This window comes from Hibiscus syriacus, unplaced genomic scaffold, assembly GCF_006381635.1.
Source record: "Hibiscus syriacus cultivar Baekdansim isolate YM2019G1 unplaced genomic scaffold, ASM638163v2 tig00116958_pilon, whole genome shotgun sequence".
Lineage (NCBI taxonomy): Eukaryota > Viridiplantae > Streptophyta > Magnoliopsida > Malvales > Malvaceae > Hibiscus > Hibiscus syriacus.
The window spans coordinates 774,549-918,727 of NW_024063484.1; the positions used below are offsets into that span (position 1 = coordinate 774,549).

The window sequence follows — 144,179 nt, forward strand, 5'->3', positions numbered from 1 at the left end:
ATAAATGATGCAGATTCATGAATGTGTAAATATTTTAAAATAAATAATCTAAATTTGGTAAATTTTAATTTTTGGGACCATAAATATTATTAAAAAGAATATAGAACATATCCTTAGATACACGATGCTCGAGTCTAAGACCTTAAAGGTGTAGTCGCACCTGTACTGCTTTTCTAGTTTATTCTGTGCGTTAAACATTTGCCTAAGTTGTGGTACAATTGTGTTATTTTTAGTTTCGATATCGACATGGTGTACTCTTTTTATTCAGTTTAAGATTAAAGAGATTTTTTAATGAGACATTGTTTAGTTTTGTATTTTTTAATACAATGCAACACATTCATTTTCAATCATATATATATATATATATATCACTAAGATGACTACAGAAAATAAGAAAATTTAGATTTGAAAGAGTTCGTTGTGAAGTAAGCAATTACCGACACATATTCTTCAACAAAAGCATTAATCAAAAAGGAGTTTCCATTCACATTCTCCAAACAGACATTTAATAATAGTAGTAATTAAAAAAATGCAGTTGACCCATCACTCCCAGTGATTGTGGGTTTGGTTGCATTTCTAAAGAAGAAAGAGATCGCGTAAAAAATAAATAAAACAAGGATAAAGACAAAGTTAGTTCATGAACCATCAAAATTGGTAGTGGCTGTCCATGACATTGGAGAAATTAGTTTATAAAACGTAACGCAAGGGTTATTCGGGATCGAATTCATAATTTATTGTCCATTAAAATTAAAATAATATTTTTATCAATATAAGGAAATATAAACTGCTATGTCAATACTGTAACAATAAATGACGATTTTTATTGATTAAAGGATAATATTAAAGTCACTTTAAATTCAAGGATAATATTGATGAATTTTTTTTAAGTAAATGGAGAAAAATGCATTTAATCAAAATTTTAATGAGTTTGTTGTGACATATGCAATTGACACGTATCCTTCAACAAAGCTTCAAGCAAAAGTGTCCCAAAAAGAATGGAGGAAAAAGAAATTGAAAGTTAAAACAATATAAAGAATAAAACAATAACAAAAAAGGAAAATTGATCCATGACTCAACTTTCAAACCAAATTAATTTGAATATCTTTTATTCCTAAAGAAGAAAGAGATCACTAAAGAAAGAAAGAGACAAAGTTCATAATATGTGAAAAAAGATAGTGGAAAACCAGAGACATTGGAGTCAATTGATATAATGTTAAACGAAAAGGCAACTTAATATAATTTCATATGTCTCACATTCATTATCTATATAGATAATGAATGTTTTTAAAAGAACAAAAGCAAATGGTCAAAAAGCTCAACTAATTATCTTATAAAAAATGATAGAATATTTTTTAATCTCTAATTTTATTAGTTTAATTCTTATATTTTTATTATATAAAATGATAAAATAAACACAAAACGACTCAACGATCAAACAAACATGTCATAAGATAGAAAAAAGATTACCATAAAAACAAAGAAAAATATATCATAAAAAAAGAGTTACTAAAATAAAAAATACGAGATAAAAAAATTCCAATTATGATAACTAACATCAAAATTGGTGCCGTCTTCCGATAATTACTGAAAGAAAACGAAAGAATCACCGCTTCATTGTTGCTATTAACTAGTAATGATTTATTTCAACGGCTATTAGCTTATTATTGCCTTATATCATGTAGGAAAATATATAGACAATAAGCCAACTGGGAAAAAAATACATGTTAGACGAAGAAACACAACGAAAGATTATTCGCATGAAAGCATCATTCAAGGTTTCAATTAATATATGATACTGCTGTCAAACGGTTTGATCCAGGAATCTCAAATGCATGCTTCATACATGTCATAGCTAGGACCTTTAGATTTTGAGCCAAAAGAATTTTGCAAAAAAGCCAAGGACAAACCAGTTTATATCTTGCATATTTAGAGGTAACACATTTAGATTTTGTAATCTCAGGGTAAATTAAATGAACATTTTATAATTTTTAAAAGTTTAATGATAAAAAAGATTATTTGAATATAATTCAGTGACCTCTCAGATATTTCACCTAAAAATATATTAATCCGCCGTGCAAATGTTGTGGTACGATGGAAGATATGAATCATGTTTTCATAGGGCGCACCAAGTTAAGGGAAATATGAAAGTTAGCTGGCGTACAATTTATGCATTCATCCTTCACCACTAGAGCTCTCGAGTTGGAGAAAATTCTCAATGTTGCCTAGAGCATTTGGATTCTTTTTGAATCGTTGTATCCCATAAGAATATCGAGACATCTATAATCAGGGATTGACTAAAGGAAGGAAAGTAAATTAGGGCGGTTGTCCCATTAAAATTTTCTCATCATCAATATTTTAGATATTTTTTTATATTCTATTGATAATTGTTGTATCTTGTGTTTGTCCCTACATATGACTAATCCGATTGTTAGTTTGACTATGAGTTCATGCGAGCATGGATGAAGAACCACGTTCGAACAACACAACCACCTTTATTGTTGTTTTAAGGAATGTGAATGCTTCTTTTATGAGGGGAGGGGCATCACAAGGTTCTCTCATACTATTTTCAACCCACAAGTAGTTGTGAATCTCTATTTTAAAAATAGTTTCGGTAATAGAAAAAGATGAAATTATAATTTGTTGGTCATTGCACTTGTGTTACTATTGTGCTTATCTCGTTGTTATATCACGAGAGACAATCGACCAATGTTCTCCTGCACTGTAGGAACTACTGGATCTATCTTAAAAAAACTATAAAAATATACCTTAAAAATATACCATGTCAGCAGTCCTGTCAATTTTTTAACAGTGGGATACCAAATTGAAATATAAATTAAGCGTTAGATATGATTTTAAAAAAATAAATTTTATATTTTACATCCCATAATAAAACTAAGAACAATAAAAGTAAACAACCCAAGTTCATTTTCATACTCCATCGTTAAAAACTTAACATTGATGTTGACATGTCACCACCAGAAGGTAATATCGCATCATCATTGAATTTTTTTTTAAAAATACCATGTTAGCAGTCCTGTCAAATTTTTAACGATGGATACCAAATTGAAACATAAATTAAATTTTGAAAAAAATTATATTTTACATCCCATAATAAAACTAAGAACAACAAAAGCAAATAGCCCAAGTACTGAAGTTTACATTAATATTTTTATCTCTGACTTAACATTTATAAAATGCCTAAAAATACAAAATTGATACACTGTAAATCTTTACATGATTGAGCATGCATTTGGATTTTCGTCGCTAAACATCATAAAGGCTTCTTTATCTAACAGTGACGAATTTTCATACATTGCACGAACGTCACTATTTTTGTCCTTTTCCTTTTCCGTTTCTTCTACTTTGCCCACAATTTCTACTTTCTTTCCTGTTTTCTTCCTTAATTTTTTCAAAACCTTTTGTGGATCAATGTTGCCCGTAACTACAACTTTGTTTTTGTTTATATCCGTCGTAAATTTATCCACACCTATATAAAAAAAATCGAAGGGAAAATGTTCATGGAAAATGATAATTTTTACAAGAAAAGATGCAATGTGAGGAAAAAAGTTGGAAAATGATACCTTTAAATTTGGCAATGACTTTGGCGACGGTTCTTTCACATGCATTGCAATGCATTGAAACTTCAAATTCTGTAACAATTGCCTTTTAGCGACGAAAAGAAAACAAGAATTTGATCAAAATCCCATAAAAGTAAATTGCAAAGAATGCAATATGGTATTAGGGATGTAACAGAATGGAGAAAAGGGATGTTAAAAGTTGTTCTTACTTGTTTACCATCTTCTTTCTTCTCGTTTTCCATTGAGACTGTAAAAATGAATTGTAAGTATTAGTAGAAGAAAGAAAATGCATGAAAAGAGAAGTAAAAACGAAGGGGGTTGTGTTTTTATAGCAGTAAATTTGGAATTTTATGTTTGAGGCTTGCGGTTATAACTTGAAGGGGGACTTACCAATAGTTTTATTCCCTTACTACTCTTTAAATTGTAGATATAAAATAGAGATTTGGTTCATTATATGTATATATATATTGATAAATATGAGTGAATATAAGATAATATTTGTTTAAAGACTCAGTTTTTTGACAATGAACGTGCATATCCTTACACACGTGGTGTTCGAATCTGATATCTCAAGAGATAAAAAATAAGTCTCTTAACCACCGAAGTGATTTGATTTATATTTGATTCATTATATTTAGATGAATTCTCATTTGAATTATCTAAGATTTGGGTCATTCATTGAACCGGATAGATGAATTTAATTTGGATTAAATTTAAAAAAAAGATTTAAATAGGTAAAAGTTATTGAAATTATAAAAATTAATTTACTTATTTTTTTTTAAATTCAATTATATCATCAAATTGATAAACTGTACATATAGTTACTTTAGTTAATGTTTTTCATCATTGACCTTTATTGTATAAAGTGACCATTAAATTTTCTATGATGGAAGAGCTTGATTACTTTCTTTAAAAGATTGAAGGCTCAATGCACGAACTATCTTATTTTAGTGGTTAAAAAATCGTTGCTATCCTAGAGGTTATAAGTTCGAGCACCAGCGACTGCAAGGGTGATTGAACATTTATTGTCAAATGGTTGAGAATATTTAGAACATATATTACTTTGTAATCACCTTAACATAATACAAAAAGATTGAAGGCTCAATTAACTCTCAAACAAAAAAAAGGTTGGGCACCAGCAACTATAAGGATGATTAGGCATTCATTGTGAAATGATTGAGAGTATTTAGAATATACATTATTTTGTAATTACCTTAATTTAATAAAAAAAATATCACTCAAACAAAAAAAAATTAAAAGCAATGAATTTTTTTTAGCAGTTTTCACACTCCTTCAGCTAAATAAAATAATTATATGTTAACGTTTGGATCAGTTTTTTTTATTAAATTATTTGATTCATAGATCATATAAAATTTATTATATATATATATATATATTGAATATAAATCATTAGTTTTACTAACAAGTTAAAATATCTAAAATTACAATAAAAATTCATAATTATTATTTTATTATTATTATTTATTTACAGGGAGGGCAGACACACTCACAATTATCTCTTCCTTACGTAGTTTGAGATAATACAAGGATCATACGATAAGAGTTTACAACTATCGTCGTAAATTAAATTCATAATTTGGACATTTAACATTGACACAAGAAATTAGTCTCTTTAGATCATACAAGAATTAAACATGGAAAAGATTAAAAACTTAACCAAAAGATTCGAATAAAAAATAGATATGTCAATTCCGAATGGAGGTGGTGCATGCCGTTTCTTTATATGTTTATTTTAAAAAATAAAATTGTAAAACTATATAGATATTTTAGTAACATGATATATAAAAATATGTTTGCAAACAAAAATAAAAATATATGTAAGAATCAATTAAAATAACATTTGAAATTCCACATTTTTTATTTTATAGTGATGTAATGTGTATTAAATAAAATAATATTATAAAAATTTTAATGTACTGTTTAACTTATTCATTTTCGAAAATTCTTATATTGAACGAGAATGGGTGAACTTTCAAACCCACAAATTTTAAATATTATAATAAAAATTATAATTTTTCTTGATAAATTTGAAGAGAATATAAAGATAGTATATGTTTTAAAGATACTCAATCTTTTAAAATCAAGGTTGAAAGGAAACATGATTATATGTTTACTTTAAAATTTTATTAATAATAAATTTAAATTATATATATATATATATATAATGAACTGAAAATTTTAATAGAACAAAATGATAATATAATTAAGGGTAAAGTACACAAATGATCTCTGACCATAAGATGTTCTTTTATTGAGTTTCATAAATATTAAAAGTTATAAAATGGTCCTTGGTTATAAGATTATTTTTTGAGTCCCTCGACTATTTAAAATTACGAAATGGTCACCTGACTATTTATATGTTCCAAAATCATCATTTTCTATTAAAAAATTGAAGTTTGTCTGAGATAGAAGTTAATCTGTTGACCAAGATATGATAAAATCATATTTTAATAATGTCTACTGGCATCATCGTTGCTTTCAAGCACTGACTCACCAGCATAATTTTCAAGCATTGACCCGACGACATAATGTAACAAAAAATTGATCCACAAAATACAATTAAAACAATTATGAAACCAGATTTTATCATATCTTAATCAACATGTTAACGTCCATCTCAAATGATCGCCAATTTTTTAACGGAAAAGGATGAGTTTGGAACATATGAATAGTAAGGTTACCATTTTGTAACTTTTAATAGTCAAAGGACTCAACAGAGCAACATCATATAGTTTGGGGACTATTTTATAACTATTAATAGTCAGAGGCCTCAACAAAGCAACATCCTATAGTCGGGGGACCATTTATATACTTTACCCTATAATCAAATGTTTGAATTAGATGACACATAATTATTCTAATTTAATCAAGATTTTAGATTTAAAAAATTGGAAATAAAAGCTTTAAATACTTGAGGAGTAATTCTGTTGTTTCTACGGTTTTATGAAGATGGATGAGATAAATTAATATATGTTTAAATCATTAAAGGAATAAAGAGAAAATAATCATTTATAGAGTTGGAGGTAAAAAGGACACAGAGAAATTAATACATGATTAACTTGATATTAAGCATGATCTATTACAATTGTTTTAAGCATGATCTATTACAATTGAATCGAAATTAATACATGATTAACTTGATATTAAAAAAGCAGAAGAAAACTTGTTATATTCCTTAACTTATTCGCATTCTTTGCATAACTAAATCATTATTTTTTTCTGATACGAAAATGCATGCAAATATTCTTTTCTTATTAGACTGGGTTAGTCACACGGCAGTTTTGCCTGATTTCTCCGGCATTTCCAGTAAGAACTTCAATGGCAGCCATTTTCTTCATGGACCTTGCAAATGCATCGAAAAACAAAAAACGGGATCTTCGCAACCGAATCACGGCCCTTCTGGATTTCCAGTCTGTTAGAAGTGCAGCATCTGAAAACGAACAACCCTTTGTTTTGTAATAGGATGTCGTAGTAATGGTTGTCGAATGACAGTGAACTTCCAGGATCCATTTCCACTGTTGTTGTTGGACTTGCTGGGTTCGGACATTGCGTTCTCAGGGTTTGGGCGTAAGCTCGATCCAAGCTCGGATCGGCATCGCCATTGCCTGTGAAGTTGTAAAGCCTTCTTGAGATTGCTCCACAGCGAGAAACTCCAATGGTGTGTGCACCTGTTTCATCAATGCCACATTGTTACAAAGAAAATGGGTTATTTCAAAACTATATATCTGTCATATATACGCACATAGATATAAAAAATCATGCGTTCGTCCCTATATGCAACATTGTTACAAAGAAAATGGGTTATTTCAAAACTATATATCTGTCATATATACGCACATAGATATAAAAAATCATGCGTTCGTCCCTATATGCAAGCGGTAGAGTAAGAAGGAAACTTATACCTGAAAGAACAACAAGGTCATTAACATCAAGGCCTTTCCTGTCAAATAATTGAATCAAACTACTGAAGTTTGCAAAGGGTCCAGGGAGGTTTCTATTAGTCTCATTTGCCAGTGAAACTCTACCATCTCTTCTCCCGAGCTGAACGCCCCAAAGCGACCTCCTAAACTGCAAAAAAAACATTTCAAAACTATATGAAATGAGATTAGTCTGAAAACTTGTTGCTTCAATGGTGTGATTAAAGATGCGTTATTTACAGGTGCAGAAACTGCATCACGAGCTGCCAAGGCAACAATATCCGCACACGAAACGACTTGAGGGCAAGCCATTTCGATTGCGGTCTTGATTTCGTCAATCACGTCGAAACCGCTCAAAGATTGGTTCGGAATCGCTTCTTTCTCGGCCCTCGAATTGTTAACCTTGTCCAACAGCACCGATGCATCACATCCCTCAAAGATTGGTTCGGAATCGCTTCTTTCTCGGCCCTCGAATTGTTAACCTTGTCCAACAGCACCGATGCATCACATCCCTAACATGGTATTCAACAGAAAAGGTGTCAATTTATATATAACTTGGCTCCCAAGAAATCTATAATGTAGTTGATTACCCTAACAAAGCAGTCATGGAACTGCATCCTAATAAGCTTAGCACCCAAAGACGGATTATTTCGGGTTCGATTCTGGATGATCTCTCTTACGATCTTCTCAACTCGTGGGCAAGTTTTTCTGTAGAAGTTATATCTCAACTTCTGGGCATTACAAACATCGATGATTCCGAACAAAGTAAGAGAAAGAACGATAATGAAAATGCCATTACCAGTCTTCATTTTCATCACTGCTTTTAGAATCAAAATGAAACAAGAGAATGAAGAAGACAACGAGTTTTGGTTGCAGATTCAGTGATTGATTAAGAACCCTAGATTATTGCCTTTATATAGACAATGAAATCACTGAGCTGAAATTAAATTTCAAGTACAATAATAATATTAAAATCACTTCAACCAATATTGGATATATAAATATTTTTCAGGACAGATACATGAGTATTAATCACATAAAATTTTCATATTATATTGGACAGACATAAATAAAATTTTAAGGGGAGAAAAATTAGTAAAATAGACAATTAGTATAAAGAAATTCAGATTTTTAAGTGGATACGAACCCACCCTGAATAACATATACATCTACCATTGACTTCAACATAGCCAGTAATTTGTTCATTAGATCCTTTGACCTTAAGCAAGATCAAACGCTCAATTTCTGGTATTAACTTATGCTAAGGATCGATCTATAATAAAGGTTTATAATACTCGATCTAAATTAAATGATTAATAAATTAAATATAAATAATTAAGCTTAAAACAAATCGCCTCAATTTAAGCTTGTCTTGAGGGGTTTTGTCAAAGATCCAACTTCTTTTTATTCGTCATTGACCAATCCAACTATCTTGAATGTCTTACATTATTGAAATCTGAAGTAAATTATTTGATCTTAGTGTTACAAAAATTATTTCATTTTTATATAATATTTTTTTTAAATAATAATCACTATCCGATCTATCGAACGACTAATCCGAATCGGGTATTATAAAGCAAGGGCGACTATGTCAATTAAGTTTAGTCCATTCACAAGCACAATTCAATGCACATGCCCAAATATAAATATAATTTGATTAGTATCCACGTTTCACCCTTTCCAACAAAACAAGTGGTTGTCTTTTTTAGCTGTAGTTAATTTTATATTCATTATTATTTGATTCAAGGATTAAAGTTATGAAACTTAATGTTTAATAATTGAAAAAATCATTTTACGAATTATAATAACGAATCAGAAGCATTTTTTATGGGTTGACTAACTTAACTTATACTCAATTTAATTCTCTTTTCAAAGGAAATATTAATTTATGCTAAGGCATTATTTAAGATGGGGCATATTTTGTATAAAAAAAGAGAGAGAGAGAAGAAGATAGGGCATATTTGAATAGATGTTAAACATTATTTAATTAATTTATGTCAAGAAAATTAATTTAATTATGCAATAAGTCTGAATCAAATGCAAATTTATTTAATTAATTTTTGTCAAGAAAATTAATTTTTTACGAGTTGGATAGAGAAATAGTATTGTTATTCTGTAGAAAGTTCTTGTACGTTGCATTTTTTGTGGATTTAATCAATACCGCTCTACTTTTCAAAATTGTATATATTTAGTTGAGGTCAAGTTTTTTTTGTCTCTAAATTTGCTTACTTTTCCCATATTAGTCCCTAATTTTTTTATATTTTGTAGGCTAAAAATAAAGAATTATAATAAATTTAAAAGATATAATAAAGCATACACATATTTGTCATTAAGATAAAAATGAATTACCAAAACCATCACATATAAAATTGAAGATAAGAACAGGACAATAAGAATTTACGGTTTACCTATCACTCTTCAAAATTTATCATTCAAGTTCCTAAATTTAGATTTAATAAGAATGGTTTATTTTAATTAATAAACAAATGTATTATCTAATTAAAATAACTTAATCAATTGATAGTTTATTTGGTTATTTTTTCTTTAATATTACCAAATAATGAGTAATATAACAATTACACAACGTTGAAAAATATTACACATTTTATCCTTTTTAAAATATATAAAAATATTATCCATATGTGCGGGAAATGTCAAGGTAATTATCACATCATCGTATATTCTTTTAAAAGTAAATTATATAAAATTGTTTAATAAAACTAATAGAAAAATAATCATAAAAACAAACATTAAAACTGATCAATTATGTCAGTGAAAGTAGATCCTACTTACAAACACGAACTTCTATAAAATTTGACTAAATATATTTAATATGAAAGTGGGACATGAAATTTCCATGAAAGTGATGAGGGAAATTAATGCTGCCCCCGAAACCTGGATGAGATGAAGGTTGGACTGTTAACGGAAATCATACGTCATCACATTATAATAATGGGTAAAGTACACAAATGGTCCACTAACTATAAGATACTACTTTGTTGAGTACTCTGACTATTAAAATTTACAAAATAATTCTCCAACTATGGGAAGTTACTCTGTTGAGTCATTCACTATTAAACGTTATAAAATGGTCACCCGACTATTCATTATGTTCTAAACTTGTCACTTCCGTTAAAAAATTAACGACAGTCTGAGTTGGACATTAATATGCTAACTGAGATATGATAAAATCTAATCTCGTAATTTCAAACGATTATCATATTTCAGCCGGCATGTTAACGTCCAACTTAGACAATCGTTAATTTTTTAATCGAAAAGGAGGAGTTTGAAATATAATTAATAGTCGAGTGACTATTTTGTAACTTTTAATAGTCGAGGGACTCAACAAAGCAACTCCCTATAGTCAAGTGATAATAATTTTGTAACTGTTAGTAGTCAAGGGACTCAACAAAGCAGTATCCTATAGTCGGGGGACCATTTGTGTACTTTACCCTATAATAATAGTAAGTTGATACATTAAAGATAAAATATTTTTAGGTAAACTACATGTTTAGTACCTCAATTATCACTTTTATTTTGTTTTGGTCACTCGAGTATATTTTGTTTCAAAATCATATCTAACGTTACGTTTTGGTTTTATTTTGGTCGCCCGAAGTTAAAAAATTAACAGAACTATTAAGGTGATATTTTTTTAAAATTTTTCAATAATGACATGACATTACCTTATGGTGACACATCAGCATCATTATTAATATTCTAACGTTGGGTGATCAAAATGAAACCAAAACATAATTTAGGTATTATTTTGAAACAAAAAATAGTTACGAGATGAAAAGAAAAAATAATAATTAAGGTGATTATAATATAATATATGTTTAAAATATTTTTTAAAATTATTAATAACGCACATACTTTTGGTAGAGGTAACTATTCAACATGAATATTTTAAAATGAACTATATTTTTCTCTGCTATCAAGTTTACATAATAGGATTCTAAAAATGATAATTTAATTTTAACAATCGATTATTGTTTTAGGGCATATATTAAGTACTATTCATGTTTCATGCTTATATGTCATTATTTTAATTTTACTGGTCAAACTTATTAAATCACATATATTATATGTGTGATTATTTTATATTAGGGCACTTCTCTCTTAATTCCCTAAATTTATTACCACTTGATTTTTATTGGTTAAATTTACTTAGTTTTAATGTCAACGACCAATTATAGTATATGATATAATATTAGATTATATAAAAGTACACTACTCCCAACTTACATATCAAGTAATGACGTCATGTACACACTTATATACGTATTAGTGATCATGATCATGTAAAAGATCATTATATTATCATGCACGTATATGGATATGTACAAATCAAGGAGCATATTCTTTTTTGAGGTGTGTATATGAGTTATCATAAACTTTAGAGGTACATGTACGTAATTTTGACCAAATTTTGGACTGCAAACAGCTCCCATTCTATAATGATAAAATAAACACAACTGTAATGGTAGGGTGGGCCGTGGGCAGTGGCACCTTGATTCTCGTTGTTGAACAAATCCATCTTTGAATTTGGATTGCAGACTGCAACTTGACGATTTCCTTTGGGGTGTAATCCAAGCATTCAGAGCTGGTTTATTACTTAAAAGATTTGATCCCATTTTCAAACTTGGTTTGCTTCGACCTTAATACAAGTTTACATTGTTAATTCATTAAGTTTACCAATCTATGTAAAATGCGAGTTTAATCTTCATATTTGATATATGATGATCATTTGAATTGAAACTCCAATATGTATTTCATTATTAACTGAAAATATATTTATTAATTAGGCAAAAGAGTTACGTATGGTAAATCTAATAATTAAATTTAAAAAATTTATAATGATAATATTGAAAACATTAAATGTATATGTTGATGGAAAAAAATTAGGCATTTAAATGAAAAAAAGTGTATTTAAGATATTTTCATATTAAATATTTTAGAATATATCATTTTTAAATCCAAGTTGGAGAAAGGAAGACGAGAAATGTGGTATATCATGCCCGACAACAGTCGGTGTTGACATGGTGGTCAAAACAATATCTAATGGATTTGGGCAAAGAAAAATGGGTGATGGTCTCCGACTATAAGAAGTTGTTTTGTTGAGTCATCCGATTATTAAAAGTTAAAAACGGTCTCTCGACTATAAGACATTGCTTTATTGAGTCCTCTAACTATTAAAAGTTATAATATAATCATCTGACTATTCATATGTTCCAAACTCATTCTTTTCCGTTAAAAAATTGGCGATTGTCTAAACTGGACGTTAATCTACTCATTGTGATATGATAAAATTTGATCTTAGAACTGTTTAAGCTGCATTTTATGGATCGAGTCTCTGTTTATATTATTTATTTTTGTAGTTCGAATTAAAAGCTTACATTTGTAAAGTCTTAGTTATAGGAAAATCTATTATATATTTTTAGTACAAGAAACGTTTTAACCTCAACTCAATAACATCTTCCTCTCTAGGAGAGACCAATTTTCGGTTTAAACTGATAAAATTTAAAACGACACTCTCACTTAAGTTAGTCAATTTTGGACGATTTGGTTGATTTTTCAATTATGAAGTTAATTTTTTTTATAAATATGGGAAGAATTCAAGATATACATGTTTAAAAACTCTCAATTATTTTACAATGAATATTCATACCCTTGAATATGAGGTGTTTAAACATGAGACATCAAGAGATAACAATAAATCTCTTAACCACTGAGATCGCTTTATTCGTGTAATTATGATGTTAATTTTTCTGTCATAAATAATGATTATTAAATTTAAAATTTTCAAGAGGATCCGATAAAAAAGTGACACGTATTTTATATTTTAAAGGTATTAATAATATCTAATAGATTAAATTGGTCAAATCAGTTAAATATATTTATTATATATTTAAATTAAGTTAGTTAAATGATTGAATTAATCGATTTTAAGTCGATTATGTTAGATCGGTATAAGGCTTAAAATTAAGTCAAGTCTATTATGTAAATTATGGCCAATTAAGTCGATTTAATTTAAAAATCGATCGAAAAAACCAATTTTTTTTCTTATGGGTGCTCACGATCGGTTAATTATTATAACGATTACTGAATTTTATTTAATGTAATCTAACTATTACGGAGGGCATTTCATAATTCGGAGGTCTCTTACGGAAGTTGTTCTCAACCTGGTGTTGAGGGTAACCTACTATCTTACCTCCCCCTTACCCCATACATATGGGAAAAAGGGACATCCATATATATATATAACTATTAAGAAACGATTAATTGTTATTAATGATTAAATTATAAGTTAATATGTAACTTATTACAATTTTTTAACATATTAATTGCTTCTTTTAAGTATAATCAAATCACCTCTTCAATAAATATTATACTAAAATTTTGGATGATAGTTGAGATTAACATGGATGAGTCGCCACCGTGGGATATTTTGTCGGAAGTATCGTGGCTTGCCGTGTGTTAAAACGTTGGTTTAGCTCATTTGTAAAGGTAGACAACTATCGAATGAAGAAAGGGTGCAACGGTATATGTTAACTGATGCTAGTTACACTATTTGTTGAGTCTTGTTCACACATCATTTTTGAATGTGTGGTTGCTCGGTCAACTTGGACTGTAGTGGTGAAACCCACATTAGCTGAGTTTGCACGACTGCATTTGAGGTCATGGATCGAACGAAATTAACTGTTATAAAAGTATTCTGTAAACATGACAAGTTTTATCAATTAACGAAGCAATAATTGGCTATTAAATCTTCAATCTTTAATTATATTCTGAGTTCAATAAAAATAATTCACCAAAAAAAATTAACTGTTATAAAGAAGCTATAGTAAACGTAAAACCAATCTTCTCTTTTGAAAATAAATAAGGATAGGAAGTGCTCAACTGTGACATGAAGATGTGATTGGATTTGTCCTAATTACTCTTCAGGACCGAGTAAATTTCATGTGATTGAATTTTACTCTTCGGTACATAGTGTAAAAAGGGAGGAGTTTTTTAAATGAGGAAAAGGACCCAATAATTTTAAAAGAACTAAATGAGGAGTCAAAATCTCATATACAATTATGTAGATGAACTTTTAAAAAATGATTTCATAATGAGAAAAAGTTAAGTATTATCTTCGACTCATTCTAATTAAAGGGTATATACGGGAAGAAATTTCATTTTTAAGTTAAAATATGATCGTAAGTTGATCTCATTGAATGATCTCAATGATTAAAATGAGTACTGTTGTTTTCTTTTGACGTCTTGAGTGCAAACATTTACGTTTGCAGGGTGTGTGCTTTATTAGTGACTAAGAGAAATTATGAACAAATATTATTTTATGATCACCTCAGAATATTCAAAATAAAAAAAATTAAACTCCTTTGCTATCATATATTTGAAATTTATTTTTTTTACAAAATTTAATATCTTTACTTTTTAAATTAAAATATTAAAATTCAATTATTATTACTATTAAAATTTATATTCTTTCAAATTTAAATCCATCATAACATCATTTGTTTGATTACATGTTTTTCGAAGTATTTTTTTTATATTTCAAAACATTACACTAATAAATTTAACAGAAAATTTTTAATGACACTAACATTTACATTTGAGTTTTTATATCTGAAAAGTAAAAAGTTAAATTCTCAAAAATAAAAAATAAGAGCATTAATTCTAAGTGTATAAAAAATACAAAGACTTGTAACATATTTTAACCTATGAACTTTTACACAATACGAATAGAATAATGATTTCATTATAAGTAAGAACATTTCTTTAATACTAATCATCAGAATCATTTGATCAAAATCAAGAAGGATTAAATTTTTAACATATTTTTAGCTCTTCAAACAATAAATTCCAATTTTCCATGGATTTTCTTATCTTTTCCTCCAAGAAAGTTGCAGGAAAGAAGATTTTCAAGTCATGGGGTATCCAACTGCCATGCAAGTCTCCCAAAACAGCCTATCTTCCATACCATCCATCTCTTCTCTGCATATATGATCCAATGGCTTCATCTATAGAACCGACGTTGCCCCTGCTCCAATGGCCACAATCAATGGAGTCTTGGTAATCATCATCATCGTGTTGATGAACTGCATAAAAATCATCCAATGATCTCTCGGTCCTAATTGTTTCGTTACAGCTACATGACTCCGCATCGTCTTCATCAGCAACGCCAGCAACTGCCGCCATGGATGATCCACGATCGAGCTCTGAGTCACCACTATCTTCAACAAGGAAGAAGCTCGAAACAAATAATGTCCCGTTCTTGTTTTCCATGGAAATTTAAAGTTTGATCACTGTTCTATTCACTATCCACAGTTTTATACACTTTATTTTTTCTTTTTTGGGTAAGTTATGATATTTTTTTTGGATAATCAGAATTTTATTACCTAAAATAAAGTTTAAGTACAACCAATCAACAGTCACCAATCAAAATAAATCGACCTCTACAAAAAAGATTAGTTAGACTATACCCCAAACATCACAAAGCTTAAGATTAATACTATCAAGTCTATTAATATTAGTACCCCTTAGACGGATCCCAACAACGTCTTTAACTTCCTTGAGCAAGCATTCCACCGTTCTATGACGTCCTAAGAAGATTCTTTGATATCTTTCCTGCCGGATGAAGTAAAGAAATGCAGTCCAAGAAATTTTCAAAATGGTGGTAAGGAGTGACCTTCCTTTCCATGAAGAAGTAGCCTTTGAAACCATTTCAACCCATGTCATGGAAGATGAATTCATCCCATTAAGCTTCAGTATAGCATTCCAGAGAGTTGCTGCCAGTGGGCATTGCATGAAGAGATGGTCCCTTGACTCCATATTAGTGTCGCAGTTTACACAGTGGAGATCTGTGCAAATTCCCATTGTATTGAGTCGGTCTCTAGTTGGCAACCGGTTGAGAATTATCATCCAGGCAATCAAACTTAACTTCAGAATATGTAATGGGAACCAAATTAATTTGTGCCAAGTTACTTTTTGTTCTTTGAATCGGATCAGGTCCCATATGTCTCTTGTTTGCACAGGATCGGCTGAAATAATTTGTGAAGCTTCTGTCCGCAATTTCAATAGTCTTTTTATGCTCCAACTAACGTTTACACAGCTTGAATGAATATGTTAGGGTTTATTAATATTTATACCATTTTCTTTGTGCGTGTGTGAATGAATATGTTAGGTTTCTGGTTTGAAAATTCATTTTGATTGGGTGGGTTTCATGTCATCCATTGATCTTTCGTTTTCTTTCATTCAAGTCAGGGTCTTAGAAAACCAGGTTTTTGGTTCCTATATAAGACAGCAAAATGCTTATATATATATATATATATATATATATATATATATTTATAGATAAATTTAGGACTGTTGGATGAGTGAAAATAAATGGTTGAGATTAACAGTAGGAAAAAAGAAAATATTCACTAAAAAAAAAACTAGAAGTTAATCTCATCATATATTTTCGTTTATCCAATTGTCTTATTTATATAAAACTAAAAGAGTTTTATATAAATATATATATATTTTAGAATTTGACTTATGGAACCAATTCCATAATCAAATGAGACTAATTTTTTCTTTCTTCGTATTGGTAAGTCACAAAATGCAATTATTAAAGCCAAAGATTTCGTACGACTATGCCCATTATTGTGATTACAACCACATTGTCACGTATTATGAACCTGGATCTTTGCTGGCGTGATTATGGAATTTTGTTTGGTAAGAGATAATCTGAATTATATATTGTTGATAGAAATAAGTTTATCTTATCAGTGGTAGATAATTTATCTCTTTTAATTTGGATGGAGAATCACGACTAATGAAAGAATGATTGTTGGTTAATATTTCTATTTGAAAGAGAGAGAAAGTTGGTCATGAGGAAGTGATAGTTTATTTTTAGATTGTGGAGGTCTCCCTCTTAGTTAGGTCAATAGGTACTTATAGTGACTCTAGTTGATGATGTTAAACATATGGTCATTATGGTTAATTGTAGATTATCATGTTAAATGGACTTGATCATCAAGTCTTAGATTTTGTTATGGTAGATTATCTGAGTTTGTCAAATGTCTTATCTCTATATTGTAATTGGTCTAGAAGCTATGATATTCATGCAACCAGAAGATATGGGTTTCTTAGAGGCTTTGGTGAGCCGAAAGGTGTATCCAAAGGTCTTGGCTGATGGAGAGTTGACATTTCCTGAAGGTGACCTCCGAGGTATACCAATTGTCCCCCTTTAATAGAAGGATCATTTCCTTCTTTATTTTGTTCCAAAATATAGGAATCTCAATGTTCTTATACTTGGGATTGAAGTGGATCATTTCCTTTTTTTTAGAAGAACCTAGTTGATGGACGGAGTCCTCTTTGCATTGACAAAGGCATCTTAACGCCATATAACAATGGACAATTTTCTATTGTAAAGTGGAGGCTTCTTTATAGCAATAAAGGGGTCGGAGCATCTCAACACTTACGAAAATGAAGGATAATAACATTTGTTTGGCAGAGGAGCTATGACTCCTCTAGAAAATATCTCCCAAATATGTCTTCGGAGGCCTAAGCTCATTCACAGGGTAGAGACTTGCAGAGAGTGTCATCTCATACAAAGAATAGATCCACGGGTGGAAGATGATTTCTCTCATGGGGAATGATTTTACACGGAGGATTATAGGAAGGATGTTCGCATCTGACGCTACAAAGGGCATCAAAGGTACTTTGATTTTGGATGATAGGGTTGATGGGTTTTCAAGACAACGTCGAAAAAGAAGGCATCTCAACACCCTCAAGTAGATTAAGTTGATGGGAAGAGGCCTCATCGTTTGAACGCGTCTTTAAATCATGTCTTTGTTCGTGGAGTATTTGATTCTTTTAAGTAGACAGAGTGTTGTACAGGTACTCTACGTCCTCTTACACTCGTATTAAAATAAAATTAACTCAGGGCGTGGTCTCTACGCCACTGGATATACCTTGTAGGGGATTCTTGACGCTTAACCTTTAAGTGGAAAGATGTTATCTTGATCGCTTGGTGGAGATTCAAAGGTATTTTCTGTACTTCAAAATATCGTTTGGGGATTTTTTATGTTTGGAGGGTCTCAACACTTAATGCAGAGCTATCTTCGAGCGAAAATTATTCATGATTGAAAGAGTAATTCTTCTGTAGGTTTTTAAGGTAAGGAATCCTGACGCTTAAAGTAGAGATATGCTCAAAATTGTTTGTGTACTATGATATAAATCTAGGTAGAGGGGTCTCTACGTTGTGTTACTTAGCGGGGAGACCTCAGTTGTTATGACATAAGGGAGGCCTTTTCGCTATGGGTGTATGCTTCTTTGTGCAAATTTCTCGATGTTTTATGTAGAGGTATTTGTTATAAGGAAAAGGCTTCTTCGCGTAAATTTCTCGACGCTTTATGCAGAGGTATTTGTTTTAGAGAGAAGGTTTCTTCATGCCAAGTTCTCAATGCTTTGTACAGAGGTATTTGTTATAGGGCAAAGACTCCTTCCTGCAAAGTTCTCGACGTTTTATGCAGAGGTATTTGTTTTAGGATGAAGGCTTTTTCGCGTCAGGTTCTTAATGCTTTATGTGGAGGACCGGAAGAGGCTTGTGAAATCTTTTAGCCGATCGATGTTATAACAATAGGAAGGGAAAAGGTTTTTTTAAGCCCTTGGCTAGAGAGGAGACATCTCGTCATCCTCAAAAGAGTTCATTTATTGAGTGGAGGCATCTTTATTGTGGTGAAGTCAAAGAATAAAAGCTAACTTTCCCCTTGCTAGGGTAAAGACATCTCGACACTCTTTGAAGATAACTTTGAGTTGTATTAACAAGACTTGGAGGCATCCTTACATCAGTCGGGCTTCCGGAGTCATCTCAATAGTTTTGGGATAGAGGCATTTCAGCACTCCGTTAGAGTGGAGGCTCTCAACTAGTCCGATTTTTTTCTTAGGACGTAATCCTATAAGGAAGCGTGATGCATCTCACAGCTCTCCTCCAGGTATCTTAGCTTGCGACGTTGTATTACGAAGGGTTTGCAGACATCTCAACGGTACACGTACAACATGTAGGACTGGGGCATCTTTATCGTGGTATAGACAGGGAAAAGGCATCTTAAAGCCAAAATGAAAGCATCTTGACCTGTCGGGTGGGTCTGTGGCCGTAAGCTGGGGTAAAGTCAACTCAATGCCCTCAGAAGCAACTTACAATTATGTAGATACAGAGGTAACTCAACATTTCTACAGTTAAGGAGCCGAGGCTTCTCCGTATTTACAAGCATCCATACTCTTTTAGCCAGCAAATGATGACATCTCAACACTTAGAGAGGAGGTGGCTCAACGCTTCTTAGCCAAAGGGAGAGACATCTTCACTATGGCAATACAGTGGAAGCATCTCAAACTGGGGTAATACACTAGAGGATAGTAGTAAAAAATACCTATAGACTCAAATTTTCAGTGGAGGTATAAAAGTTCCTAACTTCATATACTTTAGCCAGCAAATGATGACATCTCAACACTTAGAGAGGAGGTGGCTCAACGCTTCTTAGCCAAAGGGAGAGACATCTTCACTATGGCAATACAGTGGAAGCATCTCAAACTGGGGTAATACACTAGAGGATAGTAGTAAAAATATACCTATAGACTCAAATTTTCAGTGGAGGTATAAAAGTTCATAACTTCATATACCTACATGTATTAGTTGTTCAAATATTACATGTTATTCCTAATATGAGGTTATTTGAAGCACCTGAGCTAGGAACGTTTTGGTAGTTTTTCGTGAGGGAAATTCCTGTTAGTATAAGTTACTGACCTCGCATAGAAATCTAGGAAGGGTTTTCTTAATACCTGAGCTGGGAGTAGTTCAAGAAATTTTTGGGAGACATGCTCCTGTGCAACAACCATGAACTTTGCACTGATCATTACCTCCTCGAACATGCTTATTTTCCTCGCCTTGACGTCATGTTTATAAGGACTAAAATTACCTTGATTGGAGGTTGTGTATGTTTACTGTTATTCGTGCGAAGAGGAAAGGTATGATCGTTGAGCTCATATGGAATGAATATTGTTGAGCCAAGACTCTCCTCCCCTTTGCATGTCACGCTTCCATTACCAAGACATTTCCTCCGCGCTTCTCAGGTTGCCTTAAAAGGGATGACTTATTCGTTCGAGTATTGAAAATAGGAACAGTTTATCGGTTAGGCTTCTCAATGCTTGTGATTAGAGGTTGTGTTGTGTACGTGAGCTTTGCTTGTCAGAATCAGGGTTTTTCTAGTATTGTGGTTGAGGAAAATGTTTACAATGGTGATCAAAAGCACCATAAAAAGCTGAAAAGATTCATAGTATGTGATTGGTCACTAGCGTTTCTATGCAGCTCTTCGGAGTAAAAAGGTTCAAGGAATGGTTGATTTAGAGAATTCACTGTGACTTATTCTTTTTTTTTTTTTTTGATGAGGTGTTTTATATTCACTGCATCAATTGTTGATGTAAACAAGTTTATTTTATCGATCGTTGGTGATTCACCCCTTTTTGTTTGGGTGGAGAATCGTGACTGATGAGAGAATGACTATTGACCGGTGTTTCTTTATAAGAAAGAGTTGGTCATGAGAAAGTGGGGGTTTATTTTTAAATTAAGGAGGTCCCTCTCTTAATTAAGTCGAGGAATATATATAGTGACTCTAGTTAATGGTGTGAGGCATAAGGTCGTCATTATGACTATTAGTTGGTTATCAAGCTAAATGGATTTGGTCGTGAAATTTTAAATTTTATTTTGATAAATTATGTGGGTATGTCAGAAGTCTTCTCTATCGTAAAAGATTCGAAAGATATGATATTCTCGTGATCGGAGAATATGAGTTTCTCGAAAATTTCATTGAGCAGAGAAGTGTATCCAAAGATCTCAATTGACAGAGAGTTAACAGTTTCTAAAGATGATGATCTCCATGAGATACCAAATATAATTTATCATCTTTTAGGTGCCAAATATAATTTTAGCTTCGTCCTAAGTTAAAATATATGTATGATCGTTTAGGGGTCAAGGTCCTACCAACCCTTAACACCGTCCCTGGATATACTCATGATCGTTCCTTTGAAGAATCCATCTTTAACATCCTTTTTGGACTTATAATATCCATATCTTACGCTCACTCCTAATCCTAATTGCCTAACCTTTTAATCTAGAAGAAAGTATAGTTTCAAAGGCATAGCAGGAAGAGCTTGATATGATGCGAGTATGAGAGAGGATGACAAACAGGCTTAATTTCCATCACCATCTCTCCTAATTTAGCGTTCTGTTTAAGGCAAGGGTTACCAACCGTTAAGTTATATAGTTGAATAGTAACTGTGCATATACATTGATATTTTAACTTCTCATCAATAAACCGACAAGGAGCTTTTAACCACTGTCTGAAAATCCCGAAACCGCTTGAGATTTTAGGTCATTGGGAGGGGTAACTTAGTGGGGGGATTTTGAAACTCCAAGCTGGTCAGGTCAGCCTTTGCTTTTGCTGACGGAAGAGGTGAGAGAAATACGGAATTGGAATATTATTTCGGTGAAAAAGGTATAATTAGTTCAATCGACACACATCATGTTTCCAGACTTGAACGATGTTTTTGTTTTTGATGTGATGAGCACTCATTGTCTTTTCATAGAAAGATAATCACTAATTTAGCTTTTGTTTTTTTAATTATATTGTTCATTATTTTTAACTCCTATTTTAAATATTGAAGTTCACATTTTTTTAATTTAATCACTCACTTTTTGAATTACTATTATTTTAGTCATTTTAGGATGACATATATTTTTTATTAATATATTCTTATGATATGACATTTTTTATCAATATTTTTTTATGTACAATTTAAAACAAAAACAAAAATAAAATCTTTATACATTAATTCAAATCCCTAATCTATAAATCATAATCTCCGATCTATAAACCACAAACCTTCATCTCCACTCTCATCATTCTCACCTCAAACCTTCACCTTCACCTTTTTCGGGCATGCCCTCACCGTTTGACGCTCACCTTACATGGCAAAATATATCATGTCATAAGAAAATGTTATGTGCCAACATAACAATATTATGAGCCTATTAAGTTCCCTTAACCGCTCAACTTAGTTTGTAAACAAAGCATGAAGAGTGGAAAATTTTATGTGCCAACATCCGTTAACAATATTTGTTACAGATTGAGATGGTCTAGATAAAACAGCAGGTTGACAATGTCGATCTTATGCCTTGCCATTTTTGTAGATTCATATCTTGAAGTCTCAAGCAATCGTGATCGCGGCACCCTTTGCGTTTACCCTTGGCCTCTTATCATCTATCTTGGCAGTCACTCTTGGTATGTCCGAGCCTCAAAAATTGTGTTTCGTCGGAATTGTGACCATATTTAACGACTGCTCTTTTGGCTTGTAGCAGTCAAGGAGTGTACTTGGACATACGCAGGTTTTGAGTTCGCGCTCGTCGCATTATTTGTCTATGTATTATATTCCATGGTGACGGCTTCGAATAGTTTCGTTTCTCATTCTTTTTACCGATTAGTTGTGATTGAGGCCTTTGAATGTCTTTGCAGCTCCATCTCAAGCCTGCTGTTGTAATAATGCTTTCGGGATAGCTATGACGATCAATGCACTGTATATCTACAGTTACAATTTGCAGGTTCAGATTGCGGAAAGTTCTAGCCCAGCATGATTTGACCTCGTAAAAATGAGTCATTCCTGCGTTTTTACGCATATTCACCAAGGCCTTGGTGTTTATACATTTGAAGCAGAAATTTAGAATGGGATTTATGAAGAAAAAGTTGAGCATAATAATTCTAATACCCTTAGAAACATACATGATGTGAAATTTATGGACAATATATAGAAAGCATACACTAGACTCAATACAGTATACAGCTAAACTAATCCTATGATAAATACAGATCACTTGGGGTTCTAAATCCTATATCTAACAAAGAAGATCGGTACCCCAGAAAATTTTAAAAGGAAACCATCATTTATGATTCGTTACAGGGAGGAATTTATCATCCTTCCTTAGCCATATGGTGGAGCGTGTTCTTCTAACATGATCTGCAAAGAGACGATGCCTGCCAGTAGACATACAACTGTGTTAGGAAAGCAATAAACGAAAACCATTCATCAGCTCAGCCAATTCAGAACAATGGAAAGATAAAATAGAAAAACCCGTAGCAGAATCATTCCATGAATCATTGACACAATTCTGAGACATGAAAGTAAATAACACGGGGGATCCTAGTCAAGAAGGCCTTGGATAACAATTTGAGGTTGCATGATGAAGCAAAAGGAGCATGATTATATATTAGTACCAACCTCTCATAATCCAGTTTCTGAATAACTATTCCATTCAGTATTAACTCGGAACTGTAAACTGCTGCCCCTGAAAGCATAAAGATGCCAAAAAGTTGTAACAAAAACTATGTTTCGCAAAACATGTAGGAGCCTACTAAGAGCAAGTTTTAACCTTTTTCAAGAAAAGGCACGCAGATTGCGTAATCTTCTTCACATGATAGAACTAACAAATCATCTGGGACTTTGTCATCCTTCATAGCAGACCTACCAATTCTCTCTATGGCCTGGAAAACATGTCATTTGGAATCAAGATAGAAAGAAGTCAGCATTGTAATAGGAACGGAAGCATCTAAAATTATTAAGTAAAAGCACAAAGGTTAAAATTAATCAATCTTTTTCGTATGCCACTAGATGGATTTGCCTTGAAAACTACCACATACCTGACCATGAACCGCTGTAACCAAATGCACAATTGTTTCCTTACTCGGTTTTGTATTTGGGGTAATTAGAACTCTTCGACCCTGCATAACTTTAACTATAGTAAAGATCTTGATGGAATATGTGACCAATGCAACAGGTAAGTATAAAATCTTTTTACCTGTAATAAGGGTCGCTTGCGTGCACGTGCTAAAGAAGCTGCATGCAGAAGCCAAACTCTTTCTCCTTTTTAATGTCCCTCAATACATAAGCTTCTTCATCAATATGGATATTAACTTGTCCAATGCTTTCAAGCCATAAATGTGTGACAACTGGTTTCCCAGAAGCAATTGCTTCCAACATATTCCTAGTGCGCACGAATTTATCAGTTATAAAGTGTGTAGCAGTTAAAATCGATGGTGCCTCAAAGATGCCTAGGCGGGTCAAGATCTGGTGACAAGATTGAGGCATAATGTTTAGTTAGAAGGGCTTTTATATCATTAAAGAGAGAATGATATGAGAAACTACAAGTACCTTTTTCTGCTGTTTAATTATATCTTCATCTAGGTGGTTGCTGAACAAGACTCTAACATTGGCCAAATCCCTTCTCTTCCTCATGTCTTTCAAAGGAGAAATGAGTTCTGGCTCAATGGGGTTTAAACTTCGGAGTTCTTTGACGAGTGAAGCGTTTGAAAGGTTCTTCTTGCAGAATTGTTTAAAATATTCTTCACCCATACAAACAGGTGATGCAGCATTGACGGGTGTCAGGCAGTTAACTGGTGTGGTGCATACAGGACCAAGTGAACTTGATTTCTCTTCCCGGGACTTATCGGAAGCAACATTTGCAGCTAAACTTTCTGCAATTGGTGAAGAAACTGCAGCACAGTTGCCACTTGAGTGCTGTATTTCCTTTGCGGCTTCAAGTCCAATTATTCTGGTAGATTTCATCCTCCTATTCATCTCAATGGAATTGCAATTAACTGCATCATCCCTTGAACCTTGTTTATCTGAACTTTGATGTGACAAATTTCCTTCTAAATTCTGGTCTGACAAATATGGAACAGTACATGTATTCCTGGATGATCGTGTTATCCTCGCAGTCGTTGAAGGAATGCAAGTGTTCCTACTGTTTCTTCTGGACCTTTTTACCACAGGAATCTGTTGTCCATTATCATCTGGCTGAACATATTTTTTGGACTTTGCTTCCAAGTTATCAGATTCACCAACATGAACAGACATTTTGCGGTAGGATCTTCTATGTTTGGGATAGTTCAATCCCTGATTGCTGTTATTCCTGGCAGTCAACTCCAAATGCAATTGGTCATTATTACAGGATTTGGCATTTACATGTTTCCCAGATTGGTAGGAACACAAACTAGAAAGTTTCCCTTTAGCATTTGACACTAAGGATAACTCAACAGCTGTAACATCTGTACTCCTGGTTCTATTTTCTTGAAGGAAAACAACCTCTTTTTCAAGTTTTTTACCTTTTCTACAATCACTAGCTGGAGCCTCAGCCATTTGTGTATTCATGACCAAGGACTGCCTTGTTCGATGAGCAATGGGTGTAACAGTATGAACCTTGTTAGGATGACGTTTCTTAATTGAGCTGCCCCTAGTTGGTCCTCTGGTGCTATGAAGTTGACTCTTTGCCAAAGCTCCAACTGCCTTTCTTTGCTTAATACTCTTAGAGGGCTTCTTGGCCGTATCGATACCACCCAGAAACTTGGTTCTCATCAGTATTTGGTTTAGGTTTCTTTGTTTTCGGTAGAAGCAACTCTGTATCACACTCCTTCCTAACATTTTCAGAACATTTATTCTTCAAAATTGAAGACTCTTGAGTTCTCTTGGACTGCCTTGTAACTGGAGCGGCATCATAACAAGAAACACCCTTTTTCACCATGGGTTCTATAGAAGCAATTCTATTCCTGGATTTTCCACTAAACAAACCTTTTGAGGAACCCTTTGATGTATTTTGGAAATCTTGATTACCATTCTGCTCAGTAGCCGCCTCCCCATAGAATAAGGCTTCCATAGCTTCAGCAGCCATCTGAGTGTCAAAACCTACATTAAGTTCAGCAGCAGCAGTAGTTTCCAATTGTCCCTTTGAGGAATCTGAGTTACAATGTTCACCAAACTCATTCAAAAGGTTCTTTCTTAAATCCATTTGACCTTCTCGTACTGGCTTGTCACTGCCTTTTGACTTGCACAACAATGATTTTGAATCAGAATCAATTATCCCTTTATCATGGCCATTTAGTCGGTCTTCGTTACAAGATTCGTAAAGCTTCCTTCCTTTGCGATTACAGTGATGTTTAGAAGTCTTCAGTGCACAGCTTGCAATACCAAAGAATTCTTCCTTTCTTTTACAATAAATATCACCCCCTCCTTCATCCTCCAAAGCATCATCCCAATCAAAAATCCATGCTTTTCCAGAAGTGCTTCTTTCAATTGTTTTCTTGGCCAAATTTTGTAGCCCTGTTATTGCAGATGAAATAAGTTTTGATTTCCCCCCAGTACTCTTCCCGAGATCAACTTCAACATCAAGCTCCACCATATTATCATTTACAAGCTTTTCCACAAAATTCAGTGCATTAGCCTGTGATAACTCCCCAGGTTCTTGGGAGTCAATATAGCTTAAGCCTTCCAAAGAACCGTCATGTGCAGGAAACTGAGGCACATCTTCTCTTGCATCTGCATATTCACTGCTGCAAGGACTTGCGGCAAAAAGTTTTCTCACAGTTGAACAACCGACCCTGGAATTGGTTCCATGCCTTAAACCGATTGAGGTCTCATCATCATTATTACCTTGATGATGTTCCTGATTTATCTTCTCCACAACATTAGAGGTTAAACCATTAATATCGACCGTACACTGGTCTGAAAACTGACTATCAGTACGGATAAAACAAGTCTCGGCATTCATTCCCCATAGTGCTGCATTTCGAGCTGTAAGACCAGATGCACGCAAGGATGCTGCACGAACTGAAGTAAACCTTCGTATAGATCCTATAGAAAATAATGAATGTTAGTACACAAATGGAAAGACAGTGCCAAATTGAACATACATTATTTCCCACCATCTTTTAATGTTAGAAGAGGACTATGCTTCCAAACTCCAATTACTTCCACAAGTAAATTGCTTTAAAAAAATGCTTTTGAAAGAAGCTGTTACAAATAAAAACTAGTAGCTCATCAGTGCAATCATCCAAGACTAAAGCAGGAACAATGTCCAAACGTTAACGAGATACAGTATCTATCTCATTAATTGCCTCAATTTACTCCACTCATTTTCCGGAAACAAATGTTCACAGGTTCATGAAGGAAGCTTAATCTAGCACATAAATTTTATGAAAACATATGCCGCATGAACACAAGGATAAACAAAAAGTGCTTCAAAATTTAGCCAGACATCTTTGTTCAATTGTCGGTAATAAGCAACACCACTTCGAGTTGGACAATAACTAGTTGTTTCAAATAAAGCCAATCATGTATTGAGAAATTCGTAGAGGACCAAAACTTGACTATACTCATGCATTTTTAATCATGGAAAAGCTATTGAATGCATACCTGATTTTGATTCTGACTCGGCTTTGACATCGGGTGTCTCTGTAGCACCACTGATTCTTGACATACACACTGCATGTAAACTTCAATTTAGACAATAATGATAATTTCCCAGGTAACAAAACATATAAATTTCTAGCAAAGACTTCAATATTTTCTAAAATGTTCATAAGGAAAATTATACCTGAATTCAGTTGTTCACCCTTACAAGTGTTATATTGCTCCAAAGATGGCTTCTTCTCCACCTGACCCAAGGATCTACCACAGTCACCGGTTACTATGTTATCATTCAAGACCTCATCACCGTGATCTAATATCTCGGTGCCTTCTGTTCCTTCACCGTCACTATCGGCAACAATTTCATCATCAAATTCATCCAGCAATTGTGTCTCCATATTCTCAAAGCAATCTAACTCATCCAACACCTGTGTTTCACTATCTAAGTTCAACTCTTGAGTTTCTCCACCAAGGTTGAAAATCTGAGTGTCGAGTCCATCTTCCATCGGAACAATATCACCGAAAGGAACTGTATTTTGAACATGGTTTAATTCTTTATAATACTTGATATCAGCTTTGTCGCCTAATTTATTTTTCAAAAACACATTTAACACAAACAATCAGTATTTCGCATGTATTCAAATAACTTAAAGCATAAACATCCGACACTAAATTAGAAAAAGTTAAAAGAAAAAAGTTGACATTTTCATGAGACGCTTCAAAAATAAACATCAAAGATAGAAGGAAACATGCCCAAAATTGAGTCTTGGGAATCAAATTCGAAGGGCTGAGTCTCGGGATGCGAAAAATCGGTGCTTGGGTTCACTCGAGAGGATTTAATGTCGCCAGCGTCGTTTCCAAGAGAGCCCATCTTTTTCTTTGTGACTACCAACTCATCCGCGACTACAAATCTACACTAAAACCCTGAAAAGCAGAGATTTTTACATATAAAGAGAAACGGGTGGGGGGGGACTAGATATTGGTGTGTAACTGCTAGGTGCAAAGGCGAAAAAGAGTATCGGTGGAAAGAAAATAAAAAGTTACCAAGGAGAAGTTAGTGAGGAAGCATAGAGACAGAGAGAGGTAAAGGGGGGATTAGGGTTTCAAAAAGGGAGCGAAAGAGGGATAATTTTTGGAGGGAAAAGTGAATTGGGGGAAACATAAGTTGATGGAGATTTGACAGCTGAAGAATTTAGGATTGACTGCGGAAGAGAGAATATTCTTGACTGTCGTATCTTATCATGTTATGCCTAGTTATGGAGTTATGGTTTATCTAATATGTTATTATCTTAGATTATTTTAGATTATAAACTACCAGATAGGGCATTTAGTCTAGTGGTATAATTTTTGCTTAGGGTGATAGAGGTCCCGAGTTCAACTCCTGGAATGCCCCTTCTGTATTAACTACCATCTCCCAAATAAGACTACCATTTTGACGTCTCTAGACAAACTTATGACAATTTTTGGAACATATAATTCCTCCCTTTTCTCTTTTCCTAGGTCCTTTTGGGAATAAACTATAAATAAAAAGTTATTATCAACGTTCAACCCCCTTATTATATTTGTAATTTAAAAAATAAAACAATCTTTAATTATTGAAAAATCTTTAAATTTCCTTCTTAATAACTCGAATCAATATCAAGTTTGAGATTTTAAGTTCAAACTATTTGAAATTTTGATTTGAATGCAAATTCGAAGTATTAATTTGATCAAATCATATTCGCTTAGATTCAGTTTTCGAGTCAGCATGTCTAGTTATCATGATCAACCCAAATCCTCGACTACGGACATCCCTTTCCTGCTAACCTAACAATGCAGGCCTAAAAAAGGAATGATAAACAAGGAATTATATCAGCAAATAGTTGCTTGATAATACTCTTCAGCCTTTTCTATTAAATTCATTCGACCAGTGGGGAAGACGATTGAATAAACTGTTTTCTAAAGCTCAAAAGTAGACGTATTTACATCTAAAGATAAGAATATTAAGATAAAACATCTACAACTTCTAAAATAATGATTCATGTTTTGGTAAACACTTCATCTTTTGTTAATCTATGCATTTGTTTCATCCGTGCTCGGTGATGGAATCTTTGTTTCTCCGGTATCTATTCCCATATCACCGACAATTATAGGCTGCTCATAAGCTTTAGCATCATCCTCCAATTCGGATGAATGGTCTTTTTTCTTCTTCTTTTGGGTCTATTTCCATATCAGAGATGTCAGCAGTTTCGACCTTAGATTGCTGAGAAGCTTCGGCATGAACTTCAGATTGGAACTCAGTTCTGACTTCATTTTGTTTAAGCTCAGGATTGGTGGATTCTTTAGAAATGACTTGTAACGAGGATGGTCCTTTGGAGCAGGCCTCAATAACATCAGCTTCATATGCCAGTGTAAGCTCTGGTTTATTATCAGGATGGGTAGATTCATCAGAGATGGTTTGTGCCGAGGATGGTCCTTCTGTAGTGTCTAATTTCCCACTGCAGGCTTCAACATGATCAGCCCCAGACCTCTGAACAGGCTCTTTATTATCAGAAATTCCAGATTTTGGTGAAGATGCCCGAGCAACGGAGTTCGGTTCAATAGTAGAAGCCTCAACCTGGTCAGCATGTGTCTTTTCTGGTACTAGGAGCTCATGAGACTGACCATTTAGATCACGTTCTCCCTTGGGGGAGTCCTTGGCAGTAACCTCCGATGAAGTTGCATGTGTTTCTGAGGGCTTCACCTCACCATGGTTCCCAGGTGCAAAATCCTTCAGAGAAGATGCTGGTTGTGCAGTGGGGTCTACTTCCTCACTGCCAACATCAACAGAATTATCTACCATTACAGCTGATGGCTGTTGCAACTCATCATCTTTTGGCATAAGTTCTACATTAGAAGAATCAGAAGCGAAATAGACGGATTCTGATTCTGAGTTCCTCATGGTTTCAATCCCATTAGATGGCTCTGTTTCCTTTACCGTTTCATTCTCAGTAATAGCAGGAAGGTCCACCATCCCTGAACAAATGGGACCTGGTGAAATATTTGAAGTCACAAGAGTATCATCAACATCAGGTTTTGTGGACATTGCAGAACTTTGAAGGTTTACAACATCAGGGACAGAGGCTTGTGGATGTGATTTCAAAGAAGGCTCCGCTTCAAGTTCAGAATTATTCTCAACCACAGCAAGTGCCTCCAATGTGCCTGACTTATCCGGAGAATGCTCTAATTTGCATTCAGAATTGTTCTCAACCATAGCAGCTATGTACACTGTACCTGACTTGTCTGGACACGCAGTAACAGGTAAAGACTCTTCCGGGTGGATAACACTTCCAATGTTGAAAGAAGATTCCAACAACTCTCTAGTAGAAGGTTCTGCTTTATCTTCAGATTGAATTGTGATCGGATCAGGAAGACATCCAGGAACTGAATGGTCTGAACTCAAGGGAACTACTGCAGTCACACCAGAATAATCACAAGCAACACCATCACCTGAAGAACTAATATCAAGCGCAACTGAATTTGAAGAGTCCAAGGAAGCCTTTTCTTTGCCTTCAGAGCTGGCCACTTTAGGCTCCATCATAACAGAAGTAGGTGGGGCCAAAATAGAAATATTACAAGCATCACTGGCTTTTGTAGAGTCGATGGTAGATTCACAATCTTTACTGTCACAATGAGTCAAATCTGGAGAGTTTTCTGAAGAGCTCTGTGTTGTGGTTTCATTTTGATTGAACTGATGATCTAACTTACTAGGAGATCCCACAAATAATGCTATTTGATTGCTAGAGGACACAACAGCAAGATCAGCGTTCTCTCCATTAGGACTTTTTGCTCCCTTGGTATCAAAATCTTCTTTCTCGTTAGCACTGTGATGATCTTTACAATCAACCTCCATGGCACTCCCAGTTTTTGAGATTTCAGATGAAAGCTGTTTTGAACCTGAAATGTTCTCAGGCCCAGTAGCATCCCGGCACTGAGTTACTGGACAAACACTTTCTATTGTAGAGGTCATAACCAAAATAGGAGGTTTCTCCTCGGACTCTTTTACATCAGCATCTGTCCTGAACTGTTCAACATTCTTGTCCCCTAAAATATCAGAAACGGGAACTGCTATTTCCAAAGGTAGAACATCCGTCTCAGATAATTGTGTTTCTAAGGGTTTAACTTCTGGATCGCAAACTTCAACACTATCACCCTTCATAGTTTCAACTCTGACAGGCAGTTTCATCCCACCATTCTCCTCTGGAGCAGGATCCCTGCTGGCTGATTCAGCAGTGAAGTCTTTCAAAGAAGAAAATTCTCTCTCACAAGGATCTACTTCCATATTGTGAATCTCAACACCATCACCCTCCTTATCTCTAACCACCAGAGATTGTTGCAAGGCTCCAACATTTCGTGGAACAAGCTCTGTATCAGTAGATTCAGTCGCCGGTTCAGGTATAGTATCCCCCTTGGCTTCATTGCCACCAGGATGACCCTCCAAATCTTGGTTGTGAACAGGAGAATCATCCGAATTAGCAGCCTCATGGGATGGAGCTGTATCTTCAACCGCAGAACTAGCTCCATGATTGATTGAGTTTTCTAAAGTTTCTGGACCTTCAACAACAATAGATTCAGTCATACCGGGACTTTCTTCTTTGGCTTCAGAAACATTAATAGCAGGTACCACAACACCTGAAAGAGAAGGATCCATTATGGAATCATCACTGTCAGCTTTGGGAGATTCTTTAAAACAAGGCTCTCTATTGGTTTTATCACTCTCAGCAGCTTGAAGCAGGTCCATTGGACTAGGTGAGCTCAGTTGAATTCTAGAAACAGTTTGATCACCACCAGTAGGAGTTCCTTGAGCCACATCTTTCATGTCACCAGCATTGAGAGGAGGCATACCATCAATCACCGCATCTGTAATTGAACTTTCATTTGGAATCAGTGTTGGATTTGCATTGTTGTCTGAGCCACTATGGGTCTTGCATTCAGGCTTCAATGAATCAACTCTCTCAAGAACAGGGACCTTAATCGCAAGTGATGCATTGTCCTCCAGTTCTTTTGTATCAGATTCATTTTCGGTCTGCTGTTTACCTTTTACTTTTCGAACATCACTAGCTGGAGAAGTTTTTACAAGATTTGGTGTGCTGACAGAAGAAACACCATCTAAACTTTGGTTCTTAACTAGCTCCTCAAATGTCTTGCTTGATAATGGTGCAGTGGTTGTACTTTTTCCCTCACTCCCAGCAGGTTCGCCAACTTTATTCTTTGATGTGCAGGTTTCAGAGAAAATCTCCTTCATCACTCGGGCAACATCATTCACATCAGCAGTCGCAATTCGACTAAATGCTGGGACTGCAACAGTTGCTTTTCTCTTTGAATCATGATCAACTGAAGCACTTGGAGAATGAATTTCAGATGCACGTACCTGGGTGACATTGACCAGCTCAAGAGGGCCAGAATCTAGATTGCTCTTCCCTGCAGTAGCTTTATTAACCATTAAATCCTTTGATGTACTCTGGGGCTGAGAATTTACTTTCAGGTCCTGGCCAGATGAAGCATCAGGAGTTGCAGGTTTCCTTCCTCTAGGCCTAGGTGCTTCTTCCCTGTTTGTGGTCTTACGACCTGGCCTTCTACTTTGAACAGATTCAACAGGAAAAGCAGGGACAGTTTGAGTTTCAGAAACAGCAGAAACAGAAGTTGGATAAGGCTCAGAGCTGGGAGAAATTCTTTCACCAGAACTAGGGATGGTTTTATTGGCACCTGCTAAAGGAATCGATGCAGGCAAAGAATTGGTTGTTGTAATAGAAACAGAAGGTGCATTTTTCCCAATTGAAATGGTTGGATGCACTTTTGCTTCTGAAATTTGGTTCTTTACCACTTCAACTGAGGTCCCAGTAACAACAGCCACAGCACCACCTTGGTTACCACATACCTCGCTAGACTTAGCTTTCTGAGAGCTGCATTCAGATGAAACCACTGAAATCAAAGAAGCCTTCTCCTTCACATCAATTTGATGAATTTTTCCCACAGCAGGCCCTGCAAAAGTTGCTCATATAAGTTAACTGTATAAAATCCAATGAACTAATAGTTAAAGGACACATTGATTTCATCCATACTAAAAGATGCAACGGTCATACCAAGGATTATGGTGGTACTATTGTGCACATCCTGTGAGCTTTCTGGTTGCTTAGTTTGAGGTAAATTATGATGTATAGTATCATGTTTTTCCTGAGCAGTTATGATAGCAGGTGCATCAGTCCCCTGTCCTTCCTCTTGAATAACCTTTTCTGGATCACAAGCATCATTTTCCAGATTGCCTCCAGTCCCAATGAATTTACTTGGTGATGCCTCTGTAGATTTAGCATGTGCTTGCGGATTCAATTTTGAATCCTGATCAACTGAAGCATTCAGAGGAGCAGCTGATATTTGTGCCTGTTTCTTTCCCCTACGCCGCGGTGTTCCTACCCCACTCTCAACCTTGCGACCTTGGCCATTAACTTGGACAGGTACAGTAGTACAAGGAAGAGCTGATTGAGCAATTGGAGTGGCCGGGTAAGTATGAAGTGTCTGAGAGTTCAAACCAGACCCTGAATCAGATGGATGATCAGTTCCAGCAGTACAATGAGGACCAGCAGAAGTAGGTATAGGATTGGTCCCCACAGCAGCGGGAGCACTTGAAACACCAGGAACAGTTCCACTTATAGCAACAGCTAGACTATCTGGTGGGTTAACTGATATAATCTGAGATTGCTCATTTGTTTCTGGAGCAGGACCAGCTGAACCATCAACAGCCGGGTTAAATGCTGGCTCTTTTTTCTTTCCCCTTCGACGAGGCACCTGTCCTCCACTTTGAGCCCTTCGACCTTGTCCTTTTGATTCTACCGGTGGAGAGAATCCAGGTGGGATAGATTCGTCAGGAATAGAAGAAAAAGAGGGCGTACTTGGTGGAAAGATCTGAGAAACTCCTGTACTATTGCCAGGATCAGGAGCAGGAGCAGGAAATGCTGATGAGCTAGTATCTGTTGCTTTCTGTAACCCGACATCCAATTTACTGGTTCCATAAGGTGCTGGAAACACTGGTGCAGTGGGAGATTTCTCTGCAGGTGCTCTTCGTGGCCTTCCACGGCCCCGTTTAGATGGTGGTGTTGCATCTTTGTTCTGCTGCTGTTGTGGCTGATGTGCAAGCTCCACCAAAACTGGTTGCGGTAGTGGAGGAAGCGGAGCTGGAGCTGGAGCTGGGGCGGTGGCTGGGGATGGGGCATGAGGTTCTGTGCTATTAACAATACCCATCAGAGCATTTTTTGGCAGTTCCCTCTCAACAGCTTCTTCCTTCAATTCAGCAGATCCAGGTGAGTCAGCTTGACACATTTTTTCAAACTCCTCTTCTGTCCATTGCTCTTCATATGAACGCACCTATTATAGAAAAGGTACAAGATTAACACATTAAAATTCGTACTGGAACAAAGGCAGGCAGCTGCAACACCAAGTAAAGGTATAAAAGAAGAGTAAAAAAGAGGTAACGATAACAAACCTCTCTTGCTCGTTTTCCCCTCCCATAGTGCTGGGTGTCAAGAGCACCAAGTGATCCACCCTTCCGTTTTACCCCAATGTTAGGTTGTACCCGAGTCTTGGGTACGTCATACAATTTCATTGCTTCATAAAATGCTTTCAAGTCATCATCTGTAACAAGACGAGATGGTAAAGGGGGTAAAGGCTTGGAACCAACCATCCCTGATCCAAATACCAACTTTTTCCACCTTGCCTGCATGTTCGTATATATAGAAAAATGGCATCACAACAGAAATAAATCACCAAGATGAGCATGTTTATGTTGCACATGAGACAAAAAAGCCTGTCTAAGAGATTTGGATTCGTATATATAGAAAAATGGCATCACAACAGAAATAAATCACCAAGATGAGCATGTTTATGTTGCACATGAGACAAAAAAGCCTGTCTAAGAGATTTGGATGCATACCGTCTCTTCTTCCTGCCTCAGTTTATCAATTGATTCAAATACATCAATCTCAGACTCACTGTATCACAGAGATGATATCAATAACAAATCATGCCAGTAACTAAAGGCTCATAAATATTAATACAAAGTAATTTTCATGTTGAATCACGGCACATCAATAAAATTGGATCAGTACAAAAAGTAAAAATATAGAAAGAAAAAAAAACTCCGTGATTTCTAGATATAGCCTAGGGCAGGGAAAGTAAAATAAATAAAATATGAATAATACCTGCGGGCCAACAGATCATTTAGAGAATCATCATCCAAGACTAGGGCAGTTTCCTCTTTCTTACACTCCCGCAAGAGGGACTCTAAGTACTCCCTACGGTCTTCAGCACTGTCAATAAAATCACGGAAATTTCCTTAAGAGCATTAGCCATAACCATCTTGAATCTACTTGTGCTCTATGCAGTACACTATAGTTCAACAAACAACCCCGAGTTACCTTGTATTATTGTCAAAGAAGCCAGCAGTGATACTCTGATTAGCAACTCCCAATTTGTGTTCAGCGGCAGCTCTAACTTGTTCTTCGACTGTTTGAACCTTATCAAAGTAAAATAATTGGACTTGATTAAAAAATCAGCACCACCCCAATGAAATAGTCAAAGACAAATGAAGTCGTCATATCAGATTATGTTAGGAAAAATATAAAATAAACTAAAAACTAAGCGGCATGAAAAACTCGTATAATAATTATTATTTTTTTTATAGGAATAAGGCCTCATTAAAAACCCCTTCATAACTATTAAGTTTTGTAGAACTCCATAGTCATTGGAAGGGGTAAAAGAGTGCCCAGAATTTTATTGCCAAACATTAGAAATACAACCAAAACCAAACATAAACAATACAAAGACACCCATTACAACAACCCACCACCCCCTTACTCACCGATACAAAAACCTGTCCTCACACTATCCTATTCCTGATTTAGCTAAACAAACAGCTTCCCCATTAATACATCTGTTAACATGCCTAGTTATAACATTAAAATGCAGCAGTCTTGTGAATAACTCTGACCAAATCAACATAGCGAACCGGGCAAAGATCCGGGTTGTTGATCCACTTCAAAGCAAGAATGGAATCACTCTCGTATAATAATTATAGAAAATAAGAAGGTACTTGACCCCAAACATTGATTAGGGTAAGAGGAACATACTGTTTCAAATCGTAAAACAAGTACATCCTTCTTCTGGCCAATCCTATGAGCTCTTGCTTGTGCTTGCAGGTCAACCTGAACCAACCAAAATTTAAATAAAAAAAGAATTAAAACCAATATAAGAAAAAATTTAATCACGTAAATTTAACTTTCAATACAACCTGAGGATTCCAGTCAGTGTCGAATATTATCACAGTATCAGCAGCTTGAAGATTTACACCAACACCACCAGCCCGAATACTGCCAAAACAATCAAATGTCAGAATTACAAGATCATACTCGGTAGAAAATCAACACATAACCAAACAAACATAAATATTGTAGGTAAGTGAGTCCCAGTATCATACAACCCTCTCCCAGTAGATTTAGTTATTTTCAGCCCCAAAAATTAAAATAATCTTTGCTCATAGTAAAATCTCTAACATAGGGGTTGGCAGGCATAACTCCTAAAAAGAATGTTGAACAGTCGCCTTCTAAGTTCAAAAAGATGCCTAATACATATTAGCCATCAAAAACTTATAGCCATGAATCCCTTTACAGTCTTTTTTTTTTTTTGATAAAAAGGAAGGCCTCATTAAACCCAGCCATATATTACCCCCAGCACATAACTAAAATGATCCCTCCTTACTCTCTTTTTTCTTTCCTTTTTCCAATTTATAGATTCTTTTTGTAGGCCAGGTCTTTAGAGACGGAATTACCTGAGCAAAAATATGAAAAAGTCAGAACCTTGTTGATTAAACTTTTCAATAAGTGCACCACGATCATTGCCAGATGTATGCCCATCCAACCTTAGGTAGCGGTACTGTTTAAAGGTGAGATAATCTTCCATGACATCTAGTAGCCTAGTCATTGTGGAAAAGAAAAGAACCTACAAATTTCAAATTAAAGGAGTGAATTCCAATGAATTATAATGTTAGTAAAACTAATCTGTTTACAAACATACACTAAAGGAGGAGTTTCTTTCATGGAAAATCAAAGAGTCATCCTAAAGCTTCTTATACATTTCACCAAGATTTTTTTTTTGATAAGAACAAAGGGGGCTTCATATAGAAATGCCAAATTCTACAAGTGGCACCATGATCTTGAACTAAGAAAAAACAAACAGGAACTGAAAGCACAACAAAAAAACATCACAAGATTGCCACCATATTAGAACAACATTAATCAACATATAATATGAAGGGAAAAAGGCCAATTCAGCATCAGGATTTTTCATGCAAACAGACTACCATATTAGAGAATGCAACAAAAGATAGCTTCTATAAATTATAGATCTCGGCATAACAGCATAACAGCATAAGAAGATTTGCTTACCCGATGATCAGTTGCCTTCAACTTGGGGAGTATTCGATCTAACATCTCAAGCTTGCCACAAAGCCTAATGATCGGTGGCAAATAATGCTGTGGTATTAAATTATCAACCTAAAAAAATTCCAGAAGTTAGGTTTCTACCAATAGAGAGAATTTTTATACCATCCATGATGCAACTACTGATATCCCTAGTTTATTACAAGAGAGCAACGAAGTGAATTATATTATCTTCAACCATTCAGTTTTCAAACTTAAAGTTATCAAAGATAAGGTTAAAGAAATAGGCACTGAATTGGTCCAGAATTACATAAAGGAGATAAAAGATCTATATGAAGCTTCATAACAGAGACCATCCAATACTTCCTCATCTTTTATCTTCCAGCAGAAGTTATCAGAGGAGTCTAGGCTTAAGGTGGTCACGAGGCTGAATCAAGGACAAAAGAGTGGTTTGAAAGGGGTTAGTGGGGGACATTTACTGTTGAGGAAGTCAACCACGGAACCTTCTAATTATGGGCTGTCAGATTTCCTTGAAAATGAGATAAATCCCACAGGGGATTACGCGGGTCTTGGGTTGAGGAAAGGAGTGGACCCGGAACCTCAGGCCCAATTGGATGATAATTGGGAACCAAATTCACCAATCCAAAAAATGGGATAATCAGCTTTTGGGATCTTTCTTTAGCTTTGCCCCGGGATCCTCCTACTCTTCTTAGCTCTTTGTCTAAATTGAAGGTGAATTCGACGATTTGGAAATTTATTCTGGGTGTTGTTTTTTGGTCAATTTGGAAAGTTAGGAACTTAATAGTTTTTGATAGCGCGATTCTTGACGGGCCCTCACTCTTCTTCATTGTTAGATTTAGGTTAGCAAAATGGTTTCTAGCCAAGTTCCCTCATGTCCTTATCCAGGAGGATACGCTGATTGGAGATCCATCCCTTGCAGATATCAGCTCTGTTCTAAAGTCACAGGGTTGTCCTGTGCTTTGCTGACTACCCCCTCCAGTTGATTTTTTTAAGATGAATGTTGATGGGGCAGTAAGGTTCAACGGGATGGCAGGAGGTATCGATGGTATTTTAAGAGACTGGAATTGTTGCACTCTATTGACTTTTTCTGAAAGTGTTGGTCAAGGCCCCCTCCAGTAACTGAATTAAAAGCCATTAAAAGAGGCATCGAGATCTTTCTCTCTTCAGTTTGGGCTCCTGTTGGTAGATTGATTGTAGAAAGTGATTGTACGTCTGCACTGGAGTGGATCCAGTAGCCTTTTTCTGCTCCTGCTTTCTTTATTTCTCTAGTAAAGGAGATTGTCTTTTGTCTCAGATAAGGTGTCTATAGTTATGTTGATTCCAAGGGCTTGTAATTACGAGTCTGATAGTTCAGCGAAGGAGGGGATTGGGTGATTATAAGGGTTCTGCTTTAGGCAGCTTTCTGTGTATTTGAAGCTATTGTTTTCGGTGTACTTGCTTTTTTTTTCTTTTCTTTTTTTATAGAAAGAGGCCTCATTAAAATCCTCCTTCAATCCCTCCATGTTATGAGAGTAACATGAAGGAACAACGAAGGAGGAAAAGAGAGCCAAGAAAACTTTTATTCACAAGAACCAGATTACAAGATTGAACAAACTCCTACACTTCCAACAGAAGAACATAAAACTTAACACAAAACATCCAACAAACAGGGAGGTACAATTCCTGTTAAACAACACAACAATAACCAAAATCACCCTATCCCATCTTTAACAAGTTTGTCAGCTTCCCAGTTTGCCGCCCTTGAAATGCCTAAATAATATCCTTTCCAATCAAAAGCGAAATATATATCCTTCACCAAGGTTCTAAAGTCACAGGGTTGTCCTGTGCTTTGCTGACTACCCCCTCCAGTTGATTTTTTTAAGATGAATGTTGATGGGGCAGTAAGGTTCAACGGGATGGCAGGAGGTATCGATGGTATTTTAAGAGACTGGAATTGTTGCACTCTATTGACTTTTCTGAAAGTGTTGGTCAAGGCCCCCTCCAGTAACTGAATTAAAAGCCATTAAAAGAGGCATCGAGATCTTTCTCTCTTCAGTTTGGGCTCCTGTTGGTAGATTGATTGTAGAAAGTGATTGTAAGTCTGCACTGGAGTGGATCCAGTAGCCTTTTTCTCTCCTGCTTTCTTTATTTCTCTAGTAAAGGAGATTGTCTTTTGTCTCAGATAAGGTGTCTATAGTTATGTTGATTCCAAGGGCTTGTAATTACGAGTCTGATAGTTCAGCGAAGGAGGGGATTGGGTGATTATAGGGTTTGCTTTAGGCAGCTTTCTGTATTTGAAGCTATTGTTTTCGGTTACTTGCTTTTTTTTTCTTTTTTTTTTGATAGAAGAGGCCTCATTAAAATCCTCCTTCAATCCCTCCATGTTATGAGAGTAACATGAAGGAACAACGAAGGAGGAAAGAAGCCAAGAAAACTTTTATTCACAAGAACCAGATTACAAGATGAACAAACTCCTACACTTCCAACAGAAAACATAAAACTTAACACAAAACATCCAACAAACAGGGAGGTACAATTCCTGTTAAACACACAACAATAACCAAAATCACCCTATCCCATCTTTAACAAGTTTGTCAGCTTCCCAGTTTGCCGCCCTTGAAATATGCCTAAATATAATATCCTTTCCAATCAAAAGCGAAAATATATCCTTCACCAAGGATAGATGCAAAGGGCTTAAACCCGGATTCTGGATCCACTTCAGAGCGTTAGATGAGTCTGATTCCAAGATAACTCTGATTTGCGACAAAATCCAACTCCTCTATAAGACAAATCCCTCTTTTGATAGCCAACAGCTCTGCCAAGATAGGAGGACCACCCCCTACTGCTTCAGAAAACCACTGAAGTAATAGACCTCTGCTATCTCGAAACAGACCACCAATACCTCCTTTTTCCCAACCGAAACCATCGCTCCATCAAATTTAACTTTAGAAACCCCTCCGGTGGAGGAACCAGCAAGCAGGTTGAGAGCAATCCTTTCCTGATCTACCAATCGAATCAGCAATTTTCAAATCACCTACTAGAGAATCTAGAGGAATACCCACATCCTTGAAACGAGCACTAAACCAGGAAGCCACTCTAAATCTAACAATGAAAGATAATCTGACCAAATCCAGCTTTCCTTTCTGAAAGATAATCTCATTTCTACACTTCCATACTGACCACATCACTGCCCTAGGAATGAATTTCCAAATCAAAGAGTTAGTCATAAAATCATCCCACAAAATTAGAAATTCCATGGTACACTTTGGAGTCACCAATGACACATTCCACATTTTCAAGAAGGAGGACCACATACCCCACACAACCCTGCAATGCAGAAATAGATGGGAAACTGATTCCACCTCCCCTACCACACAAAACACAACGTTGGTCAACAATCTCTGCAACACCTCTCTTGCTAACTCCTCTTTAACCCGGTACTCTGTTGCACTAGTTGCCAAACAAACAATTCCACCCTTGGAGGAGCTAAACCAGACCAAATATTCTTATCCCAATTCACTTGATTCTGCTCAGAACCACCTTGTTCATAAAAAGCGTTTAAACAAGATTTAGCTGTAAAATTTCCTTCACCATTCCCTAGCCAAATCCAACAATCATCTTCAGTAGGAAAAGGAGAGATATTATTCAACATAGAAATCAACTGCATCCACTGTTCTACTTCCCAATCAGCCAAATTCCTTCATTTGGATGTCTCACACCCAACCCGAAGCATTATTTACCTAAACTCCTTCACTTTACCCGATTTATTAATTGATAGAACATAAAGTCTAGGAAACAACAATTTCAGGGGAACATCACCCAACCATACATCATTCCAGAATTGCACATCTTCCCCTTTCCCCGCCTTCAAACGCATATTCCTTTTAAGACACTCTCCAAAATCATCACTGTTGAAGAAGTTTTTCACCACACCTTTCCAAATCCACGATGCACGAGCTGGCACCGAATTCTCCAAAATAATGGACTTCGGATCCAAATTGTAGGCGGCACAAATCACTTTCTTCCACCAAGATTTCTTATCAGAAGAAAACTTCCAAACCCATTTTCCTAGTAAAGCTCGGTTCAAAAGTGCTAGATTAGGGACCCCTAGACCCCCCAGATTTCTTGGTTTAGAGATCGACTTCCAGTTGACCCAATGGATTTTTTTCTTGTCAATCGAATCCCCCCACAGAAATGAAGCCATGATAGAGTTAAGTTTAAGTATCACAGCAGCTGGGATTCTGAACATAGACAGAAAATAGACCGAAAGAGAGCATAGCACCGATTTGACAAAAACCACTCTTCCCGCTATCGACAGAGAATTAGCTATCCAACCACTCAATTTAGCATGAAATCTCGCCACTATAGGATCCCACATAGCAGCCGAATTCCTCTTGAACCCCAGAGGCAGACCTAAATATTCAGATGGAAGATATCTAACCGAGCAGCCAATAACTTCAGCCCAATTAGTTAGCTCCCCATCTTCAACATTGATTCCAAAAATCCTGCTTTTACCTAGATTTAACTTCAGCCCCACCAGAAGTTCATAAATCAGTAACACTCTTCTAATATTCCTCAACTCACGAATGGAACCTTTACTGAAAATTATAAGATCATCCGCAAATTGAAAGTGTGATAGCTTGAATGCTCGGTCCTGCAGTCCTAAATCAAACCCCGAAAACAATCCCATATCCACTGCTTTAGTTAACAGTAAATGCAACAACTCAGTAGCCAAGTTGAAAAGCATAGGTGAAAGCGAACAACCCTGTCTCAGACCTCTGGAAATATGAAATTTCTCCGTAGGAGACCCATTTAACAGAACCGAACTCTCAGCAGTTGACATGCACTGGAACATCCACGACCTCCACTTTTCACCAAACCCCATTTTGCTCATAATTTGAATCAAAATTTTCCAATCTACCGAATCATAAGCTCTCATAAAATCCACCTTGAAAACTGCTCCCTTCAGCCCTCTCTTCCTCCAAAAATCACTCTCATTTGCAATAAAAGAGCAATCCAAGATGTTTCTCCCCGGAATAAAAGCAAATTGGGATTGACTTATAATATCATTGAGATACAAACTCAATCTTCTAGCTAAGACCTTAGAGATGACTTTATAAAGACCTCCCACTAGGCTAATTGGCCTAAACTCTTCCAACCCCTCCGGATTTGCCTTCTTTGGAATAAGAGAAATGAAGGAAAAGTTCACCTCCGGCTCCCATACCTTCCCCACATAGAAATCCCTAAAAAACCGCATCATATCATCCTTCAATTTAGCCCAGAACTTCTTAAAAAACCCTAAGTTCAGACCATCCGGACCGGAGCTTTGTTGATATCCGATGAGCAATAGCTTCCCAAACTTCCTCTTCAGAAAAAGGCTTCTCCAAAGCTAAACACTGACCTTTGGACAGCTTGAGAAAATCCAGATTTAATTCCTCTGCCTCCAGGGTGTTTGTTTGATTATACAACCTCTTGAAAAACTCCACCACTGAAGCTTTAATTGACCTAGGGTCTTCAATAACTTCACCATCAACTTTGATAGCTTTTATGTAGTTTATCCTCCCTCTAATTGCTGCACTATGATGGAAAAACCTTGTGTTCTTATCCCTCTCCAATCTCCATTTCAATCTAGACTTTTGCATCCAAATTGATTCTTCCTTCTTTTGTAACTCCCATAATTCTCTCTTTGCTTCAACAATAGAATTCATTGACACCAAAAAAGACCCTTGTTGCAATTTCATTTCCATATCCTGTATCACAGACTCCATGGTTCTGATTTGGCCTGGTAATTGAAGAAAACCCTTACCAGCCCAATTTTTTGCGACATCCTTCACCCGGTTAAGAATTTTGGAAATGGGTATCGAGTTTTCCTGTGTACCCAGATTGAACAGTTCTTTTGTCAACAGTTCACTAACCCTTCCTCCTCCAACTATAATTAAACAGTCTAAACGGTTTCGGCCCCCAATTGCACTCCCTATTCTCCAGCAGAATAATATTATGATCAGAAATGGACCTAGGCTGCAGATTTTGGTTGATCTTTGGGAATTGCGAGAAAAAACTATGATCAACTAAAAACCGATCCAATCTCTCAAAAGTGGGAACTTCCCTATTATTACACCACGTGAACTGACCTCCCAATAAAGGCAAATCAATTAGATTTGCCTTAGAGACAAAATCTCGAAAAATATTCATCGACATCAAATTCACATCACCACCCCTTTTCTCTTCCTGCGTAAAAAAGACATTGAAATCCCCACCTAAACACACTGGACAGTCCACCTGTTCCAGAAAGGAAAATAAATCCCTGAAAAATGGCTCTTTATCAGCCTCCACACTTGGACCATAGACATTTATGAAACAACAATAGTTTGGCATACCATCCAACCAACCCTTTAACGCCACAAATCTAGTTCGGATGACCTTTTCCTTCACCAAAAATACCTTCTGATTCCACATTGTTATTAGACCACCAGCCGAACCTACAGCAGGCACAACTACCAAACCATTAAGGATTTTACCTCCCATTTTCCTACCTAACATAGTGCTAACAGTTTCCAATTTGGATTCTTGCAAAAATAAGATAGTTGGTTTTTCTCCTCTATTAATTTTTTTTATAGAAGTTGTAGGCCTCGTTAAAAACTCCCTTCGTATTCGTCCACATACTAAGAAGTATGTTGACGAACATTGGAAAGAAGAAAAGAGTACCTCATAGTTTATTATTATTAATATCGAATACATATGAAAACATGGGATATTCTCATATCGAGAAACACCATTACAACAAACCAAAAACACCGAAAAATCTCACATCCTCAACCAAAAAACCCCATCGACAATTACTTTGTTTCTAATTTACACCTCCAACAAAAGGAACAAAACAATGCAAAAGAACATAACACAAAAGAAAACCAACACCTGCAACCATTAAACTAAATCAAAGGCCCAATTAAAGAAACGAGATCTAATGAGTATCGACTTCGTCAGGGACCCAAGAATTTGGTTTGAAGGAAGGGTCAATTTCATGCACCATGATTTTGAAGGAGTTAGCACCGACCTTCAACTCCAACGACTCGTCAAGTCTCAAATTAGCCTTTGTGAGGATTTGAATTTTTGCCCAATCAAAAGATGATGGTGACTGACATCTTTTGTCGATTGCTAATAAATTGCCCCACCTGAATGCAAGTTTTTGAAAGTATCCCAATTCCAAGTGTGAAAAGGAACTCCCTCGCAAACTAGCCACACTCGACGACATTCCACCACCAGACTTTCTGACCAGGCTTCAACTCTGGAGAACCACTTAGCGAGTCTCTGATTCATCATTCTTCACACTTCTCAATGAAGCAGAGTCTTCAAAAATCATTAGTAATGCATTTCCAACAACTTTCATTAACGAGAAACCAATGAGGCCTTTGGCTTGCATTTGACTAGCGAGATTACCGATTTTGATAAAGTCCTTACACCAACCCACTAGACATTTACTCAACACGTTAAAATTATCCTCGTCCGTAACACCTTCAACTTCACAATGATTATTCCTCGAAACTACTTCCATCCAAGACTTGTGGTGAGTAGTTGTCGAGGTCTTTCTCCCAAAAAAGACTGTCGAGGTTTAAATTTAGCCAAAGAAACACTAATTTTGTTGTCATCAATAAAAGAACCATTCATTTATGAGATTGCTTTCATTGCTTCTTCGATTTTTGCAAAACGAATGAAACCAAAACAAACCCTTTTTGAATTTCTTTTGTTAGAAATGAAAGCATCAATAACCCGACCGTGGGTACAAAAAAAAGATCCAAATCTCTTCCAATGGATCTTCTCTGATAAATTTTCGATAAACAATGTGTAGCAACCACTTTTGTACCCATTACGGATTTTCGGTTGGCCTTCCTTCCACCAATTGTGAAACCCGATTTTCCTCCTTGCTACTTCAGACGACATTTCATCGGAATACCCCTTCGTGGTGAACTCCTTGGTTCCATCGTGATCAACATCAACGACAGAATGAGCTGGTGATGCCGCTACTGAAGAAAGCTTCCCAATCCTACATTTCCTTCCTTGTGAAGGAGACAAACCATCAGGTCGAGATTCATTTTCCGCCATATTTCTAACAAAAAAAGTATCCTTATTCGCCGACGAAGCCTCCAATCGGGATCTCATATGGATTTCCCTACTTGATCTCGACTTAACCTGACCCCGGCTATCTCCACCACTCAACGGCTACTTCCGATTACCACCATTGACAGTTTCCTTCTCAACAGGTGAATCCCGCCATTCTCGGCCCTCGGCGAGGGATTGGAAACGTTCACGATTTTCCGGTTGTGATTGGATAACTCGTAGTCGCCTCCTAGCCGTCATCTTTGAGCCAGAACTCTCAGGATGAACAATTAATCGAAGTCTGGACTCTCCGTTGGCAAAACCCAAAGGTAAGAATGCCTTGTATAACCCCGGCAACAACCTACCTCGAATCCGAGACGATCCAGCGACTACTGAAGGAGAATACATTGTAAGTCGAACTGATGTCGTTCGATTTAAGGAGAAGGAACCCAATCGCAGAATGGGATTACTGTAGCCAAAGTGTGTCACCGGCGATGGCGGCAAATTTGAAGAACACTCCGCTTAGGTCCACTGAGATGAGGATCTCCCTCAAGAAACAAAGCATATCCTTGATGATGGCGTCGAGGATAAGCAAATCTGGTAGATTCGGTGATCAACGACGGAAGAGAAGAACGGGAAAGGAGGCCGTCAGTGGGAAATCTGCTGCGGAAGATATGTCAGTCGGAGAACCTCTTCATAAAACAACTGCTTGTTTCTTCATGAAAATCGGCTAGAAGATTTGATGAACACTTGGCTTAGGTCCACTAAGATGAGGATCTCCCTCAAGAAACGAAGTCTATCCTTGATGATGGCGTCGAGGCAAGCAAATCTGGAAGATCCAATGATCAATGGCGGAAGAAAAGAAAGGGAAAGGAGGCCGTCAGTGGGAAATCGGTTGTGGAAGATGCGTCAGTCGATGGTGGAGAACCTCTTCACAAAACAGCAATTTGTTTCTTCATGAAAATCGGCTGGCATAATTGAAAATCTTCCTCTAGATCTACGACGATCTAGTTTGATTTTGAGAAAGCCAACCACATATTCATAATCGGGGTGAAGAGAGGCTTTGAATGGTGGCTTTTCCTTGCTATTCTGATGCCGAAGAGCGGCAGTCGGAGCTTGGTGACGGTGGATGGCGCAGCAGTGAAAGTGGTGGCCGGCTGTTGGGTTAGTGAGGGAATGACATTGGGGAAGATATTTTCAAGGAAAACTTTTTTAAAACGCCCAAGTTTTAGAGAGAAGTTGGAGCTTCTCTTTTTTTTGATAGGAATTGTAGGCCTCATTAAAAAAACCCTTCATGATTAATGGAACACAGGGTGTTCTTTAATCAGCGGAAGGAGGAAAAGTGTGCCTAAATGTTCATTAATACCCGCAAGTTACAAAAGCTTAGAGACAACCATGCAATTGCTAATTACAAATAACCAACCCAAAGCCTAAAAGATAACCCAACCAAACCAAAACAGTAAATCTAGCCAATACCAGCCTTAGCTAAACTATCAGCCTCAACATTGGCTGACCTAGCCACCCATCTAATAATACCATTCAAACCTCTAAGCTTATCAACGATAGCTGTCACAAAGTCTAAGTAGACATAGGGACAACATTCGTTGTTCTTGACCCAATCCACTACTAATTTACTGTTTGTTTCAACGATTAAACGTTCCTTAAAACGCTGCTGAATCGAAGCAAAGAAGGATAACCCCTTGTTAATAGCCTCAAGTTCTATTAAAATATGAGGACCTGGACCAACAGCCTCTTGAAAAGAACCCACGACAAAGCCATCATCAAACTCTTAGGATGCCCCCAACACCACTCTTCCTCCAATCTGCAGTCACAGCCGCATCCACATTCAGCTTTAGAAAGTCCTTATGAGGTTGAGACCAAGACACTGTTTTGATGACTGGAGAGCTGGGATAAGAGTAACAATCCCCAAGTGATGGATCACCAATGAGGGTCTACTATGAGGGAGGTTTTTAATGAGGCCTCCTACTTTTATAAAAAAAAAAAGAATTCAATATCAAAAGCAAACTAAGCAGTAGTAAATAGGGAAAGGGCATGCCTCCTCCACGTGAAGATGACTGAGATATGGATGATTGCATATGTTACGAAGCTCCATAACAGAGTTATGCACCGATCGAGCCTGCAAAAGAAGATTGGAATTAACAATAGTAAATGTCTAAAATAGATAAGATTAAATTTTAACTTAGCAAAGGAATAAATGAGAATCAAACTTCCTAAAAAAACCTTTGAATTTCCAATTGCACCAAGATTTTCTTCAACCCTCTTCATCAAAAGCTTTTGATAAGCAGAAGCTTCGCATCTTACAAGCCTCTCAATCTTCTCAGGAAGTTCATTTTCAACCTACCAAAAAATTTAAGATGATGCAAACCAATAAGCATACCAGAATTTCAGAGCATCTTAATATAATCCAAAATAAAGAATTCAAAAAACAGTGCCAATTAAATATCAATAAAAAAGGATGACCTCAAACATAACATCCATGTAAATACAAACCTTATGTTTCAGCCTTCGAAGTACAAAAGGTCGAAGAACTTGGTGGAGACGGTTAATGATCAACAAATTCTCCTCCTCGGATAGTAGTGCCTAGTCAGAAATAACAAGCATGAACACATAAATTTGTTGATAGTGTAGTAAATAATATTCATAGCTAGATTGCAGAAATTCACTACTTACTTCCTCAGCAGAATTATCCCCAATACTCTCAAATGGCTTGTTGAACCACTGAGAAAAAAAATTGAGCAATGCCCACAACTCCTCAAGATTATTCTACACAAAAAGATCGGTTAAAATTTAGTCATTACTTCATACCAGCACCAAAAACAAACAAAAAGGCAGCAAGAAATACAGCTGGCTTTTTCAAGGGGTTGTTAAACCAGGAAAATACATTGGAAGTTGAGGAACTGGACTTGGACTTTTTAAAGCTCTCGAATCAGCAGAGTATGGCCCTCGAGAAGCCTTTCTCTGAAGAGGAAATTTGGGGTGTAATCGCTAATTCGGATAGTAACAAAGCACCTGGCCCTGATGGACTGAATTAGGCTTTTTAAGAAGTTTTGGCCAAGTCTGAAGAAAGTTTTGCTGCTGTTTTTTAAGGAATTTTATGAGGGAAAGGAATGGGACATGGAAACCAATCACTCTTTCCTCTCTCTTATTCCAAAGAGGGACAATCCGGAGGGGCTTGAAGACTTTAGACCTATTAGTCTTGTTGGGGGTTTCTACAAATTCTTTCAAGTTCTAGCTAGAAGGTTAAGCTTGGCATTAATGATGTTATTAGTCCATCACAATTCGCATTTATTCCGGGGAGACGCATTTTAGATTGTTGTTATAGCAAATGAAGGCATCGATTGTGGAGGAAAAAAGGATTGAAGGGAGTTGTCTTTAAGGTGGACTTCAAAAGAGCTTTTGATTCGGTTGATTGGAGAATCTTGCTGAAAATAATGAGTAAAATGGGGTTTGGAGCTAGATGGAGTTCTTGGATGTATAAATGTGTTTCAACAGCTTCAATTTCAGTCTTGGTAAATGGCACTCCTACGGAAAAAATCAACATTACTAGAGGTCTAAGGCAGGGCTACTCGTTATCCCCTTTGTTGTTCAATTTGGGAGGGGAATTGCTACATTTAATGTTGGTGAAAGCAGTGAACAAGGGGCTTTTTTCGGGTTTTGAATTAGGCTCTAATGATAGTTCTTTCATGTTATCTCATTTGCAATTCGCGGATGACTTAATAATTTTTAGTAAGGCTTCTAGTCATGATTTGGTGATTATTAGGAGGGTGCTTCTAATTTATGAACTGCTGGTGGGTTTGAAGTTGAATTTATCCAAGAGCAGAATTTTTGGAATTAACGTGGGAAAGGAGGAGTTAGTTTCATGGGCAAAGGAAATAGGGTGCGTAAAGGGAGTTTTTCCATCGGAGTACTTAGGTCTTCCATTGGGGGCCAAGAGGAATTCTTTTTCCCTATGGGAACCGGTTGTACAAAAATTTTATAAGAGTTTGGCTGGTTGGAAGGCCAAGTCTTTATCTCTGGCGGGAAGGGTTGTCTTTTGGGGAAATGGGTGCGGAAATTTCCTGCAGAGAAAAATTCTTGGTGGAAATCTGTTGTGTGTTGTGTTTACAATTTGGATCCTAATTCTTTGATGATCCGGAATACTTGGACAGCTCATACTTCTTGGATTTGGAGAGGAGTTGTTAAGAACTTTTCAAGTGATGCATTTGGGACTGTTTTAGGAGAAATTTGTGTGTTAGAGCAGGAAATGGAGAAACAGTTAAGTTTTGGCATGTTGTTTGGTTGGGTTCGGTTCCTCTTAAAGATAGGTTCCCAAGGTTATTTGCTCTCTCGAATAACAAAGAGGGTAAGGTTGCAGAATTCAGGTTGCATAATGATGCGGGTTGGGTTTGGGATATTCAAACGAGAAAGAATTTGGTGGATTGGGAGGTTGAGCAGTGGCGACAAATTATCTCTCTATGGAATAACTCTTCTTTGTCCCTAGTAGAGGAAGATTGTTGGATTTGGTTGGGAAATGGAGAGGGTTGTTTTACAGCAAAATCATGCTTGAAAGCTTTTGATAGAGGGTAATGATGAATTAGAAAGCAATTGGGAAAAATATGTTTGGAAAGGAGTAGCTCCACCACGTGTGGAATCTTTTGTTTGGCAACTTGCTCATCATAGAGTTGCGGTGAAAGAGGAACTGCTGAAGAGAGGAGTTACTGGGGTTGAAGACTCTGTCTGCCCTATGTGCAGGAAGTACAATGAGTCGGTCGCTCATTTGTTTCTTCACTGCGAAGTGGCATGGGTTTTGTGGGCTAAGTTTTTAAAGTTATGGAATGTTTTCTTTGTGGTTCCTGCTTCGTTGATGGATTTCTTAATGGCCTAGGATGACCTAGTACCACGATCTCACATATGGAAGTTTATTCCAAGAGCAGTGTTGTGGTCTGTTTGAAAATGTAGGAATGAGGTGATTTTTCAGAAAGGGAAGGTTGATTCAGCGTTGTTGTTCTTCATTACACGTTTCAGAATTTTCTTGGTTTGAAACATCAGTTAAGGATGTTCACTTTCATTTCGACTCTCTGATGGGGGATTTAAAACTAGCAGATCAACTTGGTAATCCGAATAAGAAGAATTTTCCTTCTTCTAGGTGGAGTCCTCCGAAAGGGTTTTTAAAAGTAAATGTTGATGGTGCATTGGTTAAAGATTGGGATAAGGGTGGAATAGGTGGCTTGATTAGGGATGGCAGTGGGTTGGTGCTTGGGTCATTTTCAGAGAAGGTAGGGGGAGGTCCTCCTTTACTCGCTGAGCTTTTGGCTATCAATAGAGGGTTGATTCTTATTGAGGAAGTTGAAGTTGATTTCTGTCCAAATCAGAGGATCATTTTGGAATCGGACTCTTCTAATGCTCTGAAGTGGATTAATAATCTGAATCTTAGTACTACTTTGTTTCAATCCTTGGTAACGGATATAACTTCTACTGTGGAGAGGAAGGGTATTATCACAAGGCACATCTCGAGAGCAGCTAATTGGGAAGCGGATGAATTAGCTAAAGCTGGCATAGGCTGACTTTAGGTTTGTGTAATTGTTAAGGTGTTATGTCTCGGTTGTTACTATTTAGGGTGTATTAGGGTGTTTTGCTTTCAGAATCATGGTTGTTCTGTTTTGTAAGATGTTGTTAGGTGTGGAGGTGTATTATTGTTCTCATTAATAAAAAAGTTAGAGGCACTCTTTCCCTCCTTCCAATGTCCTTCATGTTATGTTTGTAACACGTAGGATAAGAAAGGGGGTTTTAATGAGGCCTTATTCTATCAAAAAAAAAACTACAAGCATCCAATACAAATGGAAAATGGAAAAATACATATTAAAAACTTTCAGAGAAAATTATCTGTAACCTGTAGTGGTGTTCCAGTCAGTAGCAATCTATGAGAGCTCTGATAGTGCTTTAAGTCCGCGTTCAACTTGCAAGAAGCATTTTTTATCCGATGACCTTCATCAATTATAATATAGTGCCAATGAATTTTGCTCAACTTTGGTCTATCATGCTTGTTCATTAGATACTCATACGTTGTCAAGAGAATGTTAAATTTCTGATGTACAATCCTCTCCCTGCACCAGAAATGGATAACGGAGCTTATACAATTTTTTTTTGATAAGAATTTCAGGCCTCATTAAAAAGCTTATACAATTTAAAGTGACAATTTATAGGATAAAAAGGTTTTTTTTTTTTTGATAGAATAGGATAAAAAGGTTTTCATTCATGTCGGCAAGCCATTACTTGAATAATCTGCGCCTCTCTTCTGGAGGTCCAGCATAAACAATTTTGAGTATTTCTGGAGCCCAAAAATTGATTTCCGACTCCCATCCAGGCAGAACTGAAGATGGCACAACCACTAAAAATGGTCCTCTATCATTTTTGGTTTCCATTAGATAACAAATAAGAGAAATAACCTACAAAAAACACAAAATTTACAAATGAAAAAAAATTAACAAAAATTATATACAATAAACTGCAATCAAGAGAAGATTCAAAACCACCGATACCTGAACAGTTTTGCCAAGACCCATTTCATCAGCAAGAATACCATTCAGATGATTGTTGTAGAGTGAAACCAGCCACCTAAGGCCATTCATCTGATACCTGAACATCAAAGGTATATTTTTAAGAAATTTCACCCAAGATAATAGAAACAGCACTCCCTATGCCAGCCATTCCAAAATATATATATATTGTTAGTCAGGTGCATATTTTACTTACTCTCTTAATTTTCCACCCTTGAGAAATGTTGGTTGCTCACTGATGTTTTCTTTAATGCTGCAAAAACAATTTTAATTGTGAACCCTCCAGCAGTTACAAATAATTTGATACTAATTAGTAAAGGACTTTGTCAAATATAATGACCCCAAGAGACATCCAAAGTTACATTCATTAGGAAAATGAAGCAGGAAAAAAGAACGTAGCAAATGTGGTACCTATGAGCCATCAGGTAGTACTTTTCATTGCTTTCCATGTAATGCTGAAGAGCAGATTAACAATAAGAGAAATTCAACATATCAAAAGAGGTGATTGTGGAAAGAGAGGAAGAAACACAGAAGATGCACAAGAAAAAAACTTGCCTTTGCCTCATCTTCATTCTCGATAGCAGTGTCATTCTCAACTACACTGGCAGTTCGAACCTCATCCATATTATTCTCAAAGCGGCTTGCAATAGCCTTTGCATCCTGTAACTTGGATCCAAGTTTCTGAAGATATTTCTCAGTTTCTTTTAGTAGTTGCTTAACACGATCCGATTTAGCATCCTGTAAAACATCACAAATGATACCAAGTAAGAATAAGTAAGACGAAACACATTGGATTACCAAAAGCTAGTAAGCTTAAACTAACCTGAACCATTCGCAAATAACCCTCTACATCATTGATTTTAAGTAAGTTAATCTTCTCTCGCTGGATTCTGTCTATCTTCTCACGATGTATACGCTCCTTTCTCTTATGGAATTCCTTCACATATCTATTGAAACCTTTCCAACGTTCTCTCCTAACTTTGAACATTTCTTATGGAATTCCTTCACATATCTATTGAAACCTTTCCAACGTTCTCTCCTAACTTTGAACACGTCATCCAGCCTCTCCCTGTGGTTTCAATATAGCACGTTAGAAAGCAACCAGTTTTATTTAAAGCAACTAGATAGGAGAGGCATTTATTTGTAACAAAGAGCGAAACGGCAAATACTTGTGAACTTCTATCTCACTGAAAAACTCCTTCTGTCTCTCACTTCCTTTCGCTCTTCTTCATTTTTCTGCTCATATCTTTCAAGTTGCTTTATCCTTCTACCATGTCTGTGTTTCTTGTATGATTTCAGGCGTTCCATATCATTAGCAATTGGTTTAAAAAAGTCATTCAGAAAATCACTGCCAAGTTTAAGAAGAAAATATCAAATGATAAACCATAGTAAAATTAAGGAAACTGTCAAACCAATTCATCTACAACCTTGGCACAATAACATAAGAAATGTAATAATAACTTAAAAGGGAAAATTTATAAGGGATTAACCTCCGTAGGCGACGTTGAAGCTCTAATAATTGAAGTTTCTTCAATTCTATAACACTTTTGGTTTTTGCAGAGATATCTTCAGAAGAGCTCACATTTCCCTACATGTGAATGCATTAGTTGCAAAACAATTTGTCCACACAACGCTAAATCCTTAGTGAAACAATACATTTCTATGAACTCCCTATTTATGATAGAAGTTACACAAAAGACGTTGAAAAAAGAAAAGGAAAAAAGAACCACCTTAAAAAGGGATAAGTTTAAACACACATTTGACAACACCACAAGGTGTCATGAGATGCATAAACAATGACTTCCCAACAACACAATGTTGGGAGAGGCAAAAAAAAGGAGGGGGAATAACAAACAAGAAACAATGTAATGCCAAAAAAAAAAAATCTCTAAAGATATCTGAAGTCCTCATTTGTTTGATTTACTTGCACTTGAAGTTTTTATACCATACCTGTGATTCTTTAATCAATTATTCCCATGCAACAAAAGACCAATTTCATCCAAGTTTCTAAGCTTTAGTTATAAAAATCACCCATCATGCAACAAAATCAACTTCACCCAGTGTAAACTTAAATCACCCATTTGTAGCCAATATGATGATTTTACCCGAGTGTTAGGGATGAATTCCTTTTTTCTATCTAGATCATAGATTATGATGCAGAAACATAAACTCTAAAGAAAAATATAAAACCGTTCCATGTTTTATCACAAAAAAAAATTAGACTTTTTATCGAAATGAAGTCCATACAAAATAAAAATAGAAATTGTTTTATTAGAACAGAAAATATGTGGTCATCTTCCTTCTTAAGGATTAACTTTCTATTTCATGCTCGCTCATTTTAATGAGATATTTTTGGCTGATTTTACAACATTTCTACTTTTCTATTCATACAGAATATGCGGATAGTGATACTTTCTATATATAGCAGTGCACAAATATTAGAGTAAATAATAATCATATCCTTAAAGATCTTGTGGGATAATGGCTTTACAGACAAATAAGAAAGAAAACCAAGGTTATTACCATGTAATAATAACTTAGAAGAAAACTTGTGACAGACCTTTAATTTCGTGAAACAAGTAAAAATTCTTTGCCTTGTTTTTTGCTGTTTTACAACCCACTTCTGCTCAGCCAAGAACCTTCGTTTCTGCTGATCCATAATCCATTTCTCAGACATAGTATGCTTTGGAGATGGAAATGGACCAGTTGATACAGATTTATTCTGCTCGACTTGCTCTGTGGTAAAACAGACACCACTTCTCAGAACTCTATTACTAGAAATAATTTAGACCCAACTCAGATTAATCTTGTTTATAATTCAGAGAATTTTCAGATTCTCAGCACCTTATTCACCAGATCACAGAGGTTGACTTCATTAAAAGATGCCCCAGAAGCTTCATTATGAAAGCCAATTCCAGACCAGGCCATCATTTCAGGGTTCACTTGTTTACTAGCACCCATTACAGAAGAGGCTAGATCAGCCTTTGCAATTTGCAAATGGCCATTCTCCACACCATCTGTATGAGCAGTAAAACCATCCTTCGTAGTGGAAGAATCGGGCTGTCTTGACATTGTAGGTAGGTATGCTTGTGGTTCAACTGTCTCTTGGCTCTGAATATCAGCCTCTGCCCTCCTTGCAGCTAGAATATGTTTCCTTTCCTCCACGATTGCTGAAAGATCAGAAGTTGGGCCATTAGTCCCCACTTTTAAATTTTCTGCTTCTTTTGACAAGGAATCAGCCTCTGGAAATCTTCCTATAGATGCTGAAGCAGGAGGTGCATTATTCATCCTTCCATACAACATTGCAACTTCAGATATGCTAATTGGCTCATTGGAAGTCTGACCTTTGCCTCTGTGGTCATTCAAATCTTTGCGAGGACCATCTGTATTGCCAACTGATATTATCAAGTGAATGGATATAGACTTTTTTTGATTATTGAATGGATATAGACTTTTGAAAATGAAATTTGCAAAACAAATAAATAATCAAACCTACCTTCTCTTGGAAATATGTTTCCAAGCGCAATTTCAAGATGCAACTTCTTTGGCACCAAGCCATTTCTGCAAGTGGGCAACTACAAGTTATACAGAAAAAATAAAAATAACAGACTACAATAAAGATTCTTATCACCTACACTACTGCAATACCTGAAAGCTAGAAAAACAAGGCACTGGGCTCTCAGCTGTTTCAACTGTTGTTCCTTGAAGGGCATGCCAGATGTCACAGATTGAGAGGCAGGAGACTTTCCCATATCTCTTGGAGCCATGGCTCTAAGCATATTCATTTCTGAGGCACTATTTTGCCTGCCAACCTACCCAGGAAAAATAATAAATAATAATAACCAGTAAACTCATCATACAAATCAGTGAAATTCATAGGAACATGTAGAAGCAGTTCAAAAGTAATCATTTCATTCCTCTTAAAAAGGCCACAATAGAGCCAGCACTGTTACTATCATTACTGAAGCCATATTAAATTAACAAAAATGTGCATGGAAAGAAGGGGGGAAATCATAATGAGCACCTGAGTTATCTTATTTACATCTGCTAACATATTTGAACTTCCTCCATCATGTTCGAAAACTTTTCCAGTAGAAAGTGTCGATGATGACCCATCAGGACTTGCCACAGAGCTTTTGGAAAATCCATGCTTTTGACTCTCAGAGCCGCTAAATTGGCCTGAACCTGAATATGCTAGTTCTCCTACATTATATGAGTTAGATGGGGCAGGCAATCCTTGAACCTTCCCAAAAGAACCAGAAAGTTAAACAATATCAACAATGAAATAATTATTCACCGACTAATTTGCTCTTTCGAATAATAAAGAGGGTAAGGTTGCAGAATTCAGATTGCATTCTGATGCGGGTTGGGTTTGGGATATTCAAACGAGAAGGAATTTGGTAGATTGGGAGGTTGAACAGTGCTGCAAATTATTTCTCTGTTGAACAACTCTTCTTTTGTCCCTAGTTGAGGAAGATTGTTGGATTTGGTTGGGAAATGGAGAGGGCTTGTTTACAGCAAAATCATGTGTGAATGCTTATTTTGGTAGAGAAGGTAATGTTGAATTAGAAAGCAATTGGGAAAGATATGTTGGAAAGGAAGAGCTCCACCTCGTGTGGAATCTTTCGTTTGGCAACTTGCTCATCATAGAGTAGCGGTGAAAGAGGAACTGCTGAAGAGAGGAGTAACTGGGGTTGAAGACTCTGTCTGCCCTATGTGCAGGAAGTTTAATGAGTCGGTCGCTCATTTGTTTCTTCACTGCGAAGTGGTATGGGCCTTGTGGGCTAAGTTTTAAATTTATGGAATGTTTTCTTTGTGGTTCCTGGTTCGTTGATGGATTTCTTTATGGCCTGGGATGATCTAGTGCCACGATCTCACATATGGAAGTTTATTCCAAGAGCAGTATTGTGGTCTGTTTGGAAATGTAGGAATGAAGTGATTTTTCAGAATGGGAAGGTTGATCCAGTGTTGTTCTTCATTACACGTTTCAGAACTGTTTCTTGGTTTGAAACATCAGTTAAGGATGTTCACTTTCATTTCGATTCTTTGATGGGTGATTTAAAACTTGCAGATCAACTGGGCAATTCGCATAAGAAGAATCTTCCTTCTTCCAGGTGGAGTCCTCCTCCGGAAGGGTTTTTAAAAGTAAACGTTGATGGTGCAATGGTTAAAGATTGGGATAAGGGTGGTATAGGTGGCTTGATTAGGGATGGCAGCGGGTTGGTGCTTGGGTCTTTTTCAGAGAAGGTTGGGGGAGGTCCTCCTCTGCTCGCGGAGCTTTTGGCTATTAAAAGGGTTGATTCTTATTGAGGAAGTTGAAACTGATTTCTATTCAAAACAGAGGTTTATTTTGGAATCAGACTCTTCAAATGCTCTGAAGTGGATTAATAATCCAATCCTTAGTTCTACTTTGTTCCAATCCTTGGTAACGGATATAGCTTCTACTGTGGAGATGAAGGGTATTATCACAAGGCATATCTCGAGAGCAGCTAATTGGGAAGCTGATGAATTAGCCAAAGCTGGCATAGGCTGATTTTAGTTGTGTAACTGTTAAGGTGTTGTCTTGGTTGTTACTATTAAAAGTGTATTAGGGTGTTTTATGCTTTCAGAATTATGGTTGTTTTGTTGTGTAAGAAGTTGTTGTTGTAGAGATGTGGAGGTGTATTATTGTTCCTATTAATAAAAGTTAGAGGCACTCTTTCCCTCCTTCCAATGTCCTTCATGTTATGTTTGTAACATGGAGGATAAGAAGGGGGGTCCAATGTCCTTCATGTTATGTTTGTAACATGGAGGATAAGAAGGGGGGTTTTAATGAGGCCTTATTCTATCAAAAAAAATATATGTTTGGAAATTCAGCAAACGTTTCAACTGTCCAAGATTACTCAATCTCATTCGCTATCACTCTATTGCTGGTCGCCGTCATGAAAATGGATCATTCACAAATACCATCAAACAAAGAGAAGGGCAGGGGGAGCATTTTACAAATTTGAGTGGACCAGGCCAAAAAAGTAGAAACATGAACCGAGATTGCAGATAACATGGTTCACAAAAAACCTAATATGTGACACAAATAAATTTTAACTTCTCAGACAATCTAAAGCTACATAATATCTAACTCAACAATCATACAGAAACAGAATATCATACAGATCTCGTCAGAAGCACAATATCTTCTCAGACAATCTAAAATTACAGTTCATCCTTTTTGCCTAAATAAAACTGGGAGGGGGGAAAATTTTGGAGTCCATTGAAGTGTATCTAACACAGAAATCTATCTTTTCAACTACTGAACCCATGTCTATTGAAGTGTATCTAACAAACACAGAAATCTATCATTTCAAAATCTGGAGTCCATTCTCACCTGGTATAAGAGATGCATGCATCAGCTGCTGAGATGCAATTTCTGATGTCATTTGCCAGAAACATTTGGAGAAACCTGTTAAGTTGATATCTGTCAAAGGGTAACCCGGCCTTGCCCCTAGAGGAAAGAATTTCATGCGCACCAGGTAGTCCCCTTTGCTGTTGTCTAGATACATTTTGAGTAGATGAAACTTCCACCTCTTCAGGATACTTTGAACTAGGAGCACGTGACATCAAATTGCTAACATTTGTTGAATCCACTAGGTTTTCTGTTACATTCTGACCATCTTGTCTACTTCTATGCATCGATCTCATATTTCCAGGTGAGGATGGAAAATGCTCCATCTGACCACTACTTGGGAACATGTTGTAGTTAGCAGGGCCAGAGGTTTCAGCCTTATTCATCTTCCCTTTCCTAGGATCAATAACAACGTTAAGAGATTCATCAAAATTTGGTTCCAATGGTGCTGATGACTCAGCCCTCTTTCGCTTAGTTGCAGTTGCAGCCTTCTTATTATCATTTTGACTCATTTGTTTGTCTTGTGATTGGGAGTTAGCAGACCGGGTGTCCAAACTTGATGGGCTTCCATGATCAAAAGACTGGCTACCCCTGTGAGTTCCAACTCCTTGATAATACTCATGTCCAGCAATGCTTGGGCCAACGGGCGGCTTGCTGGATGAAAATGGATCAAACTTAGGTATCTCATTTTGCATCAAACCTGCTTTAGAGTCTTTAGAAACTGCAACAGCCTGGGATGATCCTGGAGAAAAGTACCCATATATAAATGGTTCAGTCACTATGTCATGCAACAATGAGGTCACATATGGAATAATTTGCCATGAGAAGCAAAAGGAAGTTTAATTAACAGCAATTTACCAACATATTGTCCAGATGTAGAATCCATTGCTTGAGACCCAACAGTAGGATGTCGGGATGATTTCAGAGCCTCCAGATCAAGACCATGTCGATTGATAACAGTCTCCATTGCCCTTGAATAAAGAATATTATTTCAGGTAAAATAGTAGACATTCCCAGAGAAAGAGTTAACAACGTCAATGAAAATTTGACTTGAACAAAGATATATATCTTTGGACGTTAAGTTCTAAACATCATTGCGACCACTGAGATACTGAAAAGGAAAGTTATTTTAATAGTTAAATTAGCTAAAAGACAAATGCAAAAGGTAGATTTATCCAAATACATAAGAGTAAAAGATAGGAGAAAATGGAGAATAAGGACATGTTAGATGCAATTTGAATTTTAGGAGAGAGTACACTTTAATTCAAGCTAGAAAATGTAAACACATAATCCTGGAGTCAAATATATAAATCTGAACAGCAACAGCCACATAAGTGAACAAGCTAATTTGAACACAGATTTTTTACTTCAATTCAACCATGTGTTGCTTATTACAATGTTAAGCATAGCTCCACACAGAAGGAAAAAGGTAAGAACGGCTTGTTTGGGGGAAAAGGGGATAGGCCAAAGTAAAACACCACGTAACTGAGATCTATTTAATTTATGTACAACCATATTCATAATTCATTCATGGTAGGGCAATTAATGCTCTGATAGCAGAAGGGAATACACTCTTAGTCAAAGGTGTTTCAACCATTGCAGGACAACCTGAATACAGACTAAAATTATTCCACTTCTAATTTCATTATCTATAAAAAGAGAATGAAGGTTCTTGCATCCATTTAAAGGCAATAAAAACAAAGAATTCAAATGGCAAATTATAATCAGTGAACAGTGAGCAATCAAACAAATGTAGTCATTAGATCCCCCATTATCTGAATTAACTCCATTTTCTAAATCACTATGTCCGCCTAGATGAAAATAACAACACTTCTCTCACTAGTTTACAAAATCCTGTGTTCATTCATAAGACTTAAAGAACCTCAAACCATATTTCACCTTGATATTACTTGGAACGGCATCGAATGTTCTTTCCCACTAGATTTCATGTGTTGCAATATCTGAAACATTCACAGATAAATAAAAGTCAGCTGCGGTAATAAATGGTATTAAAATTAAGAGCCAACTCTGTAACTCGTGCACCATAAAGAGTTAAAGATCACTTAATTAACCAAAAAAAGCACCCATACCACATAAAGTTTTGTTGCCAGCTTTGAAGGCTCATCTTTAGAGTCTTGTATGAGTTTATGAAGAAACTTCGCTGCCTCTAACTCCACATTATTTGAAGACGCCATCTCCTCCTATGAGCTACAAAAATAATAGGCAATAATCAAGTAAAAATTATCAGTCCTAAACTATCATATTTAATCTCTGCTTTTCCAAACCAATTTGCCCTAACAAGAGTAATTTCCAACAGTAATCTAAACTCCGTACCAATCAAATTTCCACTCCCAATGTATTCATAACCAAGCCGAAAATTAATATATTAAAACAAAAAAAAAGGAACTGATAAAAAAACGGAAACTTAAGATTTCATAGTTCAGTAACACATTTCTTATGGAAGAATATCTAAAGCTCAAAATTAGCAAATTAAGCTCCCGAACTATCCAACCGGACACAGGAATACGAATTACATAAAAATATGTTTGTTTCTCGAGAAAATGTTCGCTTTTACGGAAAAACTAGTTTAGCGGCGAACAAAAAGAAGCAACCCTAAACGAAGAGAAATGGTCAAATACAGGGAAAAGAGAATTACCTGATCCAAGATCGAAGAGCTTAGAGGTCAGCTACATGGAAAGGGTGACTGGTATAGGAAACTACTTTAATAAAGAAAGAAAAAAATAACGAAAAATACAGAGATTTTTTGGTTATGCAGGAAAGAGGAAAAGCAAAGTGCAAAAATGAGGTTATCCCCAAACACATACCTTTTAACTCGCAGGTGCGGAATTTGTTCTGAGAATTACATATTTACCCTCCTCATTCCTTTATTTTATATGGATCTTGGGCTAAAGGCCCATGGATTTACGGAGCCATACTGATTATCAAATTGGTTTATTTCAGAAATTGAGGTGAGCCTTCTATCACTGACCCAAAGAGGAATCAAAAAGGTCATCCGAGAAAAATCACATTGTTAATGGTCAAATTTTGACAGCCACGTTCATCATTGCTATGACCCAAAATGATTTATGAGTATAGAGTGAATAACATAATTAATATTATATTTATGTGTATTTTTAAAGTAATGTCATGTGAAAATAGTAAATATGATAATAATAGTAATAAAAATGTCGAGGCTTAAAGTAGAAATAAGTGTCCAAATTATATTTAAAATCAATTTTGGGTGTCTAAAGATCAATCAGTGTATATCATTAGACTAAATAAATGTATTTTTAATTGATGAGTTTAGAGTGTACGTCGCACACCGAAACATATCATTAATGCGACGTACCAATGTACACCACTAACTAAATTGTCCTTATTAAATAAATATAAAAAATATAATGGCATATCTACAATTAATCCTTTATTATTATCTGGTTTAAATTTTAATAGGAATATAATTAAATTATATTTTTTTAAAAATATAATTATTTTAGAATTTTTTATCGTTTAGGACTATAACACTTAATTTAAATAAACTTGTATATTTATCCAAACAGCAACCATCTAAACTGATCGCAGATGACCTTATTCATAATGGAAAAATCATGTCAGGAGCAGCTCGATATGATTTTTAATTATAAAAAGCTAAAAAAAGTATACGGACCTATAAATAAATAAATAAATTAAGATGAAGTATTAGTAATTAAAAAATATCCACCGAATGAAAAGGAATTAACTTATCTTTGTGGCATTCAAGAAACATTTTTACTAAGAACTTGTAAAAAGAATGGAATATGAAAGAACATCTCACAATCACTTTTAAACTGAGAAATAGACTTTCTGGATTGAACATAAACACTATTTCTAAAGTATGAAAATGATCCAGAAAACTGAGAAAAAAAGGACAAGGTGAGTACATCATTTGAACATCAAAACCAAAGAGATTACCAAATTGAGAATACCAACAAGACTTCGACTACATGTATTATAATCACACTTCTCAGGAGGTCACCAATTCAAAGTAGCATAAATAAAATCGTCATTTATTGTACCAATGGGAGCTTCTCCCTCCATAAAAACAATTCCTTCTACATTTGCATTAGCAATTTGAGAACTTACAAAACTCAAAACAACAAAGCAACCCCAAAAACAAAAGCAATTCATTGGCCAAACCTGAAAATCAAAAGATAAAAAAACCGTTGGATAATTGTCAGTAAAATAAATAAGGTTAAAAATGAGAACATTGATATGGAAAACATTAAAAGGACACAATCAAGAAAACATATAAAAAAATAAGAATATTAAAATATCGAAATTACATAGATTTGCAACTAATAAATTACTTTTCGTTGGTGGATGGAACACATTATTTGAGGATAAGGTTGTCAACAGTTGGTTTTGATGGTCGTTGAGATGAATTTGTAAATTTATATAAATTAAGTGTTTCAATCCTAAAAAATAAAAACTCCTAAAATGATTATAATTTTTATATATATATATAATTTAATTATATTCTCCTGCAAAATTTAAACTAAATAACAATAAATGGTTAATTATTGGTTAATTATGGGTAGGTCACTATATTTTTTATATTTTTTTAAGAATAATTTAATTAGTGGTGTGCATCGGTATATCGCATTAGTGGTATATTTCAGTATACGACGTGCGTTGTAAAATTTTCCTTTTTTAATTATTTATTATAGAAAATAAATTTATTACAATACTTAAATTGTTTTAATATTAGATGTATCTCCATATTAATTTTTTCCCCTCTTGATTTTGGTTGGGAGGGATGGTTTAGAAGAAATAAAAGATTCTCTTAGATCAGTTTGGTGAATATGATAGTTAGTTGCTATTGAGCATAAAAGATTTACTTACCTGCATTAAAACACCACCAATGTTGTCTTCTATTGTCTTCTTTTTTGCAAAGCCCCGTAATTTACGCCAACTTCACTTTTGCTGCAAATCTCCTGTTTTTCTCTATTTACATCTATGCTCCCCAAGTTCATTCTTTCTTAATATTTCCTCACTTTATTTAATCAGAATTGAACCCGAGACCTTTATTACCATTTTAATTAACCCAAATACTTATTTTTTTTAAGTTTTAGTGGAGGGTTTCGTAATAAATGGAATGTTATTTTTCTTTGAAGATTTGAATTCGAATAATTGAATTTAGGGTGTGTGAGCGTGATCTAGCATAAACATAATTACGCACGGTAGATTGAGTTGAAATTGATTAACCAAAACATAAGGGTTTTGCCAGATTCACGGGCTGTAAAGGAAGAATCCATCCATCAGCTAACAAATAGGTCACAACAAAAAACTCACTCATCTTTCTATTTCCTTTTTCTCATTGCCATTGCCAACCTGTAATTTCTCATCCCTGACCCATCATGTTTTGCCACGTAGCATTCGGGTCCCACTTGATATACTTAGTCTTCCCTTTTTAAAGGACTCCATCATCACTCCCTAATCTCACTCCCTTTCCCTTTGCTTTTTCATTTTCTCACTAGAAAAAATAAACTATATATTATATACATAAAACATTCGACCACTCTCCAATAAGTGTCACATTGACTTCTTCATCATTAGAAAATGGCCTCCTTTGGTTCCCCATCATCATGTATTTCATTGCCTCATCACCTTTTCCATATTCTTCCTCTTATTCTTCCGATTATCGTCTGAGTTCCGATACCCCAAACATCTCAGCTTCACCGGTCTCCATGTCGGATCCGCCATTATCCCCTTTACAACCACTGTCACCTGATATTGCTCCATTATTGCCATCTCCGGGTGGACTGGTGCCAACAACCGGCACATCCATGCCAACCATCCCTTCCCACCGAGTCCACCGAACCCCGACGACTTCATTGCTCCCGGCCCCGACTCCGCTTTTCCGCCCTTTGGTGCATTGCCGGCTTCCTCCTCATCTCCAAGACTTTCTTCCCGGTCTTTACACTTAGCAGCAACTTTTCCGGTTCTGGTAGTTGTAGCCTATTGTTTAATGCAGGTTGTTATAGTACTGTAAAATTAATTTGTTGGTTATCAACATTTAATATTTAATTTTGCTCATTTTCTTCATTTTTTTAACTATTTTGGTTCAACCACGTGATTATAATGAATCTAGTTACCTATAGTAATAAAATCCGAGCGATAAGGATTTACTGGTTTTCTGCATCAAATTGGTGGTGACCTTTACGAGGGGTCACCAAACAAGGTACCATAGTTATGTGTTTGGGTTGAGAAATCACATATATATCTAAAGAGAATAATATCGAGTTGTGTGTGACAGGGATGGATCGAGTTATTAATAATATAAATTCATCTTCTAAAATTTTATAATTTGTTCTCTAGTATAAAATTTTGTGTTCCTTCGTGATGTGTGTGATATGGTATGATGAAATTGAGAGATGAAATTACTTATGGTATGATGAAATTGAGAGATGAAATTACTTAGTGACGGACGCGTGATTTTATATTAGAGGGAATAAATTTATAAAATTTAAAGGAAATACGAACTTATAAAATTTTAGGAGTTAAAACAGATTTTTAATCAAAAATAAAAATATATTTAAGAATCTAAATTTTTTAAAGACGAATAACCCATCGATTCACCCTCAATCCATCCTTAAATACTTGGACAGTTGTTGAAATTACAACGGTAACTAGGGTGGACCGAGGGGTTGTTGGGGCATGATCGCACCCCCTAAAAATTTTAAATTCCTTATACTATATGTTTTTTTTTTTTTTATTTTCATTTAATCATATAATTTCGCACCCCTGAAATTTTATAACTTCGACTCCTTAAAATTTTTTAACTTTTCTAATTCGTACCACTTATTTGAATTCCTGCATCCGTCCCGCGGTGAGCACTGAGCATGGGTATTGTGGCTTCAACTATGTGTGGCATGTGAGACACACCAGATGACCAAGATCTTGGTGCCTTTTGTTTAATATGAAGAATGAATCACATCATGTGGTTGATGATGCTTAATATAATACCGGTATTTAGGTGAACCTGTTTTGTCTGTTTTTAGACTGCCCTTTAATCTCATCCCTAAATTTGATCCTTCTTTTTCTTTCTTTTTCGCCTTTTATACTTTAGAGTCCCATGCTCCTTGGGAGACCACCTTACCAGATGACCAAGATCTTGGTGCCTTTTGTTTAATATGAAGAATGAATCACATCATGTGGTTGATGATGCTTAATATATAATACCGGTATTTAGGTGAACCTGTTTTGTCTGTTTTTAGACTGCCCTTTAATCTCATCCCTAAATTTGATCCTTCTTTTTCTTTCTTTTTCGCCTTTTTATACTTTTAGAGTCCCATGCTCCACTTGGGAGACCACCTTATTTATTTTGTAATCCCATAATTTTAAGTATGATATAAAATTATAATTAAACATTGCATGATGCGTTTAGTTAAAACGTCAATAGCAAAAAAAAAATTGTTAATACAATTTTTTCTTTAAATAATTAATCTGTGATTCTAAAATAATATGTTCATATTTTTTTTTAGTTGTTAACAACACACTTTACAAAAATATTATTTGAAGCATCAAACTTAAAATTTTTAGGGAATAACATTCATATTAATCTCTAAGACCACTTGATAGGTTCATTAATGTAATTCTTTATGTTAGAGCTAATGATTAAATTTTATTTGGTCCGATTCAAAAAAGATCGTAGTATGATATGTTTGGTGAAAATTAATGAATTAGGAGGAAATGAGGATATGTGATGTATGTGGAATATGATACATTTTATTCAACTAGAGTTATTGTGTCCATATAATCATATAAATATATATACTAAGATTTTAAGGTTTGATGTGTCCTTGAATAATATTCTTGTAATTTGTTGTTGACTATAATAAAATTCTTATTATCTATTCGTGATTTTTAATTTTAATTTTTTTACATAATATATTCTCATTTTCTTTCTCATTAATTTGTTATCATCTATTCGAGATTATTTGTAACACTCACCACTTAAACTGCGGAATTACATATAATTAAGCAATTTCTTCTAAGATAATTTTCCACTCAAATTGTACCACCTTTATTCCTCTTGGGTTAATTAAACCAGCTTTGGGATCAAATTCAAATTTAAAACGTACCCTTTTTTGTCGTTTTATATGTTTCAGCCTTTTCTCCAAAACTTGTTCAAAATTAAATTTATAATTCAAATTTTAATAATAACATTTCATATAATCAGTACACAATTGACAAGTAAGGAATGGAAATCATTTAATGACAGGGTGTTCTTAGGGTACAAAAATCAAACATTATAATGGAAAAGAAAGGTAATTTTTATTATCTAGTTTAATAAGCTAGTTTCAAACACCCATCTTCATCTAATATTACTAATTTAAGCATCATTATTTGTTGAGGTGGCAAACGGGTGGTTGAGTTGAGTTTGGATAGGGTCATTTCATGTCGAGTTTACATTTAGTTTAGGTTGGTTCGTGTCGGATTCAGTCAAGTTTAGGTGTGTGTTTGTTTGCCGTAATTGGAACTATGGAATTGGTTTTCCGAATTCTCGTGTTTGTTTCACGTAATTCGTTTTTCGGAAAATATTTTCCCGTGTTTGTTTAACATAATTCGTTTTCCGAAAATGTTTTCCCGTGTTTGTTTCACGTAATTCATTTTCCGGAATGTAATTCATTTTCCTGTAACAGAATTTCTTTGTGTTTTTGTAAAATGACTTACAGATTCATTCTCCGAAAGTCATTTTCCGAACTTTTCACTTCAAAGAATAAATACTCAAAATAATTTTATTTTATGAATTTAATATTAATAAATTTTAATATCTTTTCATAAAAATTATTTTTATTTATTTATTATTAATATTTATAATAATATAATATTATTTTTAATATTATATAAATAATCAATTATATTATAATAATAAGATATTATATTTTTATTTTAATAATATATAATAAAAAATTATATATTTAATAATGATAATATTATTTATATATTTAATAATATTTTAATAAAGATATTTAAAATATACTAATTGATATTTTTAAAATAATATAACACTATTACTTTAATAAATAATTAATATAATTTATAATATTTTATTTCACTAAAATACAAAAATTATTATTTTTATTAATAAAATTTATAAAATATATTTAATAATAAATAAATTATTTTAATATTTTAAAATAATAATATTAAGTTTTATGATAAATAATTTATTTATTATATTTAATATTTGTAATAAATAATTTTTAAAAAACTCTTCAACGAGTGGAAAAAAATGTTTAAATAACATCTTCCAAACATCATAAAGCTTTTCTAGATGTTTTTCAGAAAAATGTAATTCATTTTACGGAAAACGTTTTCCGGAAAACGTTTTCCAGAAATGTAATTCATTTTCCAGAATTCAAATTCCAGTAATTCATTTTCCGAAAAATCAATTACAGCCAAAAAACAGACTCTTAGATTTAATTTGTGTATATGGTAAGTCGGGTCGAGTCGAATATCAAATCGCGTTAAAATCAGATCGATTGATTTACGGGACATGTTAATATTGAATGGTTGATTTTATGGTTTAGTCAATATCAGACCGGTCCATTTTTCAGTCGAGTAAACCTTGGATCTTCAAGTCAACTTGGGTTAGGTTGAGTATGAGCCTAATCTAGTATTGTAACACCCCCAACCCGTATCCGACCCGGATACGAGTCTGAAGTGTCACATTGACTTTTCTTTCAAACTTAGAAAATACCATAATACCCTTATTACTTTCAAACTTTACTATTAAATCCAACCTCAAAATTCTAAGATAAGATTTTTATTTCTCTTTTAGGAGATATAAAACGTGGGAAATGAGGGAAATGAGTTTTCAGAGTTTTTTTCTTCTCCTTTCTTCTTCACGCGTGAAGCTCCAGCTCAAAGGTGAGTTTCTTAATTAGTTGGTTAATTGTTGAATTAAAAGTTGGGTTATGATTCTTAGGTGATACTTAAGCTTAAGGAAAGCTTAAGTTATCTTAAAATCAAAAGATAAATGAGTTAGGGAAGATTAAATATTTGGAGTTCTTGAGTGAATTTCCGGAATGGAGTTGATAAGTTGAACTTGAAGTTAAATTTGACTTGTCATCAGCTTAATTAAGAAGTATTAAGTGTTAGAATTGGATTTGAAATATGTGGAAAATAGGGTATGATTCTTGAAGTTCCTAAAGAGGAGAGGATATTAAGGTTAAAGATGAGATAAATGTTTAAGTATGTATATGTAAGTTAGGAATATGAAAGGGGTTGAAATATGAAGGATTTAATCCAAAAAGAATGAATTTTCGGGTTTAAAAAGAGGATTCTGGGCAGAGTGCATCGATACATATTCATAGTGCACCGATGCATCAAGGTTAAAACCCAGAAATTGTTTGAAGGTGTATCGATGCACAGGTAGTGCATCGATGCACTCTTTTAAAATACAAACATCGAATGTATTTTGTGCACCGATGCACAAGCAGTGCATCGATGCATACCTTCATTAAAAGATGAAATGGGCTTTTCTTTTAGCCTAAGAAGTGACAATTTAGAAGATATCAATTAGTATACTGATATGTATCAATGTATTATTATGATGTAGATATAGAATGAAGCTTGTTCCGGAACAATCTAAGGATGAAGATTGATTTAAAGCAAACAAGGTTGGTGAGTGCACATTCTATAGTATATGAGGTTCAATGGAAAAAAAGACTTGCGATAAGTCTATTTCCAATAGTGAAAAACATGAATTCATAGAAGTATGTATTTGTTATGATTTAAATGTGTGCATGAATATATGTGTTATTGATATGAATATGGTAAGTAAAAGAGATTAATGGTGATGATAAGAATAATAATAAGGATAATGAAATGATAGGTATATGTGAATATATGTATTGAGGTGTTTTTGTATGTATTGTAAGATTATATGTTTATGTGATACGTGAAGGTGAATCATATGTTTATATAAATATGAACTCATATGAGAATTGACATGAACTACGTGATTACATGTATATGTGAATGAAACCATGAGCTTATATGAATATATGATATGGTTACATGAATATGTAAAGGATATAAAAGATAATGCCCATGTTATGTGTCATGAGAGCTAGGGGTATAGTTGGCATGCCAAGAGTCGAGGGTCTATGTGGTCCTTCGGGATATATGTATTCTTTGGAACATGTGTGAAGTCTGGTGAGACACATACTTGATCCCTAGTATATGTATATGATTCTTAAGGAATGATATGTGGTCCTTATGGACATTATTATATGGCACTACGGTGCAATTCTACGCGGCACTCCAGTGCAATTATATGTGGCACTTCGGTGCAATTATATGAGCTATGGTGACAGCATTAGTGCACAACCTCTATGTACTCGCATATCTTTAGTTCTCACATGTGTATCATGGGCTATTAAATAGATAATATTAATAAAAATGAAGATGATATTATAGTTGCCTGGGTGTACGTATTTTATGATAGTATATATGGTATATGTTATATGATATACATGAGTACATGTTAAGGTATATGTGAATGAATATAATTGATTGAAATGATGATATAATAATAAGTCTATAAGATATATGATATGGACATAAGAGATCATAGGAACATGAGATAAGAGATATGAATGATAATGACATATATGTATGTATATATATTGTTACATGTAAAAGTATGAGTTGTATGAAATGATAGTAGTAATTGTTTATGTATAATTAGTTACAGTTTACCTTATATGTTTATTGCCTCACTAAGTCTTTGACTTAGCGTGTAAGTGATTTACACATAGGTTTTGAGAAGAGTAAAGAGCAATGTCAGGTCAGTTCTCCTTACTAAAGGTCAGATCAGAAAAGAGGTGAATAATATGTATTTTAGTATATAAAGTTCTAGTTGGCATGTTTTCAAAAGAATATATTGTTTAAGCTATGAACAGTTTATAATGTTTTGAATAGTTATATGTAAATAAATAAGTGAAATATACACGCTCTGATTGGTTTTATAATAATAAAAATGTCTTTATGTAAATTAGTCATTTATATGTTATAAAAGTTTTAAATTACTCACTATTTTATACAAGTACGTGTTTTTAAAAGGTCAATGTGACACCTCGGATTCGTATCCGGGCGGATACGGGTTGGGGTGTTACAGCGTAGACCCTCGACTCTTTTCATGCCAACTATACCCCTAGCTCTCATGACACATAACATTGGCATTATCATTTATGTCATTTCACATGTTCACATATTCATATTACCTGGGCACGTAGTCTCATAGTTTTTGAACATAGCTCATTATCACATTTTCATATAATCACATAGTCACATAGTTCACTTACACGTAGATCATTTCCATATAATTCACATGTTACATATCTCAGGTTCTTGTATTCATATAACATATAATCACATAGATTACTTTCACATATACATGTTCTCATATAGTTTCTATCATTTCTCACACAATCACATTTATTCATGTATAGTATTTTATCTAAACCGTATAATAATGGCATATACTCATATCACCGAATAACTTCACCTGATTATATCTTTTGTTCATTTCAATGCTTAAATCATATAACACATAAGTTTTCTTTATGTCATTTATGCTACTTATTCATATAATCTTATGTTATCTCCTAGGTAAATGCTACCTAACTTATCTCATTTTCCATTTATACCAGTTTAATCTATTTATTTAGTTAAATTTTACTTAAATCCTATATCATAATTCTCTTTAAATATACTTCTTTTTCTATAATACTTATCTTATAGTTTGACATCATCATTTATACTCAATTCGCTTCACTAATATATTATCTTATATTACTCTATAGTTTAATCTTATTTAATCATCACCCTTCTCCTGTAGTCATATAAATCTATTATATTGATTCTTATAATTGATCACATTTACTATTTAACATGTATGGTCACCTATCATATAACCTATTTCACATTCTCATGTAATCATATAGATCATTCATATTAATTCCTATAACTTATCACACTGCATGCATTCACACAAATCATTTAATACATACTATAATATATATATCACATAAACCCAAATCAAACATATGCATATGATCATACATTCAGACCTTCTAATATAGGAAATAGACTTGTCGCAAGTCTTATTTCCGTTAAACATCATAAACTAACTTGTATGCACTCACCTGGCCCCACTAGTCAATTTCAATCTTTTATCTTTCCCCTTGATCGATCTTACTTGTCAATGATTCCGGAACTTGATTAGGCTCTGAATCTACATAATTATACATTTAAGATAATTATTAGATACCTATACCTTGTAATTTGATACTAACAACTTAAACGAACTTATTAAACAATATTCACAATTTTCCTTTAGGGGGAATCGGTTCCCTACTATGGGGGTATCGATTCCCTCATTACATTCTGGAAATTTTTGTTCGTTTGAAGGGGTATCGGTTCCCCTTGAATGGGTACCAATTCCCCTTGCCCAGAAATCATATTTTTAGCTCGAAAATCACTTCATTTTCAGCTCAACACTTCATACTTCACTCCCTTTAATATTCCTAACTTTCATACACATACTTAAACTCATTTCTACTCCATAATCACTTCTTTAAACTCAAAATTCTATCATTTACATGGCATTGAAGAATCACACTAAATTTCCAACATGTTCTAAAACCCATTCTATCACTTTATATCTCTTAATTTAACCCTTGAAAAGTCAAATTAAACTTCAAAATCTATTAACTCCTTTTATTTCAAAAATTCACTTAAAAACTCATTTTTCTTAATTTCTCATAACTTGCTAATCTTTGAGTATTAAGCCACCTAAAGCTTTCCTTAATCTTTCTTAACTTCCCAAGAATCAAAACAAGCTTTAAAACGAAAGAATTAACCAATTGAAGACCCACTTACCTTATACAAGGCTTCACGGTGGAGAGGAGGAAGAAGAAGACTGGAGAAATTATCTTCTTTCCCACGTTTTTATATCCCTTAAAATAGAATAAAAAATATTCTCTTAGAAAAGACCATAATACCCTTGTTATTTCCAAACTTTACCATTAAATCCAACATCAACTTTCTTCAATTAAATCCATGAACTTTTAACTTATTTCAAAATCGAGCACATAGTTTTTAAAATTTGCAATTTAGTCACTGACTCTGATTTAGGATGTTACAAGTATATATAAAATTATTAATATATTCTTATAAAAATGTTTTTTTGTTTGTCAATCTTATTATTAGACTCATTTTCATCTAAATTTAATCGTCGTTTAGCGATGATGATTTAACTTGAACCCGACCTATAAGACGCGCTAGAGTTAATGACATTTTTCGTATTAATCCAGTTCAAAAATTTACGATATGTGATTTATCTAATGAAAAAATAAATTTTCAATTATAAATTTTATTATTAATTAAAATTTTATTAAATGATTTATCTAGTGAAAAAAAATTGGGTTGCTTTTGGTTCTAGATACTAAGTGCTTTCAGTTTGGGTTATTTTTAGTTTGAGTTGCTTTTTATTTGGTTATTTTCAGTTCAGTTCTCTATTGATCCGGCTAAAATTCGAGTTGGATTATTTCAGTTCGGATTTTGATTCAAATTTAAGTAATCATGTTCAGATATATATCGAATCTTAAATTGACTTAAAGTCGCCAAAAGTTAAATCCAATAACTCAGACAAAAAGGTCAGCACTAATGTTTAAAATCCAACATGAGGCACACTTACATTTATGCAGTAAAATTTGGGTCTATATAGGGGTGCTTGTTAGATATCCAAACATATGCGTAAAGATAAACATATGCAACAGCCTAAAACATAATGCATCCAACCCAAAAACAATAGGGAAATGAGATCATGTATATATATCAACTTTCAAGTTAGTTAAACAAAAGTGAATGATAAAGAGCATATCAAGCGGTCTCAATGGAAAAATTAATATTTTTAAGATTTTAGATTCGAGCAGTTGTGTCTACATGGTGTGTATGTGTTGTCAATTGATTAAAAAATTCTGAATAAATACTATTTTATAATCACTCCGAACAATTAAAAAATTATCAATTTTTCTGATTTTGATAACTCATTGTTTAAAAATTAACCTTCAATTAATTAACCAAAAGCAATAACAAAAATATTAATTAATCCAACACTATCAATCACACAAAAAGAAGTATAATAACCAGAAGCAATAGAAAACTACGAACCTTCTTTTAAACAAAATCAGTCCAAAACCTGGCTTGAACATTGTGGTAAGAATCAAACATAAATAATTTAAATGATCTAATACCATGTCCTTTTGCTATGATTTTATTTATTTATTTATTTAATTTAATTCCTTTTTCTTTCACATTTTTATTAAATATTCAACATATTACTTATATTATTCGATTATTAATAGTTTGAAATCACTCAATTTTCTATTAAAAATTTTATAATTTTAAAATAAAAAAGAATTGTGATTATGATCACAGATAAATTGAAGGGGGTTAGATGAGGGTGGTTGCCTCTTCGAAAATTTTAAATTTTCATATAGTTTAAGTTTTTTATTTATATTATCTATTGATAATATATTTTCACCATTTAAAATTTTATAAGTATGTCCCGCTAATATTTTACAAGTCCAATTTCATCTCTTAATATAAAATTTTCTGTTTGTCCCTTATTATAATATTAACTTAGTAGCTCGTTATTGGAATAGTTAGCTGCACATGCTTAATAAAATGTTAAGTTGTTAGAGGTGATTAGCTGAGCAGTTGAAGTAAGCTATACAATTAGACTAGCTGTGTAAAACTTTTATAAAAGCAGTGTATTTATATTCAGAAAAAAGTCAAGAAATATATTAATTGCTTTTCCATTTCTCTTTTATATTTTCTTCAATATTCCAACATGATATCTTTCGCTAAAGGTTCTGGAGAAGTTTTCTTTTCTTTCGATGCGTAGAGTTTCTCCTTTGCATAAAGTTGCTCGTTCTTTATTATTTGCCATGTTGAATGGTGGTGATTCTTCTCCTTTGAAGGAATTTTCTACAAGAAATGCCAAAGCTTTCTCTAATAAAAAGAATGTGATTCTTAACGAGACAAACTTCCTTATTTGGAAGCAATAAGTTTTATTGACAGTGCGTAGTCATCGTCATGAAAGATTTTGACAGAAACAACGTCACCTGTTTGGAGTACAGTGCTCCAAACGACTATTATCAGCTTGCACTACAAGCTACAGCTTCTCAAGAAAGGTGATGATTCGATGAGGGTGTATCTAACTCGTGTTAAGAGGCTTGTGATGTCTTGGCAGCATGTGGCAGCGTGGTTTCACAGGCTGAGCATTCATTGTTTTCAATTTTGTTTGGTGTGGACTGACTCCTCTTGGTTGTGATTCAATCAAACTTCAACTTGTTGGCAGCTATCAAATGAACGTAACCACTGGATGAGATCGAACTAGTTTGATGTTTCTCTTTAGTGATTTGGTTGATGACCAGTTTTGCTGATGGTTTTCAATGGAGTTTGTTGCATATGTCATTTTTTTTTTGTTTTAGCTGTTGTTTTAGTTAATATTTGGTTGCTTTAGTACACGACTGCTCGTGTTATTCGTTCGTATTGTGGTTTTACTGCTACAAATTGTTGATGGCTTGATTCTAAGTTGACTGTTGCGTGGTTAATACTCCTGAATTGAATTGGTGCATCTACTGTTTTGTTGGTTATGCTGGATTGTGCATTTTTCATGGTTTGGTGCCAGTTCTGTGGGTAAGAACAAGATGAAAGGAAAGAAATTAACAACAGGAAAGGAAAGAAAGGTGAATAAAGTAGAATGGAAGGAGGCATCACATTTTCGATTCTCGTCTAAAGTAGAACGTAAGGAGGCATCGCACTTTCGATTCTCGTCTAAAGTAGAACGGAAGGAGGCATAGCACTTTCGATTCTCATCTAAAGTAGAACGAAAGGAGGCATAACACTTTTGATTCTCGTCTTATTAACGCAGGAGGAGGAAGTAGAGAAAATATTGGAATAGTTAGTTGCACGTGCTTAATAAGTTGTTAAGCTGGTAGAGGTGGTTAGCTGAGCAGTTAAAGTTAGCTATACTGTAAGACTAGTTGTGTAAAGCTTTTATTAAAGCAATGTAATTATATTCAGAAAAAAAGTCCAGAATTATATTCATTGCTTTTCCATTTCTCTTTTATATTTTCTTCAATATTCCAACACTCGTATGTTTCCAATCGCGTAATTGAGTGTTTTTTCGTGTATATTAACTTAATAAAAATAATAATAATAATAAAATAATAAAATTGAAAATCAAATGAATGAATGAATTCCAAGCAAAGACAATTAAATGAGTCCCCTCTTAGTTAAGTTTGTGCCCACAATTGTCTCTGGTTCATAATATGTCTTTGAAGTTAACAAAGCTCTAATACCCTTCTCCATATCTCTTTTAGATTTTGGGTGATTATAAAATTAAATTTGTTTAATATTTTTTAATTATTGATAATATACATATAATTTAGAGAGGCATATGTTCGAATTTAAATTTTTTAAAAAGAATTACACTTTTCTTTACCATTAAGTTGAGATCGTTTTATGAATTCCTTTCGATGAAATACTTTATACCAATCAAAACTGAAAGATATAATCAAATATGTGTTGCAGACAAGATAGAGACTATTGATAACTATTACGTCTCGTAATAAGGAGAATTGGTTTTGGTTGCAATAGACAACTACCACAATCAACCAAGTTAAAGAGCGATGAATACAAAAAAAAAAAATATTAGATGAATCAATATAAAAATAATAAAAAATTATCTAATATAATTCACATATGTATTTTTAATTTAAAATTATAATAAAATTATATATATTTAAACTGAATCTAGAAAAATATATCAATTAGACGAATTTAATTTTTAACATAATTTGTATATATTTTTATTTAAATTATATTTAATTTTTTGGGATATACGGTGGGCCTTGACCTAAGTAGGCCCATCCATAGATTCACTCCTGAAATTAAACATTTGGGCTTATTTCATAAATTACCTATCTAAACTTGAGAAAACTACTTTTAAAAAAAATAATTCATAAAATACCACGTGCATAGCGTAAATAATTTATTTTACTAATAAATTAAAGCGGTGCTTTTGCATGCGCATTTAATTGAAGATAAACCTAACCTAATCTACATCTATACAAAGTTGTCCCCTGAAAATTATGAAGGTTGAATTGGACAATAATTGAGCAACGTATAAACCCCAGTATCAGACAAGAAAGGGGTGAATTACTATCAGCTGATATAATCATCTTTGGTTCATCAACAAGATTTAAATTCAAAGAACGAACTTAATAATAAAAGAAATATTATTCTCTTCAAGTGAGTTAGATTTAAATAATTTTATCTACAAATAAAAGTATTTTTAATTAAATATACTATATAATCATGATCATTACAAAAGTTTACAATGGACTCTAAGAATTAATGGATGGGTTGTTGCTCACACCTAGTGATCTAATTAATGGCCTACTGAATTCTTCTCTTCATTTTTCCTTCAAATTTCCAGGTTGACGGTGGGCGTGTATAAATGGGCATCAACATGAACATCAAAACACACCCTAAACATAACAACAAAAATGGCCTTTAAATTTTCTCTCCAACTTCTTGTAGTATTCCTTCTATCCCTTGTGCTGCAACTTTTCGAAGTTGAATCTCTAAAATTCGAATCCCATCAAAATCTTGAAGGAGCCAAAAGATGAGAAAATATTAGTGGGATCAATCAAGTGAAGCTGTATCTCAAGATCTATGGCTTTTATCCTCATGACATCCAGTTTGGCCTCGATAACCATTTCGATTACTTGTTAGAGAATGCATTGAAAACATACCAGAAATACTATAATCTCTATGTAACAGGCAAGATCGACTCTGCGACAATCAAAGCAATGATGATTCCAAGATGCGGTGTCCCTGATATAATATTCCATAATAATGGCCTGGTTTCCAACTATTCTTTCCCAGGGGAAAAGTGGAGCAAGTACGACCTTACCTATGATATCAAAAACGATGTCCAGGTGTTTACAGCAAAGGAGATGAGCCCCGTCATTTCTCAAGCATTGAATACATGGGCAGATGTATCTCGGTTCAGGTTCAGCAAGCAAGCTCAAGGTGCCAATGCCAATATCAAAATAGGGTTTTTCCCAGTGAATCATGGGGATCCATTCCCTTTTGATATGGCTCATGCTTTTTACCCGGAAAGAGGGGACCTTCACTTTAATGCAGTCTGGAATTGGACCTATAATCAACCTGCATCTAACCAGATAGACTTGGAATCGATAGGTGTTCATGAATTAGGACATGTTCTTGGCCTTAACCATAGTCAGGTAAAAGATACAGTGATGTTTCCAAAGTATGATCCTGGAACTATCAAAAGGAAGTTGAACAAAGACGACATTGATGGTTTAAAAGCTTTATATAAATTCTAGAAGACCTTGCTACAGTCAACTCTATGCAGGCTTCATTATATCATATTATATTATAAGCAGAAAAACTATATCATATATGGAATAAGTACTTATAAGAGGAGTATGTATGGAAGCTTTAGTTTCCATATATGGTATCTATGAAATATTAAAAGCTATTATGTCCTACATCTGAAACATCTACCCTTCAAAACTTTTAAGCTTGCACATATGCTTATTAAATGAGTTAATTCATCAAGTTGCATGTTTCAAATAAAGTTTTCTCATAATAAATATTAGGATAGAATACACTAAATACCACTAAATTTTAGGCGGTATATCGTTTATATCACTGAACTTTCAATTTCTTCAATTATAGCACTAAATTTAATTTTGACTTCAATTATGTCATCAGATTGCTAGAATCCAAACAGAATGATGACATTGTCAAAACAATATCATGTGGGTGCGACTATTGATGCCTAAAATGAAGTCGTTTTAGGCATTGAATTTCAGGGTGTATCAATTTTGTCATTAAAATTTTAAACATTTCACTTTTTGGTATTACACTTTTACGGCTGCCACTGACAGCCAACAGACTCCCGCCACCCGTCACTTGTCATCTTTCAAGACAAAACTAGTTCCAAAATGTTCGTATTTTACTCTTTCTTCTCATATGATTTGTTTTTCACGAAACCCACTCGAAATTGATGAAATAAAACTAAAAAAATCACTATTTTAGGGGTTTGGGGCTTTATCATATATGAGTTTTGAAGTGTTTTTTTGAAAATCTAAATGGTGTGAATCATTATTTTGAGAAGACGAACAACATACCTTAAAGTTAGAAAGCATTAGAGTAAATATTATTTTGAGGCTTTCTCATATATGAAGGTCATGGATAGACACCCCAGTAAGTATTCGACTAGGTCATGATAGTAAAAGATTGGAATACCCAAGAGCATGAAAAATGACTAAAATATCCTTAATTATAGTAAATGAAAAAAAAATCTAGATTGTGAGTTAAATGTTGTAAGATATTCAAAATTAGATTAATTACTTTTTATAAGCTAGTAAATGAAAAAAAATCTAGATTGTGAGTTAAATGTTGTAAGATATTCAGAATTAGATTAATTACTTTTTATAAGCTACTAAATAATTAATTTGAGCTTGATAGTATGCCTTGGTGCTTAACCGATGATTGCGATTGCATGTCATCGTGGGCATTTCTTGTTGTATGGTTTGTGTGGAGGGATTCAGATACTCTATAAGCACGCTTCAGTACTGATGACGAGATGTTGGGTGTAAATTTCTAATGCTATGTGACCCTAGACCTCACTCGATGTCGGATGTATGTTTCTGTTACTATATGACCCCAAGTCTTATCCAAAGATGGATGTCTGGTGTATGTTCATGATTGTATGTGACCCTAGGCCTCACTTGATGTCAAGTGTACGTTCCTGATGCTATGTAACCTCAAGCCTCACTCGATATCAGATGTACGTTCTTGATACTACGTGATCCCAGGCCTCATCCGAAATGAATGTACCTTCCTGATACTATGTGACCCCATGCCTCATATCAATGATGTACTTGTTGTTGTGTGATTTTGAATCTATACATTATTTATGTTATTTGAGATCATTGATCCCATATTATTATTGACTTTAGTATTTGATTCTAGGTGAGACTTGATACTATAGTTTATCTTGCTTGAGTAGCATGTAGGTGAATGATAACATGCTTGAGTAGCGATAGACGAATGTTGATAAGAATGATATTATAGATTGATAATGTGATACCATAAAATATTCCAGACTTTAGATAATCAGTTAAACATTGATAAATAGAGTAGATATGATCATACTTGATGCATTTATATTTATATATGACTTGCATGCTTATTATATATGGAACTCATGAAATATAATAGAGTAGTCGTGTACTCATTGATCTTGTTAGCTCACCCTTGAAATTGTTACATCTACATGTTTTATTTTTGTGATGGGACAATGATATCATCGGAGGAGTCTCAGTGGGAGTACCCGAGTGAGTTTTAGATGAACCCAATAGTCCATTAAGAAGCATTGGGCCAAGGTTGGTCTTGTTTGGGCTAGGATTGAGCCCAAATGGCCATAAAAGGGTATTTTGTATAGAAGGTAAAATAGGAGGGACCAAAAGTGTAATTAGACCATTTAAAAAAAAAACTGATTTATTGGGATTTCTTTTAGCTTTGGGTTTCGGTTTGGGGAAAAGGATGAGCACTTTCCTCATTCTATTCTCTCTTCTTTCTTTCTTCTCCCTTTTCTTCTTTCATCTTTTTCTTCAAGATTTAAGGAGGTAAGAGCTTATTCTATGTTCCATTTAGTTCTTAATTCGTTTTTATGTCTTCCCACAATTTGTTTGGTAATACAAGAGATTTGGTTTCATGTTATGGCAAGAGGAAGTGGTGGAGAGCATCTCATTCAGTGATATATGATGTTACTTACCCTAAATATAAATAGTGAATTTTTGTAACTATAAATATTAATAATGGTAAAAATAGATAATAATACAACACATATATGTCGAATTTGTAAATATTAATAGTCGAATATGTTGACTGTTGCTACTAGGACGTTGAGTTCAATGAGTGAAGAGAATTGGGAACAGAAGTTGAAGCTTTAAGGGAATCAGGTTTCTTTTAAGGAAATTGGGTTTGTCTGAAGATGATATCATGTCTGTTTTTATAAGGACGCCACAGGTTTTGTTGTACCAGAAAAGAAGCCACTCTTCATGTTTATGATAGCTTACATAATAACACACAAATGCCTAAAGACAAGATCATATGAAATTTAATAAGACAAGGATTTTCATCTCATAATATTAGATTTCTCTAGTTTTAATTCTTCCCAACTTCAACAACATGACAACATTCTAAGCAGCAGCTTCCTTCTCCTTGAGCTTCTCAATCAGATCGGCCGCATCCTGAACCGTGCTGATATTTTGTGCGCTTTCTTCTTCCACGCTGATACCGAACTCCTCCTCCAGTCCCATCACTATCTCGACCTGAATAGGAGAAAAACCGATGATGGTGTTAGATGTTAATACTGTTATTTGAGTAGCAACATAATAGATCCAATCCCCATTCATAGGGTTAGATATTTTGTTACCGTGTCAAGAGAATCAGCTCCGAGTGCCGAGAACTTTGAGTCTCCGGTGACGGAAGAATCATCAGAAAGTGCCAGTTGCTTCCTCACTATTTCGCAAACTTTGTCTACCGTCTCCGGTTTGGCCTAAACAAGTTAATATCCCCAGTTCCGGTTAGAACTCAGTGATTATTGCATGTGTATGATCCTATTATTTGGAAGTTGGCATTGAACTAAATTACATAGCTAAATGAGTAAACTCAGCGGATGCAGATCCACAAATTCAGCCAAAAAAACAGAACAGATAAGAAAGAAAAGCATACTGCACAGGAAACGCAGAGCCGCGATGATCGGCGGCGCATCGTAAGTGATGGGAAGTAAACAGACTTGACATTAGAGATCCCATGAAGACGTACCTGTTCAAACAGAATTTGCGTAAACCAAACTCAAAACCTATATTAAAATCAGCTCAAGAAAGTCGAATCATATAATGGGAACAGAACAAAAGGAACTGATTCGGGTGCACATTCACACTCTACCTAGCTTCTTGAACCTAGATCTGAGAAATAACATTCCCTTTTAATTCTAAGAACACTCAATGACTTCAAAAATAGTTATATTTATCAAATACATATTTAATCCAACACTTACTCAAAAATCAGAGTACCATGGTTCAGTATATCTCAAATTCAACCTCAACAAAACCAAAAGTCGAGATCTTGAATATATAATATGCGTATCAAAGATTTAATTGTAATTGTGACCGTTTTTCAGTTGTCTTATATTTATCACGGTTATAATTATAATAAATACTATTGTGGTGATTGCGAGTACCGCAGTTGTGGATATAATAAATACTATTACGGTAATTGCAAGTACCGCAATTGTGATTTTTTTTAAAAGAGTTTTTTTTTAAATGAGCTGATTTTTTTAAAAATAAAATAGTGGAATAATGTCGAGAATAGCGGCTCACTATTGAGCGTTGCCGATAAATTATGACCGCGATCTATCGTTATTGGTGTGATTTTATTTCATACCGTTATTTTCTATAATAGTAATTTTAAACAGTCACTATTATTAGATAATATCCGCTATTATGCTATCCAACCGTCATTTGAATCCCAAATGTGTACACTCGGGTGTCTTACACAGCAGAAAAGGAAAAATCATTCAAACTGATACATATAATGAAACGTGAAACTTTACTCTTGAAAAACTGAAGAAGCCATTAAAGTATATTTATGTAACAAAAATATAAAAAATGGCAAATTCATCGCAAACCCAAATCAAAGACAAACACTTGTATTCCAAAAACAAACCCAAATCCATCGCAAATTCTGTCAATACCCAGAAACCAAAAAAAAAAAGTGCAAACAAAGTAACGACAGGACCAACATTTCTAAAAGAACCCAACTTAAAAAGAAAAAGAAAAAGGGCATAAAAAGAAAGAAGATGAAAAAGGAAACCTGGGTGTGCTTGAAAGAAGTTGAAAGAGGAGTGGAGCTGAATAATGTAAAAGAAGCCATTGGAAGCGGTTTCGATAGAATGGAGGAAAGAAGAGGCGGAGAGCACAAAGATTGAGAGAGGAGTTGGATTTATAAAGACTGCAACTGGTTTTATAATTCGCCTTGTTGTTTGTGTCAACGTTACAAAGTTGTTGAGATTTATCGCTAAATTCCCCAAATTTTCTCATTTTTCATTGTTTTCATCGAAAAAGCTTTTCAACATCTGCCCACCATCCCAATACGAATCCCACCTGTTTCTTCACTGTATTTAAGAGAATGAAATGTCTGTTTTTGAAAGGATTTTTTTTCAGGTTTTTATATATTTTTGGGTAAAGTACACAAATGGTCTCCCGACTATAGGGAGATACTTTTTTGAGTCTCATAACTATTAAAAGTTACAAAATGATCCATTAACTATTGGGCATTGCTTTGTGGAGTCTTCCGACTATTAAAAGTTATAAAATGACCACTCAACTATTCGTATGTTCCAAACTCATCATTTTTTGTTAAAAATTTGGTGATCGTTTAAGCTAGAAGTTAATATGTTGATTGAGATATGATAAAATTTGATCACATAATCGTTTGAGTTGTAATTTATGGACCGACTCTCTGTTTATATTATGTCATCGAGTTAGTGCTTGAAACATTATGTCGTCAAATCAGTGCTTGATATCAATGACAGTGTCAGTGGATATCATTAAAATATAATTATATCATATCTCAATCAACAGATTAACGTCCGATTCAGACGGTCGTCAAATTTTTAACGGAATGGACGAGTTTAGAATATATGAATAGTTGAGAGACCATTTTATAACTTTTAATAGTTAGGGACTCAAAAAATAATGTCTTATAGTTTGACACCATTTTATAATTTTTTAATAGTCGAGAGACTAAACAAAACAATTTTCTATAATCAGAAAACCATTTGTATACTTTTCCCTATATTTTTTTAAAAATGTATTTACTAAGTTTCGTTCTCAAGGTCCTTTTATCTATTTTTAAAATAACATTTTCTTAATTATTTTTTTAAAATAACACCCTTTCAACAAATATGCAACTCGGTCGTATTTTACAAATGATGTGTATTTTTTGCATACGTAATAATATATCTAAAAAGCACGACAAAATACTCAAGTAGTGAAATGAAGAAAAATATTTTTTTTCAAGTAATTTTTATCTGAATTTATTTTCTCAGCTAAGGTATAATATTTATTATAATGATCAGAGAAGACGATCAGACGATATAGTATCTTCATGAAAGACAATCAAACAACACAATATTTACTACATACATGAAAATTAAAAAATATTGTGTCATCCAATTATTTTCTAAAAAATATCATATCATCCGGTCCTCTTTTTTATCACTATAACAAGATCCTTGGTTGAGAAAAAATATCATTACATTACGCTTGATTCCCCCCCCCCCCCCCTATTCTATCCACGCATTTTTGCGGAAAAAATAAAGTACATTTGGTGAAAAACGTCTTTTAGACCGTGATCCCACCTCTAATTTTTCCAAGTTAATAATCTAAGTGTTTGAATTCAAGATTTAATATTTTTATATGAAATTAAAATGAAAGCGAATAAAGTTAGGATTATAGTAAATTTTAGGATTTTATAATAAATTCGCACAGAACACAATCAATGAACAAATTAAAAAATATATTAAAAAGTATGAATCAATCTACTTGAATGGTTAAAATGAGGTTATTATTTTTAGAGGTTCCAGATTCTAGCACCAGAGAATGCGAAGGTATTTGAACTTTTATTATCATCTAATGGATGAGAATCTTTAGAACATACCATTTATAATCCCCTTAGATTAAGTATAAAATCGAGACCCATCTTTTCATATCAGACGTCAAAGTTGAACAAAGCTTAATATTCTTCAAAGTTTAGGTGATGTATACACAACAAATGAAAGCCCAAGGAATAGGTACGTAGTTAATGCTTGTTAATTCTATAATTGGTTGTACTTGTTCATTTGCTAGTTAATGCTTGTTAATTCTTAGAGGTATGTGCAAATGAACTTAAAGACTAGTTTGGTTGTTTATTATATTTACACTCTTTTAAAATCTATTTGGTAGGATTTTACTCAATCCATCTGTTTTTTTATCGACCTCAATCACATTATCATGTACATAAGATAACTTTTTGAGAAAAAGACTCCTACCAATCCATTTTCTCAATGCTTGTTGAGAAAACAATGCGACCTCAGTTCATTCTAAGCCAAAAGAATTACTTATCCTGAAGACTATGATGCTAATATTACATGTAATTATTTCTATAAAGCCCGGGTCACACTACTGAAAACTATGAAACATTCAAATGCAAGATGTAAATTTATAAACGATACTTAATGTGCTTCAGTTGGTTTATGAAGTCATTTCCAAGGATCGATTTACAGTTTATTTATTCAAATTTCAATAGCTAATATTGGGTTATCTTAGTTCTCATAAATGAAGAAAAAGAAGAGTGTACCAAAGTCAGGTTTAAATTAGTAAGAATATCAAGCAAACGAAAAAAGTTGAATGATATTTTACCCGTGTTTTGTTAGTTAGCCCCGAAAAAGACTATTTACACTTATTCGAGCGGCTTGTTACGTGTTGCTTTTTATTATAATTATTTAGAATTGATGATTAAAGATGCCAACCATTTTATCCTGATAATATATGTTTGAAAGATTTTCAATCATTTAATAATAAACGCTTAAACATTTATGTAGGCGTCATGCTCGAACCTATAACTTTTAGAGATAATAATATATTTTTTTAACAAGTGAGATCGTTTGGTTCTTGTTCCAAAGTATTAACTTTTAGAATTTAAATTATAATTATTTTTTGTGTAAAGTACACAAATGGTCCCCCAGTTATAGGTGTTGCTTTATTGAGTCCCCTTACTATTAAAAGTTACTAAATGGCCCCCAAATTATAAGATGTTGCTTTGTTAAGTATCTAAGCTATTAACAGTTACAAAATGGTCACATGACTATTCTTATATTCCAAACTCGTCATTTTCTGTTCAAAAAATTACAATCATATGAGCTGGACGTTAACATGTTGATTAGGATATGATAAAATCTGATCTCATAATCGTTTGAGTTGTATTTTTTGATCGACTATTCGCTTACATTATCTCGTCGAGCCAATGCATGAAATCAACAGTGATGTCAATAGACGTCATTAAAATATGATTTTATCATATTTCAATTACCATGTTAACATCCAGTTCAAACGAACGCCATCTTTAACGGAAATGATGAGTTTGGAACATATGAATACTCAGTTGATCATTTTATAATTTTTAATAGTCAGATGACCCAATAAAACAACACTCTATTATCAGGAGACCATTTTGTATCTTTTAATAATCGAGAAACTCAACAAAGCAGCGCTTTATAAATAGGGACCATTTATATATTTGACCCTTAGTTTTTTTTTTTTAAAAAAAAGGAACATTCTCAAATTGTTCGAGTCACGACCTCTTTAAGGTCCAACAATATTGGTAAACCTAAAGCATGAATTCCATCTTGCATGTTCCCATACATAACAAGATTGTGACAATTTGGTACCAATGGATTGATGAATTTTGTTTTATTTGATAAATTAAAATTTTAAATTACTGATTAAATCTTAATTTAAATGATGTAATTACTATTACAACATTATGAAAACTGCGAATTTAAATGTGTTTTAATTTAAAAATTCAAATGATTAGAGATAGTTTAAATATAATATAAATATTAAATTAAACTTATTATTGGGCTGAAAAGATCAATTGCGTTACCCAATTTTAAAATTTTAAAGCTTAACATATACTACTTGAAGTAGTTCGAAGTAGGATGAAGAAAACTTGACTTGAAAAATCGATCTTTTTTATATGATTTGGCTTAAAAAATTCAACCCCAATTAATTTTGAATTATAATTTCATAAATTAGACTTGATTAAAAAAATAAATTCGAGTCAAATTATAAAATAGAACTCGAAGAGTTCAAATTTTTTAGTAATTATTAGATTGGTTCTCAAGTTTAAGTCGAGTCTCTCGATTATGTATGATATATGTATATCGCATATGAAAAATACAATGAAATATATGTGTAATGTATATGATAATAGAAAACCGTTTAAATTGAAATCAAATAAAATATTATAATATTATAAATATTTATAATTAAATTTAAATAGAAACTCGAACAATTTGACTCGACTAAACTCAAAAAAAATTCAAATCAAGTTTGAATTATAAAATAAGACTCGTCAACTCGAATAATTCAAAATATTTTGATTTAACTCAACTTGACTCGATCAAAATCTCACCCCTATTTCTCAGTTTATGTGCCAACCCAACGCATAATAAACATTCTTAATCATATAGGATTAAGTAGCTACATTGATTAGATTGCCAAGCGAAATTTGTCTTCCCTTTTTTTGTTAGATAGCCTAACTTAGCCTACTTAGAAAAATATGTCACGTCCAATATTTACAATTAATATAATTATAACTCAGCTACAATTAATTAATATACAAATTCGGGTCGAAATGAATCTGTCCCAAATATTAAAAAAAACTTAATAATAAACAAATAGTTTTTATTTAATTTAATTATAAAATAATTTTAATATTTCATTAGTTTATAGTATTTCTTTTATTCAGCTTTAAGGCAGAAAAATAGAAACAAGGTACCAACAAATAAAATAAAGGGGAATTATATAATTTGTCATTTAATTAGAATCTTTTATGTTTTTATTGACTATTTATTTATTGGTAAAATACTCAAATAGATCATAAAATATTTTTTATTCAATCTCTTAAATATAAAAAAATATATAAAGTGACCATTCGATTTCAAACAATAACAAATTAGTTCATCGTTATTGAAAAAAATTGAATATAGAAGAGATGGCAATTAATTAGATTAATATAATAACAAATTTAATTTTCAATCTTTATATTTTGTTTTAATTTGATCCTAATTCTAAAAAATTAACCTCCAACACTTCTATATTCTACCAATTTAGATTAAATATTATGTATCATGTATGGACCATATTTAGATTTAGTCTAATTAATAGGTATGAGATTTGTGTTGACGCTGTGCTTTATTAACAAAGGATCATACATGGATGGTTGTTGCGGGGCAAGCACAAAAGTTCAATGCATGCCATGACCCTCAAATAATGGAAGCACGAGCCTTCATCCACGGGATTACTTTGGCCGTCGAGAAGGATTCGCAACAATATTTTACGTATAGTTTTATATTAAAGTATAATTTTATATTAAAGGACAAAAACAAATTATTAATGAAATAATATTAAAAAATATTTAAATTATACGAAAATTTAAAATTTTTAAGAGAGATTACCTCACTAGTCTCTTCTCAATTCATCCTTGATTGGTAATTGGTTTATATTGAAGGTGATGCTGCGAGCATAGTAAGTAGGGGTGAGTATTCGATGGAGTTGAGTCAAATAATTTTTTTAGTTAGTCGAGTTGACGAGCCCTATTTTATAACTAAAATTTTATTTGAAATTTTTTTTAGTCGAGTCGAGTTGTTTGAATTTCTATTTAAATTTATTTATAATATTATGATACTAATTGGTTCCAGTTTAAATGGTTTTCTATAATCATAAACGACATACATACATACATATTTGTATTTTTTTCCATATGTGATATTCATATATCATGTGGAGTTGAGGAAATTGACTTGAACTTAAAAATCAATCCATTTGCTTACTAAAATTTTTGAATTATATTTTATAACTCAATTCGAATTTAAAATTTTTTCGAGTAAAATCGAGTTTATGAAATTTGAGGCCGTTTTTAAGCATGAGCATGAAGGGCATATGTCCAAGGCCCAAAATTTAAAGGTCCATATATAATTAAAAAAAGTAAATTATCTATTTAACCACTCACCCATTACTTTATTTATGTTTTAATTATCTAATTATTATTTTTTTAAATATCATACTTAATATTAAGTTTTATTTTTAATTTTATTATCTGTCTTTAAAAAAGTAACGTTAATGTGACGTAGCATTTTTAAATTATTTATTGAATTTCTAAGTAATTGTTCTTTTATTACTTTTTATAAGATACATATAACCGAAATAAAACTCTTGACCTCTTAAAAATGATTGTGCTTGTTTTGTATGAGTAGTTAGACGTTTAATAATTTTTGTCCACATTTTTTATTTGAAATTTGATATATTTATTATATATTTTTTAAATACAACAAAAAATATAAATTATAAGTGAATTATTTCAATTTTCTTTATTCTTACAACTCAATTTTATTTATAATATTTTTATTATAGGCTCAATTTTTATATTCTCTTTAGGACTACTAAAATTTCAAAAATTATTATGATGAAATTATGAATTTTAAAGTCGAGTCGAGTTTTATTTATTCTGCCTAATTGGACTTATCCTTGGTGGGCCTACACCTTCAAGAGGTGCTGAATAGAAACATTGGCCCACCACACTCACCAGCCGCAACCAACGCCCAAATACTCCAAAAGCAACACAAACTGAAACCATTAAACATTCACAAATCAAACTACATAATCGAAGGCAGAGCAGTTCTTCAATCCATCAACCGCCATTAAACTTCAAATCTTTCCTGTTCTTCATTTCTTAATTATAATGTAAACTATAGATTTCTACATTTTTCTTGCTTCAGAAACACAAGGCTTTTTTTTAACATTTTCTTTCTGTTTTTTTCTTGGGAATCTTTGCAGTGATCAATGACTTCAGAGCTCCTGGAAATTCACCCTCAACAACTCAATTTTACTTGTATGTTTCTTATTTATTTAAATCTAAAAGGGTTGAGTAATTTTTATTTATAACGATGTTTAATCTATTATTTGCTTTGTCTCTTACCGAAGTTGAGTTAAAGAAACAGAGTTCATGCTTGATCCAATTAACCAACAACACGGATCAGTATGTAGCCTTTAAGGTATCTTTCTTCCCATTTTAATCTATGGGTCTTTCTTATTTTCTCGCCTTTTGATAATTTTTTAGTTGAATTATGAGATTCAGATTCAACTATAATGAATTTAGTCTTAATAAAATGATTTTTCAGGTGAAGACTACTTCTCCTAAGAAGTACTGTGTGAGACCCAACACTGGCATTGTTAAACCTAAATCAACATATGATTTTACAGGTACTTTTAACTTCACTCACCCGTTTAATGTTTTTAGATTCTGCTTTACTTATACGGTTGAGGTGCTAATTTTATTCAAAATTGAAAGTTGGATTGTTAGTGATTGATGAATATTGTTTGGTTGCATGGTTTTAGATTGAATGTCTGTTTTGGAGACTGAATGAGTTTGAAATTATAGAGTTTATTGAGATTTCTTTCTTCTTTAAGTAATGCCTAAGATGTGTTTGACGTTAAGTGTGGAATTTAAGAGAATGTTATGGATGTATGTAACTGGATAATTACCATATGTGCTCTCCTTATTCGAACTTTTCGTTTTTTTGGAGTATCAGCGTCCTACACAAATTTGTACATGGGTCTGAAGTATATAATTCTCTAAATATATAGAAAAATGCATGTATCTAATCGACACTCACCTCTAGATCATGGTAACATAGCTTACTAAGTTAGTCAGGTTCGAGTAGCTTACAACCCAAGTTACTCAGTCTAGAGTGTGAATGCCAGATCCGGGTATGGTTCAACAACATAGTTTAAATCTATTTAAGTCAATATCAAATGCAATTCTTTTTGGCCTTTCTTTTTGTCTTGGTGCAGTTACTATGCAAGCTCAGAGTGTTGCTCCACCTGACTTGATGTGCAAAGACAAGTTTCTGATTCAAAGTACAGTAATTCCTCTCGGGACAGCTGAGGAAGACATATCCAACATCGTAAGAATTCTCCAGTGTAACGACTGTTCTTTTGTTGTTCCTACAATTTATTCATCGTTTCCTATTTGCAGTTTTCTAAAGAAAGTGGCAGGGACATTGAAGAGAAGAAGCTGAAAGTATTCCTTACAAGCCCACCACAGTCACCAGTTTTGACAGCAATCAATGGAGACCTCAAACAAGAAATGGATCATGAAACTTCACCTCGAAAGGATAAAGCTTGTCGTGGAGTAGAAAACATACCTCCACCTCAGAAGGTAAGTGTAAATTGTGCATTTCTCATGTTATTAATGGCTGTATATCTGGACATAGTTATAGACTTACAGGGATACCATTCACCAAGGACCATCCAAATGCATGAAAATCTTGGAAAAGCTTTAACATACCTGTGTTAGATGCATACACTTGTCTAACATGCGCACGTAAGTCCGAGTACCATAAGATGTGATTAAGGATCCTAGTGTAATAGTTATCTTCTCTTAGGTTGCTGAGGATTTGAAGGGGTTTGAGACTGCTAAGGATGCACTGGAGTTAAGATCAACTACGGATGTTGAACGGTTTAAAACTTCCGTAGATGACTCTAAAGAGCTAACTCCAGCTAGCAATGTGCAGTCAAGTATCCCCAAGGATGTACAGGGACTGAAATGTACAAAGGAAATGAAGTTGGATGACAATTTTGAGAAGTTGAAGTCAAAGATAAGTTTTATGGATTCAAAACTTAAAGAGGTTAGTGCTATTTCCCTTTGATTTAAGCTTATTGAGTCTCGTATGCACAATGTCCGATATAGGTACATGTTTCTGACATTTCTATATTTAATTTGTTTTAAGTTTTCCATGTATTTAGAGGGTTTTTGAAAGATTATAACATTGTACTCATATATACATGAGTCGGACATGGATGTTGAGCACAAACACTTTTAAGAAAATGAAGATTCGAAAGAGTGTAAGCATGCTCTTATTTCATGAATAATCCTATATATAATATACATATTTTGTCACCAGGCTGAAGTTACCATCGTGAAGCTGACACAGGAGAGGAGTATGGCTGATCAAGAGAAGGACAAGCTTCAGGGTGAATTAGTGAGTCTCATTTTCATTTGACACACTGAACAGACAAGAAACTTGCTATAACAATAAAAACAGCTAAATAGCCATATAACGAAGCTCGTTAAAATAATATTCATAATTGACTAACTCGGACTCTGGTATATTTATCGGATTTGGGTAAGTATGCAACATGGGAGGGTTTAATTTTTTTTATACTTTCTAAGTATTTCGTCTTTTTAAAGATATTTCAAGTACCGTATTCTCATTTTCATGTTCAAATGCATATAAAACACGACTGTAGTATTAATTATTCTTAGTTATTACCATTAAATGGGGAACTATTATCGCTTTTCTGATTGTAGGAGGCATTGAAGACGAATTCCGCTGCCGGAAAAACAATTCAAGTTGGCTTTCCCTTCTTCTACGTATGCGTGGTGGCCATCATGAGCCTGGTGATCGGATATTTGAGCCATCTTTAGGAGAATTTCTTCACATATGAACGAGTGAATAATTACTTAATTAGTGATTGTTTATGGTTATGGTTGTGGAGGATCTTTTATCTGTTTACTATGATGTTCGAAATTCCAACATTAATAAGTTTTTTTCCCCGCGATGTAGAAACCTCTTATTGTTTCTGTAATTAAATTGAACAGATTTTATGTAGGTGGAATATAATGTTAAACAATTATTTGTTTGAAACCTATGAATTAGGTGGCTTTCATATACAGTGTTTCGATAAGATTATATATGTATATATATCTGTTGACTTAACATAAAACTTTTAAGTATTAATAGTAAAAAAAATAGACAATTTTTATGAAAAAAAGAACTAGATGGCCACATAAGCTTTCCGTCACCTATGTTAACGGTAGTTAATATCAAGTGACTGATTTATTATGACAATGTTAATAATCGATTTGTTATAAATTGATAATGTTAATGATTGATTCGTTAGTTTTGAAACTTCAATGAGAAAAATAAAAATTTACTTAAACATTAGTAAATATTTGTGTAGTTTACCGTAAAACAATAAATAATGAAAGTAATAACATTAAAATGCTAAATTAACATAAAGTACTAACAATAGAAAAAATAACACAGCTGCATAATAAAATACTAACATTGATTGAAAAAGTGATTAAAAAAATAAAATGAGATATAATTATGTTATGAGACGAACCACTTTCTTGGGGGATTGTTCAAACACAGTTTGTCAATATTTGTACACTCAAATATTAAAATGGACGATATTACTCTTATCAGGAGTAAAATTTTTGACCAATCTGGAAAATCTCATATGAAAATTGTAACATTCTATATCTAATCTATACATTATAATAGAATCTCGTAGATCGTTGATATCGAAATGATCCAAGAAAAATTATAGAAAGAAATAAAAACTCAAAACTAGATTAACTATCATTTTACTACACAACAAACACCTAATTTATCATAATATCTTATAATTTATTATAATATTTAAAACTTACGTGAAACATCTAGTTAATGCAATAGATTAAGACATCAAAATTATATAAAAAATGAAAATAAATCTGATGATGAAAATATAATAATAACGTATGAAACCTGCTACCAAATGTCAATATAGTCCCATGCAAAAATTTGATACATAAAATTGTTAACATTGTTCATACGAAATGAGATAAGAAAACTGAGATTGTGATCCTATAAGTACCAAATCTTGTTGTTTACAAATGCAGTAAGGTTATCTGGAATGATTATTTTACAATTTAGTATATGTTTAGAATATATTTTTTTTATAAAAATCATGAATATATATTTTATAAACATAATTAGTCGAACCTGAAATCTTTAGAAAAAGAATAATCCATGTAACCATTGAAATTGCTTATATTCACTTGCAACAAAGTTTTAAATGATAAACAAATAAATATTATACATATAACACAAGTAATCAGTTCTCGCACGCAAAGCAATTTCAGTGAGATGTAAAATACTCAGAAAAATGTATATGCAGGCCAACTAATGATATGCATTAAATCTTATTGTAAACTACTTATTTGGTTATCAATTATTATTTAAGTTCTAATTTAGTCATTTAGTTATTTATTTTTTTCAAAATCATATTTAACGTTACGTTTTCGTTTTGATTTGATTTTGATCATACATCATTAAAAAATTAACAGTTATGATAACGTGTTAACATAAGGTAATATCACGTCAATATTAAGAAATAAAATAAAAGTTCACATCAGCATCACCATTAATTTTTTAACGATTGGTGATCATAAAAGAACCAAAATACGTTAGATATGTTTTTTAAAGTTGATAATAATTGAGTGACTAAAATAAAAACTAAATATTAGACCCGTGACCAAATATATGTTTTTTCTGGTGATATTCTCTAGCAAGTAAAAGGTTTGTGGTCTCGCAATGTGTGCTACTTTACGCTGATTATATTGTTGTTGCATCTTGGGAGACAGACGACTAAAAGATCTCGAGCACTAAGGAGTGGTCGAAATTTTATCTTAAGGAAACTGCATAATTGCATGCCTCAACCACTTCGAAGTCAATATTCTTCCAATATTCGGGTTTTTCATTTTAATCTATATTTCTTTTTTTTATGATTTCAATACAAGTCTAATTTATCTATTGTCTCGAACTGTTATTTTATGACAAACTTTAAGAGAAAACAATAATCTCTTAACTATTAAAATCACTTAATTTGATGAATAGTATATCAGGTTGAAAGTTAAAGTCAATGATGATTATTAGAGGGAATTCAAGGGAGAATTGGTTTTTTTTTTTATTAAAAATGATTATAAGATGAGAAAATGTTGGGAAATCATTGCAGCATCCTCCCATAGACTAAAGGGTGGAATTCTTATTCAAAAGATGAAATAAAATAAGAGAAAATGGGAGATATTATAGAGAGGAGGGTCCAATTCCAATGGTCCCATTAGCCACCAACTTCTTTTTTAATTTTATTTTCCTCACTTTCGATGTGTACTATACAAACACAGCAAAACATATTTGAATTCTTTAATCAGAGATTAAATCAAATGGTAAGCATCTTAATATAATTTAAGTATTTATCGAGTTCGAATCTTTTTGTATACATAAAATCTCTATTGAGAGACACCCACCAAAATTAATTGTGCAATCCGGGTATGTCCGAATTAGTTAGGACGAAGTCCAGATGAGAAAAAATATAATTATTTAACTAAAAGAATCTTCTTACCAACAAAATATTAATAAAATATATTTTAATGTGAACAATTTTAAAAACAAATTATAGTAAAATATGGTAATGAACTTATAAAAATAATCAATGAAATTGGTCAAATTATTGTTTTGGTCCCTCTACTATACTCAGATTTAAATTTAACATATATACTTTAATTCGATGTATTTCAATTTCTCTACTTTTATAATTTAGTCTAAAGAGTTAATCAACCAACTATTTCAGTGGAAAGGCTGACATGATCTTTTGATTAAAAAATCATTTCTTGCACACATTTCACTATGTTATTTTAATTGAAATAGTTACCAATGTTAATTATTTGTATTAACTGACGATATTGTAAAGTTAAAAGATTATATTATGTTAAATTAAAATATAAGGATTAAAACTCATATTTTGAGCATAGTATAGGGACCAAAACAATTATTTAACCACCAATATTTGTGGAAAATTAAATTAAAGGACAGGTTTTGAATTTACCAAAAAGAGCCTCTTTACGTATAAAACATAATAATAGTGATAAAAGAATTTCCTAAAATCATGGAAATAAAAAAAGTAAAACGACAAGTTTTAAATTTTAGGGTAAACTACACCTAAGGACATTTAATTATTACAAATATATCACTCCATTAAAATTGAATTCATCATCTAATATGACCTAGTATAACAACACTTTTAATCCCCATAGGCCATAATTTACATATTCTATCAATTTTATCCTAAATCAAAATAATTTAATAAATTTAACCCTTCGTATTTAATTTGTTTATTAATTTAATATTTTTTCTACTATCAAACTAAACGGACTCATTGGATCAAAGTAGAAGTTGGATAATTGTATTATATCATAAAACAAGTTATTGTTAAATTGTTATCTAATTAGTAAAAAAAACATCTTTAGGAGAAGAACAAAGACTGAAATAATGAAATTTTAAATGTAAAGGGTTAAATTTATTAAATTATTTTATATTAGAATCAAATTGATAAAATATATAAATTTTAACGACCAAAACGGTTATTATACCAAGTTATATCACTATATGTTCTGAAATTAATAATGAAGTGATATTTTATAATGATATTTTAATTAAATAACCTATTTATAATTAAAAAATAACATATTAATTACCAAATCTGTAATTAAATGAAATTATGTGTAATTTACCCAAAATTTTATTAGCCAAAAAGGAGGTCTTTAGAAAAAGGAAAAAGTAAAACTTTTCCCCTTAAAACCCGTCTAAAGTTTACACCAAAGAAGTGTTGAGTTTTGCTGAAAACACTTGAAAAGTTGGAAATTCCAATTTTCTATCCAAACCCCAAACTAATTTCTATACAAAAACAACCAAACCCCAACAATATTCTCATCCTCTTTCATTCATTTTCTCAATTTTTTTCATGCAAAACATAGCAACGAAGCAATTTCCACCCGTAACAATCTTTATTTTTTCTTACACTTTTTGACGTTATCGATGGCAATGAAGTGCATTGCCAGGCTAAGGTCCCGCCGGGTGGTTCAAGACCATCTCCTTCGAGCTTCCAATGAAGCGGCGGTTGGCGGTGGTTGCTGTTGGGCCAACCTGCCTCAGGAATTGTTATGGGAAGTTCTTTTAAGGATCGAAGACTCGGAAAGTAGTTGGCCTCAGAGGAAAAATGTGGTCGCCTGTGCTGGTGTTTGCAGGAGTTGGAGGATTATTATTAAACAGATTGTTAAAGTTCCTCAACTTTCAGGGAAATTAACTTTTCCCATCTCAGTTAAACAGGTTTCCCTTTTTTTTTTTCTTGCCTCAATATCATGGGTTTCAATTCTCTTGCTCTCTAGTGAACAAAAAGATTTTGAAGTTTAATTCCAATCCTGTTTCGGGAAACAGGGTCATTTGATCATTTTGATTTGGTGACTAATGGTTTTATTTTTCTTTTTTGTCTGAGTATTTTTATTTGTATCTATTTTCAAGATTCTGGGTTTTCCCCAATGTTTTCTGAGGATTTTATGTTCCTGGGAATCTACTTATGAATTGTTTAGTAAATTTTATGCATGCTGATATCATTTGTTGTCTGATTTTCTAGTTTGGATTGGAGATTAAAGGTCCCAATAGTTATATATACCTTTGAGTTCAACAAATTAGGAAAACTTTTCCAAGAATCTTATGCATTTGTGTTTGGAGATGCAATTTGGTAAATTAGAATGAAATTTGCTTTTTCAAATATAGTTGTGGACCTGGCATGTGTTTTTAACCATTTTTGTCTGCCATGTATTGGACCATTAGACAAGGCAAGTTTACATTACAGTAAATGTTTGGGACCATCATGAGTCCCTCCCTAATCATTGTTTCTTTTATGCTATAGCTTGATAGATAAATTTCCATTGAAGACTGGTTCAAGATTTGGGACCACTTTTAGCTTGCAACCAGTGTTGGTTAACAGTAATCATTAGCTAGCTACAACCACTATCACCATGTCTTTAAAGTCCCTTTTTCTCAACTACCATTTTGCTTTATGCATTGAATTAAAGCTATAGAGTTATAGTATTCGGGCTCAAGTGAATGCTAGATACGAGAATGTACCAGAAATGGATCTGTTCCATACCTCCGAAGTTCTTTTATGTCTTTGAAGGATCTTTGCAAGATGATTTTCCCACACTAGTTGGAGCAACATGACATTAGAGTGTGTTTTGATGTATCAGTCTCTAGAACTATTATCAATTGGAAGTATTTTAATTCTATATTTTCTTGTCATCAAATCTTGAAAATTCTGACTTTTAAATCCAATTTGCAGCCCGGTCCAAAGGATTCTCTCCTTCAATGCTTCATAAAGCGAAATCGATCAACCCAAACATACTACCTTTACCTTGGTTTAACTAATTGTAAGTTTTTCTTCTTCTACAAGAATTGGATGAGTCATTCCATTCAATTACTAGATTAGATCAACGAGAATAGTATCTTCATATATTCCTTTCTTCTGTAGTAACACTTCGGAAATTTTCGTTTAATTTCTCCATGGCAGCATTATTGGACGTTGGAAAGTTCCTTCTTGCTGCTCGCAAGTGTAGGCGTCCAACTTGCACAGATTATATCATCTCTTTACAGGCTGAGGATATCTCAAAGGGGAGTAATGCTTATGTTGGGAGATTGAGGTAAGAAGTGATATATATATATATATATATATATATATATGTTATAACCAACAAAATTATACATATTGATTCTTTGATTTACCTTATCTTGCAGTCTCAACTCTTATGTCATTTTTGTTTCCTTTTCTGAAGATCAAATTTTTTAGGGACCAAGTTCACCGTCTTTGATGGACAACCTCCTCACACTGGTGCAAAGATAGCTAAAAGTAGATCCTCTAGGCTACCAAATTTAAAACAAGTTTCACCTAGAGTCCCTTCTGGCAGTTACCCCATGGCTCACATTTCATATGAATTAAATACATTAGGTTCAAGGTAAGAGTTCGCCATTATTTTGGATAAGGATTTGATAATATCTTCTTGTTCAAGGCAATAATTGATCCGTCATTATTGATTAGCTCATGCATTAAATCAACTGTTCACTTTCTCATAGAAATCTATGTTACTCGAACTTGAGTGTTAGTGTCAGATATATCCCATATCGGAAGCAACATAGATAACTGATGGGGGCATATTTTTAATGACTTCTAGGGGTCCAAGAAGAATGCATTGTAGTATGAACACCATCCCTGCAACTTCAATAGGACCAGGAGGATTAGCCTCCACCCAGGCTGAGTTTTCTCTCAACAATGTGAATCCATCTCAATCGATCCCAATCTTTCATTCAAAGTCGGCCAGTTTGGAGAATTTTCTATCTGGCCCTTTATCATATCAAAAGAATGGTAGACTGGTCTTGACAAATAAGGCTCCGAGGTGGCACGAGCAACTCCAGTGTTGGTGTTTGAACTTCCATGGACGAGTTACGGTTGCTTCAGTGAAAAACTTCCAATTGGTGGCGTCTCCGGAAGATGGACCAGCAGGGCCAGAACATGAGAAGATCATCCTCCAGTTTGGGAAAGTGGGGAAGGATTTGTTTACCATGGATTACCAGTATCCGATCTCAGCTTTCCAAGCCTTTGCTATCTGCCTCAGCAGCTTTGACACGAAGATTGCTTGTGAATAAATGATGAACAGGTTTGTATTTATTTTATTTTTGAAAAAACAAGTAAAGCCCCTGTCCATTTACCAGCATAAACTTTTCATCTTCTCTACCCACTGCTTTTATTACATTTTAATTCCTGAAAAAAAGAAAAGAAAGTGACATCTTAAATATCTGCAACTGCACCCATTAATAACCTTGACTAATGATTGCTCATCCAACTTGTGATGTTCATCTCTGATGCGTCGAGCCAACCTACCAAGTAATAATGCATGTAAACCATCCATCATATGCACATTATTGCTTTTTGTTGTATCCAAGCACAGTTACTGAAATCCATGAAAATTACTAACATGTTTCTCCTTTTCTCCAGGTGCAGGGATCAGGGATGTATGAACAAGTGCTGTGTAGTTGATCATCTCAAGGTTTATAACACACCAGCTTGGATTTTGGATTTTTATTGAATCATTAAAATGAAACTGGGGATTTATAGGATCAGTACAGCTTAACTTGGTCTCAGTTATGTAAAAAATAACTATTTTTATTATGCTTCATTTGCTTATTTTGTTCATGTAACTAAGAGTTCAGAAAAACATGACCAAATCCCTAAAAAGATAATTAAAATCCCACAATTAAAGTCTAAAAGATACAATATACACAGAACTCTTGCTAAGCTGTCTGCAAGTGGATGTTCGGATCTGAACTCGTTTGTACAGATTCGGTGGCTTCTACCTCTTCCGATGGCATATCGTCTGGGTGCATTTCAGGTTGATTAAGGCTTCTGATGAACTCCGTAAACGAAGGAAAATGCTCCGGAGAGAAGAAATGAGCTCCCATTCGCTGATAAGTGAATAGGTCAATTGGATTATCACCCAGCATATTTTTCTTGATCTGCTCTAAACCCCCAGGGGATCCGGATGCCAGGTTCTGCCCGGCAACCTCAACCTCGTGCTTGTTGCAAGTTGCCTGGATTTGTGCCAGTAATGATTCAGGGCTCGAGAGAGAGTCATGTGGCTGGTTCTTGTCTGACAGGTCCATTCCGGCAAGATGAGTTTGCACGAATTCCTTGCAAACATCTCTGCAACTGCTTCATAGCCATCTCTTGAGGCAGTGTTATAGAATCCGGTTGTCAGTTCAGAAGGGTGAGCCCGGGTTTTGTACCAAGAGTGGATCAGTGGGACTTTCCCATAAACATTGACTTCGGAATCACCAAAAATTGAAGAGGCTAGGGAGAGGAGACGATTTCCATGAGATACGAGCTCGCTTGAATACCAAGAAAGGAAGAAGTCGCCATAAGGACTTTCCCAAGACCCACCGTGATCGTTGAAGAAGTTATTCCAGTTCGGTGGCTGATCATAACTAGGGCATCATGTGGACCACCTAGTCCCCATAATGGATTTCCATTTGCTTCAGCATGTTGTTTAAGAAGTTTAAGCATGTTTGTGTCATAACATTGGAACTCCCCAACTCCTGAAATTGTGCCATTCTTGGCACACTTAGGCTTGTGGTGAGATGGATACCGGAGCTCACCATCTGGCCCCAGACCCATTGAGATTCCCTGCAAAACCAAAATACATAAGCCATTAGCATCAGCACACCAGAATAGCGTGGTCTATGGCTAACTTAACCGAGTTAATGTATGGACAAAACCTCTTACCGTGATTGTAGAACCGATGAAAGGTGAGAATGCGGACTTAAAGCTCTCACAAAGGTCCTGGTAGACTTGAATTGGAGTCTTTCCATCAAGAACAGGAAGATCATCAACAGCCAGTGATAAACATTTTCGATAATGATGTCCTGATCGATCTGTAAAGAAGATGCTTGATTGGGATTCCCCAATCTTCATTACCCACTTTGGAAGTGGAATTTTAGGTTCATCGGAGGAGTGGAAGCAAAGTGATACATGAAGCTTCAGACCCGCTTTCTGAACCATCTCCGCAACAGCAAGATAGCCTGACCAGTGGTACTTTCCCATCTCCTCATTCTCAACAACTCCCCACCAGACAGGCAATTCAACACCTTCCACACCCAAAAGCTTCAAAGCTTTCAATCCTGCGGCGATTGCCCGAGCATGGTTTATCGTACTGCCGTCAGAAACCGTATCTAGAGGCAGACCGACAAATAGTCTTAACCTATCAAGCTGGAAAATGAAAAGCAAAATTTGCTACAATCAGCATAAACACATACTGTTGTTTATTAATTCAACTAAAATGCAAATAATATAAATATAAATCAAAATACCTTAAATCGATCACTAAAACAAGCTTATTAAACTAAGATGTAACTATTGATATGCCAAAACAGAAAGTTATCTCTGTATTAAAAATTCTTCACACTTCAAGGACAAGCATCACTAAACCAAACAATTTACTACCAAGACAACTTGTTTTTATTATCTAAAATCTACCCAAAACAGAGCTACAAATCCTCCACAGTCGGCTTAAATATTCGCAGCTTTATCAATTTTAAACAAGCAAATCAACTACTACTCCCCTTTTTAACAATAAAAAGAACAAAAACTACTCAAATTTGAGGGAAGAAAATGAAGTGAAACTTACAGATTTGGAGCTTGTAGAAGACTTGGTCTCAAGAATGGGTTCAGAATCAACAGCCTTCGCCGAAAATCTGATCCCGGTTTTTCTCAACCTCGAAATTTGATTAGAAAAATAAACACTGTTTGGTATCCGAGAAAATAATTTATTTTGATCATTAGTTTTCCCAAAACAAGACCTTAAATCTTTGCACCCCAATTCTGTCTTACAAATTTTTGCCTGTGAAGAACTCATTAGTGAAACCTCCATTTTCACTGAAAATTCGAACGAAAAACACCCTCGAAATCTTCAACAGAAAAACGATTTTTTCTCTTTCAGATCTAGAGATGAAAACTAAAAGAAATAATACCCAAAACTAAAAAACAAAGCTTTTATGGGGCCAGATAAAAGATTTACGCCCAGAAATATAGGCTGAATTGAAAAAAGGGTTGCTTCTACTTGTTTCTTTTGAGATGGTTTGATGAGGGCTTTACGCATTGCTCGACTCCTTATATAAAACGCTGCTTTGCGGAAAACAACAAAAATGCTCCGTATCTTCCATGCGTAGACCTTCAGACTGCCATATTTTCAGCCCTTTTATTTATTTATTTATTCTTTTAGAAACTAATTAATATAATTATATAGTTTTATTCATATTTGATCATTTGGTGGTTTTATTTATTTTTCAATGAAATTGGCATGGAAAAGCAATAAATATTTTTTTTAAGTAAAGAAAGAATTCGTCGTTATCAGCGGTATAAGTAATAAATAATTCATTTATCTTTTAACTGATTTAGTGGTACTTTATAATATAAAATTTAAGTAATGCGATACTTTGGGGAATCAATATCCAGAACTATGGTTGTTATCCAACTGTCTATTTCTTATATATATATATACACACAAGGGATATCTTCCACCTACGGATGATGAGCAAATTACTCAAAAACAAAGTTGATTTTTTCTATTCTATTTAATTAGAATTAATTTCAGATAACTATAAACTCAACTTAAATAAAAAAAATCAATTTTGAGTGGAGTTATAAAATAGAATTCGAATGACTTAAATTTATAATATAAATTGATTATATAAATACTTATCAATAATATAAAATTTTTGAAATTGATTATATAAATACTTATCAATAATATAAAATTTTTGAAAAAAATCAAATTTAAATAAACAGGTATTCATTCTAAAGAATTTACGAGTATATCATTGATAATATATATTTATCCTCTTAATTTTAAATTTATTATGAATATAAAATCGTACCATCATCTCTAGTTATAATTAGAGTGCTAGCGCAGCTCTGACAGAGTTGGAAGGGAAAGAACATACTTATTCACCCATTCCACGATATGGCCTGAGCTTTCACGGATAGATGCAATTAAACCTGTTTATTTAAAACAAAGAAGAATCATAATTTAATTTTAAGGTAAATTATGCGGTTAGTATATAAACTATTTTAAAAAATTGAAATTAAAATTAAATAGGATTGAAAAAATAAAATTTAAATATTAAAATAAAACACAAATAATAATTTAAATACTAAATGTATAATTTACTCTTAATTTAACAACTCAATCGAGAGGTAAACTCCATAAATAGGAGAGTTGATGTTTTCCGAAACAGATTGGCCTACTTCACTTATGAATTCTGAAACAAATCGATGTCAAATGTAAAAATTAAATGCCAAAACAATGTCTAAAATTAATTGAGAAAATCGCCTCAGTGACCAAAAAAAAGTTATAATATACGATTTTAACCAACTTTTTTTGGATTTGCCAAAATGACCAACAAAATCGCAACGCGAAATAAAAATCGCAACGCGATCCCCAGAATCGCAAATCAGTGTCCAAAATCGCAACGCGATTCTTGAAAATCGCAATGCGATAGTCAAATTCGCATTGCGATTTTTCAAAATCGCAACGCGAATATGAAAATCGCAACGCGAACACATAAATCGCAATGCGTATCCGTAAATCGCAACGTGTATCCGTAAATCGCAACGCGTTTCCGTATATCGCAACGCGTATCCGTAAATCGCAACGATAATCCGTAAATCGCAACGAGAATCTGTAAATCGCAACGATAATCCGTAAATCGCAACGAGAATCTGTAAATCACAACACTGAAATTTTGGGTATATAACACTGAAATCATAAACTAAATCCCTAAATCGCAACTCATTCCATCTCCATCTATCACTCTCTCCGGCGACATCCGTTCCTATATCCAACGACATCCTTCCCAATCCGACAACAGGTTTTAGTTTCGCAGCTCGTCTGTTTAGTAAATTAATTTACAACCATGAAATCATCTAATGTTGATCATGTTTGGATAGATTTGTGTTTTGGAGGGTCATGGGATAATGTTCATGGTGTTTTACAATATATGCCTTTACCCATGAATCTTCAACTAAAATTGTCTTTACAAAAGTTAACTTATGAAACTCTAATGCTACGTGTTTCAAATAAATTGAATTTAGAGCCCCTAAGTGGATTTAGGCTATCTTATCAGAGAAATGGTAAAGTTTATTTGTTAACCGACAATGAAGATGTTGAACGATTCATTGCTTACATTAGGGTTTCACAAGATGATGTTACATTGTATGTTGTTGAACCTAGAAGTAGTATTGTTGGGTCAGTAGCGGGTAGTAATCAACTAAGTTTTTCTCAAAACCCACAACCTTTCTCTAATCCAAATCCCAATCAACTTTCAGCACCAAATTCCGGTTTTCGTATTGACCAGTTAGACGATGATGAGCCAACAGAAAAAATTGTGAGTACTAGTCAGTATTCGAAATTTGGTCTTGGTCAATATCCGGACTTTGATATTGGTCAATACACGGATTTTGATGATGTTTCAGAAGAAGAAACAGACCATGCGTGTAATGATATTGATATTGGTCAATACCCGAATTTTGATGATGAAACAGCCGTTGCCGAAGAATGTAATGTTGATGATAATGAGGAGGAAGTTACGACTGTGAATGAACATGTTGAACATCCATTCTGTAATTCATATAATCCTGAAGAAGAAAAAGAAGAAGAAAAAGTCCCCGAAGAAAAGAAAATGCCACGGGCGTATAACTGGAATATGCCAGAATTACTTCAGATACCGGAAGAAGAGTTGATAAAGAAAGCAGTTGATTGTTACACAAAAGTTATTCGTATCAAGAAAGATGATTGTTTTGATACAAAGGAAGACTTGAAGATAGCTTTATATACGAAATGTGTGGAAGATGGCTATCAACTAAAAGTTAACAAATCAAGCAAAGATCGTTTCGAAACAAGGTGTATGATTGACAAAAACTGTACGTGGCGTATGATTGCAAAGAGAATAAAAGATTGCAAAATGTTTCAAGTTAGGACTTTTATTGATAAACATACATGTTCAAGAACCCAAGTTTTTCCTCACCATAGACAGGTAAACAAAAAGGTGTTGGGTGGTTTTCTGGCTGAGTTAATGTTTTTGAATGGCAGGGTATATCGGGGACATGAAATTATGACTGACATGAATGCTCGGTTCAAGATTAGTATATCATATTCTCAAGCTTGGAGAGCCAAATGTTATGCCTTGGAATTGTTGAGGGGGTCGCCAGAAGCATCGTTTGCCCAACTGCCGGCTTATTGTCACAATTTAAAGCTGAAAAATCCTGGGTCGGTAACTCATATCAAAACAGATAGAGATGGACGCTTTGAGTTGCTGTTTATCGCCATTGGTGCTACGGTTAGTAAATCAATATAATTTTGTTGACTCATTTTTGTTAGTTACATGCATTTCACATTTAAATGATTATATTCTTGTGTATATTATTTTGTAGATTCGTTCGTTTATTACTTGCATGCGCCCAGTTATTATAGTTGACGGAGCACATTTGAAAGGTCGATACCTTGGAGTAAACTTATTAGCAGTAGCCATGGATGCTAACAATGGGATATTGCCAATAGCTTACGGGGTTGGCAAATCTGAAACCTCTGATTCATGGACATGGTTTATGGGGCATCTTAGGGATTGCATAGGTCCTATTAGCAATCTGACAATCATATCCGATAGGGCAAACTCAATTGACAACGCTGTTAGAAGGTGTTTCCCAGATGCTTTTCATGGACTTTGTGGTGTTCATTTGTATAGAAATCTAAAATCAAGGTCTGCTGGTATAAAAAAGCACAAATGGACATACTGGAAGGCTGTAAAAGCTTATCGGGAAGTGGATTTCAATAAGCATATAAATTGTTTAAGACGTGTTTTGCCTCAGTGTGCTCAAACACTAGAAGATGTCGGGTTTGAAAGATGGTCAAGAGTACATCAACTTGGAGCAAGATATGGTTTCATGACGTCTAATAGTGCAGAATCAATCAACGCTCTAAGTCGTCATTCCCGGAAATTACCCATTACTATGTTAATGGAGTTTTTTCGAGCCTCTATTCAACAGTGGTACTACAAGAAAAGAAATCATGCAGGTATTATTTCTTTGAATTCGTAACTTATCATATTTATATATTTTACTAAGTATTGTTTATTTAAATTTACAGGAACATTGGAACATCGTGTTACACCATGGACTGAAAAAAAGATAACGAAACGTGTTGTGAAGTCAACGTCATGGAGAGTTGAACCATGTTCAAACACTTTGTTTCAAGTACTGGATAATAACTTAAATGGGCTAGTCGATCTAAATGCAAAGACGTGTAGTTGTATGAAATGGCAAACATCTGGTTATCCGTGTGGCCATGTTATAAAGTTGCTCTTCATTTAAACCAAGATGATTCAAGCGCATACGCTATGGATTGCTACACTACAGAAGTTTATCGACAGACTTATGCCGAGATTGTCTACCCTATTCCACATCCTTCTGAGTGGGACATACCAGATGACTTACAAACAGTTTTGCCACCAGCCATGGACAGAAGGCTACCTGGCCGACCAAAAAGTCACGATCGTATACCGTCTAAGGGTGAAGAGAAGAAGAGATCGACATGTAGTCGGTGCAAGGAAAGTGGTCATACAAGGTTGACATGTGGATCACCAGTGCCATCAAAATCATCTTTTCCTCTACCAAAATATGGATCCTCATCAAAATCCAAAGCTCATATGGTGTCAAGCAAAAGGCAATCATCTTTAAAATCCCAATCACAATTGGCTTCACCTTTTGAGACTGTTAACTTAGGTGATTTTTAAATGCAAACGTTGTATTATGTGGATTTTATGTGTGAACTTTTAACATTTTCAGTTGAATTAATGACTCAGGCCAACCATTTTGACTTAACCAACTCTTGTTATTCAGTTGTTATCACTATTAGGCATGCATTTGACTATCGCAACACGGAAATTACAATCGCAACGCGAAATGAAAATCCCAACATGAAAATCGCAATGCGGAAATGAAAATCGCAACGAGAGAATCGCAATGCGAAATGAAAATCGCAATGAGAAATGAAAATCGCAACGAGAGAATCGCAATGCGAAATGAAAATCGCAATGCGAAATGAAAATCGCAACGACAGAATCGCAATGCGAAATGAAAATCGCAATGCGAAATGAAAATCGCAATGCGAAATGAAAATCGCAATGCGAAATGAAAATCGCAATGCGAAATGAAAATCGCAATGCGAAATGAAAATCGCAATGCGAAATGAAAATCGCAACGAAAGAATCGCAATGCGAAATGAAAATCGCAACGAGAGAATCGCAATGCGAAATTATAAACGCATTGCGATTTTCATTTCCGCATTGCGATTTTCATTTCGCATTGCGATTCTCTCGTTGCGATTTTCATTTCGCATTGCGATTTTCATTTCGCATTGCGATAGTCATTTTTGCCTTCAACATAATGCAGATTGAAATCAACAAAATCAACCATTACATTTCAATCAATTAAACAAGCACAAATAAGAATTATGTTCGCATCAATTACACAAATCAACTTTTACAAATCATCTTTTACAAATCAATTAAACAATCAAAAATAAGCAATAATTCTTATTTCCGATCATCTACTATTGAATCAACTTTTACAAATCAATTAAACAATCAAAAAACAATCAATTAAACTATTGAATCAACTTTTGCAGCTCGACATCATTTTCACGCAGTTCACTTCTGAGATTAACCTGCAGAAACCAAACATTTGTTCAAACAACACTTTCTACACATCTAAAACCTACAAACAGCAAATTATTGAATTCTAGTTACTTAACCAAACATTTTCAAACCAAAAGTATATAAACTTACCAATTGTTTATGGACATTTTTATAACGCGGATGCAGGTAGGCAGCGTCTCGTATATATCGATTTAGCCATATAATGCCGAAACCACAAGCCTACTGCAGCTTTATCTCTATCGGTGGGAGGTAGATACTTGATGCTTCCCGTCGTCAAACGCTCCAACGCCAAGCATACGAGAGGACCACAATCTCCTCTGGCTCCGCTCGTTTGTTGTGGCGCGGTCTCGTCTCTAATAACTGTAATATTGAGCTTCTTTGGCTTCTTGTTTCCAGAACGAGTCCAATAATTGATCGCATCCAAGAATTTAGCCAAATGAGAGCTCCATCCCTTAATAACATCTCTTAAATCAGCCAATGATATGTAATTTATCATGCTGTCATACACTATTGTCTTAAGGGATGGGAGCTGAAGCTCGACGAGAATCCAATGTTTACGTTCCAAAACAGGGATAAACACCTGCAATCATAAGTAATAATTCATTCATTTGCGCACTTATTTCATAAAACCTTTAAACTCAATCTAAAATAAATACTAACCTTATCGACCTCCCACCATGCAGGATAAAGTTTAGCTTGTCCATTGCCCAAATCAAATGATTCATCTCGTGCATTCTTCAAGTGAACGGCGTGAAAAGACGTCGGCATAATTGTATATCGTATATTTTATTTTCTTAAGTTTTCTTATTATTAGAAGACGTGTCACCCACGCATCGATATGCTGTTTTACAAAAAAAGACATATATTAGTGACTTACATAAATTTAAAAAAAATTAATCAAATTGAAATATAAGAAAAATATAAGACTTACCCCCCATCGAAATAGCCATTGTCTTCGACCCCTAATAATACGCCCCACCAAGACCGATCAAGCAACAAATAGATATCATCGGTGAGCTTGCATATGTCAGTGAAACACCCCTGGCTCTGCTCATGTAGATAAAAATCAACAGCGGTCTTAGCCCAAAGGGTGTTATCCAGAATTGTGTCCGGTAGTTGTTCCCTCTCCTCTTCAGATACCGGTATGGTACTGGCCGGTAACTCATACGAGAGCCAACTTGAATCCATCATGTCCGGCACGTCAGAGGGTTTCTCAAGAAGCCTACATATGACGCCATGTGAATCGGGCTCTTGAATGGTGGGAGGGACCTCTTCAATGATGACAGTGGCCTCTTGAACGGTGGGAGGGGACTCTCGAGGAATGATAGGGGGGGCCTCTTCAACGATAGGAGTGGACTCTTGAGGGATGACAGGCGAGTCGGGCTTCTTTTTGCGGTGTCTTCGCACTATTGGGGTGTACGGAGACTTAATAGCACGTGCACGCTGTCTGATGCGTGAACTCCGTCGTGCAAGCATAACCCGACGTAAAGCATCCACTCTATCGGGCCGCTAAATAATTAAATACAAAAATCAGTAAATAAACAGACATGATATTTAAACAGTGAAAACAAAGACAAATATGTTTCAAACTTGCATTGTATTCACCCAAGTCATTATTCTATCATAGTTCACAAAATGCATCAGATAACAAAGAAAAATATGTTTCAAACTAATACCCTGAAGTTAGTATTTGTCTTTGTTTTGTCTATTGGTTGAAGTAATACAATCCATTCAAGTTTCAATTTGCAGAAGAAGAAATAGTTTACTTTCGCAACACGAAACTTAAAATCGCAACGCGAAACCAAAATCGCAACGCGAAATGAAAATCGCAACGACAGAATCGCAATGCGAAATGAAAATCGCAACGAAAGAATCGCAACGCGAAATGAAAATCGCAATGCGATTTTGGTTTCGCGTTGCGATCTTGTCGTTGCGATTTTGGTTTCGCGTTGCGATTCTGTCGTTGCGATTTTCATTTCGCGTTGCGATTTTGGTTTCGCGTTGCGATTTTAAGTTTCGTGTTGCGAAAGTAAACTATTTCTTCTTCTGCAAATTGAAACTTGAATGGATTGCATTACTTCAACCAAAAGACAAAACAAAGACAAATACTATTTCACAGTGTTAAAGAATACACAGTTTAGCAGAATTGGCAGCAACCGAACAAATTTACTTTCAACCAAAAGACAAAACAAAGACAAATACTATTTCACAGTGTTAAAGAATACACAGTTTAGCAGAATTGGCAGCAACCGAACAAATTTACTTTCAACCAAAAGACAAAACAAAGACAAATACTATTTCACAGTGTTAAAGAATACACAGTTTAGCAGAATTGGCAGCAACCGAATAAATTTACTAAGCAATCTAAGTGAAATGGCTAATCTAAGTGAAATTACGAGTAAATTTATCATTAAGTTAAATATGGAAAATCTTAAACTTACCTCGTTGCGTAGAGTATGAACCTCATTCTGCAACGATACTATCATCTCACGTAGAGCGGCAACCTCACCACGTAAAGTTGACACCTCCACACGCCATGCACCATCGTTATCGCGTAGAGTACCGATCTCCTCACGCAAGGCATTGACCTCATCACGTAACTCCCTTGACTCATCCCGTTGAGGTGGATGTGGAGAACAGGGAGATAGGAGTCGTGGCATCTTTGCCGGTCGCCTATCATGAGGTGATGGTGGAGAAGAGGCTCGATGATGTGACGGGATAGGTGATGGCTCTCGTTCTAGAGGTGTATAGTCGGGTCTATCGGGTGATGGCTCTAGGTGAGGTGATGGCTCTCGAATTGGAGGAAGTGGATGCTGCTCATCATCCGTGCCATCAAAAAAACTCTGACTAGCTTGCCACCAATCAGTGGCAAGCTCTTCCTCCGTGGGTGTCAGTCTTTGTAATGGAATGTTGGCCTCCTAAAATATAAAAACTCAAACAAAGTTAAACGTCTACTATTAATAACTAGTTTATATATATATGAAAGTATTTGTGTTAACTTACATTATTTATTGTCGCATATGGTATTAAGTCTTCCCAATCCAACAGAGTTTTCCTCTTCCAGGAAATAGCCCTGGGAATATCATTTGACGTTTTTATTGCATATGTACGCATGCTGGGGAAAGCCTCGAATATCCAAATCTACAAACAATATAATAACAAAATTAGTAATTGTTAAATAATTAATTATAATTTTAGAAACATTATATAGAAATTCTTACCTTAAAGGCCCAAACAAAGCCTGACAAAGTGTATTTGGACCCATCGCCCGCAAACTTTTGCGGTCATCAAAGGCAGACGACAACTTAGTCCAGGTAGCTTTCCATATATACGAACCCCACGGAAACAGATTCCATGCATTCATGTCCTCTACCAATATTATTAGCTCCCGATGAATAGGTTGTCTGGCCTCTCTGCCTAAAAAGCCGGCATACACAAGTAGTAGAAGGCATACTCGGACAACATCGACGTCATCCATCCGAGTGAAACCAGCTTTCTTATTAAACAATTTCTTCAGGTCGTCGACATGTAGGTTCGGCTTCTCCATTGACTCATCCGGAAAAACCCGGGATAACCATGATGGGCGGGCGATATGACGAGTGTACCGGCCTACATCATCGTGTCCGAATCGTAGACCAGTGATTAAGCAGAACTCCTTCCGCCCAAAGCAAGTATACGCTGGTGGAAAATGAAACCATATCTCTTCCTCACCACGTTGTATACTGTCGGGTAGATTTGATGTCATGGTCTGAAGCCACAAATGGGTCAAATTAGCATCTCCACCCGGATGCTGTACTCTCAGCCATGGCCCGAAGCAGGTTTCCTCAAACAATTGTCTTTGAGCAGGTGAAAGCTTCGAAGCAATTGTAGTGGCCAGGCTGACTTTATTTCTCAAGGTCAATTGAGCCGAAAAAAATTTCTACAAAAACAATAAACATACCAAGTTAGATATACCAAAAACTACACTGTGAAGATATACCAAAAACAATAAACATAAAAAGTAGTAGTTTATTCTTGAAACTAAAATTTGCAACACTGTTTTGTCTTTTGGTTGAAATGAAAATCGCAACGAGAGAATCGCAACGCGAAATGACAATCGCAACGAGAGAATCGCAACGCGAAATGAAAATCGCAACGAGAGAATCGCAACGCGAAATAAAAATCGCAATGCGATTTTGGTTTCCCGTTGCGATTCTCTCGTTGCGATTTTCATTTCGCGTTGCGATTCTCTCGTTGCGATTGTCATTTCGCGTTGCGACAGTCATTCTCTCGTTGCGATTTTCATTTATCTCGTTGCGACTCTTCTGCAAATTGAAACTTGAATGGATTGCATTACTTCAACCAAAAGACAGAACAAAGACAAAGACAAATACTAACTTGAAAATCGCAACGAGAGAATCGTAACGCGAAATGAAATCTAAGTGAAATGGTTAATCTATTATTGAGATGACCAGTAAACTTATCATCAGTTTCAATATGAAAAACCTACAATAATGCAAACATTTCAAATAAAAATAATTAAAAAAACTAACCCTCGGAGGTTGATTTTCCATTTCTGAATATTGTGAGGGATTTCTGACCGTGAATGGTTGTGAGGGATTTCGCCGGAGATGGGGACGGAAATCTTCGGAGATGGGGACGGATTTCTTCGCCGTAGAGAGTGAGAGATGGAGATGGGACTGAGTTGTGATTTTAGGTTTTAGGTTATGAGTTACGATTACGGGATTTTGTCTTAATATTCGTTTTTTGTAATTTGAAAATAAAATACGCGTAGCGATTATAATGGCGCTTTAAATATCGCGTTGCGATTTACGGATACGCGTTGCGATTTTATGTATTATCGTTGCGATTTACCGATACGCGTTGCGATATACGGATACGCATTGCGATTTACCCATACGCGTTGCGATTTACGGATACACGTTGCGATTTACGGATACGCATTGCGATTTATGTGTTCGCGTTGCGATTTTCATATTCGCGTTGCGATTTTGGAAAATCGCAATGCGAATTTGACTATCGCATTGCGATTTTCAAGAATCGCGTTGCGATTTTGGAAACTGATTTGCGATTCTGGGGATCGCGTTGCGATTTTTATTTCGCGTTGCGATTTTGTTGGTCATTTTGGCAAATCCAAAAAAAGTTGGTTAAAATCGTATATTATAACTTTTTTTTTGGTCACTGAGGCGATTTTCTCAAATTAATTTTAGGTGTCTAAAATTAATTTTAGGTTTTTTAAAAAAATTTCTTTCAAAATAGGTATTTAACGTTTCTAATATTATATTTTTAGGTATTTAAACTGTTATCGTCGTTAAATTCAGCAATTATCTAAAATGTGTCACGCTTATAGAATTTTAAAATATTTATTTTAAAAAAAATATGTTAAAATATTAAAAAAAACAATAATTTTCTGAGATTACAAAAAAACTCTAAATTCTTTAAAATCTTAATTTAAATCTTTTGCTACCGCCGATCGCCGCCACTGACTAAAATTTCAGCGAACCTCAAAGGCTGAAATCCCCCTCTCCAACCCCTAATTGCAGCGGCAAAGTCGATGATTACATCGTGAGAAACCCTTTCGATCGGTCATGAAATATTGCATTTACACGACAATTAGATGTTCAACAGTCTTGAAAGTAACGAGTTTGCGATCGTTGGATGGTTTTTTGACACAACCTTGCGGTCGCAAAATCCTTTTGCTACCGTCGGTCACCACCAACACCGCCAACCGACTAAAATTTCAGCGATGTGCGACCGACCAAAACCTCAAAGTTTAAAATCCCCCTCTCCAACCCCTAATTGCGTCTGTAAAGTTGATTATTGCATCGTGAGAAACCCTTTCGACCAATCGCAAAATCTTGCATTTACACGACAGTTAGGTGTTGAGTCAATCGTGAAAGTAATGGGTTTGCGGTCGTTAGTGGTTTTCTGGCACAACATTGAGTGTTTGGCGGATTGACGACGTTGATGGCAATTGATAATGTTAAAGGATTGAAATTAGGGTTTTAAGAGATTTTGGATTTTTTATATACAATTTTGGACTTTTTTCTTTAAAAAATTATAATTTTAAGTTTTTTAATTTAAATAAAATTTTAAAATTTTATAAAGACGGCACATTTCAGTTAACGACTGATTTTAATTACGTTGACGATCCATACACCTAAAAGTATAATGTTGAAAATGTTAGTCACATATTTTAAGTAAAAAAAATAGACACCTAAAATTAATTTTTGGTATAATTTAAATATTTATTTTTGTATTAAACCAAAAATAAATAAATTTTTTAAATCTCTAAACATTAATCAATGACCCTAATTTTTTTTATTTATATCTTTATTGAATTTTTTCCCATAATTAAGATTTTATATTATTGCTACTTAGAATGACTATTTATTAAAATTAATTTGCTAATTAGATTAGATTTATTTCATCGATGGTTGATGATTAACTTTTTTTTTTTTAATTTGAATGATGAATTATAATCAATGAGAAGATAACCGTTAAGAGATTTTAGTAAATTATAATAAAATTATATGTAATCATATTTTATTAACCAAACATATATATCAAAGTTAAATTCTTTATAATTTTGATAAGATATAATAATTATACTTCAATACAATTATTTAATAACGTTGACACACCTTTAAAATTTTGAAATTCCAACATTGGCTTTTATGATGTTTCTCTTATCTTATTTTTTTTTCATAACAAAAATAATGTTGAAATTTAGGATAAGAATAAAGTGTCAAGTAACCAAGTGGGGGCAACAAATCAACAAGTAGATCTTCTATGTCTCCTCTTATGAATGCTATTCTATCAACTATAACTCACTTGTCATCTCTCACTCAAAAGAAAATTTCAATTTCCAATTTGATTCTTTATTCATATTTTACATGAATGTTCTACACATTTGATTGATTTTATTTATTTATTTATTTAAGGGTGATTATATGATAGTAGTTATTCGAAAGATTTCAAATGCTCAAACACTTCTGACATACTATATGTTTGAATCCGGGACATCTAGGGATAATAATTATCCCTTTAACCACTGAGGTAGTTTGATTCATATTAATATTTAATTAATTTAATATTATAAATTAAATTAGTACAACATTATCCTAACATTTTAAATCTTATAAAATTGCATAATTAGGGTTACTTTTTCTTCAAATTACATACTTATCCAAATAATATAATAGAGGAGGGACAATGTAAATATATATTTTGGCCGTGTGGAGATGGAAAATGGGTGAGCCAACTCAGCAGTTTTGTGGATGAGGTGGGCGGAGGCAACTCGGTTGATCTGGAAACAATTGTTTCGGTTTTGTTTTATTCACAAAATTCAATGACAGAGAATTTGGATTGGGATGCCACGTGGAAGATAAGAGATGGTCGGTGATTGTAGGTGCTGACTCATTTCCAAGCAAAATTCTGTACCTCCGTGCCCACCATTTTCAATCATTCAAATTAAAAGTACGTATTTGATGCAATAGACTCGAGCCGAGTTTAAAATATGTTAATTAAATCAATTAATTTTAAATTTTTGTTCTAATTTTTTATTTTATTTTATTTATTTAAATTTAATTATAATTTTTATAATATTATAATACAAATTATTTCATTTTAAATATTGTTTACTAATCACGATATATATATATATATTCATATCCTCTAGAACTTGAATTATTAGAAATTTAACACCTACATCCACGCCATTTAAGTTATAAATGAGTAACAATAATGAATAATTTTGTTTAGTAGTAAGTTAATGAAAAACATCACAAATGAGTTTAATTCATAGAAAAAGAAACATTTTTACGTAAAGTGTTAAGAAGTTTGATATTATTTAAGCAAATGGAATTTGAATTCTTATATATGTAGAAAATTTCAGCTGAGAGATTCATTTACTAAAGTTAAGAGTGCGACCTAAATTGGTTCCGATTAATCGGGATGAAACCTCATGAACCGGACCACAAATAAAAAAGCACCATATAAAAGAGGAATTTATATATGTTTTGATTTAAAAGAGGAATCCAGCATTAAATTAAAAGAGGAATTTATATATGTTTTGGTTTAAAAGAGGAATCCAGCATTAACAAGTGACTAAGCAATTAGCTACGAAATACATTGAATACCATATAAAAGAAAATGAAATCTTTAATAAAAATACATTACAGTTGAAATCAATCATAACCTCAAGCTAATTAATTTAAAGGGAAATGAATGGATAAGAAAGTTCAACAATGAAGACAAGTTAGGTTGTTTGGATGTCCATTGTCTTCAGATACCAAAATTGCCAACAAAAAACATCACAAGTTGTCGAGTAAACATCACAAGTTCAATTGTAGCATTAAATATATATATATATATATATATTATTAAACTAAGGTGATTACAAAGTAATATATTTTCTAAGTACTTTAGAACATTTGACAATGAACACTCGACCACTCTTGTAATTGATGGTACTCGAACCATGATCTCTAAAGACAACAATAATCTTTAACCACTAAAATAATTTGGTTCATGCTTTATAAAATTAACAGTGCATAAAGAATAAATTAATAATTTTATTTATATCAATGTATAATATTCATTATAAAATTTTCTTACCTACCATATTTTGCGTTAAGGTTTAATTGTTTTCCTACATTCTTAAGATTTTTTTTAAAAAAAAATTAGAAAGCATATTTAGTCAGTTAATTAAATTATTCATATGTGTTTCCTCACATTTTTTAGGTCACAAGTTTTAGATCAACTAGCAGCATTTTATTTTCTTTTTTTAGAGTCCTCCTTTCCCCTATCCTCCAAGTAAGTTTAGAATTATATGAAGTTTTATATATATATAAAAAGAATTCTTGAAAATTTATTTTGTTATATATTTTCTGTATTTTTAATTAAAGAATTTATGTTTAATGTTTTTATTCAAGTTCAAGTTTATTAAATGTCAACTTTTACGAGCGAACAAGAACTAATCAAATTGAACTCAAATTTTTTTTAATCATTTGCTTCTATATTTCAAGCAGATAAATATTAAGTTAATGCATTAATCAATATAAAACCATGAAAAAAAAGCATTATTATTAATGCTCCCATCCCATGTGTCTGTGACTTTAAGAACCGCGGGATGGGCATGGAAATGGCCACCTTTCAGAAACAATGGTCCGATTGTTTGACTTCGCATTCTATGTGTTATTGTTTATAATTATTCATATTGGAGAGGAAGACTTTTGTATAATAAAAAAATGGATAAAATATATAAATAGTCTTTCAACTATAGAATGTTGGTATGTTAAGTTTCTCGATTATTAAAAGTTACAAAATAATCCTCCAACTACAAGATATTGTTTTGTTAAGTCTCTCAATTAATAAAAGTGACAAAATGATTACTAAATTATTCATATGTTTCAAACTCGTACTTATTTGTTAAAAAATTGATGATCGTCTGAGTTGGATGTTAATTTATTAATTGTGATATGATCAAATCATATTTTAACAAGGTCTACTAACATAGTCGTTATCTTTAAGCATTGGCTCGTCATCATATTGTAAATGAAAAGTCAATCCACAAAATTAACGTCTGAGATCATATTTTATTATATCTCAATCAACAAGTTAAGGTCCAGATTAGACAACCATCAATTTTTCAACGCAAAAAAAGATAAATTTAGAACATATAAATAGTTATATAAACATTTTATAACTTTTAATAGCCGAGAAACTCAACAAAACACTATCCTTTAATCAAGATACTATTTTGTAATTCTTAATAATTAAAAGACTCACCAAAACATTATAGATCATTTATATACTTTATCCTAAAATATTTACTATATTAATTTATAAAAATAAAATGTCATATCTATCAACTCTTTGAAAAGTTCAATATTTTAAGAAGTCTCATAATATTACATATTCAGGTTTGTACGGCTGTTAACAAATCTTAAATTTTAAAATCCTAAACTTTAAATCTAAATCTTAAATCATAAACTTTCAAATTTTAAATGAAATAGATAACACTAAAATAAACAGAATCGTGCAAACACAACCATTGAATCAGATAATAACCCAATTTTAGAAAAAAAATTATTCTTTTTTATATAAAAGAACACTAAATCTATTTGTCAAAAAGGAAAAAAGGAACAATGACAGCATAACAGATACAACAGGAGATAAGCTTCTCACAATACCAAAAAGAAAACAATGGGCAGTAAAAATTGAATACAACAAGTTTTACCTCTGATTTGTATCAGCAGTTTATGGCTTTTCCGCAGCCATGTTTTATATTCGAAACGAATTCTTGTCTCTCTTAGATGGCTTTGAATGTGAATGACCATCACCTGACATGTTCTTCTTTCTCCTTGGCGCACCGACGCCGGAAGAGTCTATCAAAGGGCCAGACCATGTCTGGATTGGTGGTTTATTTGAAAACGAGAAACTCGTGGTACTAAACGGAACGTCTGGTGGATCAAAACCGGGATCTATCGGATGTGCAGAACCTAGAGTATAACCAAGAGTTCCATCCTGGTGTGGAGGTGGAAACTTCTCACTCTTACTCTTGGCATTTGCGTGTGTTATCATTCGACGTCTCTATTTCACCAAAAAAGTTGCAGTAAATCAGTAATTAGTCATTTGTTTCAGCACCAGCTCAAGTAGAGAAAATCGTAAATCAAGGACAACTGCAGCTGAATACTAGAATGGAGAACAAAGGATACTATCCTTGTTGATCATAAATCAATGGAAAGTGCAAGGTCTAGAGGGAAAAGAGGGGAACTACTACATACATCAAGGTTGGTTTGAAGCTCAGCATTTGCTTCTGGAGCAGGAATTGCCTGCATGGCTCGATCACGTGGACGAGCTTTCTTCACTCCATCTGCATTGGCTCTTCCAGCAGCTCGCAATCTACAATCATGAAGCTCATGTCATGTCAGTTCCAAAGAGAAAGGAGGGAAACTGCTATCAAATTCATTACTTCAAGAACATATGCAGTGTAAAATAGGTTTCCTCGGAATAGAATTTAGAAACAAAGCCAACTTGGCTTACAATGTCAATCAGAACTTAATGATATTAAATATCATGTACCTTCTAGCTTCTGCGTCCCGTAGCTTAGCATCCATCTCCTTGCAAGGAGGGTATTTTGGAAGGCTGGAAGGATCACAAGCATAAGGCTTGGTCATGAAGAACTGCAGAAAACATGAACAGTAACAACGTCACTTTCGACCATAAATAATTTAAACCAATCACTGGTTATCCCACAAAACAATACAGGACTGACTAAAACTCAACAATTCTTGACAAAAAGGATGAAAGCCGACATCCTTCTATGCAAATTTCAGCCACGGGTGAAAAATGTAAATCAACAAATAAATTCTCCTCTGATAAGGAATCATACTGAATATTCTAAATGCTGCTCCCTAGAGCTATGAGATTATGATCAAACAAGCAAGGTAAAAACTAGAGTCAAGAACTAAGGAGATGAGAAATATATAATGGTAGAGTAAAAGCTTACTTCACTGTTTAATGCTGCTGTAGCTGTCAGACGCTCAACGGGGTCAATTGCCAGAAGAGTATCAATCAACAGCAATGATGATGGTGGAAAGTCCTTAAAAGTTTCAGCTATACATCGTTTATAAGATTGTTGGGGCTTAAATATGGTTGCATGTGGCAACTTTGACTTTTTCCAATATTCATCTGAAGGAGAGCCACATAGTTTGAATATCTTGTGTAATTGCTCCACCTAAACAACATTATTGACAAATGTTAGCAGATACAACTGGTAGCATGCGCAGAACAATTATACTCTAATTAGAAGCTAAACAATAAGAAAAAGCTGACCAATTATACTCTAATTTTCAAAACCAAGTAAATTGAATCATGTTAGTATTTGCTTCCCAGGCTGCTTCATGGTCATTGAGAAAGCCAGTGGAACTTTCAAGATATTCCCAATTACAAAACAACTACAATGGAGTCATCAATATGATGAAAACAGGGGATCAAATTATGAAGTTGAATAAACAGCAGGCTTAATTTTTCATGGAACTAGATGCTGCTGAACAACTAAGTCTTATACCGATGAAGGTGATAAAGACGGCTGGAAAATCCAAAAAGAATGGAGGATCGAATATCATAGAGAACTAAGAAAAGATGACGTGAATCTCGAGTACCTTTCACTATTATAGTCAAATACTAACCGTGGACTTCAATACAGTTAGTTTTATCTGGTGTGAGTGGTGATAGTAAGTGCAGAATGGATCATTTTGCAAATATAGATAAAAAGGAGTAAGTTGGTGTTGTGAAAAGTACATTTTATTTCTATTTAACCAAAATCTAGAGCAAAATCAATGTGCTAATTAAATAGAGCATGCCTCTGCAAAGTAAAAAGCTACAATAATGTGCTTTCCAGTATGGAATAGAATAGCACAAGGAAAAAACATGTTTTTAGATTCGTGAAAGTTAAGTTACCTCGGTACGACCAGGCATGATCGGCCTTCCAGCTAATAACTCGGCTAGAATGCAACCAGCACTCCAGAGATCCACACCAATGCCATAATCGGTGGCACCAAGAAGGAGCTCTGGAGGACGATACCAAAGTGTAACCACCCTACTAGTCATTGGCTGCTTGTGATTAGGATTGAAAAATGAAGCCAAACCGAAATCCGCTATCTTAAGAACACCACTGTTGTCGATAAGGAGATTCGAACCCTTAATATCACGATGTAATACGTGACGGTTGTGACAATGTTCAAGCCCAGATAACAACTGATGCATATAACACTTCACCTGCCCATATCAACAAAAATAAGAACACTGTTCACAACTTAATTCAGAACCAGCCAAACCAATGGCTAAGCAAAATATTTTACCTGAGACTCGGTGAACTTTATAGCCGGACTAGCAGCGAGTCCGGCCAAATCATGCACCATATACTCGAATACGAGATACAAGCTACACGACATCCTCGAAGTCACCAACCCTTCTAATTTTATCACATTAGGATGATCCAAACGGCGTAAAATCTTAATCTCCCTAGCCATGAACTTCACACTTTCCGGCTCCAAATTATCAAATCGAACTTTCTTTAATGCAACAATTTTCCCAGTCAACGTATCCCTTGCTTTATACACATTACTATATGTTCCTTGACCAATCTAAACAATGAAATTCACAAAGCAACATAAGTAATTACGTAAGGACAAAAAATACTAGTAATAAATACATAAATGAGGTTATGAGAGGTTTAGATACCTTATCAATCTTCTCAAAAGAATCGGCACGGCGAGGAGTCCAGCCACTTATGGCTTCACCGGCGACGTTTGAGAGCCAAGACGGCCAACCGGCGGCAACTTGTTCGCCGTGGACGTGTCTGGGAGGATTACTCAATCGTGGATTCGGCCTTGAAGACCGTCTTTTCGCTCTTGCTTTAGCTGCGGCGGCGACAGCAGCTTCTTCTTCCTCCGCCTTCTCCTCGTCCACCCTCTGGCCGTTACTTCCATATCTAACAACCTCTTCTCCTTCCTTCTCCTCTCTTTTCGAAACCCTACCAACTTCTTCTTTCTTCCTATCTTCCCTACCTACCGGCCTCCCTGATACCTCTCTCCCAAACACACACCCCATAGTTTACTCATATCTCCTTTCCCTTTCCCTCACATTCCCACATTTTCTCACACTTTCTCTCCATCCAAACACAAAACCCTAAAAAGTAAAAAAAGAATAAAAGATTTTCCAGATATTAATTCAAAGAATGTTGTAATGAGATGTAAGTGACCCAATTTTCTTTATGAAAAAAAAAGGAGAAAAGAGAACAATGATTTTTTTAAAAAAAATATTAAGAGTTAAGTCCCACAGATTGTGGCACACACAGTCAACAAATTTCAGCTGATAACAGTAAAATTCAACAACCCTTTTTCCCCTCCTTTTAGATTTCAAGAATTTTCAATCAATTTAACTAAAGATGTTTGGATCTCTACCTACTTTCTGCTTTTCAGTTTTTTTAATATTTATTAATTTATTATGCTTAAAAAATTTAAAAATTAGTTTAATTTAGAATTAAAAACGATAGAAATAGATTTGATCTAAAATATTATAAAAAATTAATTATTTTAAGTTGAATGTAAAATGAAATATTATATTTCTTCAAAATATTTTTTATTAAAACCTCAAATATCACCAAAAAATAATATTTTGGTTATCAACAAAAAATGTTATGAAAAATATAATACTTTAGATTTAACCAAAAATATTATACATTTTTTTAATATTTAAAAAAAATAATATTTTAGATTTCACCCTATCTAAAATATTAAATTTTTTATAATATTTTCAATTGCGTTAATTTTTAGTATTAAATTATTAGGATTTACAGAATAATTACCCTCTTGACTCTCTTTCAGAAATATGAAAATTTTCTTCTTTTAGGGGTTAATTATCTGCGGAGATTCGGCACTGTGACCAATTATAATCTGCCACGTTGTGAGAGAATGATTGTGAGTTTTCATGCGGGGTTTAGGTTATGACGTGTAAGGATATTATTGGACTAAAAGGTGGTGGATAATGTAGTGGGTCCCACAGGACACTGGTGTCTCTTGATTTTGTTCCTCTTTCTGGTGGAGTCCTTGGCCCCGTGCTTAACTGAGGGGCATCCAATCCTACAATGAAATTTTAACACGTGTTTTATTAAAGAAAATCTTTTTTCAATTAATTTTAGATAAATATAGGATTATATTTGTTAAAAGATAATTATTAATCATTTAAAAATAAACGCTCGTACCTCTAGTATCATTAATACTCTAACTTAAGACTTCAAAGAATAATAATAATTTTTTATTATTGAAATCAATTATTTCATAAAATAAAGAGAAAATCGCCTCAGTGACCAAAAAAAAGTTATAATATACGATTTTAACCAACTTTTTTTGGATTTGCCAAAATGACCAACAAAATCGCAACGCGAAATAAAAATCGCAACGCGATCCCCAGAATCGCAAATCAGTGTCCAAAATCGCAACGCGATTCTTGAAAATCGCAATGCGATAGTCAAATTCGCATTGCGATTTTCCAAAATCGCAACGCGAATATGAAAATCGCAACGCGAACACATAAATCGCAATGCGTATCCGTAAATCGCAACGTGTATCCGTAAATCGCAACGCGTATGGGTAAATCGCAATGCGTATCCGTATATCGCAACGCGTATCGGTAAATCGCAACGATAATACATAAAATCGCAACGCGTATCCGTAAATCGCAACGCGATATTTAAAGCGCCATTATAATCGCTACGCGTATTTTATTTTCAAATTACAAAAACGAATATTAAGACAAATTCCCGTAATCGCAACTCATAACCTAAAACCTAAAATCACAACTCAGTCCCATCTCCATCTCTCACTCTCTACGGCGAAGAAATCCGTCCCCATCTCCGAAGATTTCCGTCCCCATCTCCGGCGAAATCCCTCACAACCATTCACGGTCAGAAATCCCTCACAATATTCAGAAATGGAAAATCAACCTCCGAGGGTTAGTTTTTTTAATTATTTTTATTTTGAAATGTTTGCATTATTGTAGGTTTTTCATATTGAAACTGATGATAAGTTTACTGGTCATTTCAATAATAGATTAACCATTTCACTTAGATTTCATTTCGCGTTACGATTATCTCGTTGCGATTTTCATTTCGCGTTGCTATTCTCTCGTTGCGATTTTCAAGTTAGTATTTGTCTTTGTCTTTGTTCTGTCTTTTGGTTGAAGTAATGCAATCCATTCAAGTTTCAATTTGCAGAAGAGTCGCAACGAGATAAATGAAAATCGCAACGAGAGAATGACTGTCGCAACGTGAAATGAAAATCGCAACGAGAGAATCGCAACGCGAAATGAAAATCGCAACGAGAGAATCGCAACGCGAAACCAAAATCGCATTGCGATTTTTATTTCGCGTTGCGATTCTCTCGTTGCGATTCTCTCGTTGCGATTTTCATTTCGCGTTGCGATTCTCTCGTTGCGATTGTCATTTCACGTTGCGATTCTCTCGTTGCGATTTTCATTTCAACCAAAAGACAAAACAGTGTTGCAAATTTTAGTTTCAAGAATAAACTACTACTTTTTATGTTTATTGTTTTTGGTATATCTTCACAGTGTAGTTTTTGGTATATCTAACTTGGTATGTTTATTGTTTTTGTAGAAATTTTTTCGGCTCAATTGACCTTGAGAAATAAAGTCAGCCTGGCCACTACAATTGCTTCGAAGCTTTCACCTGCTCAAAGACAATTGTTTGAGGAAACCTGCTTCGGGCCATGGCTGAGAGTACAGCATCCGGGTGGAGATGCTAATTTGACCCATTTGTGGCTTCAGACCATGACATCAAATCTACCCGACAGTATACAACGTGGTGAGGAAGAGATATGGTTTCATTTTCCACCAGCGTATACTTGCTTTGGGCGGAAGGAGTTCTGCTTAATCACTGGTCTACGATTCGGACACGATGATGTAGGCCGGTACACTCGTCATATCGCCCGCCCATCATGGTTATCCCGGGTTTTTCCGGATGAGTCAATGGAGAAGCCGAACCTACATGTCGACGACCTGAAGAAATTGTTTAATAAGAAAGCTGGTTTCACTCGGATGGATGACGTCGATGTTGTCCGAGTATGCCTTCTACTACTTGTGTATGCCGGCTTTTTAGGCAGAGAGGCCAGACAACCTATTCATCGGGAGCTAATAATATTGGTAGAGGACCTGAATGCATGGAATCTGTTTCCGTGGGGTTCGTATATATGGAAAGCTACCTGGACTAAGTTGTCGTCTGCCTTTGATGACCGCAAAAGTTTGCGGGGCGATGGGTCCAAATACACTTTGTCAGGCTTTGTTTGGGCCTTTAAGGTAAGAATTTCTATATAATGTTTCTAAAATTATAATTAATTATTTAACAATTACTAATTTTGTTATTATATTGTTTGTAGATTTGGATATTCGAGGCTTTCCCCAGCATGCGTACATATGCAATAAAAACGTCAAATGATATTCCCAGGGCTATTTCCTGGAAGAGGAAAACTCTGTTGGATTGGGAAGACTTAATACCATATGCGACAATAAATAATGTAAGTTAACACAAATACTTTCATATAATATATAAACAAGTTATTAATAGTAGACGTTTAACTTTGTTTGAGTTTTTATATTTTAGGAGGCCAACATTCCATTACAAAGACTGACACCCACGGAGGAAGAGCTTGCCACTGATTGGTGGCAAGCTAGTCAGAGTTTTTTTGATGGCACGGATGATGAGCAGCATCCACTTCCTCCAATTCGAGAGCCATCACCTCACCTAGAGCCATCACCCGATAGACCCGACTATACACCTCTAGAACGAGAGACATCACCTATCCCGTCACATCATCGAGCCTCTTCTCCACCATCACCTCATGATAGGCGACCGGCAAAGATGCCACGACTCCTATCTCCCTGTTCTCCACCTCCACCTCAACGGGATGAGTCAAGGGAGTTACGTGATGAGGTCAATGCCTTGCGTGAGGAGATCGGTACTCTACGCGATAACGATGGTGCATGGCGTGTGGAGGTGTCAACTTTACGTGGTGAGGTTGCCGCTCTACGTGAGATGATAGTATCGTTGCAGAATGAGGTTCATACTCTACGCAACGAGGTAAGTTTAAGATTTTCCATATTTAACTTAATGATAAATTTACTCGTAATTTCACTTAGATTAGCCATTTCACTTAGATTGCTTAGTAAATTTATTCGGTTGCTGCCAATTCTGCTAAACTGTGTATTCTTTAACACTGTGAAATAGTATTTGTCTTTGTTTTGTCTTTTGGTTGAAAGTAAATTTGTTCGGTTGCTGCCAATTCTGCTAAACTGTGTATTCTTTAACACTGTGAAATAGTATTTGTCTTTGTTTTGTCTTTTGGTTGAAAGTAAATTTGTTCGGTTGCTGCCAATTCTGCTAAACTGTGTATTCTTTAACACTGTGAAATAGTATTTGTCTTTGTTTTGTCTTTTGGTTGAAAGTAAATTTGTTCGGTTGCTGCCAATTCTGCTAAACTGTGTATTCTTTAACACTGTGAAATGGTATTTGTCTTTGTTTTGTCTTTTGGTTGAAAGTAAATTTGTTCGGTTGCTGCCAATTCTGCTAAACTTTGTATTCTTTAACACTGTGAAATAGTATTTGTCTTTGTTTTGTCTTTTGGTTGAAGTAATGCAATCCATTCAAGTTTCAATTTGCAGAAGAAGAAATAGTTTACTTTCGCAACACGAAACTTAAAATCGCAACGCGAAACCAAAATCGCAACGCGAAATGAAAATCGCAACGACAGAATCGCAACGCGAAACCAAAATCGCAACGACAAGATCGCAACGCGAAACCAAAATCGCATTGCGATTTTCATTTCGCGTTGCGATTCTTTCGTTGCGATTTTCATTTCGCATTGCGATTCTGTCGTTGCGATTTTCATTTCGCGTTGCAATTTTGGTTTCGCGTTGCGATTTTAAGTTTCGTGTTGCGAAAGTAAACTATTTCTTCTTCTGCAAATTGAAACTTGAATGGATTGCATTACTTCAACCAATAGACAAAACAAAGACAAATACTAACTTCAGGGTATTAGTTTGAAACATATTTTTCTTTGTTATCTGATGCATTTTGTGAACTATGATAGAATAATGACTTGGGTGAATACAATGCAAGTTTGAAACATATTTGTCTTTGTTTTCACTGTTTAAATATCATGTCTGTTTATTTACTGATTTTTGTATTTAATTATTTAGCGGCCCGATAGAGTGGATGCTTTACGTCGGGTTATGCTTGCACGACGGTGTTCACGCATCAGACAGCGTGCACGTGCTATTAAGTCTCCGTACACCCCAATAGTGCGAAGACACCGCAAGAAGAAGCCCGACTCGCCTGTCATCCCTCAAGAGTCCACTCCTATCGTTGAAGAGGCCCCCTATCATTCCTCGAGAGTCCCCTCCCACCGTTCAAGAGGCCACTGTCATCATTGAAGAGGTCCCTCCCACCATTCAAGAGCCCGATTCACATGGCGTCATATGTAGGCTTCTTGAGAAACCCTCTGACGTGCCGGACATGATGGATTCAAGTTGGCTCTCGTATGAGTTACCGGCCAGTACCATACCGGTATCTGAAGAGGAGAGGGAACAACTACCGGACACAATTCTGGATAACACCCTTTGGGCTAAGACCGCTGTTGATTTTTATCTACATGAGCAGAGCCAGGGGTGTTTCACTGACATATGCAAGCTCACCGATGATATCTATTTGTTGCTTGATCGGTCTTGGTGGGGCGTATTATTAGGGGTCGAAGACAATGGCTATTTCGATGGGGGGTAAGTCTTATATTTTTCTTATATTTCAATTTGATTAATTTTTTTTTTAAATTTATGTAAGTCACTAATATATGTCTTTTTTTGTAAAACAGCATATCGATGCGTGGGTGACACGTCTTCTAATAATAAGAAAACTTAAGAAAAATAAAAATATACGATATACAATTATGCCGACGTCTTTTCACGCCGTTCACTTGAAGAATGCACGAGATGAATCATTTGATTTGGGCAATGGACAAGCTAAACTTTATCCTGCATGGTGGGAGGTCGATAAGGTTAGTATTTATTTTAGATTGAGTTTAAAGGTTTTATGAAATAAGTGCGCAAATGAATGAATATTACTTATGATTGCAAGTGTTTATCCCTGTTTTGGAACGTAAACATTGGATTCTCGTCGAGCTTCAGCTCCCATCCCTTAAGACAATAGTGTATGACAGCATGATAAATTACATATCATTGGCTGATTTAAGAGATGTTATTAAGGGATGGAGCTCTCATTTGGCTAAATTCTTGGATGCGATCAATTATTGGACTCGTTCTGGAAACAAGAAGCCAAAGAAGCTCAATATTACAGTTATTAGAGACGAGACCGCGCCACAACAAACGAGCGGAGCCAGAGGAGATTGTGGTCCTCTCGTATGCTTGGCGTTGGAGCGTTTGACGACGGGAAGCATCAAGTATCTACCTCCCACCGATAGAGATAAAGCTGCAGTAGGCTTGTGGTTTCGGCATTATATGGCTAAATCGATATATACGAGACGCTGCCTACCTGCATCCGCGTTATAAAAATGTCCATAAACAATTGGTAAGTTTATATACTTTTGGTTTGAAAATGTTTGGTTAAGTAACTAGAATTCAATAATTTGCTGTTTGTAGGTTTTAGATGTGTAGAAAGTGTTGTTTGAACAAATGTTTGGTTTCTGCAGGTTAATCTCAGAAGTGAACTGCGTGAAATGATGTCGAGCTGCAAAAGTTGATTCAATAGTTTAATTGATTGTTTTTTGATTGTTTAATTGATTTGTAAAAGTTGATTCAATAGTAGATGATCGGAAATAAGAATTATTGCTTATTTTTTGATTGTTTAATTGATTTGTAAAAGATGATTTGTAAAAGTTGATTTGTGTAATTGATGCGAACATAATTCTTATTTGTGCTTGTTTAATTGATTGAAATGTAATGGTTGATTTTGTTGATTTCAATCTGCACTATGTTGAAGGCAAAATGACTATCGCAATGCGAAATGAAAATCGCAATGCGAAAATGAAAATCGCAATGCGTTTATAATTTCGCATTGCGATTCTCTCGTTGCGATTTTCATTTCGCATTGCGATTTTCATTTCGCATTGCGATTCTGTCGTTGCGATTTTCATTTCGCATTGCGATTTTCATTTCGCATTGCGATTTTCATTTCGCATTGCGATTTTCATTTCGCATTGCGATTCTGTCGTTGCGATTTTCATTTCGCATTGCGATTTTCATTTCGCATTGCGATTTTCATTTCGCATTGCGATTTTCATTTCGCATTGCGATTCTGTCATTGCGATTTTCATTTCGCATTGCGATTTTCATTTCGCATTGCGATTCTCTCGTTGCGATTTTCATTTCGCATTGCGATTCTCTCGTTGCGATTTTCATTTCCGCATTGCGATTTTCATGTTGGGATTTTCATTTCGCGTTGCGATTGTAATTTCCGTGTTGCGATAGTCAAATGCATGCCTAATAGTGATAACAACTGAATAACAAGAGTTGGTTAAGTCAAAATGGTTGGCCTGAGTCATTAATTCAACTGAAAATATTAAAAGTTCACACATAAAATCCACATAATACAACGTTTGCATTTAAAAATCACCTAAGTTAACAGTCTCAAAAGGTGAAGCCAATTGTGATTGGGATTTTAAAGATGAATGCCTTTTGCTTGACACCATATGAGCTTTGGATTTTGATGAGGATCCATATTTTGGTAGAGGAAAAGATGATTTTGATGGCACTGGTGATCCACATGTCAACCTTGTATGACCACTTTCCTTGCACCGACTACATGTCGATCTCTTCTTCTCTTCACCCTTAGACGGTATACGATCGTGACTTTTTGGTCGGCCAGGTAGCCTTCTGTCCATGGCTGGTGGCAAAACTGTTTGTAAGTCATCTGGTATGTCCCACTCAGAAGGATGTGGAATAGGGTAGACAATCTCGGCATAAGTCTGTCGATAAACTTCTGTAGTGTAGCAATCCATAGCGTATGCGCTTGAATCATCTTGGTTTAAATGAAGAGTAACTTTTATAACATGGCCACACGGATAACCAGATGTTTGCCATTTCATACAACTACACGTCTTTGCATTTAGATCGACTAGCCCATTTAAGTTATTATCCAGTACTTGAAACAAAGTGTTTGAACATGGTTCAACTCTCCATGACGTTGACTTCACAACACGTTTCGTTATCTTTTTTTCAGTCCATGGTGTAACACGATGTTCCAATGTTCCTGTAAATTTAAATAAACAATACTTAGTAAAATATATAAATATGATAAGTTACGAATTCAAAGAAATAATACCTGCATGGTTTCTTTTCTTGTAGTACCACTGTTGAATAGAGGCTCGAAAAAACTCCATTAACATAGTAATGGGTAATTTCCGGGAATGACGACTTAGAGCGTTGATTGATTCTGCACTATTAGACGTCATGAAACCATATCTTGCTCCAAGTTGATGTACTCTTGACCATCTTTCAAACCCGACATCTTCTAGTGTTTGAGCACACTGAGGCAAAACACGTCTTAAACAATTTATATGCTTATTGAAATCCACTTCCCGATAAGCTTTTACAACCTTCCAGTATGTCCATTTGTGCTTTTTTATACCAGCAGACCTTGATTTTAGATTTCTATACAAATGAACACCACAAAGTCCATGAAAAGCATCTGGGAAACACCTTCTAACAGCGTTGTCAATTGAGTTTGCCCTATCGGATATGATTGTCAGATTGCTAATAGGACCTATGCAATCCCTAAGATGCCCCATAAACCATGTCCATGAATCAGAGGTTTCAGATTTGCCAACCCCGTAAGCTATTGGCAATATCCCATTGTTAGCATCCATGGCTACTGCTAATAAGTTTACTCCAAGGTATCGACCTTTCAAATGTGCTCCGTCAACTATAATAACTGGGCGCATGCAAGTAATAAACGAACGAATCTACAAAATAATATACACAAGAAATATAATCATTTAAATGTGAAATGCATGTAACTAACAAAAATGAGTCAACAAAATTATATTGATTTACTAACCGTAGCACCAATGGCGATAAACAGCAACTCAAAGCGTCCATCTCTATCTGTTTTGATATGAGTTACCGACCCAGGATTTTTCAGCTTTAAATTGTGACAATAAGCCGGCAGTTGGGCAAACGATGCTTCTGGCGACCCCCTCAACAATTCCAAGGCATAACATTTGGCTCTCCAAGCTTGAGAATATGATATACTAATCTTGAACCGAGCATTCATGTCAGTCATAATTTCATGTCCCCGATATACTCTGCCATTCAAAAACATTAACTCAGCCAGAAAACCACCCAACACCTTTTTGTTTGCCTGTCTATGGTGAGGAAAACTTGGGTTCTTGAACATGTATGTTTATCAATAAAAGTCCTAACTTGAAACATTTTGCAATCTTTTATTCTCTTTGCAATCATACGCCACGTACAGTTTTTGTCAATCATACACCTTGTTTCGAAACGATCTTTGCTTGATTTGTTAACTTTTAGTTGATAGCCATCTTCCACACATTTCGTATATAAAGCTATCTTCAAGTCTTCATTTGTATCAAAACAATCATCTTTCTTGATACGAATAACTTTTGTGTAACAATCAACTGCTTTCTTTATCAACTCTTCTTCCGGTATCTGAAGTAATTCTGGCATATTCCAGTTATACGCCCGTGGCATTTTCTTTTCTTCGGGGACTTTTTCTTCTTCTTTTTCTTCTTCAGGATTATATGAATTACAGAATGGATGTTCAACATGTTCATTCACAGTCGTAACTTCCTCCTCATTATCATCAACATTACATTCTTCGGCAACGGCTGTTTCATCATCAAATTCGGGTATTGACCAATATCAATATCATTACACGCATGGTATGTTTCTTCTTCTGAAACATCATCAAAATCCGTGTATTGACCAATATCAAAGTCCGGATATTGACCAAGACCAAATTTCGAATACTGACTAGTACTCACAATTTTTTCTGTTGGCTCATCATCGTCTAACTGGTCAATACGAAAACCGGAATTTGGTGCTGAAAGTTGATTGGGATTTGGATTAGAGAAAGGTTGTGGGTTTTGAGAAAAACTTAGTTGATTACTACCCGCTACTGACCCAACAATACTACTTCTAGGTTCAACAACATACAATGTAACATCATCTTGTGAAACCCTAATGTAAGCAATGAATCGTTCAACATCTTCATTGTCGGTTAACAAATAAACTTTACCATTTCTCTGATAAGATAGCCTAAATCCACTTAGGGGCTCTAAATTCAATTTATTTGAAACACGTAGCATTAGAGTTTCATAAGTTAACTTTTGTAAAGACAATTTTAGTTGAAGATTCATGGGTAAAGGCATATATTGTAAAACACCATGAACATTATCCCATGACCCTCCCAAACACAAATCTATCCAAACATGATCAACATTAGATGATTTCATGGTTGTAAATTAATTTACTAAACAGACGAGCTGCGAAACTAAAACCTGTTGCCGGATTGGGAAGGATGTCGTTGGATATAGGAACGGATGTCGCCGGAGAGAGTGATAGATGGAGATGGAATGAGTTGCGATTTAGGGATTTAGTTTATGATTTCAGTGTTATATACCCAAAATTTCAGTGTTGTGATTTACAGATTCTCGTTGCGATTTACGGATTATCGTTGCGATTTACAGATTCTCGTTGCGATTTACGGATTATCGTTGCGATTTACGGATACGCGTTGCGATATACGGAAACGCGTTGCGATTTACGGATACACGTTGCGATTTACGGATACGCATTGCGATTTATGTGTTCGCGTTGCGATTTTCATATTCGCGTTGCGATTTTGGAAAATCGCAATGCGAATTTGACTATCGCATTGCGATTTTCAAGAATCGCGTTGCGATTTTGGACACTGATTTGCGATTCTGGGGATCGCGTTGCGATTTTTATTTCGCGTTGCGATTTTGTTGGTCATTTTGACAAATCCAAAAAAAGTTGGTTAAAATCGTATATTATAACTTTTTTTTGGTCACTGAGGCGATTTTCTCTAAAATAAAATCTATATTTACTTTAAGAAAAGAGTATATTCATATTCACTCTAAGTTGTTTTTTCCCTCTCCTTGAAAAGGAATTGCATAAAGCTTCAGCCTTATTAATTCTTTTTAAATATATACCAAATTTTAAAAGAATGTTCATTAAATATTGGATAAAGTAAATAAATGATCCTTAATTATACGATATTACTTTGTTAAATTATCTAATTATTAAAAATTATAAAATAATTATCTGATTATAAGACGACGATTTGTTGAGTTTTTGTACTATTAAAAGTTATAAAATGTTCATTCAACTATTCATATGTTTCAAACTTGTATTTTTTTTGTTAAAAAATAACGGCAATCTAAGTTTAATATTAATTTGCTGATTGAGATATAGTAAAATCTGAGCTCGTGATCTCAAACAACTATCATATCTTAGTTAACATGTTAACATCCAACTCCGACGAAAGTTAAATTTTTAATAAAAAATGATGAATTTGAAACATAATGAATAATATGTTATTATTTTATAACTTTTAATAATCGATAAACTAACAAGGTAATAAGTTACATGATATTTCTAAGTCATAAGAAAAGACTAAAGATACAAATCTTTAAATATAATTAAAGACACCAATATTAAATGCACCCAACTACGTTATGTTGTCTTTATGATTATCTATGAAAATAATTCCGAGTTTGAGTAGTTTCATATGTAGAAGAGAATATTATATTTCTTGAATATTTGCACTCGAAAAACTATGTCAGTAAGATGTGTATGTATTATTAATAGGCTAAGAAATCATATATATATATATATATATATATATATATATATTACTTTGTAATAAACTCATATTATTAAAAGTTATAAAATGGCCACACAACTATTTATATGTTTTAAACTCGTTATTTTATGTTAAAAAATTAACAGCAAACTAAATTGAATATTAACCTACTGATTGATATATAATAAAATGTGAGCACATGATCTCAAATGACTATCATATCTTAGTCAACATGTTAACATCCAACTCAGACGAAAGTTAATTTTTTTAATAAAAAAGATGAATTTATAATATAATGAATAGTCAGTAATCATTTTGTAACTTTTAATAGTTGAGAGACTCAACAAAATAATACATAATTAAAGGATCGTTTTATAACTTTTAATAATCGACGACTCAACAAAATAATAAGTTATATGATATTTCTAAGTCATAAAAAAAACAAAAGATACAAATCTTTAAATATAATTAAAAAAACCAAATCAATATTAAATGCACCCAACCACATTATGGTGTCTTTATGATTATCTATGAAAAAAATTCTTTGAGTTCGAGTAGTTTCAGACGTAGAAGAAAATATTATTTATCTTGAAAATTTGTATTTGAAAAATTACGTCAGTAAGATGTGTATGTATTAATAATAGATTAAGAAAATTCTACATAGATATTACTTTGTAATAAATTAATATTATTAAAAAATAATTCTCTCTATAATTTTTTGGAAGTTGCTCATGGTCTATCTCAAATATAGATGTTCAATCGATAGAGTTGTACACATGATTTTTTTGTTAAGAGTAAATTTATAAAATTTTATAAATTTTAAAGATAGATAAATGTATAAAATCGATAGACAAATTTATAAAATTTTAAAGATAGACAAATGTATAAAATTTTAAACAATCAAAAATAATTTTTTTAATAAAAATACAAATAAAATATTTAATTTTTTTTTTGAAATTTAAGATACGAAGCCCCTCCATCCATCCCTGAATATTAGGTAGGACATGATTTGTCTCAAATAAAATGTTTATAATCATGAGAACCAAGCTTATGCACGACGTTAATATATTTTAAAGTTCGGTACCTAAAATATACGCTTTAAATTTTATCTAAAATTGATCATATTTATAAATAATTAAACCAAACTTGTTTTAGGTTTGCTATTATTAAAAAAAAATTAATGCTATTTTTAACTTATCATTTAATAGTTATATATATTATATTAAAATATTAAATATATATTATTTAACAAACAATTTAATGTTTATATTATAGAATATAAGGGTAAACAAAACTCGAATCGACTCGAAAAATTAATTTTTTTACTTGACTCGACTCGAATTGACTTTGAGTTATAATTTCATAAATCCGACTTGAAAACTTTAAAGTTCAAATCAAATTATAAAATACAACTTGAATAACTCAATTTTTTTAGTATTTAGTGAATTGATTTTCAAGTCTAAGTTGAGTCACTCGACCTTATATGATATATGTATATCACATATAAAAAAAATGAAGAAATATATATATATATATAGTTATAAAAAATCATTTAAATTGAAATAAAATAGTAGCATAATATTTTAAATATTTACAATTAAATTTAAACAGAAACTCAAAAACTCAACTCGAAAAAATTTCAAATCAAGTTCGAACTATAAATATGACTCATCAACTCAAACAACTTAAGTTTTTTTTGACTCTACTTGACTCGATCGAACGCTCACCCTTAATAGAATCATATATTATTAAGTTTATTTTTTATGTGATATAAATTACGTAATATATAATAATAATATAATATATTACAAACTTAGAAAACATAACGAATTTACTACAACCAAATAGGTTTGTAGCGGCGGTTTTAATGGAGTTTTTGGAGGAAATGCAACTAATTTTATACATATAGTGATATTTTTATACAAACATCCGATAAACTGATATATAGTGTTGTTTTTGGAAAAACACTGTTACAAACATGTATTTTAATGACATTTATGTAAAAATATCGTTATAGACTGATATACAGTGACGTATGTTGTGAATCCATCATTTGAGAAGCATCCAAAGCAGTTTGGCATTGAGAAGCACTTCCTCCAAAGGAGAATTTGCATCGATTTGTGAAGTGACCTAAGGTTGTTCGCATTCAAAGGAAAAAGAGGATCCTTAAGTAGAGATTGAAAGTCCCTAAACCAATTTATCAAGATCCTTGATAAAGAACCTTAAGCAGGCTCAAGCGTAAAATCCACCATCTTAGACGATTTTTAGGTTCATGTTTTGTTTATTCTAGTGAACATATTAAACTACATTTCATTTTAAAATTTGTAAACTTTGATTTATTTATTTTATTAAGTATTTCTATTTAATTTATGGCTTAATTAAATTTTAAGTTTGTTGTTATTTGATAATGCTATAAGATATTAAATTTGGGAAATACAAAGAAGTAAAACAATATTTGCCAAATCAGTTTTGTTTAGCGACGTTTGTAAAAAAAAACCAAAATTCACGTTGTTTTGTGGCGTTTGGAGGTAAAACGCCACTAATGACATACACATTTGCGGCTTTTGTCCGCTAAAACGCCACTATATATGTAGTCAATAGCGACGTTTTCAACAAAAAATGCCACTACATATCCCAACATATAGCGGTGTTTGGGGGAACAAATACAAGGTAATTAGCTGCACTAGACAACAAACGCCGCTATATATCACGACAATTAACGCCGCTAAAGAACTCAACCTTTTGCGGCGTTTTATTTTTACAAACACCGCTAACTATTGTGGCGTTTGTTTTAACTGCGCTTCTTACAACGCTCTTTCTAGCGCAAGGAGGGTTTGTAGCGGCGCTTAAAAACACCGCTACATACATATTTTACTGTAGTGATTGAACTCAAGCTTTTAATATTATAATCCAAACCTAACTCATACTTTACACTAGAGTTGATGTTTCTTTTTATAGACTTAATATTTTTATTTAAATTCTTTTGAATTGACATAATGCAAACAAATACCACTAACGTTTGACAATATTGTAAAATTTGTCCGTAGTTTTTTGGAACATTTGACTCCCAAATTTCATTTTGGGTCAAAAAAACATCTTCGTTGGATGGAAACCGTTAGTCAACTAACGATCAACGCATGGTGCTGATTAAGCAAGAACACGAGGACCCAGATGCTGATGTGGCTTGTCCAGGTCATGATAGATGACGACTTGGCACCACAACGTTAGATTTTTAAATAAAATTTAAAATATTATTCTTAATATTTATATATTTAAACCAAACAAAACATGTTTTTGTGGGGAGTTAAACCTGGGCCAACTGCTTGAAATCCCATCACCTAACCACCAACCAAATAGTTCATTTGTTTACCTTCTGCATTACAAAATATTTAACATAACTCACACTTTATCAAACACTTCTCCATCCCCTCTTCACATGTAATTTCTTCTCATTTTATGAAACTCTTAACTATGTGGTTTTACACGTAAATAAATAAATAATTAACACTATCTGCTCATAAAAGATTTAAGCTATCAATCTAGAAGGCAGTGACACAATTCATTGACCAAACACGATAATGATTCAAGCAAGCAAAACTACAACTGATATATTTTGATCCGATCAACTTGTTTCAGCTAACCATGTCAAGTAAACCACAAGCTATGATCTTTGTGTGATCTAGTAGTATATTAAATAATTTAAGTCACATTCCACTGCAATAGTTATCTTTTAATCAGGGAAAATTACCCAGCAAGCAAAGAATTTCGCAGATGCAAAGCACAAATTAGCATGCAGCAAAAAAAACCCATCCAAACTAAATCTTGCATCGTGTTCGAAAAAGGGTACTGAAAAATACAACTTAGCTGCAAATGAATTCAAAATAGGTAAATATTTATTGAATATTGCTCTTCTATTGCAGCCAGATTTTTAGAAGCAAAGGAGGAGATTGCAGGTTTGAGGGAAATGTTTACGGCTATGGATACCGATAACAGCAGTGCAATCACATTCGATGAACTCAAAGCTGGCTGCGAAGATATGGTTCAACCATGAAGGATACAGAGATAAAGGCCCTTATGGATGCTGTAAGATTGTTGTGAAACAAATATCGGAAGTCGGAACATCAGTTTCATGTTCTTTTGTGTGTGTGTTTTTTTCTTGTTCCTGCCCTTCTTTCAACCATGACGGATATAGAGATAACAATCTGAGCTCCTTTTTCTGTTCCCAGGCTGATATCGACAATAGTGGCACCATCAATTATGGAGAATTTATAGCTGCAACAGTTCAACTTAATAAACTAGAGCGCGAGGAACATCTCGTTGCAGCGTTCCGATACTTCGACAAGGACAGAAGTGGATATATTACAGTGGACGAGCTTCAACAAGCTTGTGCAGAACATAACATGACCGATGTCTTGCTCGAGGATATTATCAGAGAGGTTGATCAAGACAACGTACGTCATTTCGCCTGCACAACCGAATGGCAACAATATTCTCAAGCTAACTAGTTTATTTCATTCATAATTGTTTCCAATTTTGTGACTTGTGCTTCATTTCAGGACGGAAGAATCGATTACGGTGAATTTGTTGACATGATGAAGAAAGGAAATGGTTGGATCGTTAGACGAACCATGCGAAACAGTATGAATGTGAGCATGAAGGATGCACCCGGTTCTCATTAGTTTCCATCCGCAAACATCTTGTACTGGTATCTTTGAACCGTCTCTTTAATCCACTTTTCGGTTTCGAGAAGTTATGTTTAGGTTATAAATCCGATTCGTAGACATTCCGTCTCACTAGTCACTACTACTAGCCTGAAAATTCTAATGACCTACAATGGTGTTTCCATAGCTATGCTTTTAGATACCACCATGACAGCAAATACAAGTCCATAGAGTTTCTTTGTGCAAGTGGAAGCGGCATTGCAAATCAATGAAATGAAAATTGTCAATTCCGATGAAAGAAAAACCCGGTTTTCGTCGTTGTTTGCCGGAGTTTTTAGACCATTTGCTAATTTATATGATAGTTGGAAGCTTCCCCTTTATTTTGCAGTCCTGAAAACTGAGATTTTGCATTGTTGTTGGCAGATTGTAGAGCAAATCAACAAGAAGAAGATGGTCAGTTTGACAAAGCTTTGAAGCGATGGGGTTCTTCCAGAGCCATATAAGATATTTTCGGATCTCCAAACGAAATTAAAAAAAGAGAATAATTTGAGTGATCGAAAATGCCTTATAATATATTATTTTAATTAATTTTTTTGGGTTTGTAAAAATAACCAACGAATTCGCAATTCAATTTCGAATTTGCATCACGAAAGCCAAATTCGCAACACAATTTTCGAATTCGCAACAAGAATTTACATTTCGCAATATGAATTTTTCAAATTCGCAACTCGAATTCAGATTTCGCAACTCGAATTCGCCAATTTCGCAACTCAATTTTACCGAGTTTACCTATATAGGTAATTATAACCGGTCAAAATAATGACGTTTTCAGTTATTTTTTACCGGTTTTGTTATTTAAAATAATAACAAAACAGGTACACCTTATTTTAGCGGTACCAGTTTTGTTATTATTTTAAATAACAAAACCGGTAAAAATAACCGAAAACATCATTATTTTGACCGGTTATAATTACCTATATAGGTAAACGTGGTAAAATTGAGTTGCGAAATCTGAATTCGAGTTGCGAGTTTTAAAATTGAGTTGTGAATTTAATAAATTTGTGTTGCGAAATGTAAATTCTTGTTGTGAATTCGAAAACCGGTTATAATTACCTATATAGGTAAACGCGGTAAATTTAGTTGCGTAATTGGCGAATTCGAGTTGCGAATTTGGTAAATTCTTGTTGCGAATTCAAAAAATGTGTTGTAAATTTGGCTTTCGTGTTGCGAATTCGAAATTGAGTTGCGAATTCGTTGGTTATTTTGGCAAACCCAAAAAAAATTGGTTAAAATCATATTTTATAAGGTATTTTTGGTCACTCAAATTATTTTCTCTTTAAAAAATATACCCCTATAAAACAAAAGTATACCATATTACTTTAATAACTAATTTAATATTATTTTAATAAATTATAGAAAAATAATTAAATTTTGTAAAATATTATTTTTATTGTTTTGTTAAAACCCCATTTTAAAATTTAAATACAACTAAAAGAAAAAAAATTGAGATACCAAAGGGTTCATGTTAATTATTTATTTATGTGTAAAATCATATAGTTACGAGGTACAAAAAAAGGGAGAAAAAATTACATATCAAGAGGGATGAATAAGGTATTAAAAAATGTGTGAGGTACAAGTTTGATAATGCTGTCAAACGTTATAGATATTTATTTTCACTATGTCTTTTAAGTTTTAGGCGAGAGACTTCGAACTTAGGTGTGTACCTTAAATTTTGAATTGGTCTAGTCTAAAAGTATTCATATATGTGGTTTTTTACCCATGCAAACCGTTTTTAAAAATATTTATGAAATAATACCCTCTCAAGATTATTTACAGAAATAACACTCTTATTGTGCGAGATAAGCAAAGAGGCGACATGTCTGATAAGGTACATTTTTGCCGTATGTGGCACTGGAAAGTTAGAAGGGTGCATCAAAGGTTTTTTATGGGTTAAGAAGGCTAATATGTACATATGAATATTGATACATTATACCATTGTGACAATATCAATACTTAAATAAGAGTTTTGATATCGTATATGTATGATCATTTTTAGGAATTTCAAATATAGGATTGGCCTGTCGTATTCGTTATGTTAATTGATTTCATGTACCTTAAATTATGTTTTTGTTTCTTTTACTCATTTTAGTCCTTAAAATATTATTAATTGTAAGGGTAAACTATGCTAATAGTTTTATTTATTTTCAATCTTTAGTCACTAATTTTTTAAAGGGTAAACTACGTCAATGGTCACTGATGTTTGGATAAGTTTTCGTTTCATCACTAATGTTTCAAAAGTTACAAATCGGTCACTAATGTTATCGTTTGTGATAAAATGATCACTAGCCGTTAACAGCCATTAAGAGGCGTGACGAAAAATACAACTGAACCGTTATCTGCTGAGTTGGATTGTTGACCGCCATTTTGACTGGCTCTTCTTCTTCTTCTTCAACCCATTCCCCAACTTCTTTTTCTTCACTTTTCTTCTTATTTCTTTCTCTTCACTTTTCAGTCTTTTGCTTACTTGATAAAGGTTCCTTTGCTCATTGGCTATCTTCTTACTGTTACAGGTATGCATTTTTATTTTCCTATGTAATGTAGGCAATAGGGGGTAAAAATCTTGTGTCAAATGTTGTGAATGATGCCTTGGCTTCATTGAAGAAAGGTAAAGGAGAGGATATTTCAAATTATGTGTTTGAGGATTTTCAACAGCTAGTGGAGTACACGATGCTGGAGATGATTAGCGTGCTTAGAGAGGTTAAACTGTCTCTATCAATTGCAGAAGCAATGCGGTGGTTGTTAATGTTTAACCTAAACATTTTGATGGCTTGTGAAGTAGAAGGAGATATATTCTGTAATGTTGGGTGCAAAGAAATCTTGGGGGAGAACTCCTCTGACTCTATCCCCCAGTTGAGACCAAAATCAAAAAACCCATAAACCATTCTTCCATGCCCAAATGCTCACCATGTTTTAAAACCATGTTCTCATTAGAAAAGAAGAAAAGTGAAGAAAATTAAAGAGAAAGAAAGAAGAAGAAAAGTGAAGAAAAAGATGGGGAATGGGTTGAAGAAGAAGAAGAGTAAGTCAAAATGGAGGTCAACGATCCAACTCAGCAGATAACGGTCCAGCTGTATTTTCCGTCACGCCTCTTAACAACTGTTAACGGCCAGTGACCATTGTGTCACAAACGATAATGTTAGTGACCGATTTGTAACTTTTGAAACATTAGTGGTGAAAACGAAAACTTACCTAAACATCAGTGACCATTGGCGTAGTTTACCCTTTTTTAAATAAATGCACTTGGTTCTTAATGTTTTGTTCGGTTTAAGTCATTAAGTAGTTAACTCATTAATGTAAATATGAGTTGATAATTAAAAATTAAAATAAAAATCCACTTCAATTCTTCTTCTTCTGATACAATAAAATTTAGGTTCGGGATGACCTCCTGTTCGGGGCTAGGGCATACTTAAGATCAAATTGGAATTTACATATGAATTTACCTATTACCCACCAAGAGTGATGGTTATAAGATTCGAACTTGTACAAACTCAAATTCTTGAATCTAATACTCATTGGTTCTTATTCTTTAACCCCCAGTTTTCAACTGCTTTTGCCAAGAAGAAAACCCATATTTCAAGCCTTTTTCTTTCAAACTTCTTGCTCTTCTGCTCTTACATTCTTTCTAATCCTCTCTGCTTCTCTTACTTTATCTTATTCTCTCCTTATCTCTTCAATATTTTCTCTTTTCTTTCGTCGTTCTTGTCACCACTTCCCTTTTGGTTCTTGCATTATTTATGATATTAAAGTCCCTAGTAGTCTACGATGAAAGTGATGGCTTACCGTGCTTGGAAGAACTTGAAGCGTATAAGATCGTGTTTGAAACTACAACCATTATGGAAATTAGAGAAAATTCGGATGCAATTTTAGAGACAGAAGTCCTTGTTGATTGCTTACAAGCTGTTGATGAAGTTGACGATGCTTCGGAGTTCGGTTCACAACAAAGAAACATTGGCGAATGGTACTTCCGATGAAGAATCAGCGGAGATTTCACGTCCAGAAACTGTTCAGGTAAATGTTGTAGTTAAGATCTTTGAACTTTGAAGAGTTTTTGAAAGAAAAAGATGGGGTTGAAAACTGATCGTCTAAAGTGGGAGAAAAAGATGAGGAATCCAAGGCAATGGGGAGTAAAGTAAGTGATCTCGAGGCTACAGTGGGAACTGAAAATCGAGGGGAGCTTGGCAACAAAGCAATGGTGAATTCCCAAAGCATTGACAACGAAACCAAGGCGTTTAGTTATTTGGGGTCAATGAGAAAAGAAAAGGAATGAAAGAGGACATTGGCATGCAAGCTTTTCGAGGAGAGACACAAGGTGACGATGGCGAATGGAGGTGGTGAAGGAATGGAAATTGGAAGTTGTAACTGCAACATTTTAGTATCAACCTTTTGTTTTACTAGATTTATCATTTACCTGCCTTCGATGTACAAACTATTGACCAACAGATATTACTTTGATTTTGTTTGTTGAACAGGCCTGGATTACAAAAGTAGCTTTCCATGTGAAGTCAGTTGATGGAAACCACTTACTAGAAGCTGGTTTAGAAGGGTTTTATACGTAAGAACTAGGTTCTGTTAGTTTAGAAGAAATTTATCAGGTACAATGTTTTTTGGTATTTGAAGAAGGGCACACCTAACGTTCAGATTGGGAGAAGCTGATGCATGTTATATGTTGCAGGCACTAGTGATCCACTGGGAAGAATGTTGAACAACTCGAGAACTCGTAATGAATTAGGATGGGAGCCAAAATATCGTAGCTTTGCTCACTTCCTCGGAGTTTCAGAATAACTCATGCCTTCATCTTTGTTGCCAGAATTAGGGGTAAGCAATTGATCGATTTGAATCTAGTAAAAAAGTTTGAGTTATTCAAATTGATTAATTGTATTTTATAACTTGAATAATTCAAAATTGAAAAAAAAAATCAATTTTTTCGAGACTCACCAAAATATAATGGACGAAACTCAATTCAGTTTGAATATATTATTCTTTGCCTGGATACTGTTGTGCCTTTTTTTTTTCACTCTCCAATAGATGCTGGCAAATACTTGTTCATGTACGGTTTCCAAACATTCACTTCAGTGTTAATAATAAAAATTTATACAGTGGAACACTTGAGTTGTATATTAGTCTACAATAGATTTCTTTTGTATAATTGCTAATATTCGATTCATTAGTCTACTAATCTGAATCAAATACAGTAAAAGCCTATCATGGAGATGCCCCTCCCCATCGTTCAAACCAGTCCTTGTTCATTGGTCTGCTTGTGGAATTAATAATGGATATCTGAACTTGTAAAACCTCATGGATAGCTCATTGGAGAAGTACACCCAGCACGTCATTGTCGTCCGCATTCGGAATCCATGGAACCATCTACCGAGCTTCCACCATTTGAAATAAACTTGGCGATTGGAAATCTTGCTACTCTCAAGAGCTTCCTTGACATCCGAAGCCTGCTCATTACGATGTGATGATAACGTTATATCAAGAAATCACACTGTTGCTTTTTCTTTTAATCTTATTTATGACATCTAACCTTGTGTTGCCATCACGTTTCTCACTATTCCACTATCCCACTATTCTGACTGCTATCCCTTTCTCAATCTAAAATTCCTTTCTCAGTCTACAGTACAAATCGCATATCTAAATCTAATCAGATAATTTAAAATAGGAAATATCAACACAATAACAAATAAACGTCATGTTGATCAGTCGTGATGATGTCAAATCCAACCCTGAGAAAAAGATAAACAAAATAACATTCAAATGACCA

General features: G+C 34.2%; 8 protein-coding genes, 1 long non-coding RNA gene and 4 pseudogenes across 11 annotated transcripts; 6 read left to right on the forward strand and 7 right to left on the reverse strand.

Annotated features, from left to right (window-relative positions):
• Window positions 1-3,230: 3,230 nt before the first annotated feature.
• LOC120189565 (heavy metal-associated isoprenylated plant protein 19) lies at window positions 3,231-3,820 on the reverse strand. Its single transcript, XM_039192816.1, has 3 exons — window positions 3,788-3,820; window positions 3,582-3,663; window positions 3,231-3,487 (listed from the first exon to the last, which is right to left on the reverse strand). Exons 1-3 carry the CDS (start codon window positions 3,818-3,820, stop codon window positions 3,231-3,233), a joined length of 372 nt encoding a protein of 123 aa, XP_039048747.1.
• A 2,991-nt stretch (window positions 3,821-6,811) lies between these two features.
• LOC120189447 lies at window positions 6,812-8,388 on the reverse strand (annotated as a pseudogene).
• A 9,255-nt stretch (window positions 8,389-17,643) lies between these two features.
• LOC120189606 lies at window positions 17,644-23,301 on the forward strand. Its single transcript, XM_039192840.1, has 5 exons — window positions 17,644-17,734; window positions 18,871-19,043; window positions 22,755-22,845; window positions 22,920-23,015; window positions 23,077-23,301. Exons 1-5 carry the CDS (start codon window positions 17,644-17,646, stop codon window positions 23,193-23,195), a joined length of 570 nt encoding a protein of 189 aa, XP_039048771.1. The 3' UTR covers window positions 23,196-23,301.
• Window positions 23,302-23,369: 68 nt separating this feature from the next.
• LOC120189449 lies at window positions 23,370-28,404 on the reverse strand (annotated as a pseudogene).
• Window positions 28,405-29,687: 1,283 nt separating this feature from the next.
• On the reverse strand, window positions 29,688-62,070 carry LOC120189448 (chromatin structure-remodeling complex protein SYD-like). Its single transcript, XM_039192733.1, is given in 36 exon segments — window positions 29,688-33,796; window positions 33,898-35,173; window positions 35,292-35,522; window positions 35,739-35,796; window positions 36,007-36,114; window positions 36,223-36,320; window positions 36,934-37,008; window positions 37,095-37,173; window positions 37,632-37,801; window positions 38,248-38,355; window positions 48,392-48,472; window positions 48,577-48,693; window positions 48,847-48,936; window positions 49,027-49,119; window positions 52,226-52,439; window positions 52,609-52,781; window positions 52,875-52,971; window positions 53,089-53,145; window positions 53,304-53,347; window positions 53,448-53,630; window positions 53,716-53,849; window positions 53,915-53,961; window positions 54,062-54,104; window positions 54,107-54,240; window positions 54,383-54,480; window positions 55,453-55,648; window positions 55,735-56,275; window positions 56,389-56,453; window positions 56,541-56,704; window positions 56,917-57,155; window positions 59,260-59,306; window positions 59,308-60,013; window positions 60,130-60,242; window positions 61,171-61,232; window positions 61,362-61,479; window positions 61,928-62,070. Coding segments are annotated over 35 exon segments (9,894 nt in total). The 5' UTR covers window positions 61,467-61,479; window positions 61,928-62,070; the 3' UTR covers window positions 29,688-29,948.
• Window positions 62,071-64,849: 2,779 nt separating this feature from the next.
• LOC120189531 lies at window positions 64,850-65,346 on the forward strand (annotated as a pseudogene).
• Window positions 65,347-75,426: 10,080 nt separating this feature from the next.
• On the forward strand, window positions 75,427-78,752 carry LOC120189607 (metalloendoproteinase 1-like). Its single transcript, XM_039192842.1, has 3 exons — window positions 75,427-75,524; window positions 76,025-76,082; window positions 78,102-78,752. The coding sequence occupies exons 1-3, from the start codon at window positions 75,427-75,429 to the stop codon at window positions 78,750-78,752; spliced, it is 807 nt and encodes a 268-aa protein (XP_039048773.1).
• Window positions 78,753-81,426: 2,674 nt separating this feature from the next.
• On the reverse strand, window positions 81,427-83,464 carry LOC120189507 (acyl carrier protein 1, chloroplastic-like). The gene is made up of 4 exons (XM_039192778.1): window positions 83,320-83,464; window positions 82,177-82,269; window positions 81,878-82,000; window positions 81,427-81,773 (listed from the first exon to the last, which is right to left on the reverse strand). The coding sequence occupies exons 1-4, from the start codon at window positions 83,377-83,379 to the stop codon at window positions 81,642-81,644; spliced, it is 408 nt and encodes a 135-aa protein (XP_039048709.1). The 5' UTR covers window positions 83,380-83,464; the 3' UTR covers window positions 81,427-81,641.
• Window positions 83,465-89,911: 6,447 nt separating this feature from the next.
• LOC120189443 (vesicle-associated protein 2-2-like) lies at window positions 89,912-92,926 on the forward strand. Of its 3 annotated transcripts, XM_039192730.1 has the most exons (9): window positions 89,912-90,011; window positions 90,105-90,159; window positions 90,252-90,322; window positions 90,449-90,563; window positions 91,122-91,234; window positions 91,306-91,488; window positions 91,715-91,957; window positions 92,234-92,311; window positions 92,641-92,926. In XM_039192730.1, the coding sequence occupies exons 2-9, from the start codon at window positions 90,111-90,113 to the stop codon at window positions 92,755-92,757; spliced, it is 969 nt and encodes a 322-aa protein (XP_039048661.1). In that variant the 5' UTR covers window positions 89,912-90,011; window positions 90,105-90,110; the 3' UTR covers window positions 92,758-92,926. The 3 variants fall into 3 exon arrangements, with proteins under 3 accessions (XP_039048661.1, XP_039048660.1, XP_039048662.1); XM_039192729.1 differs by having other exon boundaries at window positions 89,977-90,159; window positions 92,641-92,924; XM_039192731.1 differs by having other exon boundaries at window positions 89,977-90,159; window positions 90,449-90,530; window positions 92,641-92,906.
• A 3,787-nt stretch (window positions 92,927-96,713) lies between these two features.
• Window positions 96,714-99,758, forward strand: LOC120189465 (tubby-like F-box protein 3). Its single transcript, XM_039192744.1, has 5 exons — window positions 96,714-97,264; window positions 98,277-98,364; window positions 98,505-98,634; window positions 98,767-98,946; window positions 99,163-99,758. Exons 1-5 carry the CDS (start codon window positions 96,974-96,976, stop codon window positions 99,632-99,634), a joined length of 1,161 nt encoding a protein of 386 aa, XP_039048675.1. The 5' UTR covers window positions 96,714-96,973; the 3' UTR covers window positions 99,635-99,758.
• Window positions 99,151-102,587, reverse strand: LOC120189464 (annotated as a pseudogene).
• A 15,832-nt stretch (window positions 102,588-118,419) lies between these two features.
• Window positions 118,420-122,155, reverse strand: LOC120189568 (probable serine/threonine-protein kinase At1g54610). The gene is made up of 7 exons (XM_039192819.1): window positions 121,505-122,155; window positions 121,123-121,407; window positions 120,722-121,039; window positions 119,769-119,996; window positions 119,342-119,442; window positions 119,044-119,161; window positions 118,420-118,849 (listed from the first exon to the last, which is right to left on the reverse strand). Exons 1-7 carry the CDS (start codon window positions 121,871-121,873, stop codon window positions 118,541-118,543), a joined length of 1,728 nt encoding a protein of 575 aa, XP_039048750.1. The 5' UTR covers window positions 121,874-122,155; the 3' UTR covers window positions 118,420-118,540.
• A 15,945-nt stretch (window positions 122,156-138,100) lies between these two features.
• On the forward strand, window positions 138,101-138,810 carry LOC120189570. The gene is made up of 3 exons (XR_005522544.1): window positions 138,101-138,145; window positions 138,251-138,399; window positions 138,779-138,810. It is a non-coding gene; the product is annotated as an uncharacterized LOC120189570 (long non-coding RNA).
• Window positions 138,811-144,179: the final 5,369 nt, after the last annotated feature.

Coding starts and splice junctions, on each gene's coding strand:
- LOC120189443 (XM_039192730.1), top strand. CDS start 90,111: ATGACTTCAGAGCTCCTGGAAATTCACCCTCAACAACTCAATTTTACT. Junction 90,323..90,448: donor ATCAGTATGTAGCCTTTAAG/GTATCTTTCTTC, acceptor ATGATTTTTCAG/GTGAAGACTACTTCTCCTAA. Junction 91,235..91,305: donor AGGAAGACATATCCAACATC/GTAAGAATTCTC, acceptor TCCTATTTGCAG/TTTTCTAAAGAAAGTGGCAG.
- LOC120189606 (XM_039192840.1), top strand. CDS start 17,644: ATGGGTTTCTTAGAGGCTTTGGTGAGCCGAAAGGTGTATCCAAAGGTC. Junction 22,846..22,919: donor TATCTTGGCAGTCACTCTTG/GTATGTCCGAGC, acceptor TTTGGCTTGTAG/CAGTCAAGGAGTGTACTTGG. Junction 23,016..23,076: donor CATGGTGACGGCTTCGAATA/GTTTCGTTTCTC, acceptor ATGTCTTTGCAG/CTCCATCTCAAGCCTGCTGT.
- LOC120189507 (XM_039192778.1), bottom strand. CDS start 83,379: ATGGCTTCTTTTACATTATTCAGCTCCACTCCTCTTTCAACTTCTTTC. Junction 82,001..82,176: donor GGCTCTGCGTTTCCTGTGCA/GTATGCTTTTCT, acceptor TAACTTGTTTAG/GCCAAACCGGAGACGGTAGA. Junction 81,774..81,877: donor GAGCTGATTCTCTTGACACG/GTAACAAAATAT, acceptor TCTCCTATTCAG/GTCGAGATAGTGATGGGACT.
- LOC120189568 (XM_039192819.1), bottom strand. CDS start 121,873: ATGGGGTGTGTGTTTGGGAGAGAGGTATCAGGGAGGCCGGTAGGTAGG. Junction 121,408..121,504: donor CTTTTGAGAAGATTGATAAG/GTATCTAAACCT, acceptor TTCATTGTTTAG/ATTGGTCAAGGAACATATAG. Junction 119,997..120,721: donor TCATGCCTGGTCGTACCGAG/GTAACTTAACTT, acceptor AATGTTGTTTAG/GTGGAGCAATTACACAAGAT.
- LOC120189565 (XM_039192816.1), bottom strand. CDS start 3,820: ATGGAAAACGAGAAGAAAGAAGATGGTAAACAA. Junction 3,664..3,787: donor AGAAAGAAGATGGTAAACAA/GTAAGAACAACT, acceptor CGTCGCTAAAAG/GCAATTGTTACAGAATTTGA. Junction 3,488..3,581: donor AGTCATTGCCAAATTTAAAG/GTATCATTTTCC, acceptor TTTTTTATATAG/GTGTGGATAAATTTACGACG.
- LOC120189607 (XM_039192842.1), top strand. CDS start 75,427: ATGAAAGATTTTGACAGAAACAACGTCACCTGTTTGGAGTACAGTGCT. Junction 75,525..76,024: donor GCTACAGCTTCTCAAGAAAG/GTGATGATTCGA, acceptor GTTTGGTGCCAG/TTCTGTGGGTAAGAACAAGA. Junction 76,083..78,101: donor CAACAGGAAAGGAAAGAAAG/GTGAATAAAGTA, acceptor CATGACATCCAG/TTTGGCCTCGATAACCATTT.
- LOC120189465 (XM_039192744.1), top strand. CDS start 96,974: ATGGCAATGAAGTGCATTGCCAGGCTAAGGTCCCGCCGGGTGGTTCAA. Junction 98,365..98,504: donor TTACCTTGGTTTAACTAATT/GTAAGTTTTTCT, acceptor TCTCCATGGCAG/CATTATTGGACGTTGGAAAG. Junction 98,635..98,766: donor GCTTATGTTGGGAGATTGAG/GTAAGAAGTGAT, acceptor CCTTTTCTGAAG/ATCAAATTTTTTAGGGACCA.